Source organism: Tribolium castaneum, chromosome 1 (genome assembly GCF_031307605.1).
Source record: "Tribolium castaneum strain GA2 chromosome 1, icTriCast1.1, whole genome shotgun sequence".
NCBI classification, from domain to species: Eukaryota; Metazoa; Arthropoda; class Insecta; order Coleoptera; family Tenebrionidae; genus Tribolium; species Tribolium castaneum.
In genome coordinates, this window is record NC_087394.1 from 20,149,817 (window position 1) to 20,293,995 (window position 144,179).

The 144,179-nt window shown below is 31.9% G+C and overlaps 6 protein-coding genes and 3 long non-coding RNA genes across 10 annotated transcripts in view; 3 read left to right on the top strand and 6 right to left on the bottom strand.

The window, feature by feature from the left end:
• Positions 1-20,510: 20,510 nt before the first annotated feature.
• Positions 20,511-22,274, bottom strand: LOC135266886 (uncharacterized). Its single transcript, XR_010335098.1, has 2 exons — positions 21,856-22,274; positions 20,511-21,789 (listed from the first exon to the last, which is right to left on the bottom strand). It is a non-coding gene; the product is annotated as an uncharacterized LOC135266886 (long non-coding RNA).
• Positions 22,275-23,403: 1,129 nt separating this feature from the next.
• Positions 23,404-24,727, bottom strand: LOC135267935 (uncharacterized). The gene is made up of 4 exons (XR_010336341.1): positions 24,237-24,727; positions 23,986-24,175; positions 23,790-23,930; positions 23,404-23,525 (listed from the first exon to the last, which is right to left on the bottom strand). It is a non-coding gene; the product is annotated as an uncharacterized LOC135267935 (long non-coding RNA).
• Positions 23,491-65,332, top strand: pip (pipe). Its single transcript, XM_964566.4, has 7 exons — positions 23,491-23,689; positions 44,299-44,435; positions 50,618-50,673; positions 59,297-59,574; positions 59,629-59,785; positions 61,679-61,958; positions 64,919-65,332. The coding sequence occupies exons 1-7, from the start codon at positions 23,646-23,648 to the stop codon at positions 65,089-65,091; spliced, it is 1,125 nt and encodes a 374-aa protein (XP_969659.3). The 5' UTR covers positions 23,491-23,645; the 3' UTR covers positions 65,092-65,332.
• Positions 65,333-65,724: 392 nt separating this feature from the next.
• On the bottom strand, positions 65,725-70,528 carry Nhe1 (Na[+]/H[+] hydrogen exchanger 1). The gene is made up of 3 exons (XM_001807052.4): positions 70,380-70,528; positions 68,462-70,322; positions 65,725-65,930 (listed from the first exon to the last, which is right to left on the bottom strand). The coding sequence occupies exons 2-3, from the start codon at positions 70,253-70,255 to the stop codon at positions 65,793-65,795; spliced, it is 1,932 nt and encodes a 643-aa protein (XP_001807104.1). The 5' UTR covers positions 70,256-70,322; positions 70,380-70,528; the 3' UTR covers positions 65,725-65,792.
• Positions 70,529-70,983: 455 nt separating this feature from the next.
• Uba2 (Ubiquitin-like activating enzyme 2) lies at positions 70,984-74,833 on the top strand. Its single transcript, XM_964638.4, has 8 exons — positions 70,984-71,393; positions 71,445-71,599; positions 71,650-71,937; positions 73,310-73,518; positions 73,572-73,874; positions 73,929-74,293; positions 74,342-74,525; positions 74,581-74,833. Exons 1-8 carry the CDS (start codon positions 71,247-71,249, stop codon positions 74,769-74,771), a joined length of 1,842 nt encoding a protein of 613 aa, XP_969731.1. The 5' UTR covers positions 70,984-71,246; the 3' UTR covers positions 74,772-74,833.
• A 3,021-nt stretch (positions 74,834-77,854) lies between these two features.
• On the bottom strand, positions 77,855-79,929 carry Ythdc1 (YTH domain containing 1). The gene is made up of 2 exons (XM_964711.5): positions 79,836-79,929; positions 77,855-79,783 (listed from the first exon to the last, which is right to left on the bottom strand). Exon 2 carries the CDS (start codon positions 79,677-79,679, stop codon positions 78,369-78,371), a length of 1,311 nt encoding a protein of 436 aa, XP_969804.3. The 5' UTR covers positions 79,680-79,783; positions 79,836-79,929; the 3' UTR covers positions 77,855-78,368.
• Positions 79,930-85,306: 5,377 nt separating this feature from the next.
• Positions 85,307-99,558, bottom strand: Msr-110. The gene is made up of 5 exons (XM_964776.4): positions 99,333-99,558; positions 90,025-90,237; positions 86,820-87,220; positions 85,990-86,765; positions 85,307-85,750 (listed from the first exon to the last, which is right to left on the bottom strand). Exons 1-5 carry the CDS (start codon positions 99,423-99,425, stop codon positions 85,659-85,661), a joined length of 1,575 nt encoding a protein of 524 aa, XP_969869.1. The 5' UTR covers positions 99,426-99,558; the 3' UTR covers positions 85,307-85,658.
• On the top strand, positions 98,824-99,751 carry LOC135265739 (uncharacterized). 2 transcript variants are annotated; one of them, XR_010333568.1, is made up of 3 exons: positions 98,827-98,948; positions 99,002-99,026; positions 99,082-99,751. It is a non-coding gene; the product is annotated as an uncharacterized LOC135265739 (long non-coding RNA). The 2 variants fall into 2 exon arrangements; XR_010333567.1 differs by having other exon boundaries at positions 98,824-99,026.
• Positions 99,752-110,216: 10,465 nt separating this feature from the next.
• Positions 110,217-144,179, bottom strand: part of NetA (Netrin-A) — a 53,607-nt gene continuing 19,644 nt past the window's right edge. The window contains exons 2-7 of the mRNA XM_008200918.3: positions 139,943-140,131; positions 130,442-130,591; positions 126,937-127,020; positions 117,535-117,603; positions 116,857-117,049; positions 110,217-114,466 (exon numbers count right to left, since the gene is read on the bottom strand). Of these exons, the coding sequence (XP_008199140.1) occupies positions 114,310-114,466; positions 116,857-117,049; positions 117,535-117,603; positions 126,937-127,020; positions 130,442-130,591; positions 139,943-140,131 (842 nt within the window). The 3' untranslated portion in view covers positions 110,217-114,309. The remainder of the gene's footprint in view (positions 114,467-116,856; positions 117,050-117,534; positions 117,604-126,936; positions 127,021-130,441; positions 130,592-139,942; positions 140,132-144,179) is intronic.

Consider the following 144,179-nt stretch of genomic DNA (forward strand, 5'->3'; position numbering starts at 1 on the left):
ATATTAATAATAATAATAATAATAATAATAATAATAATAATAATAATAATAATAATAATAATAATAATAATAATAATAATAACAATATTAATAATAATAATAAAAATAATAATAATAGTAATAAAAGTAAGCTTAGTTTTCTAAGCAAAAATGAAGCTTATTTTGTGTGTTATATGAGTGTTAAAACATTTCTATGCAAGAAATCATCTGTGATCTGTGTTTTTAGGCAAGATATTGTCTAAAATTAATAACTCATTTTAAAACTGGTATAAAAACATTTACTATTCAAAAGTTAATAATAATAATAATAATAATAATAATAATAATAATAATAATAATAATAATAATAATAATAATAATAATAATAATAATAATAATAATTATTATTATTATTATTATTATTATAATAATATTAACAAAAGTAATAATAATAATAATACTTTTAATAAGGAAAAACGGAGCTTATTTTGTGTGTTACATGAGCGTTTTCTCATTTCTATGCAAAAAATCATGTGTGATCTGTGTTTTTAGGCAATCTAAGCCATTTTATAGTTTTTAATATTTAACAAAAATTTGCTTTAAAATAAAATGTTTGAAAAACTGAAATTAAACTAAATTAATTGTGTCTAACACTTTAGTAGAGGAAAAAAGAAAAGACATAAAAGTCACTAAAGTCTTAGAGTTGTCTTTAGTCGTCATATTAATAACAATAACATTTATAATAACAATACTAGTAGTACTAAATTTGCTTATATGCAAGCGCGTAATTAAGATAACGGTTTTTTTGTTTTTTGCTTATATCTCGAAAACAGTTACACCTATCAATTTTTACCTTTTCACCAAAATTAAAGGTGATAAAATTTCCTACAAAATAGTTATTTGCATTTTTCTGTAGAACTAACCATAAGCAAGATATAAGTTTAAAAATAATTAATAATTAAAAAAAAAGTGTTTTAACAGAAAATGTCTTGTGATTTAAAATACACTTAATTTATTGGGTCCAATACTTAATTAGAAGAAAAAGGAGGTGACAGTAAATGCTGCATTTTCGTCTTCGTCTCAAACATTGAAAACTGAATTACATTTTTGTTCAGTAACTGTCGTCGAAGACGAAAATGCAGCATTTACAAACGACTCTAAAAACTTCAGTGACTTTTATGTCACCTCCTTTTTTTTCTAATAAAGTATTGGACCCAATAAATTAAGTGTATTTTAAATCACAAGGCATTTTCTGTTAAAGCACTTTTGTTTTAAATATTAATTATTTTCAAACTTATATCTCGCTTATGGTTAGTCGTACATGAAAAATGCAAATAACTATTTTGTAGGAAATTTTATCAGCTTTAATTTTAGTAAAAAGATAAAAATTGATAGGAGTAACTGTTTTCGAGATATAACCTAGAAACCAAAAAACTGTTACCTTAATTAAGCGCTTGCATATAAGCAAATTTAGTACTATTAGTATTATTATTATTAATGTTATTGTTATTAATATGACGACTAAAAACGACTCTGAAGACTTTAGTAACCTTTATGTCTTCTCCTTTTTTCTCTACTAAAGTGTTATACACAATTAATTTGGTTTAATTTTAGTTTTTCAAACATTTTATTAAAGCAAATTTTTGTTAAAGATTATTTATATCCAACTCTATAACTCGCTTATGGTTGGTCCTACAAAAAAATGCAAATAACTATTTTGTAGGAAATTTTATCAGCTTTAATTTTGAAAAAAAGATAAAAATTGATAGGAGTAACTGTTTTCGAGATATAAGCAAGAAACCAAAAAACTGTTACCTTAATTAAGCGTTTGCATATAAGCAAATTTAGTACTTTTAGTATTATTATTATTAATGTTATTGTTATTAATATGACGACTAAAGACGACTCTGAAACATTTAGTGACTTTTATGTCTTCTCCTTTTTCCTCTACTAAAGTGTTAGACACAATTAATTTAGTTTAATTCCGGTTTTTCAAGCATTTTATTTTAAAGCAAATTTTTGTTAAATATTATTTATGTCCAACTCTATAACTCGTTTATGCTTAGTTTCCTCCAAAGTTATTTATTACAAGAAGAAAGAATATTCCGTTGTATGGATTACAATAATCAATGGTTATGAAAGTTTGATCAAATTTGGCCAATTGTTTATGGGTGTATGTGTTATAAAGTCGTCAAAATATATCAGAATCGTAACCACAATTCGTTTTGTATTAAATTTAAAATAGTTTTGTAGTCGTTGAGTGATACGAAAAGTTTTTCTTGATAACTCTTTGATATTAACCTGAATTAACTTAATTCAGTAATACTCAGCAAATTTAACCTATGTTTCAGACGATATTGTTCGAACTTATATGATCCAGGCAACTGACAGCGCGTTTCTAAACTACTTGTACCAGAGTCGGATTATAACATGCTCGCGGAATGTTTGATAAGTGCATCGCATTTAATTTTTTTACGCCCTAGTGCCGAAGTACCGTCTCCGGGAAAAGTCAGGTGATCAACACCTAGGACAAATTCCGAACAAAACCCGGACACACAAGCTTTTACAAATCAATCTGAATAAATGTAGAAGTAATTTCTCTCTAAAGTTTTCCGTCCACGAGCTTTGACAAAGACTTGTGCAGAACTTTGCCATGTCGCGATATCAGTTTATTACAGATAATCACGGATGATTATGTCTGCTCGATCGTCCGTAGTAGCCTGCAAGTACGTGTAAGTACTTGCCGTTGGGACGGGAATTACAACGTCCATTCTAAGTACAACGGGCGGAAACTACGACCTGCCACCGCGTCTTAGACCTTGTTAAAGTTGGGGAAGAGCGTCCCCGGGGACTACGACTCTTCCCATGAAGATGGCCAACTCACGAGCCTGTAATTTCTGATCTGGACGCAAAAGAGAAACATTCTTTTGCTTTATCGCCTAACACGTCACGACAGAGAAATCGTTCTACTCTAACCCTATCTTTAATTAGCAACAACATTCTACTTCGTAAGGTTTTGGCATATGAAATTTAAACTATTTGTATACAACAGTTTGAAAAGCATCGTGAGTTTTGATTTTAGTTTTTGGTTGTTGTTTAATATTTGTTGGATGCCGTTTCACTCAAATTTGTTGTAACAATGTGATGACTAACTTCTAATATTGTAACTTAAATGAGTGATATTCAAAAGGGAACTAGAATTAGTTGTTGCGAGGTTGTTTTAAGTTAAAATACCATTTTTCATAACTTTGAATAATTTATGTGTGAAGCACGAAATTTTGATAACGCGTTTATCGCCTAAATTTTGGAGAACAAATAATTTGTGGTCACTAGAATTTTATGAGATGAATGACAATGATCACTATTACGAAATGACTTTGAAGAAACTCAAAATAAGATTATAAAATTAATTGAATAAAACTAATTAACCCTTTAGAGGGCTTACCTAGAAATTTTAATCCTCCTAACGCAGGATGTTAGCTGCTTCCCAGGTGTTGTAGTTCGCAGCACTACCTAATCGAACGAACACTAAACTTGTCTCGTTTTTAACTTACTCACTAATCACTAACGCTATCACTTAATTTAAGAATTTAAATTAATTTAATTTAAAATTACGATTAAATGCACTTAGTACAATTTAGACGCACTAAAAGGCAAACGAAGATGTTTTAAATTTATAAAAATTTAAAGGGCAACACGACAATCGACTACCTCGAAAGACCGTCAGAAATCCAATCCCTCCCAAAGTCAAGGGCTCATCTTGCGTAAGCTACACTAACTCGCTTACCCCACTGCCCTTGTTAAGTAGTTTCCACATATGCGAAATTTTGCAAATTTGACTCTTATGATGTCTTGGCATTTGATCAAACCTTGTTTAACTTTCTAAATATTATTATTAATTAACAGCTGGGGTGTTTTCCGATTAACAATTTCATTATAATTAAACATTAAATTTGGTAATCGTCGATCTGAACTGAATACAATACAAGAACGCTATGGAATTTCCCCAAATATCCTGAAAGAGAAATTAAACTCCAAAATTGGTTGTTGTCAGGTCTGAAGTTGTTTTTGGGAACACAATGAAATGAATTTTGTGTAACAACAAATTTTGTTTGTTTAAATAACACAGAAAATATAGGGAAAAACCCCGTGAGGAAACTGTAATTTTGGTCGTACTACCCCTTGTTAGATGTCGCCCCCAGTACTACACCGGTACTATTTTAACATTTCCGCGTTTTTCTCCAATTTCCTTAGGGATTTTTCTGTCTACTTTCCTCTTAGGATTATGTTAGTAACGGGCAGCCATCGTGTCATGCAATTTTTTTGCTTACAATAATTTAATTAAATAGAATGATTTATACATCCGAATTTCGACGGCTGCGCCTTAAATATTAGGGTTAAATTTTACATCAAAATGTTCAGAAAAATTACGCGTGTTTTTCTAAACTACTGGGTTCGTGATCTGATTTTGATTTAACAAAGAAATCGTTAATTACGCTGCAATTTCTTATAAGGAATGCACATGTGTGCTTGTAATTTGATATTCTTTTAAAAGCTCTGTTCTGTAACGAATTTGTCAACACCCCCTATTCAAGCGGCACTTGACCAGCGTCGTTTTGGCTATGCTAATCTAGTTAACAGACATGAGATTCAATCGACCCACTGAAGTACACACTGCATAACGACTCAACTTTTTGGTACGAAACGTTATGGGAATTTTGAATAAGATGAAATTTTGATTCTTTCTCGAGTGGTTTACTGATCATCAACGTGTCTTAAATTGGCTCATAAATTCCTTTCTTTCTGAAACGTGACTAGTTAATTTCTAAACAAAATATTGGATTTAATTTTAGGTTTATCAATAAATTTTGGCTATTTTAAACAAAAATAAATTAATTATGCTTTTGTGAGAAAATCATTGGATTAGCTGGGCGACTGTGGTGCAGAGCCAGGCCGTCGCCAACCCCCATATCTTTGCATATCCACTTGTTAAAACACATGGCCTTTCGACCACCCAATTTGGCGATTTATAACGTTTTTAACAGTTCTTGGAAAGTTTCGTGGGAACGATAATTTTCTAAACATTTTAATGCTAACAAAGGAATAAATAAGTTAAATTAAAATTTGTTGAAAACTTTTGAATTGAAGTTGAATTATTATTGCCAAAGAACTAAACGTTTAAACTGACTCCGAATATTTTGCGCTGGTTAATAAAATAAAATTTTAAATACCGCGATCATCACAGTACCTAGGGTTTGTCTGCATTTGTGTCTTATATTTCCGTAATTTTTGTTGTTGTGTACTTTTTCGTTTTTAGATTCGAAGCTTTTTGCATTATTTTGACAGATCTGTCACTTTGACGGCATTCACAATTTGAATTAAGCGGCACATTACATTCCAATTTAATAGATGATCCAATTTAATAGATGACTTGATGAACAACCATTTGAACACATTGTAATTATCAACTCGCAATTTAAATTAGAAAATGTTGCAATACTTTGGTCTATACAGTATTAAATATACCTACTTGAGTGTCATAGAAGAAGCAACAGTAGATATGCTGTCCCGGTTCAAATTCACTTCGTCTGCGCATGCGCTATTTCAGGGATTACCTGACGCAAAATATGGAAATCCTCTGATGTTGATGCTATTTTCGGATTATGATGTCATGGCTTGTCTCTGTCTGCGCATGCGTCACTTTTGGGAATCCCACATTGAAAATTATGTAAATCCCCTGGTGTTGTTGCTATTTTTAGATCTTGAGGTCATGACTATTTTTAGACCCTGACGTCAGGGTGAGTATCTTCTGGGGAATCTCACATTAAAAATTATGTGAATCCCCTAATGTTGTTGCTATTTTTAGATCATGACGCCAGGATGAGTATCTCCTAGGAAATCCCACATTGAAAATTATAGAAATCCCCTGCTGTCATTGCTATTTTTTGAACATGACATCATGACTAAGTTTAGATTATGATATCATAGTTATTGTGGGATCGATAAGTCATTGCTATTTTTAGATTGTGATTCATTAAGGTAAGCCCTAACGCTTCTTGGGAATCCCCCAATGCTATCTTTGGATGATGATGTATGGTTTGAATTTGTATGCGCGTGCGTCATTTTGGGGAATCCCACATTAAAAATTATATGATTCCCCGATGTCAGTGCTATCTTTGTATCATGATGTCATAGTTATTTTTGGATCATGACGTCAGCATAGGAATTCCCTAGGAAATCCCACATTAGACATTTTGGTATTACCATGATGTCATAGTTGCTTTTAGATTATGATGTCACACTTATTTCCGGATCGATAAGTCAATGTTTATATTATATTATGTAGAATATTACAATTCTTTGCCTACATCATGATTAATATAAATTAAGCTTTTTTGGTTTCCTTAATTTAGTCCGCTTAATGAAGAAAATATAAGAGAAGGTATCAGGATCATGTAAGTTGCAACAGCATGGAGTATCCAACACCAGGCATGTGATAAAGGTACAAGCGGTTATGGCGTGGGCGGCGGTGACGAGTGTCTTTCATGTTTATAGTTTCAATTGAAACCCAATCACATTTCTTTCGATAAGAAACTATAACAGCTGGCTTTCAATCTTTAATTACAATTAAATAAAAAAGCAGATAAATCCCCCAAACTGGATCATGAGTATATCGTATACAAGCTGCTGCTTGAGAAGCAAGTGCAGATTACGGGAAAAATGTTGAAAAAATTCCTAAAGTTATATTTTAAAAAATCTGAAACTACAAACTTATTGTGTTAACTTCTTTAGTTTTCATTATTTTTTTATACTTTTATGTTTCATACCAGGTAATCGTTCCGTAACAATTCTGATTAAAAATCAGATTTTAGCAGTTTTTTTAATTTAAAAAAATAATTCATCCAAAAAATCACAATGTGTAGATGTGCCAACACTGGGAATTATTTTCTAGGAAACCGTTTCAAAAATAATTTATTTTTATTGTTGCTCAAATTCTATTGCGATCATGACTGTTAAACAACGTTGCCACATATCATTTATATAAAATTAATTATTTATCAATAACTTTAATACAAAGAATTTTTTTACTATTTTTACCTTTATAGGTATATAACCACTTCTCTACCACACACCATTGAGTTGGTGCGCCAGTTTTTGAGCACGCTGTATACTGATTGTATATTGTATATCGTGGTAATATATTCTCCACGGAACTTCATATCGGTCGAGATGTTGAAACAGTTGAAACTTGTGTTAAAAGTAACATTTAATCTCCTAAATTGATTAAAAAATAATAAGTGTTACCTCAAGTATACAAATTTATTATTATGATCGTAATACCGTTTTGGGCTTAGATTGTATCGATGATTTTGAAGTACAATTGTTCCTTTTTTTGACAAATTTATGCTAGTACACTATTCAAATATTTTCCAACCCCATTTAAAGATGTAATGACTACAGGTGAAACTTTGCGTGGAAACAGTAAGAACGAGCACATACTTTTTGATAAGGAGATGGGAACAGGTTTCTGTTTTAGATCTCATATGAGTCTACTTTTAATTAATTATACAGGACATTTACCAAAGAAAACTACGTTTTATAAATGCTTTTTTATTTGCTAGCTTATTTATTTCACAGTACCACAATTATACTGTATTAATACATCAGATAATTTTCGTTATCCCTACTTTCCTCTTTATGTTCGGAATTTTGTTAATTTTCAATCAGATAATCGTCATTATTCCAACTTTCATCCTGATCATTAACGTTTTGTTTATTTTCAGACAGATAATTTTCGTTATCCCAACTTTCTTCCTGATCTTCGGCGTTTTGTTTATTTTCAGTAAGATAATTTTCGTTATCCCAACTTTCTAAATGATCTTCAACGTTTTGTTTATTTTCGGACTCACCTTTTCTTTTTGCGTCCTCTTCTCTGTGACACTTAAAAATGTGTTTGGCCATCCTGTGCCATACTAGCCAATGTAGGTTATTATAGGGACATGTCACCAAATCCTCAACATAAACAATTACCTTTAAGTTATAAATGACACAATACCTTAAATTAGACTTAACAGTGCATAAACTGGCTGATGGTTTTCTTATTAGACTATTCATATTTTTAAAGGTCTAACTTAAGTCACTCGAAAAGAACTCGTATTTAACTTAAGATAAAATCTGCAAAAGTTTCCGTATGTTTATATAGGAAGTTTTGTGACAAAGAAGCTATACTAGAAAAAGATGAGAATTTACAATTTACCCTTGTTGCCTTTAATTTGCTCCACCTCTCAAAATTCATCCAATAAGAATTGAAACTTATTTAGTAAACACAAACTTGAAATGGAAGAGATGACAACCCGCCAATTTCATAGGTCAATTTTATTTTGTCATAGCTTATTTTTGTCTGCGCATGCGTCACTTTGGAGAATCTCGCATTGAAAATTATGTGATTCCCCTGATGTCAGTGCTATTTTTGTATAATGATGTCATGGTTATTTTTGAATCATGATGTCAGGATGGAAATCTCGTGGGAAATCACACATTGGAAATTATGGGATTACCTTGCTAGCATTGCAATTTTTGGATCATGAGCTCATGGCTGCTTTTAGATTATGACATCATAGATATTTTCGGATTTATGAATCATCAGTATTATTGTATCATATATGGTATTAAAATTTTGGGCTATGACATGATGTTCACATCTATTGGTTTCCTAAATTTGATTCCTTCAATGAAGAAAGTTTAAGAGATGGTATCAGGATCGCATAAGTTGCAACTGCATAGAGGTGTAATCAGACATGTAATGAAGGTGCAAGCGGCCGCAGCGTGGGCGTGGGTGGCGGCATATGTTTACTTCAATCGCATTTTTTTTGATAGCAACAGCTAGCTTTCAGTCTTAAGTTACATTTAAATAATAATTCCTGAATACAAATTGTGAGAACCACATAATAAAATTACGATTATGGAATTTCTAACGTAACTGCTGTTGTTGAATTATGAGATGACATGGTTATTTTAAGGTCAATGATAAAAATTGATATTTTGATTAAAAAAATAAAAAATGGTAACAAATTATTTATGATCAGTAAAGAAGCGATACCTAACACTACAAAAATCAAACAATCTTTTTTTATATTAAGTTTCCAGAGTTATTGTTAAATATTTGAATATTGTTAAATATTAAAATGTTAAAACTACAAAGTACAAAAACAAAAAGTAAAAATTATACATTATACATTAGAAGTATTGAAAGTTCTGATAATAATATTTATCTGAAAATTGGTGTGCAACCATAACACCTTATGTAATGTATAATGAACCACCTGATGTAAACATAGCTATTTTTAGATCATGACATCACCGCTTTTTTCGATGAATTGTTGACGTAATTGATATTGTTGAATTATGATGTCATGGTTATTTTAAGATCAATGAGTCACACCCATTGTTGGATCATGATATTATATCTATTTTAGAACCTTGGAGCAAAATTAAGCCTTTCACTCTTATCGGTTTCCTAAACTTGTTCTATCTAGCGAAGAAAGTTTAAGAGATGGTATCAGGATCGCATAAGTTGTAGTACCTGCATCCAGACTCATGTGTGTGTGTTTGAATGAACTCGAGTCACATTTCTTTGATAAGAAGGGGTAGTAACGGTTGGCTTTCATCTTCCTCACACAATTATGCAGTTGATATGCAAAATGGTCTCCATTTAGGTAAATTACATTGACCTAACCTATCCTAACTTACACATTCAGAAGTGAATAACTCAAATACTGTAAGATTTAACGAAGGTGTTACTCTTCAAGTTTGAATGACGTTGATGAAGATCGAAAAGTTTATTGAATATGAGATAGAATGTAGTTTCAGAAATGAATTCGCGATGCAGAAATGATTCTAAAACCATTTTTTGAATTGAAAATTAGCAACATAGAGAGAACAAAACAAAAGAAGAATGTGATACAAGTATAAATATTTCAACTTCAACCCATCGGAATAGTAGTCTACAATCGCACGACATTGTAGTTGTTATTAAATAATATGCATCCGTGGAGAGTAAAAAATATAAATGTTTGAAAAATGATCAAAACTTATCAATCGTAGTAGAGCTTTGAAGAAAAATAAAGAGCATCAAAGTGTGACTGTTAGTTCAGGAATTGTAAATTCTGTTATTAATAAATTACCATTTGAATTGCACATTCCTGGTTATCAATTCTGTGTTTCATTAACCAAACTTGAAAAACGACTAGAGCGAGAAGGTCGTGATATTAATAAATTAGACAAAGCGTGCACAAGTTCCGGTCATTTTTTAGATCGTTCAAAATTTCCAAAAAAAATACCGATAAAGCTTTCCAGACGTTTTCTTACTGATGTAGATCTATGTAAATATTGTAAAATGTTAAAAATTCAAAAGTTTAGAGATTTGTTGCCTCAAAAGGTACGAATCAATGAATGTGGTATATTAAATTTAGATAATGGTTGTGGTATTGGGACACATTGGACAGCTTACGTAAAACGTGGGCGAGAAGCTATATATATTTTGATAGTCATAGTAATCTTCAACCACCGCGAGAACTAGTTAAATAATTAGAAAGGAATGGACGATGTTAAATTCTATACTATTATGAGTTAATTCAAAAACATGGTACGGTTAATTGTGGTCTTCAATTCTAGTACAACAACCACAATGAGGAAGAGAATCTCATAATACATTTCCTTTTTATATTGCTTTGCTCGTGTAAGCTCCCTTGCAACGCCCACAACGACCTTTCAAAAAATGTGCGTATCATCGTACAAACAATCGGTTGTAAACGGAGTATTTAAAGACTTAAAATTATCAGAGGCACTCACTGATAGTATTTATTACCTTGTGGTCTGCAAGGTTGTTTAATACGTATTACCTCTATTAGCTTATACACCAGTGCAATAAAATATAGATGACATTTACTTTAACTGGAAACAGTTCAATTTTAACATCTGAATATAGTCCATCAATAGCCTTAGAAAATGACAGCAGTTATGTGATTGGGATAACTAAGCTAAAAACTTATAATTCATTTCTGAATATTGATCACACCAATAATAAATTCTTGTATGTAAGTGAAGATAATAAAGAGGTGTGTATAGAAATACCTGAAAGATCTTATGAAATTGATGATTTAACTTTGTATATATGATGATTGTAGTGACGCTGGCAACACTTTAAAAGTGGCGTCAACATGAATCTCTGTTTAATGCATAAATTCTCCATTGTTTTGAGACAGCATTTCACCAATTATATTGATGCAGCTTACTAATGCCATGGCCACTATTAAGCACTGCTTCACACAAACGACCATAACATTGGTGACTTAGTCCACAATTTGAGTTAAGCAGGACAGCTCCCAAAGATTCCATGGTGGCTAAAGTTACAGGCACGTTTCGCCTTCGGGCCGAGCGAATAAAGTCTTGGGCACTAGACCACGTAAACAAAATTGCTGCCTCTGGATTACTAAAAGTAACTAACTGATTTATAACTATAAATTATATTTATAACTAGCTGATTTCATAGATTATAATCAATCTATGAAGTTAAGCAGCTCTGACCCCGGTCATTCCTTGGCTGGGTGACCGGATAATGTAATGCTAAAACATCGCAACTAACTCGTCTTTCGGAGGAGACGTTAAGCCGTCGGTCCCGGTCACTACTAGTGGTCGTTAGGTCAGGTCAGAGGCTGTAGATGCGACCTGAAAACTCTAGCACTTGGGTGATGGCATTACCACCATACGCATATTTATATTTATTTTTACCAAAAGTAAGTTTAACAATGTACATATCAACCGCCGTTGGAAAAAAATTAGCAGTGTAAAAAATGTCTACAATTAAGGTAAATTTGAAGAAAAATACTTTTGATGGATTAGTTACTATTATTTGCAAAATTATTTGAAGAATTAAATATCCTAAAAGCAAACCAATTTGTTTAGAATTCAAAATGTGGTGGTAAACTCTTTTTTGGTAGAAAAAACAAAAAAAATTCTAGACAGTTTTTCTTACCCAAATACAGTCAAAAATAATTTCACTCTACAAAGTAGGAAAATATTTAGAAAATATACCTAAATCCAGAAAACCCAGAAAAACAACAATCTAGATGAATAGAAGAATTAAAAAAAATTTCACGAACATCTGTGGATGTTGAGATCAAAAATAATTAATAAAATTTCTGAAATAAAAGTTGGTGCATCAAAATTCAACTAGGATTTGTTCAAGAAAAGCTATATACCACAGTCTAGCCAGGAAGCTATTGGTTTCGGAAGGTAATCATCGTACCAGACTTGAATTTGCACAACGACATTTAAATTGGAAAGTTGAAGATTGGAAAAAATATCATTCAGGGCCGAAACTTGATATAAAATTTTTTATTCTGATTTCATGAGATGTGCAAGGCATCCAGTTAACACCAGATTTAATTCCAAGTACCTTAAACCAACAAAAAGAAGACGGGCAAGAATGTATATTTTTAGGGACTGTTTTCCGTAGAATTGAGTAGATACATTATGTATAGACGTTACTATGGTAATAGAGTACACAGAGATCTACTCCAAAACGTTATGTTGCCCTATGATGAGAAGGGTGGTTATGGTCTTTTAGTAATAGAGAATTACCACTTTCCGTCATTAAAGAGGCATTTCAAAACTTTTTTGAGCATTTATAACACCTGAAATTGATAAAAGAAAACAATGATTTTTGTCTACTTTCCGTTAATACTCAGGTCAGTACAAATATCGTCTACGTAGACCATAATTAACTATCGTTTATTAGACAAAACGATAGATACTAAAAAAATTATACTAAAAAAGATTGATTTAAATTTTAACAAATGGTATTTACCATATATTATGTACTACATCTTATTTCAGTTCATGTAGAATTTTGCAACAACGCATTTGCATTTTTTGAAATAAAATGAAGCGCTAATTGAGAGTTTCTGGTGGGTTTCTTAGCTCAAAATTTATCGCTGGAATTTAGTTTAACACAGAATTCTTTTTTTGTACAGAATGGAGATCTCTGTTATTATAAGAAATAAGAGATACGAGGTTGGTTAAATTAGGGCAGAGTTGTACATTTTACTGATTTAATTTAGAAATAATATATAATTATAAAGAAATTTTTAATTATTTCGTATTTTGAGTTCTCGCGTTCGTTTGATGAGCACCGCTACAGACGTTCTCAGAAGAGTTCAATCTTAGAGCGCCCTCCCTCCAGTATTCTTTGTCCGTCCACACACTTTTCTTATTGTATAATAATTATCTTATTTTTTATCACTTTGAGCATAAGGAAACACTTTAAAGAAGGCAAACAGTAGGCAATTCAATCAGCCGCTTTCAGCCGCAAAGCAAAGCTAAGCGGGTTTGATAAAACTCTGAGATCGGCCTATAGCGCAGGGAGACAAAAATTCTTCGAATCAAAATTTCATGAAGAAGGGATTTGCAGCTTATTTTAAAGTTTGTTTCTTTAAGATTACCAACTTTGATTATTATTTTTATAAATTAAGGTTATTAATTAAAAATAGGCAGAAAGATTAGAAATAATAAAAAATGAATTAGTATAGAAATTTCAGAATTGTTGCCTTTATTTAAAAAAAGTATTTATCCAGCTACCAAATTGTAAACCATCTAGAAGCATATGAACATTACTGGAGTAAATCCGATCCAAAATTGGGGTTTTCTAGTTATACCAAAAAATGTAAAAAATCAAATTATCCATAAACGCTTGCTCTCCCATTATTTATTGAAATCAAATGTCCTTTCATATGAAGTACAGAGTGCAGCATTTTGGATGTCCGAATAGGCGATCTCCAAAACTAAGAGGTTTAGAGAAAAACGAGTGACATACTCAGGTCCGTTTTTTGAAAAAATAATTTTGGTCAAAACCACATTTCGCTAGCGTTTTTTATTTTGGACTTATAAACAAAAGTTGACATTTTAGTAAAATATTAACAAATTCATATCTTATTATAAAAGATACACATTTGAAGCAAAGACATTATCCAGGCACTTTTTTACAGAGAATTTAATAATGTTATCAGCTATTTTTTTTAATCATTCGTTTAGCTGTAATAACATAAAGTTTTATTTTTTTAAATGAGAATTATAGATAGTTATGATATTTTCGAAAAGCTTATTTTTTTCTGAATTCAAAACAATATAAATATTGTGTGATATTTTTATATATTTGTGATAAAAAATATATTTAAAATATTTGAAAGTAGTTGGCCATGGAAAACTTATTTCACATAAAAGGTGTGAATACTCTAGAAATTTTGTGAACGGATATTAAAGTAAAAAATGTGAAATTATAAAAATAAGCTGTGTAAAGGTATTTTCAATTGAACAAATATAAGAGCGTCGCAGATTTTAATTACATAAAAAATATGCACAAAATTGCAATCGATGTGTCACTACCGCTTGATGACACTTTTTTATGATTTAGTGAAGTGCAATGGAAGTGACGTTGATAATGTTGTGTATTTTTATACCGCAGATGGAATTGATTTTGGTGTTTGGATTGACATTTTTTTGTAAACTAATACAATTAATAAGATTTTTCTTCTTCCAACGTTTCATATTTAAAATTGGAAAATAGAATGACAACATAAGCAAGCCATTTTAAATATAAAAACAAATAATTTTTTTAATTGCAAAAATTTGATCGAATAAAAATTTATTATGCTCTTCTTGAATTAATTAGGGTTTAAAAACTCATTAAATTATAACTACTTGTTGCGTAATACAATTTTCATAGTTTTAATTAAAAATCCAAAAAATTTTCATGGCCTACTATAAAGAAGAAGCGAAATGTTTTGATTTTTCTTAAATATTTAAAGGACTAGGCATACTTTTTATGGGAATTTAAGGACCACTCAAATTGAATAATTTTTATATCAATCGATGCGTAATAAAAAACTGAACAAATCATATCATTGCGCCAAACGTATAGCTTGATTAGGAACGCGGAAAATTTCAATCAAAGTGAAGATTTGTCCCACAAGAAAAGGATTGGGGCGGCTTTTCGGTGAGTACAAAGAGCTTGTAAATCTTCGAGATTTACAACACTGCGGTATTATTACAATTACTGGATTGGGGGTCAGGTATAGGGAACAGACACTTTTATGGAAATAGGGATATAAGCTGACAGAAGTTAATATCTCCAACAATAGAAATAATTTAAATCCAATCGCGATTTCTGGCGTTCCTAATCAAGCTACGTTTGGCGCAATGATATGATTTGATCACCTTTTTGAGATGCATCGATTGATATAAAAATTATCCACTTTGAGTGGTTCTTAAATTCCCATAAGAAGTGTGCCCAGTATCCGCTTAGTATCAACGAATTGGTACAATTTGTAGAAAAAACTGCCGGACGCGAGAACATAATTGAACTTGCCAAAAAATATACTGATGGTGTACAAGGGATAATTTCTATGTTGTATGATATCGTGCCTACAGTTAAGCACACAAGTATAAAAAACAAGTGCAAAAAAATCCAAAAAAGTTAAAAAAAGGTACTGAAAAATGTCTACCTGCGAGTAATTCAGATGTTCTCTGTCTGGACCTAAGCCTAAGCCAAGAATGTCGCTAGTTTCTTATTCTTACATTCAATTTCAATATCGCCAATAACAACTCACTCCAACATTATCTTGTCAGTTCAATTGTTTATATTAATATTGCATCGCTCTTATCGAAATATAATGAATTGTCCGCTTATATGTGTCTTGAAAAACCCAGTATTCTCCTATTAACCGAGTCATGGTTGACCTTTGACATCCCAGACTCAGTTGTGGCTCTAGATGGATATACAATTTTTAAGAAAGATCGTGTTGGTAAAAGGGGTGGTGGTGTGTGCATTTATGCGTTAGATCAAGCAACAACCAGTTTTCAGCTAACCGAAACACATGTTGATACTGGAAGTATTGACAATCGTTTTTTGAAAGCTCATGGTAACAACTTCTCGTTTATTTTAGGTTGTGTGTATCGACCTCCCGGTTCATTAGTTGAAGATACTGTCAAGTTTTTCAATACAATCTCTGATATTGCAATTGCCTACGACAAAGTATTCATATTTGACGACTTCAATATGCCTGATATTACGTGGCCATTATGTTCTACAACGCCCCGGGACAACTCCTCACAATGGAGTGTTATAATCGAAAGTAAAAGTTTTTGGAAATTGCAGATTCTGAAAGTAGGCACAAAATGATGTCTAGTAATATCGGTCTGAGTTTTTTCAAATAGGTACTTTTTTAGTAATAATAGAAAATTCGCGCTGTGACGTAAGCAATGTCTCGACTAATGATTCGTCAGTTTTTCGCTGCATACAATTAACGCTACGACCTACGTTTGGGCTGGTAAACGTCAAATACAAATGTCAAAATCGTGCGTTGTCGATTGTGACTGTGTTGTGTGCTAATATTTTGCAGGAGTTTGTGTTTTGGTAAAATGACTGCTCCTGCAGCACATCTGAAGTCGTTTGTAAAACAACAGAGGCAGAAATTAAGAAAAAACGTACGTCTTTCAAGCTATCTTTGTTGGCCCAGTTTTCTATCTCAAGTTCTGTGACTGGCTGATTCAAAAAGGAACATTGCTGACGGCAGGTCAGGAATTTTCACCTTTTCAATTATTTTTCTCCAAAACGGTTGAGCTTTGGTTAAAATAAAAAAATATGGGTCGCCTATTTTGTTGTTGGCTATCCGTATAAAAATTTTCATTTTTTACTACAACACTCCATTGCTCATTGATCTACTAATAAACAGTCACTTAGCACAAATTGTAACACAGCCTACTCGACAAAGGGGAAATCAGGTCCCTTCAGTTCTTGATCTTATTATAACATCTGATAAAAAATTGGTCTCTATCTTGACCCTATTGCCAAATCTGATCATTTGGTATATCAAAGATTGAACTAAAAGTTGGTTTCGTTTGTCGTAGAAGAACAACCATAACTAAGAAACTCAGTTTAGATTTTAACAAGGTTAACCAACGCCTATTGCAAGTTAACTGGTTGGACTGTCTTTCTGATGCATCCGTGGAAAACAACTGGGATCGATTCAAATGCGAATTGCAAGGAATAGTCTCTGACTCCTCGCGCAACATATTCATCAAAACTTCTGCTACCACACCTTGGATTGACAACAATATTTTAAAACTTGTTAAAGAAAAAAGATGTCTCTGGCGTAGGTATAAACGGACAGGGAAAGCCTCTGACTACAAACTCCATAGAGCTTACTCAAACAAACTGTCATCTATTATTAAGAACGCAAGGGCTAATTATGAAAAAAGGGTAGTAAACAAAAAAGACTCAAAGTGCCTCTCTAAATGCATTAGGACAAACCTATCAGGTCCGGTCAAAACACCCAGAGTGCGAAGCAAAGATGGATGCATCCTCAATGATGACCATGATGTTGCGAATGATCTCGCTGATTATTTTACTGAGGCTTACACAATAGAACCCCTAATGCCATTTCCACAAACGCACACTCCCCCCAATTGGGACTCAGTAGAAGTAGCTGATTTTCGGGAGAGTGCTGTTTTAGACAAATTGCGTAAACTCAGTGTAAACAAATCACCTGGACCTGATGGTGTCACAGCTGGTATCTTGAAGAACTGCGCAGCCAACATAGCTAGGCCCTTAAGCATTTTGATGAAACAATCTTTCGATACCAGTACTTTGCCGATTGAGTGGAAAGTGGCTATAGTTAGACCAGTTTATAAGAAAGGCGATAAGTTCGACGCATCTAACTATAGACCTATTAGTTTAACTTCACTGGTTGTTAAGATCATGGAAAGTCTAATTTATGATCAAATGATAAATTTCCTAGATCTTCACCATACCATTCCGCCGCAGCAGCACGGATTTGTGCCTTCTAAGTCAATTGTCTCTAACTTACTCTGTTGTACTTCTGACTGGACTGAACAAATTGATCGTGGCAATCCTGTTGACGTTGTCTACTCGGATTTTCCCAAAGCTTTTGATCGAATGCCCAGACGTCGACTGCTCTACAAATTAAACAATTATGATATCCGTGGTAAATTGCTTAGCTGGATCGATGAATTCCTTTCTAACCGTAGTTTTAAGGTGAGAGTGGGAAATTCTCTTAGTGACTCAAAACAGGTTTTAAGTGGCGTCCCACAGGGGTCAGTACTTGGACCACTATTATTTGTCTTATATACGGCTGATATTCCTTCTCTGCTCAAATCGAAATGTGCTATGTACGCTGACGACATAAAGCTTTACAACGTCAGTTCTAAGTCTTTTGAGTTGGATCTTGACATAACTAGAATTTATGAGTGGTCCCAAACGTGGCTACTACCTCTCAATATAAATAAATGTAATGTGCTCTATCTTGGTGACAATAACCCGAAGTATACATATAACATGTACGGAACAGGGCTTACCAAATCTGCGTCATGTCTTGACTTAGGAGTACTTATAACTTCGACTCTCTCATGGTCCGATCACATTGTCAGAATAACCAAAAAAAGCTAATCAAATGCTATATGTTATAAGTAAATCTTTTGCTGAGTTGGGGCCCGATGTTTTTGTCAAGCTCTATAGAACACATGTACGACCAATACTTGAATTTGCCAACAGTGTGTGGGTCCAACACTTAAAAAAGATATAAATCTTTTAGAAAACGTTCAGCGGCGTGCCACAAGGATACCTTTTGGTGTTGTGCGTCCCCCTTATTGTAACCGCTTGGCCATGATGAAATTACCAGCGTTGGCAGACAGAAGGACCCGTGGTGATATGATTACAGTTTTTCAGGCCCTTACAAATGTGAAATCTCCAATTAGACATCTATTTCTTTTAAATACTAATAGTAATACCAGGGGACATTGTTTTAAACTGACCAAGGGGAAATTTCCTACACCTCAGAGACAGTATTTCATTTGTAATCGAGTTTTTGACTTCTGAAATTCCTTGCCACCGCAAATTGTATCAAGTGGCTCCACGCTTGATTTCAAAGTGAAATATGACGCTCACCGTGGTTTCTAATAATCAGTCTCTATATTATTTTGAATCTCAACTGTATTATGCGCGGGCATAACAGACTGTGGTCTCTGCCCGAACGCATATTCATAATAATAATAATAATAATAATAATAATAATAATAATAATAATAATAATAATAATAATAATAATAATAATAATAATAATAATATCTGTAAGTTTGTTATTACTGCAAGAGTAAATCCATGCGACTAATTAAATGGCAACTGTGGCATGTTATTTGATCAATACCTATGATTTTTTCTGTAAATTAGCAAATTTAATTGAGGTCGGTTTCAATAATTAAAAAAAGTAATTATCGTCGCATCTTTTTTATAATAAACATTTTATTGTAAAAGCTGAACCTGGTTGGCTTTAAAATGTTAAAAACGGACCCTTTGCTCAGTTTTAGTTGCCTTCCGATTTGTCTCTGGCTGATAAGAAGATAATCACCTAGCGTTTCAATTCCGCCGGTTATGATTTTTTTCTCCCGTTGAAGGTTTAAATTAATTTCGTGTTTTGTAAACACATGATTTGAAGAAGTTTGTCTCTCCGGGTTTCGTCTCGCATAGTCAAACTGCAGCCTCATAGTTTAATTGAATGCTCTCAAAGACATTATTATGTCGCTTTTTTCGGAATTCGAATACATTTTTACACGGCAACAACCAATAATGTTTTTTTATTTTCTTACTTAATTCATACATAATTTCATAATCTGCATTTTTATAAAAAAACATTGATATAATAAATTAGATTTATAATGCTTTTTATGAATAATTCTTTTGTTATATGCAACTACCAAAACACTTCTATCAACATGTCCTCTAACTGCTTTTTCTATTTAGTAATTTTGTACGAAGGTAATATGATATGTTGATCGACAGCTGTCAGTGCAAGACCAAAAGCTTTGCAATTAAGGTTGTGAGACCATTCGGGCCTTTACACCTTATGCAACCAACATTTCAGCACAATTTTTTTTTTCTTTTTTTTTTCTTTTCCATTTAACGAGCCAAGCATTCAATATTTAAATTATTTTCTTCATCAAAAATCTCACAACGTTTTAAAATACAAGTTGAGAAGCTTCTTTGCGTCACATTTCGACCCTCGAAGAGACGATTTTACCCAACCACCGGATGTGAAACAAAAGAGCAGGTAGCGAGGGCCTGAAAAACACCACATTCCTCAAATTCCAAGGGGAGAAAGCTGATTCCAGATGGCGGACTTTTCTATTGTTTTACCCTTATTAAATCGTTAATTCTCTGTATTACCAACCAGGGAAAAACCTAATCTAAATCAAATTCACAAGAGGAAGCCCTAAGCTCGAAATCGCCGATCTTTGATACCGCTTGAGGTACATTTCGATTCATCCCCATTTTATATCAAACAAAATCGTCACGGATTGAATCAAACCTGCAAACTTCATTCAACATACAACTCCAAACCTCATTCAGCTTAAGACACGAGAAAATTATCAAGAATCAAGCAGAATAAACCCGAAGAAAGCTCTTTTATTCCACGTGGAAACGCTTTTATTAATTAATTGGCGATTGAGGAACAAATACTTCGATTCTATCACATCTCGACATCATCCAGAGACGTTTGCAAACTTCCTGTCAATCCTTCGAAGATATTAACGCATTGTTTATCAACTTTAAACAATATTTCTTGTTAGTCACGTAGGCCACAGAACCAGTGACGTCACGCAACCCCTATAAATAGTTGCCGCTTGGAAGAGGAAAATCAGACAGTGTTTGTACGTCTTTTCGGAGACAACGCTTGCACTCGTCTCACTGCTGTAGTTGAGCTTCTTTGTCTTCGACGGGTTGAGCCAACTAGCTTTGCGTTCCAAACTCATTTTTTCCACCGACGGGTTGGAAAGACTGTTTGGAGTAACTCCTGGTGCTGGATGTAAATCCTTGGCAGCTTCTTTGTCTCCGACGGGTTGAGCGCCAACTTCAAATAAAGGATTGATTCAGTTACCAACTTAATTCAGGTGCAGCTTCTTTGTCTTCGACGGGTTGAGCGCACCAGCCGCGAGTTTTGTTGAGCTTCTTTGTCTGCGACGGGTTGAGCCAACTAACTCGCGAAGCCGATCAATCTCTCCCGCCGACGGGTTGGAAAGATTGATTGAGAAATATTCTCCTGGAGTTGAACGAAAATCTCAGGCAGCTTCTTTGTCTCCGACGGGTTGAGCGCCTCTTCAAAAGATGAGATTGGTTCAACTTTCAGCTGGGGTTTTTCACCATGGCAGCTTCTTTGTCTGCGACGGGTTGAGCGCCAAACGGTGAAATGTACCTCGAGAGAAACCTCCAGGTCTCAAAGAGACAAACTCTTCGTCACACCACCGGGATCACCATCTTCAACGGTTGGAAGTCTCAGGGGAGGATCTTTATCTAACTCTTTTCTTTTTCAGAGCGTTAATTAATCCTTTCTTTTACAGAGCGTTAATTAATCCTTTCTTTTTACAGGGCGTTAATTAATCTTTTCTTTTACAGAGCGTTAATTATTCTTTTTTCCACAGGGCGAAAACTTAACCCTTTCATGTCATTTATTTTACCAGACTTTCGCTTACTGTAAAAATACTTAAGTTTAGTTAGGAGCACGTGATATGTACGTGTTGAATTTGACGAGAGCTCTTTTGCTTAATTAAAACAAACTGTTGATTACGAAGGCTTAATTTGGCTGCATGTTTGAGTAGTAACTATCTTTCTGTCTCCCTTTGGAACTTGCCATCACACTAGGGAAAAAGACCTCGGCAGTCCCAGTGAGTGCAATGGCCCAACTACAAAACATGCCAATTCAAAAGAGAGCCTAGCTTTTCCCCCGGGGCTTGGGGAGAGATGTATACCCAAGGTTAGGGAATGGAGAGCACGCGGTGGTCGGAACCTCTGGGAGTCCCTCTTGCAACCGTCTTTCTAGAATCACCAGGTTGGGTCCGAGTAATCAACTTTGCATTCAAATTTCCCGCTCAGTTCTCCGAGATTCAACACTCGATTAGCTGGTTGCCTAGGATTAGTGTTTAACTTGTTGTCTATACTCACTTCTGAATTGTATAACGTGTTGCATACTATCACCAATGACTGTAAATTTAGTGAATAAACATTTTGGGTCGAACTCTTTGCGTTTTCCTTTCCCAGACACACAGTGCTTGAAATAACGAATCTCCAAATCTACACGACAACGTAGCGGTCCTCCAAACAATCTCTAGACGATCACCTCAAAACTAAATATTTTGACAAGGCCAGACCCCCGAACGGTTACAGTTGCATATTTCTGAAAACAGAAAATTGAAATTTCACTTCACTCCCCTAACACCCTAATTCGAGTTATTACACACACAGAAAGACACTAGATGTCACATACCACGTGATGCTTTTTCACAGATTCGTAAACTTGAGCATTTTCTTGCCAAAAATTTGTTAAGTGTACTAACTATCTAGTATAGGTATACAGGCTGTATCAGAAATACGTGTCTTAATTTTAACAGATAAGAGAACTCAACAAATAAAACATCTTTTCTATTTCTATTTAAGTAGATCGGAACTTTACTTAATATTTGGAAAAAGATAACATACTGAAACGTGTGCCCGCTTATGGGTACAAAAATAAGAGAGCCGAACTATTTTCTTTGTGATAGAAACGGACAATTTAAACAATTTAAAACAATAATGAAAATTGTTGCTATGATTACAAACTAATTATTAAACACTGAGCGGCTCCTTCGCAAAAAAGAGAGAAGGAAAACAGTAAAAATTGTAAAGAAGAATTTTGCAAAATATTATATCGAAAAGTTGTTGTACTTGATGAGTCTTATTACGTGTTAAAATTAACACACGTATTTCTGATACACCCTGTATATCTAAAGTCGTACCTAAATCAACTTTAAACCAGTCCATTATGAAAAAAATACAAATTGACTTGAAATAGCTGAAATGGCATAAATCTAATTAAATCACCACATTTTGTCAAAAAAGAAATCGTTTCTGTTAAACTCGTTTGTAAAAAAGACTTACGAGAGCAAAAGAAGTTGTGGAGCAAAAAAATTATTGTTCGATTGTTTCAAAAATGTTCAGCCCACACACCGTCCACACCAAAAATTTTAGATTAATCCCTTTACCTGTTGAAACTTTTTTTGTTGACTAAAAGCCACATTAGGATTAGGTATTTGGGAAATAGTAATGTTTTACCACTGTTGTAAAATTTTAAACAAAAATTTGAAGAGTTCAGAAATAAACCTATTTATTAACATTCAACGGGTTTACTGTTCTTTAGGTAACTATTATTCACACGTATATTTAAAAAATCGCTAACGGGAAATGAGGTAGTAGGCCACCATCAGCAAGAGTGAAGAGTTGACCAACAAATAGCGAAGGCACTGACTGGCGAAGGCTTCGGATACAAGCGTCGAGAACGAAGAATGAGCGACTATGACCCAGCGACCTAGCATGCGGATGAACTGGATAGTTAACTTCAGTTGTTTGAGTGAGATGCAGTGTCTTGTTAAGGTTCGATGATGTTCTGTTTCAAAAACAAAACCGCTAGTAATTAAGAAACGAACATGCTTTGATTACATTAAAATATCAACTGTTTTATAAAAATTTTTTTTAATAACTGCTAATAATTCAGTGACATAAAAATATGGATTTTCTTTGGAGGTATCGGAGATTTTCAATACCAAAAAGGTAATTTCTTAATGTATTTTCACTTGAATTTATTATTGTTTTATCTTATGGAGCTAATACTTATACATTACACATTTTATATAATTATTACTATATGTACCTGTGTAGAACCAGGTATAACGGCTAAAGCTAATTTCATAACACTGAACACCAGAGCCGGATCTAGACCCAATTTCACCTAAGGCAGCAGGGTTAATTTGGCGTTCTGTTCCAGCAACTTCGAAGTAGTTATTCAGTTTACCTGTAAGTTTTCAAGTTTTTACAAAATTATAGTAAAACCCCAAGGGACATTTTACAAAAAGCTCAGTTGAAATTCAGTACGCTGTTATAAGTTAATTTCGTGAATGAATCAACATCCAAACTGGTTCAATTTTAACACGTGATCAATTAATCACGGAGTTAATGCGGATTAAATTAATGACCCTTCTATAACCCGACCTAAAGGCGGTCAAGATTTCGATGGTTTCTCGATCGGAAACGTAAAATCTATAAAAGAAAATTTTTCTTTACAAGTAAAGTTTATGCAAAATTTTTACGAAATGCCTACCGTCACCGTCGTTTTAGTGCCAGTTAAAAATTAAATATTCCTGGTTGGCCATAACAAATATATCCTAAACGAAAGTCTTTAGGATGCTTCACAATTATCCCAAATTATAATAGATTGAGCTTGAAATATAGAAAACTAAATTAAAAAATTTTTTTTTCAAGTTACTGCAATCGTCAGACAAGTTGACAGTTTCCAGACTCACTTTGATCTTGAAACTGTCACTTTACCTGACTAGTCAGATAAGCCTGATAAAAATCGTAAAAGTGACTAGTCAAGTAAATTGACACTTTCAAGATCAAAGTGAGTCTCTGGAAACTGTCAACTTGTCTGTCGATTACGATAAAAATCTGTTGCCTATTTTGAAATGAGCATCCAACAATCATTTAACAACAGCAAACAAATCTAAGGCAACAGATAAGTAAACGAGTAAAAGTTGTGTATTTTATTTAAAGAAATTCTAACTTAAGTTACCTAGGTAGACGTTATTTATACTCTAGGGCGTATTTCAGACAAAGATAATGATTATACAGGTTGTCCCAAAAATGTATGACCTAAATATAAGGATACCTTTTTAGCTTCTTAAGTGTTTCAAAAGGTTTTTTTTTTCAAATCTGTTCAGGGATAACTTTAAAAAAAATAAAACAAAAAACGGTTTTACACCCTTTTACACCAACGGTACTTTCTTGGTGACATTATTAGTACGTAGTAAGGTCTAACAGTCGTATGAATTAAGTTTGATTGATCTAAATTACTACAGGGGTCTACAATTTACTTCCAAACTTTTTAAACTTTAGATAGAGTCTTTTATTTTGCATTTTTTTTTATTATACTCCTAACGTAAATCTGAACACAATCCGAGTTATTTGATAAAAACTTGTTATTTCAAGTATTTTAATGACAAATTTAATGATTAAAAGACGAGGATGGTTCCAACTCTGTTTACTTTTATTTCACTCGATGCAGAATTAAATAACAAACATTTTTTGTTATAACAACTCTAACGTAAATCCTAACACATTTAACACATTTGAAGTTATTTGCAAAAAACTCATTCTGTCAATGACAAATTACTTTAATGTGTGATTAAAAATCGAACATGGTTAAGGTTTTTGGCAAATAATTCCGATTGTGTTAAGATTTGCAACAGGATTGTAATAACAAAAAATGTTGCTTTTTTAATTCCGCATCCAGCGATATTAGTATATCAACGTATATCCACGAATACTTTACGTTATTTTTTTTGATCACTTTGAAATCATAAATACTGACATTAATATTTCAAAAATTGGAAACAATGTAATGTGAGATCAGTATACCTATCGTTGTCATGGAATTAATGGTGATTATAATAAAAAATCATTAAAAAGTTGCCACTTATCTTTAAATTTTCTTGATGTTGCCATGGGCACTGGTGCAGCGTGTTTGAAACAAGCACAATAGATTACCAATACAAAAAACAGTTGGAGTCATCTTCGACTTATATTCATTAAATTTGTCAGTAAAGTATTTGACAAAACAAGTCTTGTTTTAGGATTTACGTTAGGGTTGTAACAAAAAAAGTGTCTCATTAATTATGCATCGAATGATATAAAAATGAACAGGAGTTGCCATTTGAAATAAGCAAAATAATCAAACATAATTAATAAGTCAGTTAAACCTTCTTCAAGGTGTACGCACTAATAATGTCATCATGAAAGCAGCGATTCTGTCTTTTATTAATTTTTAAAACTAAAAGTGTAAAAGACTTTTATGGTTTTAATTTTATGCCAGTAATCCCTAGACCGATTTAATACATAATTATTTATGTTAGCCGTGAACTCAGACTTTTTATAAGAATGAATATTATTTGGCGTGGCGCAGGCCGAGCCAAATAATCATTCGAATAGTTTGCGGCCATAAAGCATACAAAATTTTGTGTGCAATTGTGAAATATTTGAAAATTGTGAAATAATTGTGAAAATGAAAGTTTCCATCGAAAAAAATCGAAAAAATTTACGAAGCTACGTGTCGACTACTCGTGTGGCGAAAAAAAGGTTAGACACATTTCTGAAAATGTGCAAATTCTCTAATATTTGTAATCATATATTAATAAATAACGTTCGAATTATCTAATAAAAGCTAATTTCATTCAAGATCATGACCCGTAAAAAAGTCTTTGTCGGACGGCAAAAATAGTAGTTTATTTTATTTTATTTTACAAGTAAAAAAAAGTTGTTCATTATCTGCGTGTGTGGTGTGAATAAAAAAATCAAAGGGAATAAGAAAATAAAAATAAAATGGTTACATCCTACTGTGGTTAGTTTACTTTAAGAGTGCAACAACATTGTGTTCAAAAAGCATGACGCACTATAAATTTTAAAAGCTTGTTCACGACCTTCGACATTTCCGTGTATAGTGAACACAGCCTTCTGGTTGAAACTAACTCTACATCATATGTATTCACGCAATTTTATTGAATTTTAGTTAGCATCACGCCCTAGGTAGGTCCTCTAACCGAATTAGTGAAGATTGACTAAAATAATAAATCATTGAATAATGCTGTTTCCTCGGGTATAAATGTTTATTGCTCAGTTCGCCCCACTTTTCAAAACAGATGTTGGAATACGCCGGTACTGAATAAAACCCTAATTTGCATTTTACTGCAGACTGATTATCTTATCCTAAGCTGCATTGTTGTATTTGATAGATTACTTTAGTCAATCTTCTCTATTTCAGTTGGAAGATTACTAGATAGCCATTAGCATAGGCCCCGTAACCTCGGTGGCTTGCACTTCCATGGCACATTTTCATTGCGAGCAATGACCCCGTAGCCATTGTCCCAATAACCTTACTACAGTTTTTTGAATGTTCTTTATAATTTTTTACTTGTGTTTAAATAAGTTTTGACAACTGGTTGATATTTGTCAATATGAAACGTTAGATAATTTTTAACGGATTTAAAGCAATTTCAAGCCTTGTTGAGTCTAATTTGAAGTATAAAATGTTGTATTCAACTTGTTTTCGTGTAAATCAGTTCATTTATTTCACCTCGTGTATGATAAACCAATCGTTATCACTCTGGCTCCTTTTGAAATGACAGCCCCCCCCTTCGCAAACAGCCTCTATAATTCACATAATACCCACAAAACAATTAAAGTGGCTCCTGGGAACTCTCAAAATGACCAAAATAACATGTACTTTTATACATAACTCAAAACTTACTTTACAAAAAATTCTCATTTTTTTATTTAGTTCTTAAAGCGTTGTTGTTTTCTATGCTGACTTGATAAAATTGAGACTTGGGTCTCAGTCCCAGTTCTGAGACAGTCTGACACTTTTGAATTACCTTGTATAATAATAATGTAACTGGTTTAGGCCGAAAAAATTGTTTGAAAAAATCTATTTAATTTTGTTTCCGACACTCAACTGTTACAAATATAATTTCAGTAATAACGTGATAAGATATAAAACAATCAAACATATTGCGATAAAATAAACCCTATTTTGCTAAAAATACTTGAATATAATCAAACATATAAACGTTTAATCATAATTTTAACTGGTTTTTAATTTTTCCTACAAAGCTATTCAAAATTTGTCAATTTTACTCAATTTAGTAGGCCCGACAGTTGAGAATTTCATACATCTGTCAAAAACCTGTGCGTTATTATGTTGTACAGTTCTAACGTAATTGTTTGCTTTTATCAAGTATGTTGTTACTCTGTTTATCTGCAAGGAGAGCTCAAAAGCAAGACAACTGGTAGGTGTGAACAAACTTTGCAGCTTGCTTGAACAGATAGCCATTTATTTAAACCTTAAAAAACCACACAGGACACTGTTTTCGGCGGTCCGCCGACATTACAGGTCTTAAGAGCCACGGTGGATGAAAATCTACTGCTGTCGCAAAGAATACACTGATAAACAATCACTTACCAATACAATGCAAATTGCAGCTAAAATTTTAAATGCGGTTCATCAAAATCTTTTTTCAATAAATGTCTTTTTCAGTGTCGTAGGAAAAATAGTGTACAAAACTCGTTGGAAAGTGTCTCGTTTCCTCGTGAGCTTTCAAAAGATTTTCACTCGCACGATATTACTCACTTTCCACACTCATTATGTAATATACTACAATGTGTTTTTTAATGTTAACTTTGAAATTAGTTTACATGTAAAAAAATTTGTGCCGCTCTGCTCAGTTGAATTCTTTATCAATAAATGTCAAAACTGTCAGTTGTGAAATTCACAAAAAGTTAATTAATTTCTTTTAAAAATTTCGTTAAAATGCAACTAAATTGTTACACTGTGTAAGAAAACATTTTTATTGTCGAAGCTTATTTTCGAATTTGGGCTAGATTATTACACAATAATGTAATTGGTCCATATATTCTATCTGACCGACCTACTTCAGCCTTTTATGTTCAATTTTTAAATGAAAAATTTCTACTGCCATTGCTCGATGAAGTTCTCTAAGCAAATAGATTAAATTGTTAGTTTCAACATGATGGGGCACCGGCACCCATTGCATGGCCCCCTAGGTCACCCGATCTAAATCCATTGGATTTCTATTTTAGGGTTATCTAAAAGAAAAAGTTTACAGTGAACTTGTCCAGAATCCTCAAGAAATAGTAGCTCGTCTTCACGCTGCTGTAGCGTTGTAGACGAAAATATAGGGTTCGTCAAGTTTTACACTCAGGCACTTTACACCTCTTAGAAGGGAGAAAAAAAATATGAAATAAATCTTTTTCATTGCATTGATATCCAGTCTCGCTAGGGGAAAAAACTTTTTTTCTATTAATTTATTTGTCCAACTAAAAATAAAAAACCATTTGACCAAAAAATTACATTGGCTGTTTTTTACATCAATGGATCGAGAATGCGAAATAAAATTATTCTGCAAAAATTTGATTTGAAAAAAATCGTTAGAATTTGATTAAAATTGATTAAAAATTTGATTAAAGATTATGAGGGACAAGATTGAGTAGTAATAAATCTCCGCGAAAAAAGGATCCACTACCTACCCCAATAACAGTAATGACTGCAGAAATTTTATAACTAGCGGCACGGTCCCATCGAGTGGTTTTAAAGCCAGGACCGGAATAAGCACACTAACGTGTTAAAATTGTTTTTATTAAAAAATTACATCAGATGTTCAAATTGATGACTATTTTGGTCTAAGCACAAACGAATTCTTCGTTAACAATTTGCATAAACCCTTGCCGCAAGATTTGAAGATTAACATTCCATTTGCATTAAACAGATAAAATAAATGGGAACCCGGACCTGCAAAATTCTTACCAGCTGCCTCAATTTTTAGACCCAACAATGAACCCGTGCCAATTTTACGACAAATGCAATAAATTTTTGAAAACCACCACACTTTTGGAGACCTTTTGTAGAAGCGATTTGCAATTCAACCAAAATTCATGAGGAAAAAGCTGCCCCAATATCAAAACGCAAATTAAAAATCAACGACATATTTTTTCAAAAATTTAATTAGGCACTTTGAAGCACTACCTCAAAATACACCTACAGACAAAAAATCGTTGATATAAGAGTATAGTTAACTAAGCGAAAGTGAAAAAACACACCTTACAAGTAAACATTTTAAAAATTGGTCAAAACGTTCTTATATACAATAAAATCACATACGTTTTTTTTAGAATTCTAGATACATTATAAAGAGATATAAAGTGCCTGAGTGTAAAACTTGACTCACTTAGAACAATGTTCGTCTTTCCATGGTAAATCGTGTAAATGTTTGCCTTATATTATTCGTTTTTAATAAAGTTTAGTTTAAATCTTAATTTTTTTTATCAATAAACTCGATAACGAAGGCCAATCGGAAAATTTTGTTCTCTTAACTTTTGAGTTGTTTTAATCCCCTGAAACAAATCCTAAAAGCACAGGCCTCAAGTTTGAGACACCCGAATTATACATAATATAAAGAGTGTATGAGAAATACGTATGTTAATTTTAACAGGTAACAGAGCTCAACAAATAAAACATGTTTTTTCTATTTGTAATTTTTCAATAAAACTTTTGCAAATTTACTTCAAAAAAGATAACATACTGAAACGTGAATCCGCCTATTGGTACAAAAATAAAAAAGTCGAACTATTTTAGTTGTTATAGAAACAGAGAATTTGAACAATTTAAAATAACAGTGAAAATTGTTGCTATGGATACAAACTAATTATTAAACACTGAGCGGCTCGTTTGGACAAAAGAAAGGAGAAAAACAGTGAAAATAATGATGTTATACAGAAAAGTTGTTGTATTTGATGAGTTTTATTACATGGTCAAATTAACACACGTATTTCATTTCTGATACACCCTTTACCTACATACCGTGTATGTTGGTGTAAGATGCGGTATTTATCAATCGAAAATCCCTTTAGACCTAATACTTCAACACCAATAAGCGACATTTAATTATAAAGCTGCGACCACGCTGCGCCGATCTATAAGCTAGATTGGCAAGTTTAATCAACGGCATGATCGGCTTTGTTCAGATGTAACTTTTGACCGAGCGGCATGTCCACACCATTTTGCCACCATTTTGATGCTTTTTTGATAGTCATCTTAAAGCACGCAATGTCATCAAGGGCGATGTCATAATAGTCATTATTTGACGGAATATTTTATGAACATTTTCAGGTTGGCAGGAAGTAAATTCTAGACCATATTTTTGCCAATTTCACAAACTTCAGAGGAGTTCATGCAGGATTACCTTCAATATCATCCATGCTCATGTTTTTTAACAAAATTTGGGTAAAACAAAAAAATTTAAACCAATTTTTCTCTTTCAAAATTCAGACATTACCAACCGTCACAAAAATCCTTAAATCGACTAAAATAACAATGTTTGTTTAAAAACAGCGAAAAGGGGACAAACTACAAAAAAAATTATAAACAACTCGTTTCATAATACCTTAAAGCGCTCATTCTTTAAAAATTGAATTTGTGCTTCAAGACTGGTCTTTTGTTTTTTAATATACTACTTTGTAGTCATAGCTTTTAGATAGCTATTTCCCACAGGCTCCAGCTTGTAGGAAACGGACTTTCCCACACTGAGGTGTTTTTGACTTTGCAACAATAGCTAGAGACATTCAATAGGTTGATATCGTTACCGTTAAGATGGAAACGATGCTTTTTTATTACAAGTGACAATTCATGTCAATTTGATCATTGTTTCACCTGTCACCAACCCACCAATAAAAAGTACTAAATTATCAAAAAAAATACAAAGTGGGCGCGATTAGGGTACTTCTAAAACCTACAAAAACGCAACCAAGTATACACTAAATTTTAAACACTTGAAACAATATGCAATTTAATCCAAACTAGTAATCCAAGTATGTTGTTGAAAACTTTAAGATGACAAATGGATGACAGTTAATCAAATTAGGCCAATTAAACGATTTATTTATTGCAAAAATCAGTGTAATGGATGTTCAAATTGCCGACCTCCTGCACGTACACATGTATCGAGTCTGTTAAAAAAAGATTGACGGACGCGTCGTAAAGTTGCTGGCGTAATAGCTCTACATTCATGAATCCGATTTTTAAGATCTTCAATATTTTGAATTGGTGTTTCGTATACTTTCTCTTTTATTGCACCCCACAAAAGTGCAGCGGTGTTAAATCTGGACTTTTGGGAAGCCAAATATTGTTAGATCCTCATCCTTTCCAGCGAATTTCAAAATTTTTATTCAAATAATCTCTAACAATTCTTTGGTAGTGTGGCGGCGCACTATCTTGTTACAATCACAAACTTTGCCGAATACTAAAGTCCAAGTTTCCTAGCAATAAAGATAAATCCATTTCGAAAAAGCGACGATACAGTTTCCCATCAATGAAATGGGGTCAAATTATGTGCTCACTAATGATACCGCACCAAACGTTAACTGAAAAAACAGTCTGGATGTTTCACGAATTATTACTAAATCTAGCCGCATCAATAAATAAAATTTTGTCGAAAAAATTTTCATCCAAATTTAATTTTTCTGAGATTTTTCTGGATAGTCTCACTGGTTTGGGTTCTTGTATCAAACTAATGTGGTAAAAATCAAAATCCGTCCTACTGATCTTCGGCTTGTTTGAAAGAGTCTTGCTAAAGCCCTTTGACTGATAGGTGAATTTTCGTCTACTTCCTGAAGAACTGTTACTTCGTTGTCTGGACCAGTAACTGTTCTCGTTTGAATTTTCTTGTGAGGAGGCCATTTTGACGTAATTTTGTTTGTTCTCTATTCGGATATCTTTGTAAATAAAGATCTGCAGGAGCTGTTGCATTCTTGCGACATTCGCCATAGAAGAGGATAATGTCCGTTTTTTCATCATTTGATTAGTAATGCGTCATATTTAAAATCGAAATGAAACTTATTATAAACAACGATGACTGACAACTATGAACATTTTTGACGTTATTGATGTTTTAAAGAAAAAGCATTCTTTGGCTTAAATTTTAATTTCAAATAATACTAAAACATAGACTTAAGTTTAAGTTGCAGATAAACAGATTTCAGAAATACCCCACTCGGGGCCCACCCTGTATTTTTATTTTTATTTTTTTTTAAATATTCGTTACAAAAAATATTGTACCCAACTTGTTGGTAAAGCAATTTCCAAACTCGTTGGGTAAATAACTATTCTTCTATATTAAGTGAATGAACAGTGCGCTTTTTATTAATTTATTATTAAATTTTAAGGTTAAGTTTGGACAACTGCAAGTACCTATAACTTAATTTTTTCAAATGAGATGTTCAAGTTTTATTTTATTAGATGGAGGAGAATTTTTTCTGCATCGATCTGTATTAGCATTCCCTATACATATTTGTGATAGTTTTCAAGTTATGTTAGTTTTTTTGACGTTGTAAAAAATTTATTACTAACCACAGCTGTTTTGCATAGTTTGCCATAAAAACATTTCTGATTAAACAAATGACAAACTCTGTTCAAAATTGTGTTATCCGCCCTACAAAAAAAACATAAATTTATTGAATGTTAGTTTAAAAAACTTTTTAGGCGATGATCACAAAAAAGATAATTGTATTTTCGTTTTTTTAATCATTTATTAAATTTTGCTATTTTTGTACACGTCATTTTCTTGGACCCATCTGTCAAAAACTATTTCATCAACAAAGATTGTTGTGATTTAACGGAGAGCAAACTCAACGTCGCAACATTTGCCTCTCGCAAAACTTCTTGGGGGGGTATCAAAGATAATTATGTTTTTAAGGAAAATATTCGAAAAATTAATTATGATCAAATTCTTTAATTCTGTTGTGATCATCGCCTAAAAAACATTGTGTGTACCTCGCCCAATGGTGATTTTTTCTCTCATTTTCATGGCAACCTATGAGAAAAAACCTATGGCTAATGAATTTCTCAGTCCCATCAAAAAGTTATTGTAACTTGGAAACTATTAGACATAAGAATGAATAAAAGTCGAAGATGACTCCAACCCTGTTTATTTTTATACTACTCGATACGAAATTAAAAAAGTAACATTTTTTGTAATTACCATCCTTTTGCAAATGTTAACACATTTAGGGCCCGTTTACAGAAAGCAAAATTAAGATTTAAATTTAAATTTAAATTAAGTTGCATTTAAAATGCATTGACAAATGTCAAGTTAATCGCGATTAAAATTTAATTGCAATTAAAATGTTCTGTAAACCATCTCTTAAAGTAATTTAGAATAAAAAAATCACCAAATGGCTTTTATATTCTATCGAGTAAGATAAAAAATAACTAAATCTTAAATTACAATCTTACTCCAATTACAATTCACATTGTCACTTAAATTTACGACGCCACAAGCTGCAATTCATAATGTACCAAAGTAACAACTTGTAGCATTAAGGTGTACTACTCGTACCTCTTGTATTTGTGGAATAAGCAATATCATTATTAATACCTATAAGAGAAATAATATTCTTCACTTTTTATACTACAATAAATAATGCAGCATCCTTGGAAAAAGAATACAATTTAAATTTATAGTAATTATTTCTAATACAAATTAACGTTTCGACTCCTAGACCGTAAACACGCTACCGTCAAATTCAAAATGACATTTCGCCGATCGTACAGTGGTGGACAAATTAATCACGTACTCTACAAAAAAACAAGTAACACCCTTTCTCTAACTTATGAATGTGTAATTATGTCTTTTTTGAAGTTTGAAAGTATTTCACATTCTCACCTAAATTTACGACGCCACAAGTAGCAACTCATAAATAAAAATAATTTCTAAAGTTAAAATGTGCGTTTAAATCAAAATCTGATTGGTATTTTTTTTTTGCTAATTTCGTAAAGAATTATCTGGAATGTATACGCGTAGTTTAGTATAAAATTCAGAATTTGACTTTTTGGTCGAAAATCACTTTTTTAATTATTATCTTTATCTGTAAGTAAAAAATTACCAAAAAATTAGGGGAGATACCTACCAAATGTCCAGTCAGGCGTGTAAAATGCAAAAAATATTTAACTAGAAATCGCAATTTTTTTAGGTGCGCAATAAGGTTGCCTCACCTTATACAAAGCACAGGCCTATTTGAGCATTCTAAAAATAATAATAATAATATAATAAAAATAATGAATAATAAAGTAAGTTAGACTTTGTATCAAAATCTGGTTTACAACCCGTCAGCAAAAAGAAACTTACTAATGATTTTTTTATTTTTTTATTCGTTGCAAAAATACTGTACCTAACATATTTGGAAATCAATTTGTAATTCGAGCATCCCTTCGTTTATGCAGCAAACAAATTACTCATGTGGTAAATTTATTTTTCAGACACGTGAGGTAAAGAGCTATTCAAGTGTGTAAAGATGTTTTAAATAAATTACAATGCACTCATACATTTTTTTATGATACACCCTACATTTTATGGTGTGCCTATTTTTCAGTTTTTATCTTACAGAAAAAAATTAATAAAGATTTTCAAAATTGTAATATTAACATTAGGTAACAGAATTACGGAAGTGGAATGTATCCATTGCACAGCTCTCAGCGACGATCTTCTTAGTACTACCATGGCCTAATTCTCAGAAAAGAGTTTAAGATTTAAAATAATTTGATTTCCAGACAGTATTTGCATACCATCAATTTCTCTATGATTCCGAAACTCTGCTTTCTTTAAAGATCTACTTCTTCGGTATTGCAAGTAATTATTGTTGAGATGAATGTGAAAGGTGATATGTTAGTGAAATTATCAAGACATTCACCGTGACCGCTATAATACTCTCGAAGGTCTTGGACAAAATGCCGTTACCTCAGTCTGCTTACGGTGAGTTCTAAGATCAAATTTCAAAGGAGATATTTCTGCAGAAACAGTTATTTATACAACTATGTCTTTGGTGAATTTTCGAAACAAGCGAGAAACAACTTCACAAAACGGTATTTCCTTACAAGTTAACATAATTTATAGATTTCTGTCTGCCGACCCAAAAATATGCGAATTATTATACAGTGTTGTCCCAACTTTCACATAAATAGACATAAGTCAAAAATTATGACAGATACATCTAGAAACCGGGGACGTGATATCGACAATTTAGTCACGATTACAAAAATGCAACAAAAATTTGGGGTTTTTATTAAAAAAAAACAAACTTTGTTGGATATTTTATTTTGGAACACCCTATATACAGATTAAAAGATTTTCATAATGTGACTTATTGTAAGACCTATTGTTTAAAAAACACACATTGATAGCTTGCATAGAAGAAAAGTTATGGAGCATGCACGCACCCCTGGGTCACTCACTGGGTGACGTCAACATATCGCGTATGTTCGTGGATGTTGTAGTATGTACAAATCGAAAATCCCCTTGATGTACATCCATTTTTGAACAGTGTATATTTAAAACTAAATCAGAATTGGCTTGTGAGGTAATGATTTAATTTAGGAACAACGTCCAAATGTAAAAACGTTTCTGATTATTATTTTTCTGAAAAATTCAGTTTCAAATTTTGTGTTGACGCGCTTGTCTGACCAGCTCCCTTCAGAGTTCTCAGTGAAGTTCAACCTTATAGCCTTTGTCTCAAACGTATTTTTCGGAAACTACTACACTAAGAGACTTTAAACAAAAATATTTCTAAAGAAGAAAGATGCTCCTGTAATAGGTTTTTAATTTTTGCCCTAATGTTAATTACAAATGGCACGAAAGTATAGATTATAATATAATACATGTAGCAACGTTTTATTTGTACCTCATAAAGTTTTACAACAGATAATGGTGTTTAAGATAAGCAACCCTCATAATAAGATGTTTTGACAAGGGCGACCTTAAAGGGTCTTTGCGGTTTGGGGTTCAACGATATTTGGAGGATACAACTCCAGTAACCCATAATCGGTGGTAATCTTTTACGATGGCCTGACAATAGGACGTTGTAAAGTTTGTTTGCCTGTTCGACCGCTATCAGAACCTTTCGAGGTTCCGTCCGGAGCAAGCTCGACCTTCAGAATTTTACGACACTGGTTCAACTGTCAAGTTGGAATCGGCAGCAATCTTAAAAGTCACCCTATTACGAGCGCATAATTTACAACACCCTAAGCGCTAGTACCCCAGCCTCATTCAGAATTTCAGAATTTTACGACTACTTGCCGCATTTTCAACTCTCAAACGTAATTTTTTAAGTTTGTAACCAATCGAGTATTAGCAATATTAGCAATATTATCTTGTAGTTCTATTATTTATATTAAGTACTCATTGCAATTTTAATTTAGTTTAAAACTAAACTAACAACACTCTAAAACTAATTAAAAAATATAGACAGAAGAAAAATAAAACTCCGAAACTCGAAATGTCATAGAGAAATCTACGGAAGGCAAATGATTTTCACTCACTTGTACTTGCGTTTATATACTAGTGGCCTGAAAAGGGTTGTTGAGTGTCCATATAACAGACCAAACCAATATTAGTTTCCCAAAAATAGGAGTTTAGGAAGTTTACCAAAATCAATTCTTTACTGAAAACTTGATAAAATGCTCTAAAAACGTAAAAGTAACAAAATTTCCATTTTTTCTCACTCATCATAAAACATGGTAAATTTAACTAAATAAATCAAAGTGACATCGTATTTGAAAAAAAATACAAAATACACCAATTCTCAGCTTAAAATAATATAATTTTCCACGTAATTAGGTCGCAGTATCATGGAAGCGATGTACTTTTCTAATTGTGCGGCCTAAGTTTTGAACTCAAGGGCTGCCAGTGACTCATGTGCGTCCAAGTACACAAATTCCAGACAATTAATCGTTTTTCCCAGAAAAGAGGTGACAAAGACGTTATTACAGCAAACTGGCTGGATTATATACCTGGTTTGTTACTCCGATCCCCAAATATTTAAATATTTATTTATCACCGGAGTAATTAATGACCGACCAATATTATTTCAAATGCATTCTCATCAATAAACTTTCGTCCTTCGTACCAGAAATAAAAGCAAAACATTTATTGAAGTACCTTGTATTTTTAATGAAATCACAATTCTCATTTATTCAAAAGAATGATTATCCCAAAGAAATTTTAAAATATCTGAAATCTTCTCTTATAAGTCTAGCCATGTATTAGACATCTGTTTACATCGTCAGGGGTGATCATAAATTATGTTTGAAGTCCGGGTCTAATTGTTTGTGGTTACTTTTTATGGGAGAGTTGTAAATTATCTCTTGCTCACTCGATTTTCGATTGCAAATAAGGCTACCTCTGTGGAGGTGTTATTTACAAACATTTTTTCATCGGACTTGAAATTATCGGGTGAAACAACAAGAATAAATTTATTGGCCATTTAAAAAATTCGAAAAAACCTCTTAAAATGCGTTTTCTAAAAATCCTTAACTTTAGTCAAACTTTCTCTACCTTTATTAGAGTTTGTAGGTAACCTATCGCATATCTAAAATGGCCGATAAACAGGAAAAAAATCTCTTTTACATGATACCAAGTTTATGAAAATATGCTTGATAGTTTTTGAGGTATAGCGGTAGTCATTTACATTGGAATTCCCATAAGAGATTTCACTCCGGACGGCTCTTAATGCAATTTTTGTACAAACATATAAAATTTGACAAATTTAACTTTAACACATAAAATGTTTAATAAAGAGGTAACTAATTTAATGTTTTTTATTCTTCGGCACTGTCAAAATTTTGGATTTTTCTCCTGTGTAAGACTGTTTTGACAACTGTTTGGCATTTCTCAATACGAAACGTCAGATTATTTTTAACAGATTTTAAGCAATTTTAAGTCTTGTTGAATCTAATTCGAAGAATAAAATGTTGTATTCAACATGTTTTCGTGTAAATCGGTTCATTTATTTCACCTCGTGGATGGTAAACCTCTCGTTATCACTCAAGGTTTAAAAAACCACTCGTGAAATAAAACGTCCGATTTACACTCAAATTCGTCTAATAAATAACTATTATTAGGTACACCTAAGTATACAATGTTTATACATTTGCAGATTTTTTCATTATCTTAAATGGTCAGTCACTTAAAATAATGTCACTGTCGTCACTGCTGTCATCCCCTAAGTTAATAATTAACTCCGGCACTAATATTTGGCGATAAACATCTTCTTTTATTACGTGCCGTATACAATTACCCCAACTGTCATTAGATATTTTACAAATCACTTCCTAATGGCATTTCGTAATTCTTTGTTTTTAACACTTCAATTAGTTCCTTTTTAGTGTACGTCAAAATATAAATCGTTTTCAACTAGGATTTTTTTTATTTTTTCTTTATTTGAATTTGTATTTGGAATTTTATCTAATAATGCAGATGATAGGAAGCATTATCTAGCAGAATGACGCTGTGTATTCAAATATTTCTGCAGTTATATTTTGATAATAGTCCACGTTAGAATCCTTGACGTTTTTGGCTGACAGAAACAGAGCACCTTCGACCCAGCCATTTAAAACATAATTTTTACATGCCTTTTTAAAATGTTACGCCTTTTAAGAATTATATTAAAAAAATTATCGTCAGTGAAAAATGCTGTCAGAAAAAACTCGTTCGTAGAAGACGTCTCTTTTGCGAGAAAAATGAGAAACAAACTGTTAAACGTGGGTACAGATGCAAAAGCGCAGATCTCTATGAAACAAATGAGCACTACCATTAAATTTTGGTCAATCCTACTCGCAGAAACGTAAGTTTCATGCAAGGGACACTCCACAATTACTTCTCACCCATACAAAGTTAAAAAACAATATTTTTGACTTACTTTTGGTACTGTATGCTTTAATTCTTTCAAAAAAGACTAAAAGACTGAACAACAACTGAAAAATTCACACTTGAACATTCAATATTGGAAATGTTTCGTACACTGCTGATTGGCTTCTCTTCAAAAACTTGAATTACAGCCCCAACTATTGCTTCGTTTCCAGTGACGTGTTTTGTCCTCACTCGATTTAGTTCAAGTACGCTTCCTGTGTCTTCAAATTATTGACGATTCTTTGAACTTTAAATTTCATAAATAAAATTTAACAAAAAGTCCAACGACACTTTCCATAGCGCGAATAATGATTCCTTTTTCAAGAACTCAGAAATTTCAGCCACTGTTGTTGGTTTTTAAAGTAATTTCACCAAATTAAAACAATTTTACTTTTCTGACAGCGCATACACTTTTGACAGTTATTTTCAGTGGTACACAAAATGCTGCATAGAAATGCTTCATCAATTGTTTCAAAAGGTGACTGCCCAAATTACTATCAAAATTTGGATTAAGTTTTTAACAACAAAATTTAATTTTTTTCTTGGATCAGCCGAGCGATTTGGTTAATTTTTTGTGTGGCCATTTATTTTTCGGGGTTTAATGATCCAACGGTAATTTGGCTTAATTTTAAATAAAAGAAATGTGTTTTAAAATTGCATTTTTTAACTTGAGATCATGTTTTTGTCCCTAATTGAAAGAACACCTCCTAAAATATGTGCATTCTAAATTTCATAACAATCCGTTGACAAATAACTGAGATATTAAGCTCGAAAGTCTTAGCTGAGACACCCTCTATATTGTGTGTCGTATCACGTCTCGTCCATGTACATACACAATGGCCATATTTTCCTCGCAAATTTTTTTATTTGATTTAAATACCTTACGCGTCATTCAGAAATTCGTCTAGACTCCATTAGTACTTGCCGTTTTATAATTATTTTCAGTTTAGAACCTATTTTTATCAAAAACGTACGCAAAGTGTTTACGGTGCAATCAATGTTCAAATCGTTCTTTACTTTTTGATGCAGTTCTGTTAATGTTAAAACAGAATTTTTTCGTATTCATCATAAATTATGCGCCGAATGAAGTCCCCATGAAAATAAAACAAAGTTTAAAAACCCGACACACCAAACCTTTGAAAAGATTTGAAAAATTTCGTTTTTGCCACAGCCCCAGCTTCTCGTTCATTTTCTTTCACATATTTGTATACATTCAAGGCTATTTGCTTGGCCTCAGGGGGTAGATAAACGAGCTTTTTTTAGTTCCATCGGAAGGTTCATCGCCCAAATTTTCATCCATTTCCTGCGGGATACCAATCAGTATACCAACTACTGCTTCGTCTCCAACAAAGTCAGCGTCATTTCCCTCTTCTTGTTGATAAGAATTTTCTTTGTTATCAAAAGGTCTCCGCATTTTCAACCAATTCTATAATATGTGATCATTGTATACCTATACACACTTAATTTTATTTTATAACTTACTTTCACTTGATCTAAACAAAATATGTAGCCTAAAAAAGCCTGTTTTTTTTAATTCAACAGGAACGCACGAAAAACACAACGAAATAACAAACACAGACCGAGTCAGCGATGGAAATAAAATGATAATTTTCAGACTTATCTTAACACCAAAGGTAATAACACAATAATAGTAATAAAGGTACCTGATAGATTATATCAGGTATATTTATTTTAGTACACCGATATAAATGTGACCTTTAGGGTCAGTTTACAGAAAGCAAAGACTCTAGCCAAACCTTCATTTTCCATCTCACTCTACGCAAACAGGAATGGACTGAAATTTTTACAGGGTGTATACAGGCTGGTAAACCAAAGCTATATATATTTTTATAAAACAGCCAATATGTTTTTGCATAATTGGATTCTACAGGAGAAATAATGCAACTTTATATAAACTATAATGGATCTATTTGTTTTCGTTTCGGAATTATTCACTTTTCATTAAAAAAAAAGCAATATTTGAAAAATCACTGCGAAGTCGCTTATGAATATTTTTCGATAAATTGCAACAGAAAAACTTATAATACCTTGTAGTTTTAGCAAATAGTCGACTTTTAGTTAAAGCAATCAGGTAATACATATTGGTGTGCCACAACGCACGAGTTGAGTAAGTCATTTTTTTTTAAATAGAACACCATGCATTTTTTTTCATGTATCTATAGCATTTTGCTAAACATTCCGTCTTCAGTATTTTTTATTATCCCCAAGGTGGGTTCTCTAACCTTACGTTATAAACGTACATCTGAATTTTTGTTAATGTATCTACGAGTATTTTGACCACTTGTGACTATAATTTCTCCAAGGTCAACCTTAACCACCCAATAAAGGCAACCACATCTGAATGACATGAAATGGGTAAAAAATATCAACCAGATTGTCAATTCTTGGAGAAATTTCTAATTTTAACATTATATCGACATTTAGTAAAAACAACACAAAAAACACAGACATTAAATTTGTGACACTTTTGGAACATGATATTTTATGATTATTCCACTAAAAAAACAAGACTGTGTTCCTATACAGGAAAAATGTATAGACCATTTTGTAAAAAAATTATCAGCTTTAATTTTGGTATAAAGATAAAAATTGATAGGAGTGTCGTTTCCGAGATATAAACAAAGAACCAAAAAAAAACAACTTTAACCCCCTCCCCCTCCTCGAACTCGCCCTCCACCCTCGGGGACTTTTGATATATGTCTACCCAAATGTAAAGGAAGCGTTTAAAAAAATTCCAACTCTCTAGGAATTTTTTCCACCACTCACCTTATTTTTCTAATTTAACTGGACTATAGAATAAAGTAGCCATTTAGTGATTTTTTATTCTGTTGGTGATTTTTTTATTCTATCGGTGAAAAAATTTAACAAAATTTCTCGATGTACGTGCTCCGCACTCGTTTCAGAAACCCGTCACTCACGGATAATGAACAACTTTTCTTTACTTGTATAATAAACTACTATTTATAAAAAGTAATAAAAAAATGGTTTCCTAAGTTGAATCATTCCTTCATAGGTTAATTTGTGCTTCATTTAAAATATTTGTAACCGAATGTAAAAACCCGATTGATTCATTTTTCTATAAAAAAAAGTTCAACTCGCATAAAAAAATATCTCTCTCAGGGTCTTAGCTATAATAGGTAACAGGCTGTTCCGTCTAAACCCCACATTAAAAGTATTGGGAGTTCTAATAATTACAGTCATTTGATAATTTGTAAGGAACCATAATCCTGAACAACGAAAGTAAATACTTATTTTCAACCTGGCGGTACTTCCGATAGTTATTTTAAAAAGGTTCAGCTTTCCCTATACATAAATTTAGACATTTTAGAAATACTTTAGGTTTTTTGAAATTTTTTGGATTTGCATCTTTGACTTCAAAAATCGATCTCTGCTGTTTTTGAAAAAGGCCGTGGTAACTTTGTGTTAGCCATCCGCACATTCGTGCGGACGACCATAACTTTGTGTTAGCCGTCCACACATTTAACTAGACTTATCATTCTGGCTATTCGTCGTATGTTCGGTTCAATCACTCAAGCTCTGTAAGTCCAGAAAATGTCTACCATATCATAGGCTTACAAATTTATATTTTGCAATGTACATATACCTACATTGTTTCAGACTTTGTCGGAACCAAAACAGAACAGTTTCGTTTTTTTGCAAATGGTCTAAGGTTTTACTTTTTTAACCCATTTCAATAAAGCGACAAATATTTTATAAAAAATTAACAGTACTGCCAAGAATGCCAAAAATTAAAAAAAAGTATATATTTTTGTTAAAAATTTAATTTAGTAAGAAATAAAATTATTTTTTATTGGTAACCTATTTTGCTTATTTAATTAGCAAGCAGCAGCGTGAATGAATCCAACTTTAAAAAACGCGTGTTTTTTAAACTGCCCATGGCAACAACAATAACCCACAAAACGTAGTTTTAGTAAGTTTTAGTAAGTATAAATGCCAACGTTTTAATGATTTTTTATTATAATGACAATCAATTCCATGACAAGGAAAGGTATACTGATTGTTTCCAATTTTTGTAGTATTAATATAAGTATTTATGATTTCAAAGTGTACCAATAAAAAAATAACGTAAAGTATTTGTAGATAACTGGTCTAAAAAACGCGTGTTTTTTAAAGTGCCCATGGCAACAACAATAACCCACAAAATGTAGTTTTAGTAAGTTTTAGTAAGTATAAATGCCAACGTTTTAATGATTTTTTATTATAATGACAATTAATTCCATGACAAGGAAAGGTATACTGATTGTTTCCAATTTTTGTAGTATTAATATAAGTATTTATGATTTCAAAGTGTACCAATAAAAAAATAAAGTAAAGTATTTGTAGATAACTGGTCTTTATAACACTTAGAGCCGGTTTGCAGTACATTTTAATTGCAATTAAATTTTAATCGCGATTTCAATGCATTTTAAATGGCAACTTAATTCGAATTAGTTTAACTTTGAATTAAATCTTAATTTCGCTTTCTGTAAACGAACCCTTATTCTATTTCAAGCACTCCAGCTAAGCCGTAGTGCTCGAAACGTCGGGCGTATTTTAAAGACCTCAATATCCACTTATACTTTAATATAGAATCAGTCTATAAATGAAATCCTACACTCTTTTAAAAACAGTCCTTACTATTTTATCTTACATGGGAATTATTGATTATAAAAAAACCATTGTAACCCTCATAATTCCTTTGGGATATAAATAACTATTAATTCATTATTACTTATTATTTGATTAGACCTGGGTAACAATTTATACAAGATATGCCTATGTTCATAAAATTTTCACAAATCTTGACCACGTTTTGAAATTATGGTTTATTTGTTTCAGAACAAGTGAGCTGGTTGCTTTTATTGCAATATCAGCAACATTGTTTCTTTTTATGCACACAAGAGATTTACATTCTAAATTAAAAGAAATGGAAGTGAAACTTCAGCCGGAAGATATTGCAACTGGTGATGAACTAGGTAAGTGAACGGATGCAGGTAATAATTAATAATTATGTTCAGTATTATGTAAATTGTATGACTATAAAAATTTCACAGCATTTTTGACCACACTTTTTTATATGTATAGGAATCTGTACATTACACGTCAAAGAAATAAGCTCTTTTAAAATATCATAAGTAGGATATAGAGGGTGTATCAGAAATACGTGTGTTAATTTTACCACGTAATAAAATTCATCAAATACAACAACTTTTCTCTGTAACATTTTGCAAAATTCTTAATTGTTATTTTTTCTGTTTTCCTCCTTTCTTTTGTACAAAGTATCCTTTTTGTTATCTATTCTGAATTTTAAGTAAAAGATTTATTGAAAAATTACAAATAAAAAAAATGTTTTATTTGTTGAGCTCTATTACCTGTTAAAATTAACACACGAATTTCTAATAGACCCTGTATATGACGGTGACATCACAAAATTCAACTTTTTTCGCATGATAAATGGCGCTGTAGTTTAAAAGAAGGCGGCCAATCACTCTAAATGGCGCTGTAGAATTATCGGTGGCTGCCTCTCTAAGACTAGTAGCACTATGTCCATTATGCTATCAATATTTCCACATAATCCCCGCCAGAGTACGGTTGACCCCGATAGCAATACTAAAGTGCTATTAAAATTTTCACAATGACGTTTGCTGACATTTCTCAAAAATATCATAGTCGACCAGTTTATTGTAAAGGTAATAAAGCTAGTAAAACATGCAACCTAGCAACAATTATGAGGAATAACCTGGATGGTTTAAAAGGCTCTGATTGGTCGAATTAAAACGTTCTTTTCTTGAACACCCTTCAAGAAAATTTTGTCATTACGATTATTTATTCGTTTTCTTATGACGATTTCTTTCTTTTTTTCTGGAGCGCGGGTTCTGGGACAGCCTGTATTGGATAGACTGGGCATAGCATAGATTATAGATATTTATAGGGGCATAGTGAGATTTGTTGTGAAGCCAGCATGTGCAAGTGGGGCAAGGGAAGTGACGCATGGTATGCGAATTTGACTCGTAGGAACTCTTCTGATTAGTTCATTCAAAGTATTTCGTTAATATTCGTCAAACTTCAGCTTGACTTTAATTGTGATTAAAGGGAAAAATTGTGAATTTTGGGCGTAAATCTACTTGAAAATAGGTAAGATTTGGTTGTTGCGAAATACCGGGTGCTCAAAAACCGGCGCACCAGTTCAATGGTGTGTAGTAGAGTATTACACATAAAGATAAAAATAGTAAAAAATTCCTTTGTATTAAACTCATTGATAAATATTGAATTTTAAATAAACGATATGTGGTCATATTGTCTAACTATCGTAATTTCAATAGAATTAAAAAATGGATCAACAATAAAAATAAATCTTTTTTTAAACGGTTTCCTAGAAAACCATTAACAGTGTTGGCACATCTACAAATTGTGATTTTTTAATAAATTTTAATTTTTTTAATTTAAAAAAACTGCTAAAGTCTGATAGTAATTTAAAAATAATTTTTCATCGTTTTGTTAGGGAAGGATTACTTAGTGTGAAACAAAAACACTAAAAAATAATGTGAACTAAAGAAGTTAACAAAATAAGTTTTTAAAATATGACTTTAGGAATTTCTTTAAGATTTTTCCCGTAATTTACGCATGCTTCTTAACAACGGACCACTGAGTTGGTGCGCCAGGTTTTGAGCAGCCTGTATACAGTAAAAAGAATCCACAAGAGGTTTTTCATCGGTAAATAAGAAACTACACGTGTTAACCTGAATATGGAAACATACCAGTAGCGTCGTAACGGATTCTGATCTTCCACTTTGATACTGAATATTTTCGAATATTATAATTTTGACGGCACGTCACTTTTAACTAAGACCCACTAAGACTACCCTTTTTAAACGCCAATACATAAATTATTTATGAAAATTGTAATATTTTTTCATTTTCTGCCTCTTGTCTACGAGCCGCCACTGGACAAGGAGTTAGCCTCTTGCCCCTCACTCCTCTTGCCTTTACGAGTGCAAGGTTAGAAATTCTCGGCCTAGTACAAAATTAACATTGTTATCAATAAAACTTTTATGCGGAAGCGGGAGCAAGTCATCATGTGTCACAATAACATCCCTCAAGTCTTAATCTGAAACATAGTTTTTTTTGAGCATTTTTTAAAGTAAAGGTGCATGTCTGTTTTTTGAACAATGGATAAAATGGAGAATTTCACCATAATTCTTTCATTTGAAAGGCTTATTGTCAACAGAAATTTATCCAAAATTGGTGAGAGTTTACTGGAATGTCTTCGATATATGTACATCGGAAAGGTAGTTCAAAATTGCAAACGCGTTAAATCAAATTTCCCTTAATACCATCCCTAACGCGATGCTTCTGATAAAACAAATCATGAATAGCTGCAAAACGCTTTAAAAAGAGAGGAACTACTATCTGACAGTGAATTAAATAACGCAAAAACAGTTTAAATAAAAGTGAAACGACAAGTGAAGCAAAAACTCTAAATAAACAATACTCTTTCTACTTACAATTATAAAAACTGTTCACAAAGTCCATCTGCTCTTCCGTAACACAGAATCATATCGGTCATTTCAGGATTTGTTTAATTTTTCATAATAATGATCCAGTGACACACAAAAGAAAGCCGAACTAACAACAAACTAATCTGCACGTAGTACAGCGCACCGGCTATAACACAAGTTTTTGCACCTATTTTGCGTTGGACGCGATAAGTTTTTTATTTCTGTTCTTTTAAATGTAGTTACTAGTGGCGTACTCATCTTTTGGGCTTAAAATTTACATCGGTTTTTTGTCTTCATATGGACGCATCGCTCAAAATGGAATTTTTGTGATTGTACAAAATAGTCTGACGACTTTCCAGTTTACAGAGTATGATGGAATTCAGACTCACCCTGTATACTCAAAGAGCTTGATTAGTCGCCTATATCCTATATCCCATGTCAGTTCGTAGTAGAATTTTGCAACAGCACATTTGAATTTTGAATTGAGGGTTTTTTGTAGGTTTTCTTAGCTCAAAACGTGTCGCTGGGATTTAGTTTAACACAGAATTGTTTTCTTTTACAGAAACTCTCAATTTGTGCTTTATTTTTCACTCCGAAAAATTCAAATACACTGTTGCAATTCTACTATGAACTGAAATGGGATATATAGCGCTATCTAGCGTGCGAAAAAAGTTAAATTTTGTGATGTCACCGGCATATACAATCTCACTATAATACCGTCTGTTTCGTCTAAACTCCACATTAGAAGTATTGAAAGTTCTAATAAAGATAATTATTTGAAAGTTGGAACTCAGCCATAATCCGTTGAGTTCTGCTCAGTGATAGTAACACAAGGTAACAGGGCAAACAATTAAAAATTTGACAAGAACAGTCACTTAGCTATCTAAACGTTATGAGTACAAAAAGTATTTTCAAGAAGGCGGCACTCCGGTTATACCTGAAGTGGCTATCAACTTTCTTATTTTGGGACGAGTCGAATTGGTTCCCGGGGATGGTCGAATTTGTTCCCGTCAGTCAGGTAGGTCAGGTAAACAGATTCAAGTATTATGATAACAGGAATGACATTTGTAAGTGTATAAATAAATTCACAAGTTCCAAACCGTTCAAAAACAAATCGTATTTTAACGTTTAAAATAAATAATAATAAATAACGTTTTAAATAAATATTTCTTCGAATATTCAATCACTTCCAAAACGATGCAGAAGGCGCATAGAACGTAATGGATACTATGTCGAAAAATGTTAAAATTGTATTTGTAATTTGTCTCCATTTTGATGCTTTGGTAGTATTAATAGACATATCAACGAACGCAATGTCATCATGTGAGGTGTCTTAATAGTCATTATTTGACGAAACATTTTACGAAATTTAGAGGAAAGCATTGGGCTTTAAAAATAACATTCTCCTTTTTTTTAATAACCAGTTAGCCATGAATAAATAAAATTTGTTGTTAGATTTTGGGACAAGAAAATAATTATTTGAACATTTCTACCAGCTTTAAATCTAAAATATTAACATTATGTGGCTTAATCCTCTTTATCTACCTGCTCATGTGGGAGCCAATTCGACCATCACCCGGGAACCAATTCGACCATCACTTTTTAGAGAATTATACTTATAGAGATTATCGGGAACCAATTCGACCACGACCCTTATTTTAAATGTAAAACCATGTTTTTCACTGCGTTTTTGGATTAACTGAGTTATTTTAAGACCGATTTTATCAGCTTTCCCTATCCCTAAGCTTAACCGTTTTCGAGATATTTAAGATTTTAAAAAAAAATTGGATTTACACCTGTCATTTAAAAAATTGGTAACTCTCTTAGTTTTAGAGATTTTGAAATCATATTTGGAGAATTAAGAGAGAGACCTATATCTATTCTCCAGTGAGTTCAAAATTGGAAAAGAAGTTAATAAACTCAAAAATTTTAAGGTTAAATTTGGACAATTTCAAGTACACATAACTTAATTTTTTCAAATAGGATGTCTCAATTTTTATTTAGCTAGGTGGAGAAGAATTTTTCTGCATTGATCTGTATTAGCATTCCCTATACTTACTTATGATAATTTTCACGATATGATGGTTTTTTGATATTGTAGAAAATTTTTTACTAATTACAACTATTTTTGCATAGAATCGCCATAAAAACGTTTTTGATTAAACAAACGACAAACTCTGTTCAAAATTATGATATCCGTCTTGTGAAAACAAAATAAATTCATTAAATGTTGGTTTAAAAAACCTTAATTTAACACATTTTTTCTCTCTCGATTTCATGGCAACTTATTAAAAAAGTCCTATGGTATAATGAATTTCTTAATCCTAACAAAAAGTTATTGAAAACTACTAAACATAAGTATAGGGAATGCTTATACAGATCTATGCAGAATTAAATTCTCTACGATTTAATGAAATAAAACTTTTCATTAAAAAAAATTGAGTTATGGGTGCTTAAAGTTCTGAAAACTTAACTTTAAACATTTTGGGTTTGTTATTATTTTTTAGAAATACGAAAAGCTAAAGGAAAGATCTAGGCGTTCTCTTTCAAATGAGCTAAACGATATTTCCAAAAGCGCATTAAAAAGTATACCTTTCTATTTAAAATAAAGAAGTTAATAGCTACTTCCGGTATAACTGGAAGTGTCACTACCTTGAAAATCTTCATTGAACAGGACCTAAGAGATGATAATTGTATACAAATTTTCAGATGACTCATTATTAGAACTACCCATACTTCTAATGTGGGGATTAGACGGAACGCCCTGTATATCCTACTATGATTTCTATTAAAAAATACAGCTGTATGTTATTCCATCTAAAACGCAAATGGTGAAAAATCATAAGTAACTACATTATCTAATTTTATACAAAAAGTGGGTTTCTTGTAGTGTTGTTATTTAAGAGTCAAAAGATGATACTGGAATACAAAATTATTTTATTCACAGCCAGTTTTTTAGGTTAATTTTTAGGTCATAATATTGCTACTAGGAGACGTATAATGATATTAATAAAACCTATAGGATGCCTATAGGTCTTATGAAAACACCAGAAGACCTGTAACGAAATTAAACTGCGTTTCTTACATTTACCTTTATATTAAAAGAGAAAATATGGTTGGCTTTTTCTTTATTTGACGTTGGGAACAAATTTACTGTAAACAAAGCTACAACTAATGTAGTATTTCTATTTCAAAAACTAATTTGGCAAACGTCACTTTTAGTGATTTAGTCTACATTAGCGCGTATTCTGTAATGAAACAGTTGAAATTTAAAGGCAGTTAATTGTTGTTGCTTTAGGAATACCCAATAAAATTCTTAGATTTGCGATTTTTACGAGTGTTAAATTATAACAGTCCGTTAAAAAAGTTACAGAATACGCGCTATTGTCTGGCTGTGGATAAACCGTTGTATTGTATACGGGTCTTACCTACATGTGTTTTATCCGCCTAATTAAACACTCGAACTTCGTAACCTTTGCGCGGATAAAACACATTGTAAGATCGTTATACAATAAATAACTATTATCTAATAACTATTATCTAAAAATGAGTTACCCGTTTTTTGCAAAGCCTTTTACATTACCTCTCCATGCAAGTAATAACACATTAAGAGAGAGAGAAAAAATAACCTTCACCTCTTTTTTTTTGTTTAATTACAGAAACTGGTGCTGAAGAAATACGAGCTACGATCAAGATTTTGCAGACCTCCAAAGAGGTATGGATAATTGTGTTTTGTTTTAATTGATACAGTATTTTGAAAAACACACTTCTGATCCGCTATTGTCAGGATGGAGACAGAAAAATTTTGAAGTTTATACAGAATGTCACAGCAAGTTAAGAAAAGTGCATTATTAACCTTTAAGTGTAGAAAATTAATCTTTTTTCTCGAAAGCCGTATATGGATGTTTCCGAAATTAACTTTTTTTTAAAGGTTCACCTTATATTTTTTACATTTTTGGATACAGTTTTTAACACTGATTTATTTAAGCCAAATTGGTACTGGTCGATTGTGTTTAGTTTTTCAAATAATTTAATTTTTTTAACAAAAACACGATTTTTCAAAAAAGTTGGTATTACATAGAAACTAAGAATCGTAGAAAAGTAGGACTTTCACCATTTTAAAGAAGACAGTTTACATTTTAAAAGCCGGTTTACAGAACATTTTAATTGCAATTGAATTTTAATCGCAATTAACATGACATTTGTCAATTCATTTTAAATGGCAACTTAATTCGAATTAGTTTAATTTTGAATTAAATCTTAATGACGCTTCCATAAACCGACTCTTAAAGTATAATTTTTTAGCCAACTGCAGTCAAAAAGATAAAAAAATGAAAAATAACTTAAAGATTTTAGACTCCTATATTTTATTTTCGCATCTTATAGAGTTTTAAAATAATTGTCTCCCTAAAGACAGTTAAATGTCTATTCTCTCATGCAAAAGGTATTATCCTTAAAACATGGAAAAAATTATTAACCATTGTTTCAGTGGTCGAAAAGTAAAATTATTTTCTTTTAAAGTCAAATATCTTTTTAATTATTAACTTCATACATTTGAAACATTATGTTTTTAAGTTAACAATATTAATTTAATAGACTGAAAAACAAAAACAAAAACTAAGATGTTCCATTTAACTTTTTCAAGTTATTCGACTTTTAACAAACTTCTTAATTTGTTTATGTTCCTAATTGCTATGTGCTAAACAAGTGGTACAGATTTAAGTTTAAACTTTCCCCGTTAAAGTAGTGAAAGTCCTACTTCTCAATGATTCTCACTTGTTGTGTAATAAACTAAAACAAGATAGTTTTCGTCAAAAAAATCTAATTATTTCAAAAACTAAGCAGAATTTACCAAAACGTACAAGTTTAGATCAAAATCAACCGTCGGACTCGATGTGGGATTTTTAGTTCTAGACTTGCGCAGTTGATAAAAGCGGTTTTTCTCTGTTAACTCGTGTCTTTGAAGCTACGTCCGCAAAAGAAGCTGTTAAAGGCTACGTCCAAAAATGCCATAAAATTTAAAGTATCCTATTAAAAAAAGTATTTGAAAGTAATTTTAGTTGGTGACCAGAAAAACCGACACGAAAAATGCGCACAGGGAAAAAACTCACGAAAAAATCCACAAACAAAAACCCACAAGAAAAAACCCAAAGAGAAAAAAAGCTCACACAGAAAAATGCCCACAAAAAACCCACGTAGAAAAAAGGCCACACGGAAAAAGTCCATACAGAATAATGCCCACAAAGAAAAAAGCTCACATGAAAAGAAACCAACACCGAAAAAAGCCCACACGGATAAAAACTCACGTAGAAAAAAGCTCACAGATAAAATACACACATATCAAAAAGAGAAAGAATAAGCTATTACGTTTTCCCTTTAGTTCCAATTCATTAGTAAACTGATTTTTGTCCTATTCATACTTTCATAACTTATTGAAAAAATCATTTTTAGCATCTTTTTCAAATTCACGATATACACGTTAGTAGGGAGTTGTTAACGCATACCGATACTTTTTTGTTTACTCAAAAAATATACTATAAATATTTTTTGCACGCTTAAGCTCTATTTGATTGTTTACCACGCCTGTTTCCAAAACAGTACGTGTTTACAAGTTGCTATGTCCAAGGCATCGGTAAGTAATTTTTGAACTCATAGCGTTTAGATAGCTATAGTTCATTTTTTTATATAATCAACTGTCAGTGTCAAAATTGTGATACAGACCAGACTATGTCACCCTAAAAGTTCATGTCCAACTATTCTTGAAACTGGTTGTATTCTGTATTTGACATTTTGACCACTAGATTTGACATTTTTGAAAATTGGACGTTAGTGTTAATCGTTAATGGGTTAGTCTAAAGGTGGACTAAAATAACTAAATGTGTTGTTGTACGTGTTTTAAATTGGAGACAACTTGAAAAATTCAAAAAAAAATACTATTCATGATAATGCCAACCCGACGGCTGTATGACAGTTGATTTTAAAAAAATCGACTGTAGAAACGGTCTGTCCCGTACTGCGATTTTTTTTACTTTGCAACAATGATTAGGACATTTAATAGGTTGGTATCGCTATTGTTGAGATGGAAACGGTTATTTTTTTACGATAAGTGACAGTTCTTGTTAAATTTTTGATTGTTTATCCTGTTATCAACCCATTAGCAAGAAAACACCAAGTTATAACAAATATTATTATAATTTTTTTGAGAGATTTGTTATGAAAAATATTGTACACCTAACTTGTTTGGAAAGCAATTCCCACATTCACACTTAATGCATCAAAGTGCTCATGTGGGAAATTGCACTTTCCAAATTCGTTAGCTAAATAACTATTGACGACGCTTTGGACGTAGCAACCGGTAAACATAACCTGCTGTTTTGGCAATTATTTTGACATTATTTAATAAATCTTTAAAAAAATGAAAGGATCGTGCAAAAAACGGGATGAGCACTACAAACTTTAAGGATTACCGATGTCAAACAATAATAACAATTGTCTTCGATCGGTAAAATTTCCTTACCGTTCTTGATTCTATTGCATTAGGTACTTTTATCTAAATGTCACGTTGTTCACTTCTGATAACTCTGAGTGTTAGGGAATGGTATAGCAATATTTCGTATGTGAATTTGTCATGATCTGACGAGTTAAAAACCCTTATATCATTTTTCGAAAAAGTGTAAACTTTCTTCAGAAATTGTTATTAACCCATTTGTTGAGGACCACTGTGTGGCTTATGGAAAGAAGTTATTTTTTTCATTAAACAATGGTGGCGCATAGGCGATTTAAAAAATTTTCAAATCCCGTTCGAATCCCGGTCGACGCAAAGAAATATTTTTTTTCGTAAAACTTAATAACAAAAATTGAAGATTAACGTAATGGACCAAGAAGTTAATTTACCTCTGCTATTTTGATAAGAATATTAAAATTTACGCTAATTTTTACAATTATAGCTCAGCGGTTCTCAAAATTTGGGACTTTAATTTCAGAACGAATTTTTGGGAAAACTATGCATTTTACATAAATTTTGCTTAATCGGTGTGTCTTTCCATTCTCCATCTCACTTTGAATTTTTGCCAAACCATTCCCTAATACACTGTATTACCTGTTTCCAAAATATGTAAACGCCAACGTCGCATTTTACCAAATTTTTTTTTAAATAAGGTTGATAAAAATGTAAAATTGAAAGTATAAATTACATTAGCTATTAATTTTGTGAAGTGTATAAATAATTTATAAGAACTAATTTTGAGAGAAAATGCGATGTTAGCGTTTACATAATTTTGAAACAGCTAAGAGTTTGCGGTTATTACTTTTTCAACATTCCAAGACCTGCGGAATCGTCTTATTAGCACACTTTTTTATTAGCTACACTCTTCTTCACGATTCTAAGCAATAGTTTATTTTCGCTTTCTTACAGAAATTGCATCAATTATCAAAATTCTGTTAAAATGATCATTATTAGAGCATAATCTGTGTTTGCTATTACCGAGTAAAGCAATTCTAATATCGCAGCAATTTTCTCGAAAACTTACATATTCTTAAATAAAAGAAAAACTCAAATGAGTCGATTGTAATATATATTTGTGGGGTGATGCAATTGTAAACGTTTTATCGTTTAACGTTATATTTTTTGAGCGAAATTTTGTAAAATTTAGGACCAAAACATTCTTGGGAAAAACTGCATTTTCGATATGACAAATGCAGAGAGATGCAGAGACAAATGCAGTCTAGCTTTAAGCAATATGTCGAAAAGCTGTAATCAATTTTCCAAAATTTTAAATTTGTAAATAAGATTTAAAAAAATTACAACAAATCAAATTGAGGTGTCTTTGTCTTAAAAAAAATTGCCCGGTTACGCTTTTGATTATCTTAAAGGCATTGCCAACTTATTTTACCTGTTTTATGTTTTAACGGAAAATGAAAATAACGACGAAAATATCGTTTGTTCTATAACATTACGTTCTTTTCAAAATTTTCTGCGATGAAAAGTAAGCGAGATAATCACTTCGAAAGGAAGAAATCGTGACGTAACAACCGCCTCTCATTATGAAATCCTCTTATCACTGAACCGTTAGTACCCCTCTTAGTCACCAAAAACTTGACAGATTTTACATTTTTTACACATCTCCTACAAAATCAAAATATAACTACTTTTTTGACTAATTTCTGTTTTGAACTTCGCGAAACATCTGAGAAATTTTGATAAACTCTAACAGTGCCACTAAAAGTCAAAAACCATTTGATCTTAGTATTGGACCAAATGCTTGAGAGGCGGTTACGACGTCATAATTTCAAATTTAAATCCACTATTGTAATAAACGTTTTCACTACCATCATTTAAGACAAAGTTCCTTTTTAAGTTGCCAATGTCTTTAATTTACTCTTTTCTTGAAAGGGAGTGTGGAGAAACTGATTCTAAAATATTAAAATATTTTTATTGTTATACGAATAATTATAAATTTATATAAATCTATCCACGATTACAGAGAATGTTTTTTTTTAGTGAATTAATTTTCCCGTGAGCTTTTTTCTTGTGGGCTTCTTTCATGTGAGTTTTTTTGTGGAGGATTTTTTCATTGTAAGTTTATTTCTATGTGAACTTATTTCTGGGCGGGTTTTTTTCGTGTGACTATGGGCTTTTTTCTTGTGCGCATTTTTCGTGTGGGCTATTTCATAGGCTCAAAAAACTTTAAAAATGGTTCAGTACATAAGAATGAGCACCCAACCTCTTTCTGAAATTTGAAAAAAAAAATGGTTTCGTGTAAACTAAATTAATTAAAACCTCGCGGTACCGGTCATTACGTAGTTCACAGATTCAAGCCTCGAAAGTGTTTTAACTAAATTAGTATACACTGCTGTGTTAAGTAAATCCTAAAAAGACATATTATTTTTTAAGAGAGCTGATTTAAAAAATAGGTCAACAAAATACGGTAAAAATTGTAGGCAAATTACTTAAACATGTTCTTGTACACAATTGCCGGAAGTCTACCTAAAGCAACTAATAGCAATTCAAGTTTGCTAGCCTAAACAACAAAACATATCTACCTTTTTATTTTGCATCCATCCAGTATTTGGTATTGGGGCATTGTCCCACATTTAAAATAAAAAAATAAAAATAAAAAATCTAGCTGCTTCTACTCCACTTAACCATAGCAGAAACAGTTACAATAAACTTAATTTCTAAAATAAACATACATTCCATTGAAATTAAAATTAAAAAAAATAAAATGAAGGTAAGTTAACACGTTTTAGTCAATTCAAACTAGGATACAAATAACAATAAACAAAAAACAAAATTATGTATTATGTGTTATATTGATGGTAATAAATATATACCTTAATAAGCTTCTTAAAATTACTTACTAATTTTGATCTAAGTGCTAAAGGTACAGAATTATATAATTTGACATCAGTAAAGATTAAAGATCTTGTAAACTAACTAGTTGGGAAACGAGGCATAAACAGAACATCAGTATGACGTAAGTTAATGTTATAAAAATTGTACCTATATAATAGCTTATCACAAAGGCAGGGAGAAGTGGTTAAAATAACAACGTTAACATTAACAATTAACTAATATTTGGATAACAAATCGAGATTCAACCATTGCAACTCATTTAGCTTAGAGGATATGTAATCAATTGATCATGTTTACGCAGTTTGGATATAAATCTACAACAAGTATTATTCTTGCTTTTTATAATTGCTATATAGACAGGAAAAATAATCATTTAGACAATACTGAATTACGGAAAGAACTTAAGTTTCAGAGAGTTTTTTTCCGTAGTTTGTGATTTACTATGTGGTAATTTAGGCAAAGAATCCTCCAACGACAATAACATCTCTTTATTATTAAGTGAACATGATTTTTGAAGCGTAAATCAAAATCATTGTCAAATTTTTATATTTGGTTTGTTTAATAGACACATCACCCATTTATATTTATGATTCCTTTAACTTTTTAGGAGGATTTTGACTGTCAAGGAATTTATAGTATAATTATAATTGAAAACATTTTCTTAGTAGTATTTTAGTAGTATTGTTAGTAATTTAGTAGGTCGTATTTAGAGCTGAAACATAATGTAGCAGTGGTGGCTCCTTAGGGGAGGCAGAGGAGGAATTACCTCCCCAAACAAAAATGTAGATACAGTTTTTTAAATTGCATTACTAAATTCAAATTATTAATTTTTTTATTATGGGTCGTTATATTTTATTTATTTTAATACAAATTTTATAATTTTGCCCGCATAAGTCTTAACGCGCTAACTACACAGGTGTTCAAAAACTTTATATAAATGCCGATTATGAAACCAAATAAATAAAAAAAATAATACGCTAATTCAAAGATTTCAACAAAGTTTTTTACTTATACCTACTTAATAACCACTATAACTAATTATTTGGCAAAATAACTGTAGCAAGAGCAATAGATGTTGCGAGAAACGAACAAATAGAATAAATAGAATAAATCGAGATATAATTAAAAGATTAATTGATAGTAGGTATAATGTTTTTGGCTTTCCAAAATCTGACTCTTAGAAGACATGACGAAAGCGAATCTTCATTAAATAAAGGAAATTTTAAAGAGCTAATTTCTTTTTTAAGTACATATTATCAACATTTGAACAGAAAATTGTAGATACGAATATGTACCTAATACTTTTTTTGTCAACACAAAACATATCTTTGGTTATTTTTTATATTCAAAAATTTCTTATCATTAGATATGAATCTAATGTATAGCTCATTTCTTTTATATAATCAACTGTCAGTGTCAAAATTCTGATAAAGACTAGACTATATCTCCCTAAAAGTTCATGTCTAACTACTTGGAACTGGTTGTATTCTGTATTTGACATTTTGACCACTAGGTTTGACATTTTTGAAAATTGGACGTTATTGGTAATCGTTAATTCGTTAGTCTAAAGGTGGTCTAAAATAACTAAATGTGTTGTTGTACGTGTTTTAAATTGGAGACAACTTGAAAAATTTGGAAATCGAATTCGCTAAGTAAAAAATTACTTGACCTGACCTGACCTGACCTGACCTGACGACTCTTAGACAGTTCATTATAAAAAAATAATCGACTGTAGGTGACCTGACCTGACCTGACCTGACGACTCTTAGACAGTTCATTATAAAAAAATAATCGACTGTAGGTGTATTCCGTTTGCCTCCCCGGTTTACAGACCCGCGGACCGCCATTGTAATATAGAACATTTATCTGGATTGAGTTTGACATTGTGTTTGTGTAGACCTTAGCAGCAGCAACGGTGTGAATGTTAAATTTGAATTCGATCTGGGTATCGTCAGCAAAGGAATGAATAGTACAATATTTGATGCTATTTGAAATATCAAATGTATATAATAAGTATAACAGAGGCCCCAGGACCAAGCTTTGGGGAACCTCAGACGAGACTAGTCTTGAATGTAACAAATGGAATCATCTGAAACAACAGATTCGGTCAAAAAAGATCATCTTTACGGCCTTGATACACAAATAACTATTTTGGAATCGACTGGTACAAGTCACCTCGATCCGACTTTAAATGGCCAAGATATCGAGAGTTTCTCAATCGAAAAACTAAAACCTATATTGAAAATTTTTTGAAAAAAAATTTTTGTACAACAAACAAAAAAGTTTACTAATAAATAATCAAATCCAAGGAAATCCAAATATAAATATAAAAAAAAAATTTGACAAAAAAGTTTATTGACAAATAATCAAATCCAAGGAAGACAAGTTTGGCACAAAGCAGCGAGTTGTCAAATGCTTTAGAAAAATCAAGTAAAACTAAAGCAGCACACATGTTGGATAACTAAAATGGACCTTGAAAACGCGCCTTTACGTGTAGTTTGTTTCTATACTTCTAGATACGAGGTTCTGTCCTCACCATGTATTCGATAATGATCCTTTCAAAGGACAGAAGTGCCTCCGAAGCTCATATAGCAAATTTTTTATGTTTTAATAAAATTTCAAAATGTAGGGGATTTGCGGCAGTTGCTTTATTAATACAAACATCATATGAGCAATTTATGAAAAATTGCGAATTTGTGCAAAGTATTTAATAAATCGGTTTAAACTTTAAAATAACCTTATTGTCACTGAACTTGATAACATGTTGTATCAATTTTTTAAAAAGCCAAGCTATTAGGTGATTGTTGATGCTTCCTCAGATTGTTTAATGGAACTTAATTATCAGCTAAAGTAAATGCACGTTGACTTCAGGTTTACCCATAGCTGTTCAAAAAGAAAAAGCGTCAAAAATGACGATAAGTTTTCACGGACATATTATTTTATAAAAACCGAGAAAAAAATTATAATAAATTATATATTGCAGGTTACCAGGTGGGAACCATATCAAGTAAATAACACCCTGAAAGCACAGCAGAACATTGTTTTCTTCAATCGAGTTCCAAAAGTTGGTTCCCAAACTTTAATGGAATTAATACGACGATTAAGTATAAGAAATAATTTTGGCTTTCATCAAGATAGGGTGCAAAGAGTGGAAACAATTAGACTCTCTCCAGAAGATCAAGCAGTATTATCATCCCTGGTGTCTAGTTATGAACCTCCAGGAGTTTATATCAAACATGTTTGCTTTACCAACATATCAAGGTAAATAAATAGCAGTTAGGTACATTTTTAAATAAAAAAGCTATTATTTTTCAGATTTGGATTTCCTGAACCAATTTATATAAATCTCGTACGCGACCCAGTGGAACGCGTGATTTCTTGGTATTATTATGTAAGAGCTCCATGGTACTACGTTGAAAGAAAAATTGCCTTTCCTGACATTCCTCTTCCAGATCCTAAATGGCTAAAAAAGGTAATGTATACGCAAACGTAATCTAGTAATCTAATCAGAATCACAATGAACATTTGTGAAACCAAAGTAGAAAAAATAAATTATATGTGGCAACCTTGTCTAACAATCGTGATCGCAATAGAATTAGATTATTTAATTGAAAATTTGTGTTCTATCTAAAGAAATAGTTTGGTTTTAATCAAGTTAAAGTTAGTGGACAAAAGTGCTTCAAATGTGCAGTAGCATATGACAACATTGTAATATTTCTATGGAAACAAATTTGAAGGTATTTTTTGGCAAAGTGTCAAACAAATGTGTTAAACTTTTTAATTATTTTAAATCATTTATTGTAAAACAATAATGTTTTCGGCAAGTGATTACTGCGACATGTACTTGGTTTATGGTGCAAGTGAAGGAAAAGCTTTAGATGCGCTGAGACAATATGGCATCCGATATCCCCAGCGACGACAATCAAGCATTAATGTTTTTCGACGACTTGATCAGAGACTTCGAGAAAATCGCACTCCGGTTTCGGAATATTAAGGAATACATCCTGGAGGGCCTCGCGTAAGAAGAACTGTTGAGACAGAGGAAGCAATTATTGATGCGGTTGCTTAAATCCAAGCATCAGTTGTCAAGTTGGTAGACTGTTAAACATTCCGTTTAAAACAGTTAATAGGGTGACGCGAGATGAAAAGCTACATCCATATCATTATACAAAAGTCCAGTCTTTATTCTCAGCAGATTACGAACGGAGAATGGCTTTTGTTGAATGGATACTTCATAAAGATGTGGACTTTTTAAGAAAAATTTTATGGACGGATGAATCTTTATTTACCAACATCGGAATCTTTAATAGACACAAACACCATTATTACGCAATAAATAATCCATTTTTGAATTTTGAAACGGGACGTCAGCACAAATTTTCGTTGAAAAGGAAACCAATTAATAGGTCCTCATATTTTGTCAGATCGACTAGGACGTGATAAGTTTTTAATTTTTTTGCAATATGATTTAGAAAATCATTTATTGGATGATGTGCCTCTGGCAGTCAGAAGAGAGATGTGGCTACAAATGGACGGTGCTGGTCCTCATTACGCTGTACCAGTTCGAAGGTGGCTTAACAAAAATTACGAAAATAGGTGGTTAGGCCGCGACAGTGCTTCTCCTTGGCCGGCTAGGTCTCCAGACTTAAATCCTGTTGATTTTTTAATGGGGCCATATCAAAGACATTGTATTTACTCCACCAGTGCCGGAAAATCTAGCCACTTTGCTAGAAAGAGTTTTTGTAGCTTTTAACTCAGTTACTCCGGACATGTTAGAACGTACCACAAATTCTGTTCAAAAACATGCCGAAGCCTGCTTATTAGCAAATGGCAGAACATTTCAACATTTATTATAAAATACATTGTTTGTTTTTAATTTTACTGTTTATTAAATTGCTTTGATCCTAATTTAGTTTTCCCTAGTTGTTGTAAAAATATCTGTCTATTCTGGTTCCCAAGGAAAAATTTGTATCTGATGCTAATTTCGACTACCGCTATTGAGGTAACATAGCACAATGTTGCCGCTTTGGTAATTACTTTTTAAAGAATTACTGGCTACACGATGTCTGCACAAAAAAAATTCTTCAAACTTGTGATCTCTGAACTACTCTCCCGCTATGCTTAAAAGATTATCCGACCTTTTTGACACACCCGATAGACCGATTACGCACCTCTGGATCAGCCTATATATAATCCTAATAGTTATACAGTATCCTAACTGTGTTTAAGCTAAAATTCAAAAATTATGTAGTTATCGGTTCTGTTGTATTCACATTTGAAGTGAGTTAACTATTCAATTTCTTACATTTTACGTAGTACCTATTGTAAGATTAAAACCGCTGTACTATAGTTATTTGTTTTCCAGGATTTTGAACATTGCGTTTTGAGCGGTGATCGAGAATGCAAATATCTGACGGGAGAAACTCGTGAAGGAATAGGAGACCACAGACGTCAATCTATGTTTTTCTGTGGCCATCATTCTGAATGTTTGCCATTTAATACACCAGGTGCCTTAGAGCGAGCAAAAAGAGTTGTTGAACAACACTACGCAGTGGTCGGAGTCCTAGAAGATTTAAATACAACTTTAACAGTACTAGAAAAATACATACCCAGATTTTTCACAGGAGCATATGAGATATATTGGAGTAAGTACAAGTTTAAACCTCGGCTCTTCTATCGCCACAAAAGCAACGTGGCAACTAGGTTTTTGACTTCATGTTATAAAAGCAGAATCTGTTAGATACAACTGTTTAGACACAATAAGCTAGGCTATTTCACATGAAAAAAAATGGCGAAATGTGGAAGAAGTGGCGCTAGAAAAGTTCCGAGGTGTAAAAGCAGAGTCTGCTATAAGTATATTTTCACTGTGTCTCAAAAACTAATAATCACAGTTCATCGTTTGCTACTAATTACCTTAAAATATTTTCTTTGTCCATGCGAATTCTTTCAGTTTTTTTTTTTCAATTTATATAACTATAATTAATTATTTAATTACCGGGTATTACGTCGCCACAAAAAATAATATTTCTTACGAGTAGGTCATTCTAAAACAAGCGAAATTCCCCATTGGTTATGTTTAGTTTTATTACTATTGCTAGGTAACAACACAATTTGTACGGTTCAAGTACTACAGGGTGTCTCAGCTAACACTTTCGACCCTGATATCTCAGATATTTGTCAACGGATTTTTATGAAATTTAAAATGCAGATATTTTAGAAGATAAAGATTAAAATCCAATTAATGCAACAACTCAAGTCTCAAAAACGTAATTTTTACATGCCTTTTTAAAATGTTAAGCATTTTAAGACTTTTGTTAGAAAATTTATGCTTAGTGAAAAATGCTGTCAGAAAATACTTATTCGTGAAAAAACATCTGTTTCGCGAGAAAAATGAGAAACAAACTGTTAAACGTGGGTACAGATGCAAAAGCGTAGATCTCTATGAGACAAATGAGCACTACCATTGAATTTTGGTCAATCCTACTCGCAGAAACGTAACTGTCACGCAAGGGACATTTCACAATTATCTCTCACCCATACAAAGTTAAAAAACAATATTTTTGACTTATTTTTGGTACTGGATGCATTAATTCTTTCAAAAAGGACTAAAAGACTGAACAACAACTGAAAAATTTTAGACACTTGAATATTCAGAACTTTGGAAATGTTTCATACACTGCTGATTGGATTCTCTTCAAAAACTTAAATTACAGCCCCAACTATTGTTTCGTTTCCAGTCACGTGTTTTGTCCTCACTCGATTTAGTTCAGGTACGCTTCCTGTGTCTTCAAATTATTGACGATTCTTTGAACTTTAAGTTTCATAAATAACATTTCACAAGAAGTCCAACGACACTTTCCATAGGCGAATATTGATTCCTTTTTCAACAACACAGAAATTTCAGCCCCTGTTGTTGGTTTTTAAAGTAATTTCACCAAATTAAAACAATTTTACTTTTCAGACAGCGCGTACACTTTTTTTTCAGTACAGTTTTTTCCAGTGGCACGCAAATTACCGCACAGCATTGCTTCATCAATTGTTTCAAAGGGTGACTGCCCAAATTACTACCAAATTCGGATTAAGTTTTTAACAACAAAATTTAATTTTTTTCTTGGATCAGCCGAACGATTTGGTTAATTTCTTGTGTGGTCATTTATTTTTCGGGGTTTAATGATCTAGTGGTAATTTGGCTAAATTTTAAATAAAAGAAATGTGTTTTAAAATACTATTTTTTAACTTGAGGTATTTTTTTGCCCCTAATTGAAAGACCACCTCCTAAAATATGTGCATTCTAAATTTCATAACAATCCGTTGACAAATGAGATATTAAGCTCGAAAGTCTTAGCTGAGACACCTGTATAAATGCTGTACAATCGTGGAGGAAGAAGTTTCCCCCTCCACGTGTGCAACACAATTACGGACAAAACTGTATTTTCGGGAAAACAAGTTTTTTTATTTTGCTCAATATATCATTTAAGCATCGTTTGTTTTAGAATGTCACTAGAAATCATACAATTGTAATAAATGGGTATTTAAAATTATTTGTAATTTTATTAGTATTTGATATTATTTTTAATCCTGATTTCCGAGAGACTGTGTAGTTTTTGAGATAAGGGTGATTCAAAAGTGTCGAACCAACATTCGGATAAAAGACGTGAATTCAAATTTTCTTCCAAGCAACTTAATTTTCCATCTTTTTTTTTCCTTAACAACCGCCTTAGTTGTTGCTCGTTTGTGTTCAACGTTGTCGGATTTACTTTATTAGTGAATTTGTTTGTTCCGTAATTACATTAAATGTTTTGTACAGCGTAAGTCATAAAATAGTGCTTCTTTTAATAGGTGTATCTGTTTGTTGTTGCAAGGTCTATCATTTCCGCTACTTACATTAAAAAAAAACATGATGAACATGGCGTCCCAAAAACTTAACTCAAAAATCTAACCCTTAAAGAGCTACCTACATCTTATGAAAGAAGGCTTAAACAAATTTTTGTGACAGGAATTTGTAATTTAATTGGATATCGGTTATCACCACCCAAAAGGTGGTCCGACACTTTTGAATCAACCTAAATACTTTTAGCAGACTCATCTAATATATGTAAGTTATACAGGATGATTAAAACATATCGATATTATACTGAAATCTATCAGATTTGATTCAGATGTTCCGATCTCTCACGCGCCGGTAATTTACAATACACTTACAACAGAGGGGCTGGGGTTTCTTCATAGCTTAAATCCTAAAAAGTTAATTACCTCTGTTACACCATAAAATTCAACGAAAGATAAACGGACTTTAATGTAAAACCGTTTTAACACCAGTAGAGAAACTATGGTTTGAATTTTTAAATAATACAAATAATGTCCATTCGGAATTAAAATCATTTGTCAAATTGTTTCAAAGTTGGAAACTCCATTTAAAATTAGTCGTCCAGGCAATATCGCAGGGTTCCAACATAATGTCAAAATTTTTGATATTGACAATTGATTTAAAAAAAGAATGAGATATACTCTTACTCGTTTATGACTCGTTTGGATCATCCTGTAAATATTTAATTCGAAAATGTTCCAATTAATTTAATTAATCTTATCATTTTGCAATTTTCAGATGAAATCAGTAGATTCAATCCCATCAACAAGAATGCTTTTAAACCACCTGTTAGTGAAACCGTTAAGAATATTGTAAGACAAAATTTTACAAAAGAAATAGAATTTTATCAATTCTGTAAACAAAGACTGCACAAACAATATTCAGCCTTACAACTGGATAACAAAACATAGAAAATTCTGTAAGATAGCACATTCACGCATGTTATTTATATTCATCCATACCTATACATATCTATGGGGAGTTCAACTGAAAAGTTCATCAAGTTACCTTTGAAATGTTATTGGAAGAAGATGGAACGAAAAAGGGATGTGATAATTATTGTAAAAGTTTTCGGCAGTGTGACAAGTTGACGTTGTTCGTTGTACTTAGTATTTACATTATTGTCTAATAAATTTTCATTAAACACGTTAAGAGTTTTTTAAGTTAAGATTTCTGAGTTATCTTGGTGATTTTGGATTGAACAAAGCAACTCTTGTCACTTGATAGCAAACATGGATTTACGATCAACGTTGCCCTTTCAACTATACAATCAGGGATTTAAAGGTTCGTATTTGATTAAATTATGCACTTGAAATAGGTGCCGATTGACACTGACAGTTCTCTCAAATAATTATCAAAAAAGTAGAATGCCAACATTATTCAACTAAATTACCCTGGTTTTTAGTGTAATTGGTGTAATTATTATAGCACTCCGTTCGACATTACGATACGCAAATAGCCTATCGTAATGACCCGAAGAAGAAAAAAGTTTCTTAGAGAATTATCATAATATCACAGCACAATATGTATAACATTACTAAAAGTATACTTCACATATTTTATTTAGTTATAAGTTATAATACAGCACAGTTTTCATATCTTTTTATAGTACTCAATGAATAATGCTTGAAATACTTGACCGAGGAGTAATCGTTACATTTTCTTCATCAGACTGGTCAGGAGATATCCTTATTGCCTGGTACCACTGATTTGTTAAATCCGTCATTTGGCTTTTGCAATCTTTCAGTTCCTGCAATAATGAAAGAAATGATTGTAATTTTACACTTTCTATAAAAAATTACAATATCTTGGATAATAAAATATTTCAGCTAATTTTATTTCATTTTTAAACTTGCTTTTGTCAGAAATACGTGTGTTAATTTTACTTCATAATAAAACTTATTAAATATAACAACTTTTCTATATAGTGTTTTGTAGAATTCTTATTTATAATTTTCAGTTTTCCACCTTTCTTTTGTGAAAACGAGCCGGTCAGTGTTTAATAATTAGTTTTTATTCATAGCAACAATTTCCATTGTTGTTTTAAATTGTCTGTTTCTGTCACATCGCAAATAGTTCGGCCCTTTTATTTTCGTACCCATAAGGGTGAACACGTTTCAGAATGTTATCTTTTTCCAAATTTTAAGTAAATATGTGAATTTTTTATTAAAAAATTACAAATAGAAAAGATGTTTTATTTGTTAAGCTCTGCTACCTGTTAAAATTAAATCACGTATTTCTGATACAGCCTGTATTTCAAACGAAAGCTGGTAACATAAACTGAAGAAATTGTGAGAAATGCTCAAATGTAAACATTTTTAATTAAAGGAGAACGTTAAGCGACATGAGGAAGAATAATTCTCTATAACTTTTATTTTGCCTCCGGTGCCCTAAAAATTGAGGGATTGCCACCGGCGTCGGTTACTTACACAGAACCAACTGTCAACTGCATAACCTCGCCTCGCAATGTTGAGGCGTTCCTTTCAAGATGTGCTAGCATTAATTGTTCTTAAGAGTTTTAGCCTAAAACACCTTTATAAAATGTGGATGATAACAAAGACGCAATAACTTCTTTTTTTTGAAATTATGGAAACCGACCCTGTTCAGATCAAAAAAATCAAAAGATCATTGGCGTAATTAATACAATACAATTGTCATCTAATTTGTCAAAGAGGCTCACTATTACAATGATAACAAAGCTATGAGAATGCAGCTGCGGCATTCAAAGTGTACTTAGAGTATGAAAAAATAATAATAATAGGAACATTATCGAAAATCTGGTATCCACAATAATGAGGAAGCGCTCATCTCAAAACGGCAGTTAGACAGGACCGGACTTTTTAGAAAAACTAAAAATTATCTCCGTTATTAAATACATTTTATTAAGACGATTTAGGCTATAACTCTTAAGAATAATGCGTAGTATCTCATGTTAAAAGGAACGCCTCAACTTCGTAAACACTCTGTACTATAATAGTAGATTATAACATAAGAATCATGAGATCGAAAATAAATTGAATTAGAACAGGCCGTGCCTGCGGAATTTTAGCCACATGTAAAAACTTGACAGATCAGGATTTTTTAAGAACTGATTCCTTGCTTAATCAAAATTATTCCGAAATGGTGTTTACCACCAAACAAAAAACCTACATTGTAGAAATGCTATTTCAACAAGTGAAAAAATGGGGAGTGGAAATATTCAATTGGTGAATGATGCCTAGCTGAATTTCGGGAAAAATTTCACTAAGACCCAGTTTCTGGAAACATATTAAACGGAAAGATTAACCACAGTTAAAACATAGCAACGCCAATCAGATACGCACTACCATAGCATCTAAGGCCTGACTTCTGGAACGATTAAACGTTAGATAAATTGTATGTCTCAGCTAGTTGCTACGGTAGTTCGTATCTGATTGGCGTTCATATGTTTTAACCGAGATTTAAATTTATCTCTCTGTTAAATATGTTTCCAGAAACTGGGCCTAAGAGATAAAATTTAACTGAAGTTTAGTCGTACTAGAAATCGGGCCTTAGACACTTCACATGATGCTGGACTAAACGTTTGTAATGTTAAAATACTATGCATTACACGAATATCCGAGATTTGATCGTTCATAAAATTCATAAAGAAAACAAATCATGGTCGAGAAACTGAAACGACCTTAGGTCCAATTTACGAATTGTTATCAAAATATTTTGACCTAATACGTCTGAAACGTCCTTTCTAAAAAAAAAAACAAAATATTTGTTGATTGATAAACGCCTCAATTTTATAGAGTACAATATGTAGGTACACGAAGGATAACTGTAAGAAATGATATAGGCCTGATATAGGCGCTGTTGCCGGTAGCGGAAGCACTGCCTTTTTATTTTGTTTGAAAATAATTAAGGCATTGGCAACTTAAAAAAAACTGTCCTCCTAAATGATAGTAGTGACATCGCTTATGACAACAGTAACGCAAAGTTCAAGAGAAAATTTAGAACAGAAATTAGTCGAAAAAGTAGTTAATTTTTGATTTTGTGGAAAATGTGTGAAAAATGTTCAAATATCGCTCAAGTTTTTTGTGATTGATACCGTTCAGTGGTAAGAGGGTTCTATGATGAGAGGCAGTTGTAACGCCATGATTTCTTCTTACAAAGAGATTATCTTGTTTATTTTTTAAAGAACCTGCTCGTATAGAACGAACGATATTTTCAATTTCCATTAAAACATAAATCATGTTAAATAAGTTGATAATGCCTCCAATGATTAAGATCTATCAATGAAAAATATATATTTACCTGTTGTGTAAATCTCCTAGTAAAAAATGGGATGAAATACTTCAAGTCATATTTAACAAAACCCTTTATTCGATCTGAGACGAACGACACTTCCATTTCTCCTTCAGTAGTTTCAGACAAGTGCTCTGAGTCTAGAGCTTGGCCCCATTCTCTAGTTTTACTTAAAGTAACTTCTCTATCTTTTCGGCGTCTTTTAAGACGCCTGGACGGATTTTTCGTTGCTTGTATGAACTTTAACAAAGGCATAGTAGAGCCCCCCAAAAATAGCGTTGTAAACAAAACAATAATCAATGTTGTGGTAATAATAACATGCCGCGTTTCATCGCTAAAGTTTAAATGAAGCGATAATGCGTAAGAAATGGCACCACGAAGACCACTAAACCACATTATAAACATCATTTTTTTGGTAATTTGATGTTCACGAAATCGATTAACTAGAATCGCCAGTGGAAAAATATTACAAGCGCGGCCAATGAGACACAAAATTATGCCCCAAGTAATCAGAGCGGGCTCCACTCGATGTTTAAAACTAAACAGAGCCAACCCTAAATATGCAAACACACAAGTTTCGGCGATGAAAGCTAAGGTTCTGAGGGTCTGTTGCATCGTAATTTGCGTTACTGTGGATAGATTAAAGTGGGTGTAATGTGACATTACAATGCCACAGAACAGTATGGCCATAATACCACTGAGATGAATTCCTTCTGCTAATACATAAGGTGCATAAGTAAACACTAACATCATAGCAAATTCCAACGAAGGGTTCTTTCTAAGATCGACATGTTTTAGAAATAGGGCACTCACAAGAGCAAAAATTACCCCAATACCAGCGGAAGCGAAGAACATTAGACAGAACCGCTGTATACCCATCACAATTGCTTCCCCTGTTGACATTACCGGATTATTTGACTCTAATGCTGCTGTTGTTAAAACAATAGCAATCGCATCGTTTAAAATACTTTCCCCAAACACTAACATATTAAGTACAGGATCAACATTAAGTGCGTGGAATATAGCGACAGTTGCCACAGGATCAACAGCTGAAATTAAGGAACCAAAAGCGAATGACTCGACAAAACTCAGCTTATAAACGACTTCCGCTAAACCCAAGAAATATATCCCAAAACCAATTATAAAAGCCGAAATTGTCGTTCCGAATATTGCAAAGACCAAAATCGAACCTATATTTTGAAAGAAATTCCCCTTATGTAAATTGTAACCTGATTCAAAAATAATTGGTGGCAGTAAAACTAAGAAAAATGCCGTAGGTGAAAAGGCTTCCTCTTTCCGCCAATTACTAATATTTCGGTTAGATAAAGTATTCATTGCTAGACCAATTAATGCCCCAAGGAAAACTATAACTATGCTCTCAGGAACATACTGAAAACCTGTCTGAAGCATAAAATGAATAAGTAAAATGCCCAGTGCTAAAACACACAGAAGAAAAAATATAGCCATTGAACTGTTATGTTCATCTTCAGCTGCTCCTTTGTCAGGAAGTATCGGATCAGATAATGTTGCATTAGAAGTTGTGTTTTTGAGAGAGTGACTTGAAGTCGTGACATTTTTAACAGGGGTGGAAGGGGGGTTACTTTGCGCAGTGTTATGTCCAGCAGTTGTTGGTTTGCTTGATGATGAAGTTGCAAGCGGTGAATGGGTAGTTGATGTGAGAATTCCATGTGTGTTGTTGGATTTTACCACTGTTGAATTATCGATGAGGGTCACATTTGGTGAGTCTTGCAAAGAGACACATTGGCTCAGCAATAAAACATACACAATTTTAAGAACTTGCATGTCTTTACGACCAGGAATTTGGGTTGCTAAGCTGTCTCCTCACATGATATCAGATGTAAATAACTTACTGAAATAATATAGTTGTTAATGTTCAATTCTCACAATATGAAATTAATTTCCTTACAGTGCCAACACTTTTTGTAATCGTTTGTCACAGATTCACTTTAATTTTTTCTAGTGACTCATTCGTAATTGTAATTTTCACTGACATTTCGACAAGGTTAGAGAACGTCCTTCAAACATTTTTGTTCGCAAGCGCGAAAAATGTAGTCGCTCAAAAGAAGGTGAAAACCCAAATAACAATTATTAAAAATTAAATTATTTTTCTACTCAATTATTGTTTAGAGAAACACATCAGGGTAATAATGTATTTATTTTTAGTTAAACATTAAACTTAATACAAGTATTTCGTTTAAATTGTTGCGATGGCTTATGGTAACACCCTAGAAATGTGTTGTGTACTGGAATGCAAAAACAGTGGAAGATTATGGTTATGCACATTTAAGTATTCCCGAAATGAAACTAAGGTTAATCTTTATGAAATCATAACAAAAATTATTTTTTTTATTTTTATTTATTTTTATTTTATAATTTTTGTTGCTTTTTGGTGTTTCTATAATTTCACATTTTGCGCACGGATGGGAAAACGCATGCAGGACTCATTTTAAGAAAGTTTCACAGCTCCCCTGTCTTTTTATTCACATTTTATGGTAGAATTAGCATTAAAGTTGTAAGAACACTAGAATTTGGTGAATTTATGATGGTGGCGGCGGAATTAAAACATTTCGCGTCTACAAGCATTATGGAGCAAGTCATGCGCATGCGTAAAGTGTACCCGAAAGGTTTCGGCATTCGGCGTTGTTTTGTAAAGTCTTGTTGGTTATCTGTCGTCCGTTATTATAACATTAGATTAAATCGACAAATTGGCAGCATTAAAGTGTTTCAAGTGAAAAAGTATTAGTACAACTTTGTCTCTCAAGATCCTTACATAATGAGCACTCAATCTGCAAATCCTCGTGAACCAACTTCTCATGTAAATTCAATTTCTAAATCAAAAATACTGGTTGTTGGAGCAGGAGGGATCGGATGTGAAATACTGAAAAATTTGTGTGTTTCGGGCTTTCAAGATATTGAAGTGGTAAGGTTATGAGCATATTTAGGTGACTTCTGTTGCAGTGTTAATTTTCAGATTGATTTAGACACAATTGATGTCAGCAATTTAAATCGTCAGTTTCTGTTTCGCAAAGAACATGTCGGGAAGTCCAAAGCAGTAGTTGCTAGAGAAAGCATAATATCTTTTAATTCCAACGTGAATATTAAAGCATATCACGACAGTATCTTTAAGTAATACGTTAATTTTACCTAAATTATTTATTTTAACATTCTGTTTTTAGCCAAGAATATGGGGTTAATTTTTTTAAAAGATTTGATCTGGTTTTGAATGCGTTAGATAACAGAGCTGCACGCAATCACGTTAATCGTATGTGCTTAGCTGCTGACATCCCTTTAATTGAATCAGGAACTGCGGGATATTCAGGACAAGTGGAACTCATCAAAAAGGGAATGACACAATGCTATGAATGCCAACCAAAACCCCAGCAAAAGAGTTATCCCGGTTGTACTATTCGGAACACTCCATCTGAACCAGTCCACTGCATTGTTTGGGCTAAACATCTGTTTAAGTAAGTTGCATGGGTGGTGTTAGAAGGTTGCATCTTTTTAAATATCTGTCATTATGTTGAGCGCATGAGTTAGCTGTTTCAAAACTAGAAATTCCAACGTCTCATGTTACCGAATTATTTTTTAAATAAGGTTGATAAAAATGTGAAATAGTCATTAATGAGCTAATGTATTTTTTGACCGAATTTTAAGGAATATGTTGGTATTGATAATGACAAAGCAACAAGAGAAATGTTAACAGATGAACGGATTAATGAATTAGTAACTGGAAATATTAAAAAAATGTTTAAAACATTTAAAAATGTGTGTTTTAATAGTTGTGCGAACATTTTATGATATAATTAGAGCTTAAAAGAAGACAAAATAAATCAAATAAAAATTACATGTAAAAAAGCCGATCTTGCCGATTTAGCTTGCCAATCGGGCTTGCCGATCGGCATAGTGTAGACGCAGCTTAAGAACGTCCACGATAGGCGGAACCAGTGCGTACTTCGTCGAGTGGGGATATTGAGCAGTGGCGTAACAAAAAACTATTCTGGGTCAAAAGGGGTTTTAGTTTTAAAATTTGTATTACTTATTTTTTCCTGCATTCAATGATAACAATGTGAGATAATAAAACGTCACATATCTTGTTCTTACACGTTGAAAGCGAAGATGTGCAATACATAACAAAAACACAATGAGTAACGAGTAAAAACGCGTTTAGTACAAAAAAGATTTTTAATGTTATCTTTACCATAAGTGTTAATGCTGAATTGTTAAAAATTACGATGAATTCTTTATACACGGAAATATACGCCACGCCACTGTTCCATGATCACACCCCTAAATTTATGAATGGACTTGTCCTCGCCGAGTTTTTGTCTCCTACCATCGTGGACGATCTGTCATTTTCCGTACTTCATTGTTACTATTCTTCAAATTTTAAAACCTCAGATGAGTTAAAACGTAATTCAGTGATGTGAATTAAAATAAAAAATTAAATTTTGGGGTGTTCTTACATTTGTTTGGTGTGAATCTGTCTTCAGCGCAAAAGCTAACGAGCAGCAGAATTCCCAACTCAGTGGTTTTTACTATATCAGTATTATCTGTTCGTGGGATGAATTGTCGACAGAATCACTTCTTCTTGACGAATGATTTTGAATGAATTAATTAATTTTATTTTATATATTTATTTATAATAATTCGAATTACAGACAACTATCTAATTATTCGTTAAATTCATTCGATTGTGCCCATCACTAATTTGCAGCTCAACATTGTCAATATATACTGCATTAAAAACACTAACCGCTAATACTAAAATTAACACTATTATGCACACACATTATGTTTAGATAAATCACTTAAATTTTTGGTGTTTCTTTTTTGTAGCCAACTATTTGGTGAAGAAGATCCTGACCAAGATGTCTCACCCGATACCGAAGATCCAGAGGTAAAAAAAGACGGTGCTTTTTCTGTAACTGAGTCTGGAGATGTGAAAAGAAAATCAACACGTCAGTGGGCACAGGAAGTGGATTATAATCCTGAACAGCTTTTTAACAAGTTTTTCAAAGACGATATTAATTATTTACTATCTATGGGTAAAACCCACAAATATACAACCATTTTTCTTTGACGTTATTATCCTTCACAGAAAATCTCTGGAAAACACGTAAGCCGCCGGTTCCTATTTCTTGGGAGAAGGCACTTACCTGTGAGTCCCGGATTTCTAACGATGAAGAAAGTTCAAAATCCCTTGACATGCAAGTTTTGTCAATAAGCAAGTACACTCAAATTTTTGCGAGTACAGTGAACATTTTGAAGAAGGAACTCGCTGGTAAAAAGTTTCTTATGTGGGATAAGGACGATACGCCCGCCATGGATTTTGTAACAGCTTGTGCCAACATACGTGCATTTATATTTTCCATTTCCCAGAAGTCAAAATTTGAAATTAAATGTGAGAAATATTATTTTGTAAAAGTGTTGTACTATTTTATTATTTGATATTCAGCAATTGCAGGAAACATCATTCCAGCAATTGCCACTGCAAATGCTTTAATTGCTGGTGCTGCTGTCTTGTACGCTCTCAGAGTATTGCAAAATGATTATGAAAAATGTCCTACAATATATTTGCGGCAAAAATCAATTTATTCAAAAGTTTTGTTAGCAACAGATAAGAGCTTGCAAAAACCTAATCCTAATTGTTACGTATGCTCTGCAAAACCAGTCGTCAACGTATTTGTTAATGTGAATAAGATGTTAGTCAAAGAATTTGAAACTGAAGTTTTGAAAAACACACTTAATATGGTGGCTCCAGACGCTATTTTAGATGGTAAAGGGGTTGTAGTTATTTCATCTGAAGAAGGAGAAACGGAGGTTTGCTACTTTATTGTTCCTATTTACTCTCTAAATTAAGGGTTCTAGATCAACAACAAAAAAACACTTTGCGAAGTTGGAATCGTGGATGGAAGTATTTTGAAAGTGGATGACTTTCTGCAAAATTATGAATTGATTATAAACGTTAACCAGTATGAAGCTAAAGAAAAAGATGATCCACCATTTAAATTTATTGCAAATCCTGCCGAGCTTAAAGCAAAGCAGATCGACGGTTTGTGTCTTTAAATGATTAAGGAGAATTTTTTTATTTCAAGTTAACTTTACAGGTGTCAAGAATGGAGTCACCGCTGCTAAAAACGATTTACCAAATCAAGAAATGCACACAGATAATGATGATGTCGTTATATGCACAACAGATAATGATGATTTTGGAGCTTCATCAAGTAAAAAGCGTAAATTGAATCCTGTTGAAGATGATGATGATGATCTTATAATACTAGATGAACAACTTGAGTAGTTTCAAGAAATTATGTTGTCGATGTTTTTTTTATATCCGGAAATAAACTTATTTGGAGAATATATTAAAAATTTAAGTTATTTACTTTACAGATGTCTCAAAATTCCGAGTTCAGAGTATTCTAGAAAAAATATTAGTGTTTATTGTTATTTATGGTGTGAATGATTGTAGAAAATAATGCAAGACAATTTCTAGAAAAAGTAGCTTTATTTTGGAGTAAAAAATCAAATGTTGTGTAATGTATTTTTAAATGAAACTGCAAATTATTTTTTTTTTTTAAATACTTCAAAATAAAGCTAATTTTTTGAGAAATTGTTTTACGTTATTATTCTCCACAATCATCTACATTCTACACTATACATGACAATAAACACTAAAACTTTTAGCCTGCATTTGAAAAAAATGTAATCCAAAGAGTCATCTTCAGACCTGTATCACTTTATGTTTCAGGTATTTATCAAATTTCTATCTCCATTTGTTCTTATAATTCAAGGCTAACATGAAAACTAAAAAAAGGCAAATTCGAACTAATACAATTTTGAAAAATGTAAAATTTTGTTAGCCTGGAAAATGTTGTCTTTATTTATTATTAGCTCTTTTCTGTTTGAACATTCACAAAAAAAATAAGTAAAAGTTAATAATAATTGTTAAAATGACACTTTTAACTGAAAAATAACATATTTTACTAATTTTTTTACTTTTTTTACTATTTTCCATTGACTTTTGACTTTCTGTCGCCATGGCTAAAAAAAAATAAGAATTCCTATGCTCTCAGTTTCACTTAAATGTACCATTGTTAAACTTATTATCGCACACAAGTTTAGTTTTTCGCTAATATACAAGTGACAGAACACATTTAAAAAAAAGGTTTAAACACGAAATACGTGATTTCTATGCTACAAAAGATATTCAAAATGATTTCCTCGCCATGACCAACCAACATGAGAATTTCTATACGCTCAGTTTCACTTAAATGTACTTTTGTCAAACTAATAATTATCGCACACACGTTTAATTTTTGACTAATTTACAAGTGACAGATCTCCAATAAATGTATTTAAAAAAAAATTATTAAAAATTTTACATTAGCTGTTTCAAAACTGAAAACGCCAACGTCGCATTTTCTCTCAAAATTAACTGTTATAAATTATTCATGCACCTAAAAAATAATAGGTAATGTAATTTATACTTTCAATGAAAGATCTAATTATTAAGTATTTTACAATTATATCAATCTTATTAGAAAAAAATATTTGGTAAAATGCAACGTTGGCATTTTTATTGTTTTGGAACAGCTTATAGTTATTAATAGTACGAGTGCGAAAACACAAGCTTAAAGTTCGAGGCCTGTCGTTATGCAACGAACGTATGCGAGTTGCATACTTAGACACCCGAGAACTTTAAGCGTTTTCGTAGTGTTTTTCAAATTTTTTTTTTGTTGGAACAGTTTAAAACATTGCTATAGGAAGCGTGTTTTAAAATAGTGTTTATAATCTAGGATTCAGATATTAAAAACGCTACAAATTTAATGCACAATAAAATAATAAATGTAGAGTAAAAATAATAAATGCACAATAAAAGTAATAAATGCATAGTAAAAACATCTCAAAACTAGAGTCTAGAATCCCACATTTCGAGTTTAATTGTTCGAGGGGTATGTTTCCTTTTTTAGTTCGCTGCGGTGGTTTACTTGTCATGTAAATTTTTTACTGTGCAAAATATATTGTACCGATCATTTCTAGTTTTTTACTGTGCAAAAATTAATTAAATACTGATCACCATTATCTTTTACTAATCAAAATTGGATTTATTACTGATTATTAAAAAGGAGGCCTCAAATGTTACCAACAAAAAAATAAAAGTAAAGGCATGTTACATAACTGAATTCAGAAAAAAATGGGTTTTTTAAATTATCAAATTTGACCCTTGGTATTATTAAAAAAAAACAACTTTGGGCTGGTTTATAGAAAGCTATTTTATTGAATTTTTGGACGTAGCTTTTAGTACTGATGGTTTTAATCGAGACTTGTATTGGTCGATTTTGCTTAATTATTGAAATAATTTGATTTTTTTCAGAAAAACACGTTTTATTTAAAAATTTATTACACAAAAAAGGAAAGGACTTTCACTAATTTAAAGGGAAAAGTTCAAACTTAAATTAATTGTTTATTCTATGAAACAGAAAAATTAAGAAGTTTGCTAAAAGTTGAATAACTTAAAAAACTTAAATGGAACATTTTATATTTTGTTCTTGCTTCTCAAAGATTTATTTATTGTCTATCCAAAAACAAAGTTTTAAATGCCTAAAGTTAATAACTAATTTGTTGAAGTTTATAAGGGAATTTAAAAATCCGCCATAAATTAAAATATTAGTTATTTCACTGTAATAAATGACGAATTATCATCTAAAGTAACATTAAAGTTATTATTACCTGAAACAATAGTTAATAAACTTTTTTAATGTTAAATAATTATAATTATTTAATAATATTTTAATTTAAAAATAAAACAATGGGTGTTTTGAAGCTATTCAACTTGCAACAAACCTCTTCTTTTTTTTATCTTCTTGATTGCAGTAAGCTAAAAAAAAGTTATGCATCCTTCAACTTTCTTCTTTAGAGTGAGTGGTGACAGTTCCATTTTTCTGGAATTCTTAATTTTTATGTAATGATTTTTTGAAAATCGTGTTTTCGTCAAAAAAATCAAATTATTTCAAAAACAAAGCAAAATCGACCATTAACAATTTTGCTTAAAAACACCAGTGTTAAAAGCTACATTCAAAAATGTAAAAAGTTAAGGTTGTTGCATTTAAAAAAAAACAAAAGTTTGTGTTGTAGCAAATTTCGGAAACACCTGTATACTTGAAAATATTTTTGATTGAGTCAGGGAGTTAATATGTACGGCTTTCATTAATTTTCTAACATTTTAAGGTCAATAACGGACTTTTTCACATTGCTTGAACAGCCTGTAAGTCCTATATTGTTATACTTCAGGAGTTGACATGGACTTAGAAAAAGAGGAATCACTTTAAGCCACTAGTGGTTAGTTAGGAGCAGAGGTGAAGATATTTAAAAATGCAAAAATTTGACGAAAACATGTATTTCTCCTGTTTATAACAAGTCCAATTGAACTTCATCTTGACAGTAATTATTCAATAATACCTATAACCAGCTTGCGGGGGGCATTAATTTCGTAAAAATTATAACAAAAATAAGCCAATCAAAAAAACATATACTCGTACACCTGGGTTGTCTTCAAGTAATTCAAAACTCAAAATTTGTTTGATATAATAATAAAAATAAATAACGCAATGCTTGACAATGAACATTTTCAACTACTGAAAGAAAATGTGCTCCATACAGAATAAACATTAATTACTAAACAAATAAACCTGTAACTTAAAGTAGCTTACAATAACATAATCCAAAGACCTGGATCATTGTAACATCACAATGCAATAATAGCATGAGCTATTGATCTATTTCAATTAAAGAGTACGCAAACATACATATATTTATATTCTGAAACAATACAAAATCTATAATTTGAATTAAACTTAGTATGAAAAAGTTGAATTTTTAGCTTATAAATACGAATTCACCGCCTATCTCTGTACCGTTGACGATTTTCCCTATCCCTGTCCCTCGACCGGTCACTTGTTCTCCACAGAAATTCATCAACTGAGCGATCATACGACCTCTTATCCGAATATGAACTAATTCTTGACGACGAGTAATCGGGCAAAGGTAGTCCGTCATAGTACCGTGGTGGAGGCAAACTTTCGTAGGCAGAACTCGCATAGAGTCCTGGTGGTGGAGCGTAGGGCAACGGAGGTAGTTGATGTTGCATCGTACGCATGTAGTCCGCAACGTAAGCTTCAGCAGCTGCTGCAGTGTAAGGTCTTGGAGACTCCCTGTCGTAGAAAAGCGAGAACCGATCCCTGGCCCTCGGCGGAGACGTGGACCGTCTGTATGAGCTGGAAGTGAGCCCACGGTTTGACAAAAAATATTTTCGTCGCAGATAGGTGGAGCCCCGACTCCTGTAGTTGAAGGAGGTTTGAGCGGCGATTGGCATACGAGTTTTGGGATGCCGATGTCCCCGCAGATTATTCTTTTTTGCTGCTTCTTTCGCCAGACGTAGGATGGGCGTGACTTCAATGCCTTCATCCTCGGGAAACAGACGGCACAATTCCTCGGCGACTCTTGGCTCGATTTCTTGGCCATCGCGTCCGATTTTGACAGGTTTTCCGTCATTCCACGGATTGTACAAATGCATGGTGTTGGAAAACGGAAGTTCCTTGCGGCAAATCCAGTCCACTTTGAACACTCCGCCTAAAGCTTTAGCTGACAGTCCTGGAGGCAAAACCCACGAGATGGCTGGCACATCGTGTCGGGACTCACTATGCAGTCTTGCAAAACCAGCAAACTTTCCACTCTCTTTCACGGAGAAAATCAGTAAAACATTTCTGGATTCCCGGTAAGCTTTGTTTAGATTTGCTTCGTTTTGCGGGAGAGTGGACCACACGCCTTTCGCCTTTGACAGCGTTATATTTTCAGCATTATTTGATTTGATCACAAAGAAACGGGCGTCACGAAACAAATAATTTAATTTGGTCATGTAGTCGTATGATTTACCCCTGACATCCTTTGACCGCGCACGTTTTATAACAGGTGAGCTGCTTTTGTCTCTTGAACGACTTCTTTTGTGTCGAGATACACGTCCTTTTGTTGATGATTTCGTACTAACTGAACTTATGCTAGGTGCACTAGAACTGTCGGAACTACTGGAAGACACGTCGCTCTCGTAGTTAACTTCATCCAGTTTCATATCATCCCCCATGTCCAGGCTCAGGTTCAAGTTTTCTGCGTCAACACTGCCATTCTTACTTGGGTTTTTTGAGTCCATCATAATACGTCTTATAAGAAATTTACTCTGGATTTATATTTACAAAAATTTGTTCTCCACATGGAAATCGTAAAACTGTATTTATCCTAAAGTGTCCGACCATACCACTGAAATAATAGGCGAATTATTTTTAATAAATAAATCAAAACATTGAACCACCATTGAGAATTGACGGAATATTATTGTTAGTTATTTTCATTAGGTTAAGTTGGTGACTGTCATCCACTTAGCATTCGTGGCCATCTATTGGAGAAAATTAAACGTAAAATATTTTATGCAACCAAAGAAACAGAAGTTTAGATGTTGAAGCCCCAAATCATTTGCTCCGGTAAAGGCAAATAAATTAAAATTAGAAGTAATTTATTTCCTTCCTGCTTTTTACTTATTTACAGTAACAAATTAAACATGGTGTCTTAACGACTTCAAAAAAGTCCTTATTACCTTTAAATGTTAGAAAATTATTTTTTTTTGTACAAAAGCCGTAGATACTCATCTTCTGACTCACCTAAAAATATTTTCAAGTATACAAGGTGTTTACAAAATTAGCGACGATACAAACTTGTGTTTTTTTAAATGGGACATCCTATACTTTTTGCAACTTTGGATATACCTATTAATATTGATGTTTTAATTTGATTCTTTTGACGAAAACATACTTGTTACAAAATTTTATTGCGTAAAAATTAAGAATTCTAAAAAGTAGGGTTTTCAGTGTTTTTACCATTTTGAAGACAAAAGTTTAAACTTACAGGATATATTTTTTAGCCTACTGCAATCAAGAAGTAACCTCATGAAGAGGTTTACTGTAAGTTGAATATCTTAAAAAACCTAATTGGAAACATCCAATTTTCTATTTTTGCAACAAAAAGGCCTTTGAATCGTCATTCTAAAACCATTAAGAGTTAAGTGTTTCTTCTTAACATAGTTAACCATTAAAAAAACTATCAACTTTACCTTTAAGCTTGTGTTTTCGCACACATATTATTAACAACTATAATGTTACTCTTAGGTCATTAGTCGTCATATTACAGTGAAATAACTAAAATTTTAATATTTATGGCGAATTTTTAAATCTCCGTATAAACTTTGACAAGTGGTTCTTCGTTCTTGGTGATTAATTGATTATGGTATGGTTTAATATGGTAAAATAATGCTCATGAGTAATGTGCATTGTTGCTGAAATTAAAAATTAAAAATTAAATATCTTTTTAGTTATGTTAATATATATCTTCGGTTCACTTTCATAAAAACCATTGTGGTGGAATTGACTAACCTATTACCATGACAACTCATATAAAAGGTAATGAAAAGAGTACCAAATTTCCACCACAATGGTTTTTACGAAAATGAACCGAATTAAGTTTGCGCATCACGAACGTTAAAACTTCGTTACATTATAAGCTTTTTACTCAATTGCGTATTGGCTAGATTAACACGTTGCTAAGAGAAAAAGGTTATAGCATACGGTATAAACATAAAAAACGTTTTGGGTTCATTAACTTCATTTTCAATTTTGAACACACTGAAGAACAGATAGGCCTTCTTTTTTAATTCTCCAAATATAATTTCGGAATCCCTAAAACTAAGAGAGTTACCGATTTTTTAAGTGGCAGGTGCAAATTCAAAAAATCTTAAAGACAGGGTAGGGCCCGAGTGGGGTATTTCTGAAATCTTTTTATCCGCAACTTTTAAAACATTTTTCGTCACTGTCTATGTTTTGGTATTATTTGAAATTAAAATTTAAGCCAAAGAATGCTTTATCTTAAAAACGTCAACAACGTCAAAAATGTTCATAGTTGTCAGTCATCGTTGTTTATAATTAATTTCATTTCGATTTTAAATATGACGCATTACTAATCAAATGACGAAAAAACGGACATGATCCTCACCTATGGCGAATGTTGCAAAAATGCAACAGCTGCTGCAGAATTTTATTTACAAAGATATATAAGCCAAAGGGCTTTAGCAAGACACTTTTAAATAAGCCGAAGATCAGTAGGATGGATTCTGTGTGCTAATAAACTTCACCCTTACCACACTAATTTGGTACAAGAACCCATACCAGTGAGAATATCCAGAAAAATCTCAGAAAAATTAAATTTGGATGAAAATTTTTTCTACAAAATTTTATTTATTGATGAGGCTAGATTTAGTAATAATTCGTGAAACCTATTTCCAGATTGTTTTTTTAGTTAACGTATGGTGCGGTATCATTACTTAGCACATAATTCGACCCCATTTCATTGATGTGAAAAAAATACATCGTCATTTCTTCGAAATGGAATTACTTTTATTGCTAGAAAAGTTGGACCTTAGTACTCGGCAAAGTTTGTGATTGTAACAAGATGGTGCGCCGCCACACTATCACAGAATTGTTAGAGGTTATTTAAAGCAAAATTTTGAAAATCGCTGGATAGGATGAGGATCTAACAATATTTGGCTTCCCAAAAGTCCAGATTTAACACCGCTGCACTTTTGTGGGGTGCAGTAAAAGAGAAAGTATACGAAACACTAATTTAAAATGTTGAAGATCTTAAAAATCGGACTCATGAATGCAGAGAGCTATATGTCAGCAATTTTACGACGCGTATGTCAATCTTTTTTTAACGGACGCGATACATGTGCACGTGCAGGCGGTCGGCAACTTGAACATCTATTAAACTGATTTTTGCAATAAATAATTTGCAATACAATTTCAATGCATTTTTCGACTCGATACATGTGTACGTGCAGGCGGTCGGCAATTTGAACATCTATTACACTGATTTTTGCAATAAATAATTTGCAATACAATTTCAATGCATTTTTCGACGTAGCTTTTAATACTGATTATTATTTTAATCTACACAATTTTAATTATATTGGTCGATTCTGCTTAGTTTTTGAAATAATTTGATTTTTTTGACGAAAAAACGTTTTTTTAATTTGTTTCCAAAAACGAAGAATCGTGAAAAAATTGGAATTTCACCAGCGTACAAGGAAAAGTTCAAACTTAAATCTGCTCCCATTGTTTAGCGCCCTGCAATTAAGAACACAGAAAAATAAATTAAGAAGTGTGTTACAAGTTGAATAACTTGAAAAAGTTAAATAGAACATCCTATTTTTTGTATTTTTGTTCTGGGTTCTTAAAGATTATAAAACTGTCTATCTAAAAACATAAAGTTTCAAATGCCTAAAATTAACATGTTAACAACTAAAAAAATGTATTTCTCTTAAAAGTTAATTTCAGCAAGAACGCACACTATTCATGAGCATACTATAACCATAGCAACTCCACCACAGACCATTTGTTGGAGTTAATATGGGGATTTAAAAATTCGCCAAAAAAATTAAATTTTAGTTATTTCACTGTTATATACTTATAAATGATCAATAACCTAAGGGTTACACTAAAGTAACACCTAATAGAAATAATAGTTACTTTATTTTTTTAAGTTCAAAGTTTAAAGTTTTAAAGAAGAAAGTTCAGAGTTTAAGGATATTTTTTTTCTATTTCGGTTTCGTACTGAGGTCATTACGATACGCGATTTGCGTATCGTAATATTCAACGGAGTGCCATAATAATTACACTAAAAACCAGTAGCGTAATTTAGTTGGATAATGTTGACAACCTACTTTTTTGACAATTATCAGAGAGAACTGTCAGTGTCAAGTGGCACCTGTGCCAAGTGCCTAATTTAATCAAATTAATCAAATACGAACCTTTAGAGGCTTTTGTACCAGCCTTGATATGTGGCCCTTACGAACACCTTTCGAGTAATGTACAAACATAACATCAAAAGCTAGTGCAATTTAATTTGAGATCTCATTATACTTAGGCCAATTTTCAAATCCTTCGTATTTACCACAAAAGCCCGTGGTACATTGTAAATCATCTTGGACACTGTCAGAATACATTTGTACAAATAAACTTATGACAATCTAAATTATTAATTTTATTTCACGGCCTGCGCACAAATGCTGTCAACTGCCACAAAATTCCCTAAATTTCGAAATTAATTTTTCTGGTACAAAAAGTGCAATGTAGGAAAAATACTCTATGATATCTCGTTTATAAGGCATTTTGTTGCACTTACTCTATTATTAAATCCGTGCGTGTGACAAAATGCGTCTTATAAAACTCGTATCATAGTGTACTATTACCTATTAAATATTTTATCGACTTTATTAAATAATGAAGATAATAATTTTAATTTTACAATATTTTAGAAGTATTTTTTTTAATATCTATTTTATATTTTCATAGTCGCCTTGCGTTAAGTTCGGGACAAATTTCATGTGATATTTTATTTGCGTTGGTAGAAGGACTATGGTACTAAAAATGCAGTTTTCTTTATTTTGGTTCTTTTTTACCTTTATTTTTAATTTTTTAAAAAATTGAAAACTTTAAAAATGTATTTCCAGTCGCTCATCCTAAAACATCTATTTTTTCTTGTGTTTAATAACGGAGTGCATAAAATCTAATATTTTTTAAAATGAACAGCTTAACAGATTAATTTAGTAACATTTAAAGATCAATAATGGACAATCTCTCATCGCTGGGGCACCCTGTATATATTCATACTGCAAACTACCTATAAATTGTTCTAATGTTATTAATTAGAAAGTAATTGAATTCCGTTGTAATTAGATTAATCTGTAATTACATTATTAATTTAATTACAATATAATCTGATTATGCCCAACTCTGCCATAAAGCCATTCTCGTTATTGTTAATACATATTTAAACATCCTACGAGGGAAGGTCCAAAATGCGTTGGATGGAGGGTAATTAAGAGAAAGGTGTAGGTACTTCTGTAAATAACGTAACTGATTAGTGATTCGAGAGCTTTCACTATACCACTAATAAACAAGATAAAAATAAATTAAATAAATCTAATCATTGCATAAATAAAAAAAATATTTCGTTGATTTTTATTTACTTGTTACTGTTTATTACAAAAATCTTAATACCTCCTGATAAGTAAATTAAGTATATTTGATGAACTATAAAAATGCTAATAAATAATTGGGATAGGTACAACAAATAGTACAAATAAATTATACTTCAAAAATTACGCCACTGGATTTTATTCCTAAAGTTTTAGATCATTTAATCAAATATAAATAATCGATGGTATATCAACACGGCTCATTAAATTTATGATAACTGATAGTTAGAGTATAAAAGCCAGATCTGTTATTGGAGTTAGAGATAGAGCGCATTGTACGCAAATTCTAACCCTACCTCATTGCATCAATAAGTTGGAACTATTAGATGTATCGGTGTTTGGACTTTTTATAGCCTATTATTATACGTGGATACTAGTCAAACAATAAATATTGTTTTGGGATTTAAAAAACTTGACATTTTTTCGAGTATTATTTCTTTGAATCTTTTTCTCACAAAGACTCACAAAGAGCTTGAGTGTTAAAGTGCTGCAGAAATTATTACAAATGGTCCTTCTGGTCAGGGTTAATATACCAAAAAAAGGATTTGTTATTTTGGAAAGGATCCATAAATATCCACCCAAGGCTCAGCTTCGATAGCAAACATGTGCCGGTCGTCAGTGGTACACCTAAAGAAGAATAGGAATGCCATGTTAATAAAGAACTTTGGCTCTTGAAGCACAGAGCACAAAAACGAAACGAAGGTCTAAAAAGTGTATTTTCAACTGCAGAACACGGTACAATTTAAATGAAGGCAATGTTCCAATCATTGGGACACTGTTTATTTCTAAAATTGTCATACAATAATGGTGTAACTATTTATTGCAAATGTGTTTACACAAAAAGTCCAAAAATAAAGACTATACCATAATTATAAAGCATTTTACAATTAATTCACAAAAAAACTACTGCCGTTACTATCTATTGGAAACTACATTAGTATTCAAGCTCTATTTACACTATTTCCATATAAGCCATTTTACATTAGTAAAATAAAAAACTATTGTAGTTATGAAGTACGGAGCAACAAAGTGGATTTTAGCTTTTACTTCTTAACAAGCACAATCACAGGAACAGCGTTTGACTCTCTTTTCAACCTTGGGAAGTAGAGCGTCCACCGAACGCACAGATCTTGGCTGAACATCTAAAAATAACATTAACATTATTACTTTTTTATTTACTACTCATTAAAAACAAGCTTGTCATTATTGGCTAATAACCTTGTACAATAACAATTATCTATTTATTAATAAGTGTGCGAAACTATTATTTTCTTTTAACGAGAGAATTTGCCGTGTCGCAAGAAACGGTTTTTGTACAAAATTAGTTTCTAATTGATTATTTCAAAAGCCACAATTTAAGTTTAAGAATATAAATACTTACAGTGAGGTCTAGGCTCTTCCGAAGCAGTGGTTTGAGAATCGAGTCCAGGAGGCATCATACGCATAGGAACTGCTGTTGGATTTCTCTCATACATCTGTCTGTCATTCCTTTCTTGTGCGTTTTGTCTTTGCTGTTCATAAACCTTCAGCTCCTGCAAAGCTTCAGCAACAACAGGCGGGACATTAAGCATTTCCATTGGAGCGGCTTGTTGTACTTCTGACATCACCAACTGTGGTTGTGCCCGCATATCGGGTCCAGCTCTTTGGTTCTGTGATGGAGGAACTGTGTGCATTTGCTGTGGAGCAGCATTCATTTGTTGAAAATTGGTTTTTGCTCCTTTCTGAGGATCGGCTTGGCCTTCATTCAGTTCTTGCAATCCATCATCAAATTCTTGTGAAACAGTTACAATAACATCGCGATTTGGGAACCTGTTCAACTGTGCAAGGACTTCATCAGGTATGGGAGCTTTTTGCGCCACTGATTCAGAGTTGAATTGCGGCATTTCCTGATTTTGGCCTTCTCGCACTCTTTGCATTTCCATAATTTTCTGAGCGATAACTTCCTGTGCGATTTGATGCAGAATTTGGTTAGGCGGCAATTGGTTTTGTTCTCTGATTTGTTGAACTCGTGGGGACATGGGGGTTTCCATTGGGTAGGGTGGCCTTTGTGCGAACTGTTGAGCCATGTGTGTGGGGAAGTGAGTTTGGGGAATTGGGATCATAACCGGTTGTATCAACATGGTTTCTTCCACTTGGTCATCTTCTTGGGGTGATTGTCTAAAAAGTGTTACTGATTTATTCACCGAAAAACTTCCACTTAAATATAATTACTTTTGTTCGTTACCGCTATCACAGAAGATCGCTATTCTCTCACCGCTGATGCGTTCGTATCTTGGATCAGTTGTTAAGTTCAGTCCAAAGGGTAAATTGAGAGCTTTGGGTTTATGATCAACAATTTCTTCGGCACGTTTTTTCTCAACTACACAATTGATCTTGGGTTTTCTACTTTTTTCAAGTAATGCTCCCAAGTCATCAAAGTCTAAATGTAAAGGTAACTTTAGCAAAACTGTTTTTTCATCCGATTCTCCATTGTCACTACTGGAGGAATCGCTTTCAGAGTCTTCAGAACTTTCAGAACTTGTGGAGTCAACACTTTTATTCTTGTTCTCGTTTTCTTGGCTTCGGGATTCTTTAGTTTCTAAATCATTTGAGCTTTGTTTTTGTGGATCTTCCTAAAAAAATAAAAGATACTAATAATTTTTAAGAAACTAATTTCACTTTTTCATCCACATTCAGAAAGACGGAAACCTTTAGCCATTTTTTAACCTAAATGTTCATTATTATTTTTTTTAGTTGTGTCAAACACGTTTTTTTTTCTTTTAAAGTTTTGTATTAGTTCTCTAAGTAAAAATCTATTACCTCTCTCAAAGAGAAATATCCTAAGAAAATTTGTAACTTTATTGGTGGTACATTTTTTAACATGTCCTTGATAAATAGTTTATTTTTGAAACGTTAGATTGTGTGTAATAAACGCCACTTTCTATTTGATCTAGTTTACAATATTAGGTGTTTACCTAATCTAGAATTAACTAGAATTAATTTTTGTTTGTCTATTTTTTGAGTAAAAAAATCATAATTAATTTAAAAATACATCTAACAGAAGACTCTTCAATGGTTGGCGCTTTTCTTTAAGCGATAGAGTCGCTCATGAGTTGTTCGCTTGGTCGAACTGACCTACATTCAAAGAGTAAAGACCTCTCGCTTTCACCGTTGTGTCATGAACTCATAAAGATGTTAATAAATATCAAATTATCGAAGTTGCCTATATTACAGGTATACCTTCAATTAATGTTGAATCTAAACAGTCTTTTGGGTCAATGCGAATAATTATATTTTAATAATTAAAAATATTACTGGTTTCTAAAAATTCGTGTGCTAAATACAATATGACAATAAATAAATAAACGCTACACCAATTACACAACGTAACCATAAAGTCAATGACTGTTGTTTTTACACAAATACAGGATGTATCAGAAATACGCGTGTTAATTTTACCACGTAATAAAACAAATCAAATAAAACATTTTTTCTATATAAGGTTTTGCAAAATTCTTAATTAGAATTTTCACTGTTTTATTCTTTTCTTTTGTGCAAATGAGCCGGTCAGTGTTTAATAATTAGTTTGTATTCATAGCAACAATTTTTTCTGATACACCCTGTATAACGGCATTAACGATTGAGTCGGTCAAACTTTTGGTGATTCAAATTTACTAAGAACAGCTATTGTCTCTAGAAAATATTACTAACAAATCTTGAAATAAAACTGCCACAAGTAAATGCTTTTGTAGAGCAGCATTATAAGCATTTATTCCTCGACACTGTCAAAATTTCCGGTTTTTCTCCTGTGTAATAATAATAAGGCAGTTTCGGCAACAGTTTGGCATTTCTCAATACGAAATGTCAGATTATTTTTAACAGATTTAAAGCAATTTTAATCCATATTGAATCTAATTCTATAAATAAAATGTTGTATTCAACTCGTTCGTGTAAATCGGTTCATTTATTTCTCCTCGTGGATGATAAACCACTTGTTAAAAAAAAACGTCTGATTTACACTCAAACTCGTTAAATGAATAACCCTAGAATAACTAAATAACTGTTTTAAAAACAAGGCAATGGCGAAAATTTTCAGAAAACCATAAAATCGTTAAAACTCTAAAAAGTGATTGTCGTTCACTATTTTGTTTACAGGCCCTTTTATTAAGTAAGGCTTTGTTTTCAGCAAAATTCAGGAAAATTTAACAACTAATTCGTTAAAAGCGAGGTAATGCTAAAATATTTTGAAAAAAACAAGAAAATTCATTAAAGCCCTATTTTTTTACAGTTGAAGACCCTTTTGGTAACCCTTGTTTTCTGTAAAAATCAGGAAAAGTTTATTAAGACCCTAAGAAGGTTTACTATTTTTTTATAAACGAAGGTCCTTTTGATAAGCTAAAAACCAGACAATGCCAAAATATTTTGAAAAGATAAGAAAATTTATTAGTGATTATTGGATCACTATTTTTTTTATTGTGAAAGGCCCTTTTGATAAGCTTTGTTTACTGCAAAGCTTAGGCTAATGTTATGGATGATTAGCTTAAAAATGAGCCAATATGTACCAAAATAATTTAATAAAACAAGTTTTCACCCATATAGCCCTAAAAAGTAATTGTAGGATCCCTGGTTTTTATAGTCAAAATCTGTTACATACATTTGTTGGAGCTCGAATAAGCGATCGTGATTGTATCCACAGGCAAACAGAACAGGTAAAAAGATGAGCCCATTGAAAACGCCGTATAGTCGAAAGTACTGTGAAAGTTTCATGAATGTAGGTGTACTACAACATATCGTCTTATTGCAAAAAATGACTAAGTTAAAAATTATGCCTTTTCTCAAATTTAGTCTAAACGTTAAAAGTTTTTATGAAATCAGTGCCACTTTTGGTGAGAAAGGACATAAGAACATAAGACTATAAGACATAACACTTGTATGTGCTACAGATATACAGATTTAACCAAAAGTAATACACAAATTCATATCTTCCTTATAGGTTATTAATCAAAAAATTCTTGAATAAATCTGTCCTATTTTTGTAAATGTTACACTTATGTAAATGAAACCATACTTATGAAGACATTAGTTTTTAGACATGACGTTATTTTTTTATGATCATCAAAACTTTAAAAAGTTTAAAAAGTACTTAAATATATTTTTTTACAATTACATCAAAAGAGCTGTTTTAGTTCCCACATTATTATGTATTTTCAATAATTTTCAAGTCACTAACATGAAAACAGTTAACATGAAACTTAAACACAAAAAAATAACAACTAACTAGGAGATTACGAAATTAATCAAAATAAAAAACAACCCTCATGTTAATAACGAAATACGATAAATCTATATGTTGGACCGGGTTGGACCAATAATGAGGCATGAGATTTAGGTGTTGTTATAATACGAATTATTTATTATTATAGTCAATGATAATTACCCGCACAAGTGCTTCTGGTGATAAAGGAGGTTGAAACCTGTCGGCTGCTTCATTGAGTAGTTCCAACTCTTGTTCCAACTGTCGGCATGAAGCAGTCGCCGTAATGTAAGCAGAAGCTAGTAAGAAACTACCTAACACAACAGACACCAGGACAACTGTTACTGCAATGATTTTTGCCACTTGAACTGCTGAACTATTAGAACGGTGGTACGCCTGAAATAAAAATTTGTATTATTACTATTATTGTTAGTAATATCAACTCATGGGAAAAGGGCTGGCTCCAAGTCAAGCTCAGTTTGAAATATAAACATTAAACCGAGGGGTAAACCGCAAAGAAAATCGGTATCCAAAATTGTGGAAATCAGAGAAAATCTTGAGAATTTCATTGGTATTTATTAAAAAAAAATAAAAATTATTAACTCAGAGGAAATCATAAGGAAATCATAAGAAGAACATTTGCTACATCTTTTTGACTAGGTTCTCGGTTCCTATTTTCTTTCAATTTGCGAAGATGCAATGGTTTGTATTGGTAAAAACTATTACTTCAAAATTATAAATAAGTACTCATAATTTTTTTCAGATTTAAGAAAAAAATCAGAAAGAAACGCAATTAACAAATACCTACATTTTGACAAGATTTCAAGATAGTAGTTCATTGTTGCACATGGTCACCTTAGAAAAGATTTTTGACATTGTCAGAGTGGTCACAGTTATTTTTATAACAAAATGGTAAAAAACAATACTCTTTTTAACTAAGAAACATACCGTTTGTTGCGATCGAGGAGTTTGAAAAATATACAAGGTGCTCAAAAACTGTCGCATCAACTCAGTGGTACGTTGTTCAGAAGCATGTATAGATTACGGGGAAAATCTTGAAAAAATTCTAAAGTCGTAAAATTTTTTCACTTTTTTTACTTTTATATGTAAGTAATTCTCTACCACACGCTATTGAGTTGGTGCGCCGATTTTTGAGCACTCCGTATACATAACTAATTCCAGAAAAAAAAACATGGAAAATCCAATAATACCAAAAAATTCGCCGAAATTCCAGAAATTCCAATAATTCAAATTAATAATACCAACTTAAATCCTGTAATCCCAACTTATCCAAAATAATTCCTGTAATTCCAAGTTAATTCCGATAGCCCAAAAAAACACATCGTAATTTTAAATTCTAAAAAACTAATTTCAGATTAAAGTGAATCCAAGTGAACTCGGATAATTCCAAACAACTACAGAAAAATGCCAGTAATTTAATTCTAGTAATTTCATAAATTCCAAAGATACTTAATATTTTTTATTATTCCCAATTCTTCCCAGCAATTCCAATTTGATTTCAAAAATTTCTACTTATAACTAATTCCAGAATAAACAGCTTCTTGCTCAAGACAAAATCATATAACATATCAGGTAACAGTACTTAGACACTCAACGAACAATATTGGACGAAGTGACACAGCGCATTTGAAATCTATAGGCAACTTGATAAACAATTATTTTTGAACAAAATATACAAATAACGTTTTGTGTGAAATGAAATTTGTGAAATTAGTATTTCACACACTATTAACGGGTTTTATGCATTCAACAACGAAAAAGGATAATTTCACGTATAATACAAGAATTTTCGTGCACTTCTTGCTAAAACGAGATTGATCGAAGTACTATTTTTAATGCTTTTTTGGATATCAGTTATAAGCACTAGACAATAATTTGAGGAACAGTACTAATCAAGTCATTGATTGTTAATGTTGTAATTGTTAAAGTTGACTATTGTACTCGAGATCTCTGCGCTTTTTTGTTATTCAACGTACTACCTTAATACGTTGAACAAACTCTTACCAACTTTCTACTTTCAAATAATGTTTGCTGAAATGTTGCGGATAGAAAGCATCAGGAAATATTGAAGTGAAATTACTTTCCAGGCAGTTTGAATCAACCATTTGTTTTACGAATGCTGTAAAACAATAAAAATAAATTCGTTTAGCCTGCATTTGGTCCTACATACAGAGTTAGGCAAAAGTATGGGTCCAAGCGTTTTATTATTAATTTATGTATCTTATAAAAAATAAATTAATACATCATCAAGTATCTACTTTACAATTGGGATCATGTTTGAAGAATACATTTTTTTAAGATTCCCTTTACCTTGTGTGTTATTGAAAAAATATTTTTTGTTAATTATTAATAAATTAATAAAGTTGGTTTCTCAGCTCTATAATACGAAGATTTTTTTGAAACATGGCCGAAGTGATTTTATCCATGGATGTTCAAGTATTTGATTCGTTATTAAAATTTGACAACACACCGTCTTTAAGTAATCGTACACTGTAATCGAATTTATTTTGGGTCATATGGTTATGGTATAGGTAGGTATTCTTCTTCGACCTTTACGAGTTTTGTAAGAAGCATTTTTTCGCACGCATGGGTTTAGGGTATGGGCTTGCATCACTGGTTGAACAATACACTATTATGACCTCGATCAAAAATTCATAAATATTAGAAGTTTTTACAAAAGTTTTAAATATGCTTTTTCACTTATTCACCTTGTTATGCATCAGTAGAAATTCTTCTGGAAAATATAAATATACAAAAACTGAATTTAATTAGCACAAACAATAATAGATTGTATTATTTTTAGTGGGAAATTTAATTAAGAAACTTTTTTGTTATGGGAACGAATCCATTATTTCCATTCTTGGGTTATAATAGGTAGTCTTAAACAACGTAATTGAAAGGCTGTCAGCAACGGTGCCCAAAAATACAGGGATGGCTGCCGGCGTCGGATGTCCGCGCTGCAGTGGCGCTTTAGATCCGTCAAATGAATAACCTAATAATTATTATTTTCTCAATTAATAGTCCGCAAAATAAATTAGAGTCCGCAAAATGTTGCTATGATGACTTTAAGTACTTGTCTTTTAAAATTACATTTTGCGGAGTCAAAACAGTTCCCAAAGTAACCATTTTAGAGAGCGTGTACTAAAAAACATTTTGAGCCAAGAAAATACAGCTTTGTTCTAGAAAAATGTAAAATTAACAGCAAACTATAAAAAAATTCTCTGCTGGCAGCTACTCCGGATACCGTTGTCGACAGCGGATGCACTGCCTAATTAACAACATTTTTCAAAAATTAAAATCAATCGTTACAATGTAATAATAATACTATTACCTGTATTACCACCATCATACTATACCACCATGGCCTGTTTTATTCTTATCTATGAAAAAAATAATCATTTCGGATTTCTACATTTTACTTAGTAAAAGATAAAAATGTTTGCAAACCAAATTCGCTCTCTCAAAACGTTACAACTGAGCAATTGAGACCAAAAAATAATCAACAGACCATTGAGATAAAAAAAATAATAAAATAATAGTAACAGTAAGTATTTCTGGAATATAGGGTAGCATGAATAAAATGTAGCAAAAGCTTTTACTATAGTTTTATCTCTTTCTCTCTTTTAAAATATAAAATACGCCTATCTTTTACTATTACAAGTAAAAACATTTACTTCACTTTATTCATACGACCCATAGTATCTATTACCTTTATTTCTAACTAAGGAATAAACAACATTATTAATACCTATAAAAGAAAAAATATATATACTGAAGATTGGGATTTTATTTTACTGAATATCTCATAACACACATAACACTATTAACCTATTATCCTATGTTCAGTTTTAAAAAGTCCATGTCAATGGATACCAAAGAACTCTATAGAAACGCCAATGTTTAGCAAAATAACATCTTTACGGTATATTTAATGTTTTACACAAAAAATGTTAAAGTTCGAAAATTTTGTGACAGTTGTTTTTATAGTTTTGAAGCAGATATTAGCTTTTCAAAGGTTAGATTTTTTTAAATTCATTTTTAGCAGACAAATAGCAGACCTTGCAAATTTAATCACATACACATGAAAAAAATACCAATTTATGTCTTATGGTAGTTATGGTTTACAAGCCATCTAATAGCAAACTAGCCAATTAGACAATAAATTAAATCTGGCAACATTGGAAACAAAACAGCAAAAATTAAGGCGGTTGTTAAGGTAAAAAAAGAATTAAAAATTAATAAGTTGCTTGGAAAAATAGTTAATTTTATGCTTAGTGAAGGTCTTTTATTATCATTCACAAATTGGTAAAAGAATTTTAAATCACCCTATAGTAGTATGTTTAAAAAACAAGGAATTTTTATTAATCGCAAAAAAATTCCATCTAATAATTATTTGGCTGTTTTTGCATTAATGATTGTTTAGAAAACGATGAAATTTATACTTCTTAGGAAATATATTTTAATGTAGGTAGTAGTTTTAAATTTTTAATTGAATATCAGAAAATCCAATATTCATCATGGCCAATTGCAAAAAAATATGTTATAATTATGTTTTTCAAAAGATCTATAGTGTACATATGACACAAACAGATATACTAAAACCGAAGAAAAAATAAGCTATAAATGTCATTTACAAACATAGTTACTTATTGTTGGATGTCCTTGGTGTGGTCACTTGTGGTTAAAACAAGTTGTGTGTTTTTAAATAAAAGTTTGATGTGTCGAGTTTAAATAGAGCTTGTATTCATTAAAAATGGAAAATGTATGCTTTAAAAATTAGACACCCCAAACATAAGGCACAAAACAGAAAAAAATCTTAGATTTGAAATAATTTACGTCAACAATGCAAAAAAAAATGTGAAAAGATTTGAAAGAGATGATAGTGCAGCAATTACGACTTGATATTCAAACACTTTTCAACAATCAATATATTGAAATTATGCAGTTGGAAAATATCGTAATCAAAGTGTGAATCTTTAAAAAACACCTTGGCATTGATCACTTCCCAAAGTTTCATTTTACACTATAAAGAAATGCAAGAAAATCAATATCAATATTAATACTCTTATGTAAATTTAAATGAATTCAAATTTACGAGTAATCCAAACGTGATCAACTGCACCACTAGTAAGATGCCTAAGTAGCTATTTTTTTTTCAAGAGCCAATTTTTTAAAACATGCAGAGTTCATAATTTTTATGAATAAACCAAAAACACTGTTAGAGTTATGTAGCTTTGTTTGCGCACAGTTGCTTCAGGACGTTCCCCAGTAAAATATTTTCAGTTTGCAGGTCAGCTTGAAAAAATATAATACACTGATACTTTTTGCTAATGAGAGTCGCCAATACAATGTTTCTTTTATATTTTTACCCTGTAACTGTATGTAAAAACGTTACCTTGTTAGCAGTTTCCGCGTCACTTTCCTTTCACTATGTGAAAACCATTGACTAAGGTTTTATCAATTTACATCCAGTTATGCTACTGTATAGGCGTTATACTCGTAAGTAAAAAGTAAACACTTTGTTACTAATTGATGCGATTATCTTTTCTAAGATTCTAAGGACTTCTTTGGAGGTCATTTATGACAATAAAATTTTAGTCCACGATTTATTTGATATTTTAAATTCGAATTAAAACTATTACTTATTACAATCCACTTTGTGTAAATTTCTAAATTCTAATATCTACTTAAGAATGTCGTTTTGTCATTGTTTACTGAACACTGAACTGAATACTAAACGATTGTTATTTTATAATATTTTATATATTTTCTGTGTATACGTTCTTTTATTTTGCTCTTTACAATGATCAAATTACACTAAAGTGCTAATCATATTTTACTTCTCAATTAGAATTTTTTACTGTGCAAGATATTATATTATATCCTGATCATTCATCTGTTTATACTGAGGAGAATCAAACTGACTACTGAACGTTGAAGCCGTTATGAAACACCTTGTATAAAAACCTTTGCCGCCTTTTGAAACAAATAATAACAATTGAGGATTATTATTCACAAGTTACGTGCGACTATTCATAAAATAAAGATTTGAGCAATGTCAATGCAAATATGTACAATACGAGGATCGTATATCAATTATTTGTTCCTTATAGAGAAAGAAACACCTGAACAGGATGAAACTTTTCTATTTTATTTTTATACATAGTTTCTTGGAAGTTAATGCCCTTTTCGTAATCCTCATAAGTACATAGAAAATTTTTTTTGTTCAATCTGGGATCAAATCCGGCGGACAGGAGGGCGCTCCTAATAAGTATTCCAACTAGCGTTGTAACTTATAACTCATAAAATATTGTTACTGTATCGAAATTCAACTAAAGAAACGCGTCATTTGAACAAGTGATATATCAAACACTTAGTCTGTACCGGATCAAATATAAAAATGATCCGGATTAAACGGTACGGAATCCGGTGAATCAAATTTGAACTAATCGGGAAGAAATACTACAGGCTGTCTTGAAATTGACGACCGTGCTTTGGGAATTTGATTCAAGAGGCTAATACAAATCGAAAGTTAAGAGTAAAAAATTTTTGATTTGTCTTTGGTTATCGAGTTATTGATAAAAATGTAAATAATTACCTTTATGCTGTGTTTCCAATTATTTGTGTAACATAATTCATTAGTTGATTTTAGCGATGTTAAAATTCTTTGAGTCGCTTTCTCTAGTGACACATTTTATTAATTTCCTTCAGTTTTGTATGTTTAAAATGATACAATACTACTGCATTAGTGCATTCGAAATTTCATCGATATGTTAAAAGCTCAATTATAAGTCAAATGTGTGTATGATGGCAGTGCCACTGCTAAGGCTCGGGCATATGCGGAAAAATTTCCAAATCGCATTGTAGCATATTTTGTGACAACAAATAGGAGAAATGTTTAAGTCCATTTGTACAATTTTCTACTCTTAACTTTCGATTTGTTTTAATCTCCTGAAACAAATCCTAAAAGTACGGGCGTCAATTTTGAGACACCCTGTATAAGATCCAAATCCAGTTGATCTTCAGCAATGAATTCAACGAATATGGTGATCTACCGAAAGCGCATCCAGACTTTGGACCATATATAATATTATCTGTTTCAAAACTATAAAAACGCCAACCTCGCCTTTTCTCTGAAAATTTGCTCTTATAAATTATTCGTTCACTTCAAAAAAATAATAGCTAATATAATTTGTAGTTTTAATGGAGATCTAATCATTAATAACAATTTCACAATTTTATCTATTTCATTTAAAAAAAATATTCAGTAAAATGCGACGTTGGCGATTTTATACTTTTGAAACAGCTAATACAAATCTTATATTTTTATTTCTTGTTTAGAAGAAAATTTTCGACCAAAAAGTTAAATACAAAGCTTGTTTGTTAACTATTTTATCTGTCACTACACACATTACAAACATCCAGACCATAGAGATTATTTATAAGTATACTTATACTTATACTTTATACTTATACTTTTGTTTATTTTTGTACAAAACACAGCCCTTTTATAAGTCTTTCGACTCTAGAAAAATGGACTGTGGATAAACATTCCTTGAGACTTTACTGAATTTGTTCTTAAAAAAAATGACTACAAACTTTACTTTTTCTCAGCCCCCTTCCTGTTTCCTGTGTAACATCTTTCTTAATTTTTGCATAAAACAAAACCCTTGGATACAGAAAGTGAAGAGGGGACAAATCTTCTTGGGAGCATTCCTGAATATTTATTTTAAATCATGTTGATTAGGCAATTTTATTTCAATCCCCAAATTGGGGCCTTAACAGCATCCATTTGAATTTCAATGATGAGTGAATTTGGGGAAGAAATTAAACGCTACGTAAATTAATTAAAATGCTAAGTACACTGACTTATAAGCACTTGTATCCATTACTACCTCCACCATTTAGACGAGGGGTTAAACCGCACTCCAAATTTTGTACACCAGAGTTCCCTAAGATTTCCTTTAATTTAATCATGATTTCCTATAATGTTTCCTAATTTCCTAAAGATTGCGTCTAATTTTTTAAAAGTGATTTCCTCAAGATTTCCTCTGCAGTTTACCTCGCATTACTATTTTGTCTAGCATTTACAATATTTTACTTAGTAAGTGACTATTCCATATTTTTTAGTGTTGATAATTTTAAATTTCATTGATTTTGTGATAAATTTCTTTCTTCCATTCACCAAAAGAGAGACACATTTGCTAGTTTGTATACCGGTAAGAATAGATAGGTAAATAACAAAAGACCTAACAGAGGTTAATAATGATAAAATTGATAAATTATCCTCGTGATGTTGTCTGACCTTATTAAAATAAAAAAGTTTATTAAGATATAACAGGTACAGTGGCGAGCAAAAAATTTTGGACATCTTTGACATCTCGCTGACATAAACATGTGTAATTCCCTATCCTTTTTGACAACGAAATGACAACGAAGTGTTCAAAATTTTTTCCTCGCCATTGTACTTCTATTCATATTATTCTCAAAATTTTAGAGAAAAAATGCTCAAGTCACAAGTTTTAAACGTTTGAAATATCATCGATGACATAATTATTAAACATTTAAATAAGTGGACAATCAGGTTTCGTAATAACAAGGAACCAGGATACTGCAGTCAGTTATGTAGGTACGTATATAACATATAATTTTTTGCGGTAAAAATATCGCTTTTTGTCAAGGTTCTTTAAGGTTCATAAAGAAAACGATTTTGTTCTCACTTAAAACATAACGAAAATTAAAAGGAGGAAAACAATATATTGAAAAACACAACAATAGAGATTAATTGCAATAAGGAACATCATTTAAATAAAATACATACACCTACTGAATTCTAAAACAGAAGTGAAAGGCGCTTGCGGACACAGCAAAAGTCAAAGAGTTAAACCATATGTTCAGATGAACAAACGCCACCACAGAACATACAACTTTTTACTTTTTCAATAATCATGTAGGTACATACATTTTTCTACAAATGAGTGTTAATTCCCAGTCATAACAACATTAACAAATTATTCCCAACGTCACAACGATTGCGCATTTACATTAACTACTTATAATTACTGAAACCGGTGTCCTTGTTTGAAGTAATAAATATTATGCGAGGTAGTTATTTTATTACAAATGTCTCTACTTTTAGAAATCGGAATCAAGAGTTTTCACAGGTTTGCATTACATTTTTTTGTTTTTTTTTCTTATTAAAATAAAGCATTTATTTAGTCTTGTGTCACTGTAGAAATCTTCGTGCAACAATGTAAAACTATGTGATGTGCAATGACCATGACGCTTGTAATAAATACCCATTTGTTGAAAAAAGAAATTGCATTATTCACATAAAACAATTGCTAGTGTACAGAATCCGTAACTGTATTTTTTTTAGTACCGTAAACACTAAGAAAGAGTTCACTTATTTACTTCATTACACTGTCTTAAATGGTATAGTTTAAATTATTTGAGAAAATAATACTTACCGGAGGTGGTTCTGAAGAATATATTTCAGATGGTGGATACTCAGGTTTAATAGTGATAGTTGCCATCGAATCAGGTTGCGGTTCCTTCTCCATTGTTTTAGGTAATCACAGTACAAAACTAATCCCTTTGTTAAAATATTAAATATTTAAAATAAGAATGCTCACTCCACTAGCAACTGAAATCGACTGACAGGGATAATGGTAGTGGATCTTTCCTGTCCATCTCCCAGTCTGTTTGATTCCCCACCTTTGAAACGCAATGGAACTGGAAAGTAAATGGTGGAATAAATCTAGAACATGAGTTAATCTGACGTGGTTAGCATGGATATGGGATATGGGTTCAAAATCAGCTGACTTTAAATATTACAATGGCACACATGCTCAAAATATTTGTTTATAAATAAACAGAATAAAAATTATTAATGATCGAATCAAATAATACATCCCATCACGCATAGAATCCATGGTCCCATAAAATGTTCTGTTGTTTCAATCGTGTAGCCTCAATTAATAGTATTCCATGGAAAACAGCAAATACCATTCATCAAACGTACCTTCCGCTACAGAGATAGTTAGATATCTAGTTGTGTTACGGATCAAGATTTTTTCAAAATAGCATTTTTCACTAGCATTTACTTGGATACCTTCAACTAATTGGTTGTGCAGTTTTATTGCTACCGCAAAAGGTGTTGTGATAAATGATTTTAACATCTCGTCGCATGTGTTTTTTTAATATTCTTAACAGGAAATTCAAGATAATGCTGCGGTAACCGCCGGTAACCTTGAAAGAGTATTAGCTTTAAATATTTATTTCGTATCAAAGCTCAGTTACATAAAGAAATAAGAAATTTAGTAATAATCAAGACAATCATTTATAAAACTTTTAAATAAGATATGCAGTAAGCTTTTAAGAGTTTTGGAAGACTCCTTAAATCGATATTTTTGATAACATCTGTCAACTGAAATCCCGGGAGTAAGAATGAAAATCAGTCCTTTTAAAAATTATATTCATGAAAACTGGGGATTTCGGGTTTCGGTTAAAAATGAAGGAACACGTGTTTTAAATTTTTTGGAAATTCCACCCTTTAGTGAAATTAAACACGGGATGGAATTTGTTTGAAAATCCGTTTGTTTTGTATATCCATGCAAATTGCTACTTGGGCTTTTGATTAAATATAAATTCCACCCCCAAGAGGGTTAAATATAAAAACCCGTCATTTTGAAGTTATACAGAGTGTTTCAAATAATTTTACGAGACCTGCGCCTGTAAAAAGCCACCAAGAATACATAATTCAAAACGAACTCGGTTACAAATTTTGAAAAATTGAATGGCCTTCTCTACTTTATTCATCCCTTCAAAAACGTTTTAGGGTAGTTAGGTATTAAGATAGATAGATTAGGATCATATTTATTCCATTTCTTGATAGAACATATGATATACTATTTCTGAAAAATAGCATTTCATGACTATTAATGAGACAGTGATTGATTAGTTTGACAACTACTGTCATCGGTTTCCAAAAATTAAATAATTAAATGTGAATTTTTTGTATCTGGTGTTCTGTGACTTTTGTATATTTGGGTGCATACATTAGGCGCAGTACTTGTAAAGTTGTGTTAAAAGAGCAGAAATGCTTGTTTCTGTATGTTTGGGAGTTTCATCTCCAAGAGGGTTAAATACAAGGTGATTCAGATAAGATAATGAGCCTAAAGATCGGCGATGCAACCCAAAAAACAAATTTCATTTACGCCTTTGATCCATTTAAAATTAGGATTTACAAGTTGAGTCCAAGTTATCATCCTCTCGAATGTCCACGTATGTCACTCTGCCATCAGCGTAGAGAAAGCAAAGACATGATTCCACAGCACAATTTTAAATGAAAATTAATTATTAACATAAAAAAATTGTTTTGCACAACAGTTGATATTGTAGTTTGTCGCCGGAAAGCCAATATTGAAGACAAATCCTGGTCGATGATGACGTCACTTTCAACGTTCAAGTCACTGCCGGGATTGGACTGGATACCGGTGTACACAGCCAACTTGTAATTCGACATTAAGGCGGACCTCGAAAACTGTCAAATCAAAAAAATATGTGTTTTTACTCTTTTTTAACTTTTATACATATCTCACAATCGACAACAATTTTCAACCGGAAACCATTTCATGTCTTCAACTGGCAAATAAATTTTGAAAGCGGTTATTTAAAAAAAATCTCACTCTCAAAAAAATTTTACTAAAAGATGTTTTTTCCTTGCTATTGCCCGAGTTCAATTTTTGCATGCATATTACAATGATGTTGTGCATGAATGGTGTATTTTGCGTTTGGCACCCAAGTTTCAGATCAGCAGACTAAGAAAACGGATTTAATACTAAATAACAAATGTGTAGTTTTGTGTGGAATTGATTTCTAATCATTTTGCTTTTTGTTTGGTACTGCTCCGTAGTCTATTTTTTGAAATATGTATAAAATTATGAACACATCATTTTGAGAGTTCTCGGGGACCACCTTAAATAAATTAAATTTATTCCCTAGGAAATAACAACAATCGATGCCGTTGCTAAGGAAAATAAATTTAAATATATTAAAAAAAGAAAAATCTCACTTCACTTTTGTGATTAACTGAACGTCTTTTATCACAAAACGAGAGTTTGTCCGACACTTTTGAATCACCCTGTATGTCTATGGTCTATAGCCCATCTGCCTACCGGACGAAATTTATTTTTTATCAAATATACGTAAAAATGTCGTAGGCTAATAGTAAAATTAGGCGTATTATTCATATTGAAAACGACTGGGCAAATTGTAAATGAATGAATAAATGTCGTTTTTTTATAATGTGATTGAAAATTTTAGGCGTTTTTTAAAACGCCTAACCAGATTTCGTCTTATTGTAAAATACATGTAGTTCTTTTACAATACGACTGAAACGAACCTGATTTATTTAAGCGTATTATAATGCGCAAGTCAGTACTACTTAAATTTATGCTTTAAACATTAAATTTATATTATAAATTATCGTTTTAAAATGCTGGAAGACACAGAAAGCAATGTCTTCATTGTATTATCAAGAACTATAAAAAATTTTCAGTGTTCATTTTAATTTTAACATTATTGACAAAACAGCAGAGGTAAGTTAACTTCTTGGACTACTACATTATTCTTCTATTTCAATTTTTGTTATGTTATTAAATTTTACGAAAACAAAAACGAAAATATTTTTTGCAGGACCGAGATTCGAATCTCCCACACAAATGACATAATTTTGAAAAATTCAGAAAACGCCCATGCACCACCATTTCCATTTTGTTTAATAAAAAAATTAAGTACTAATACACTACCATAAGTCACACAGTGGCTCTCAATAGGTGGGTTAATAAGAAGAAGAAAGTACGCACTTTTTGAAAAAATGATATAAGGATTTTTTACTCATCTGATCATGTCAAATTCATATACGAAATATTGCTAAACCATTCCCTAACACCCTGTATTTGAAAAAAAAGTTTTATCCGGTAAGCAGATGGGTCCAGGATGACCCTAAATTCGGATCCTTTGCTATTACGCAAACTTCGTTTTCCAAAGACCTAGCAGTGTATCGTCTATTCGGGAAACGATGGACAAACAAATTCATAGCAGCAATAGCAATGCAGGGTATAATACGATAATAACGACCAGTACTGATGCCAAAGCTTGTCAAGCACTTACAGAGCAACTTAAGATAACTTGGATTGCAAATGCAAATCGTAATTAAAAATAAATTCAAGACCTAAATTCTACTTTGAAGGAGATTAAACGTAAAAATCCTTCAGTGTTTAAGTTATAATCATGAAAATTGAAATTTCAATATTCGGTTGAAAAAGAAGAGGCGTGTATTTCGGGACGAGTCGAATTGGTTCCCAAATTCTGTAATCCTCTCTAATTATAGTCGAATTGGTTCCCATCGGTCAGGTAGGACAGGTAAACAGATTAAAGTATTATGATAACAGAAATGGCGTTTGTAAGTGTATGAACAAATTTACAAATTCCAAAACGAGTATTCAAGTACTTCCAAAATGATGAAGAAGGCGCATAGAACTTAATGGGTACTATGTCGAAAAATGTTAAAATTATGTTTGAAATTTGTCTCTATTTTGATGCTTTAATAGTATTAATAGACATATTAACGAACGCAACGTCATCATGTGGGATGTCTTAGTAGTCATTACTAGACGAAACATTTTACGAAATTTACAGGAGAGGATTGGGCTTAAAAAATTACAATCTCCTTTTTTTAAGTAACCAGTTAGCCATGAATAAATGAAATTTGTTGTTGGATTTTGTGCCAAGAAAATAATTATTTGAACATTTCTACAAGCTTTAAATCTAAAATATTAACATATATTTGGCTTAATCCTTTTTACCTACCTGCTCATGCGGGAGCCAATTCGACCATCACCCGGGAACCAATTCGACCATTACCTTTTACAGAATTATACTTATAGAGATTATTGGGAACCAATTCGACCACGACCTGTATTTCAGGATATTTAGGAATTCCACTCCCAAAAAAGGTAAATACAAAAATTAAAGCCATTCGCAAAAATGTATAATTCTACACTTTGGGGAAAACCGTAAATTTTTGTTGTTTTTTAAACAGCGGGTTCAATAAATATGGTAAATTTGTGTTGCATTTTAATGATTTTAGAAACAAAACTTTGGTTCAACTGTAGGAATGATTGCTCTTTCAGACTATCTTGGTCGTATTAAAATCCGTTAATTAACTTCCTTTCCAGAGTGGCGGATCAATACATTGAATATTACTTAAGAGACTTCGGTAACTAATTAATTAGCAATTATAGCGGAGCCTCTTATGTGTGGGATGGATAAAAGGTGAAAGGATGTGTGATATCACCGAATGATTTAACTGAATAATTTAACAACATTATAACCCTTTAACAACATGTGACTAAAATTTTGTAAAATGTAAAAATTCCATAATGAGGGATTTACCCATGTAGTATACAGGATGAATCAGAAATACGTGTGTTAATTTTAACGGGTAACAGAGCTCAACAAATAAAACATTTTTTCTATTTGTAATTTTTCAATACAAGTTTGCAATTTTAGTTAAAATTTGTTGAACAAAACATATTGAAACGTCTACCCGTTTATGGGTTCAAAAATAAGAATGCAGAACTACTTTCGTTGTGACAGAAACGAGCAATTTAAACAATTTAAAACAACAATGAAAATTGTTGCTATGTATACAAACTAATTATTAAATACTGACCGGCTCGTTTGCACAAAAGAAAGGAGGAAAAGAGTGAAAATAATATTTAAGAATTTGGCAAAATGTTATATACAAAAGTTGTACTTGATGAGTTTTATTACGTGGTAAAAACACGTAATTCCGATACAGTCTGTATAACCTTAAATCCCACGATTGTAGGTACTTTGAACACTTGAAAACGACAGTAGCCACTGTCGAAACGTTGTCACTTCAATAAATTATCGCTTAAAATAAATGTCCTTTATTCCACAAACCAACCTTAGATACTAAATGAGCCAATTGGTGGGAATTTTTCCATTTCCAATGCAACTGGGCGCCAACCCTAATGCCTTACAGACCAAACTACCTCTTATTTCTGATATCGAGAATACTTTGGAAAAGACAATGACAGAATTAGATTTCTTGTAAAAAAGTGCCTGAAGAATGTCCTACGATTGGTTCTTTTGGTTTTCGCTTAAAAAAATAAAAACCAAAATTACAAATTTTTTATTTTTCTCAATAATTCAAAAACTTAAAATTACACATCAATTATTTTTGCAGATAATTGTTTATCATAATATTGCATGACATTGTCCTAATTTAACCTAGCTCGTATCTTTTATAATAACTGAGCTCGAAAAACGGACATCTGTATAGAGATTCTTAAATTGACCGACAAAATTTGATCACAGCTTTCCAAAGACAAGTTGAGACGATCTATACCATGTTTACGTTTTTATTTCGTAGGTGTAGAAACCACTTAATCCGCGCCACTTCGGCGCTCAAGAGTTTAAATTGATTATATTGAAAAAAGTGCTCGTTTTCATCATGAATATCAATAACACAGTGATCATTGTTGCAATGATCAAGTTAGTAAACTGTCAACAAATGATTATTATACAGGGTGATTTTTTAAAAACGAGCTACCTTAAATATCTCCGAAAATCAACAAAAAATTAGAAAAATCTAAGAGAGGTCAATGTTTATTTCCAGGGGGACACCTTTTAGTGTACTTTTAAAAGTTGCAACACCTACCCCCTTTGTAATACAAACAACAAAATTTTACATGACATGATCCCCCTTTATGATACCTTAAATTTTGACCAGAAATTCGGCTGTGTAATACTCCTTGAGTTTTAATAATGTTTTATAAAGTTACATGGTACTCATGTACTTATAATCCACTGTTAAAAAATGGCTCTTTATCAAAAAGTCGACTATGGAATTTAAATTCAATGTGCCGCTTCGTTCTAATGACTACTGTAGTTTCTGACAAACGTCATCGCAGTAAAATTTTTGATTAGTAGTATCCTCATTTTTATGCATTTTTCGGCAATGTTGTTCTGATTGTGAGGTTTGTCTTGATTTTTGTTTTACATTTTCGTCGTTACTTGAGCAGTCTGAGCTGTCATTTTTCCGTTTGAAGCGTTTTTGACGAATCCATCACTTCTGACAGAATTCACAATTTCGTAGGTGACTTTTACAATAATTTGTTCTGTTATTCTGCTAAATCTTGTTCTGTGTAATATAAATACAAATTTTCAAAACTCAAAATAACTTACACCTGGACAAAATATCTATTATTTGAGGTACCATAAAGGGGGTGATGCCATTTAAAATTTTGAAGGGTTTATTTATATTACACAGGGTTGGTGCTACAACCTTTAAAAGTACATTAAAAGGTATCCCCCTTTAAATAAGTGTTGACCTGTCTTGGGTTTTTTAAATTTTTTGCTTATTTTCGGAGATATTCAGGGTGGCTCGTTTTTAAAAAATCACCCTGTACAATCTGTCTATAAATGAATGTAGGATCGTAGTAGGTATTAAAAGTTTGCTGCTTCTTTAAAGAAAAAACGAACAATATTAGTATGAAAAATTTGGTTTTACTGGTTGCGTGGGTAGATAAAAATTTATACTTTTTAGAAATGTCATAGAAATAAAATAATTAAGTGCGGCCAATTCAAATTCCAGAACCACCTGAGACCCTACACTCTTTTATAAACAGTCCGTACTTTCCACTAATTGTACTAATTATTATGAACACATGAGAGGCACACTTCTTATGGGAATTTAAGCACCACTCAGATTTTTATATCAATCGATGCGTCTTAAAAAGCTGAACAAATCGTATCATTGCGTCAAACGTGTAGCTTGATTAGGAACGCCAGAAATCGCGATTGAATTTAAATTATTCCTATTGTTGGAAATATTAACTTCTGTCAGCTTAAATCCCTATTTCCATAAAAGTGTCTGTTCCCTATACCTGACCCCCAATCCAGTAATTGTAGTAATACCGCAGTGTTGTAAATCTCCAAGATATACTGGGTGGGCAACCTTATCGCGCACCTAAGAAAATCACGATTTCTTATTTACAAAAAAATGCATTTTACACGCCTGACTGTACGTTCGAAAGGTATCTCCCCTAATTTTTTGGTAATTTTACACGTACAGGTAAAGATAATAATTAAAAAAAAGTAATTTTTGACCAAAAAGTCAAATTCTGAATTTTATACTAAACTACGCTTATTTACTTCAGAGAACTGTTTATGAAATTAGCGAAAAAAAAATACCAATCAGATTATGAATTAAACACACTTTTACGTTTTAACTTTGAAAATTATTTTTATTTATGAGTTGCTACTTGTGGCGTCGTAAATTTGGTGACAATGTAAACTGTAATTGGGGTAAGATTGTAAAAGATTTACAACTGTTGGAAGGTTTGGTGCCGATGTCAATCATTTCTAGCAGTTCATCCAGGACCGTAATCATTATTTTAAATTCAATAACATTTCTTAAACAAATTTTATTTTTCATAACACATGTTCAAAATGATGTCCTTCACGCTCGATGCAAGCCCGTAAGCGCCGCTGAAAACTTGCTTGCACGTTTGCGGCCAGGTTTCGCCGATTTATTTCCGCAAAGGCATGGCGAATTCGAACCCGCATGTTTTTGATGGTGGTTGGTTCTTCCTGCTAGACCATTTCTTTTACCGTACCCCACAAAAAAAAATCTGGTGCCATCAAATCTGGAGACCTAGGGGGCCATTGGACTGGACGACATCTGCTAATCCATCTCTCACCAAATTGCTGTTGCAATTCCGCTCTTGCAACTTGGCTGTAGTGCGGAGGGGCTCCATCTTGTTGACACCACATATCTATTATGAATTTTTAAAGTCAATTGTTTTTTTTATGTTAATAACTTACTTTGCTTTAAATTAAGGGGGACATTCTCCAGTACACCCTCTAAGTCTTGACGTAAAAAATTGGCGTATAGATTGCCCCAGTTAAATGGCCCTTAAAAAACACTGGACCCACCACAATCACTCCCGCCCAAACATTTAGGGACCAGTAATTTTGATTCGCTCTCTGGCGCATCCAATGTGCTTATTTACTTGACCGTTTTTTTTTTAATGCACTCCTCCGTGAATAAGACTTTGTTAAAAAAATTATTGTTGAGCCTTATTTGTTCTTCGACCCACTGACAAAAAACTACTCGGTTTTCAAAATCTTAAAGTTCTTGGTGTAATTCGAGGTGAAAAAAATGAAATTTATGTTTTTTAAAATTCGGCTGACACTACGATTACTAATTTCCGTTGCATTGCTTAGTTCTCTAACACTCAAATGAGGATTGTTTTCTACCATATTTAACACAATTGCCATGAGTCATTGGAGGATTTTCGCAAATTGGTTTCTTTTGGTCAAGAGTTCCAGTGGCGGCTACATGTTCATATAGCGAAGTGAATATTTTCCTGTGAGGATGTGGACCCTCAGGAAACCTTTCTGCATACTCGTGCAATTTCTGACGGATTACGACCCACTTCACCAAATATTAAAATAATTTCAAGCCTTTCGGCAATGGAATATCGGTAAGGCATATCCTGGTTAATTAAATTTGAAAAAAATCGTTTTTTACATACCGAATTTAAATTCAAGGAACTTAATAAAATGGAATTGTCTTATAAACTAAACACACGCACGCACACTAAAATTAAAATAAAACTAGCGCAGCAACACACAAAAACACACAAATTACCAGCAACGCACTACTCGAAGAAAATTTTCACAATAAATGTGATAACTGTACCATCTTCTAATAAATCACGCGTCTGGTTTGCGTTTAAATAAAAAAAACATTTATAATTCTGAAACCAGGGTTTGATGGGCTAGCAGGTAGGGATTCACATAGTCAAAAAACTTTCAAATTAAATTATGGGTTAGAGCCCAAAAACTCAAAAAACTGCTACAATACACATGCTGGTGTGTAAAATTTCAGGATTTTCATTTTCATCAAGTCGCGATTTTCTTAGGTGCGCGATAAGGCTACCCACCCAGTACAAGCTCTTTGTACTCACCCAAAAGCCGCCTCAATGATTTTCTTATAGGACAAATCTTCACTCTGATTGCAATTTCCGGCGTTTCTAATTAAGTTACACGTTTGACGCAATGATATGATTTGTTCAGCTTTTTAGGACGCATCGATTGATATAAAAATTACTCAATTTGAGTGGTCCTTAAATTCCCATAAGAAGTGTGCCTAGTCCTCTAAAAAAATTTAGATTTTATTTCGAAAACGGTAATACAAAGATTTTTATTACTACTTTCACCAACATGTATTCATTTGATACTACCATGGGTAGAATTTTGACGATCGATTTAAAAATTACGCTGTATATTTTTGCATAATTGAAATACATGAAAAATTAATTGAACTTTGTATGAACTATTATAGGTCTATCTCTTTCCGACTCGGAATTATTCAAATTTTCAACAAGTTAACCGATTAATCGATTACACACCCCTTGATCGCCCTGTATACAGTAAACTTTCGATATCCGTTTTCTGCTTCCGGATAACTTTGTGTTATGCAGAACACAGAAGGTTTTTAATTTCGCCTGTATTCGGAACCATTAATTTTCAACCTCCATTGTCTCCCAAGAAAATTAATCTTAAAAATCTAGTTTACTGGATGTCTGGTTCCTCAAAAAAAACTAAATAGTCGACTATCCAAAAATTTTGGGCGAAAATAACTAATTTACGTACACGGTTTGAAAACAATTCAAATTTTGAATAGATCTTTAGGATCTTGTAAACATTGTAAAAGGATGTGAAGAACAATCTAAATTGTCGTCATTTTAAAGTTTTATTTGTTTTTTCATAATTTCTTGTGTTTCTTGCTTTTGAATTTTGAATTTTCCCCTCGAGTTATCCGGAATTCCGATGAATCGGAATGGACTTACTTCACGTTATTCCTGTTAATCGAGAGTCTGGTAGAAAGATGGATTAAAGAATTCTTTTCAATGATTGCTATTATTGTAGTTATACTTACCGTTTCCTTAGACATTCCAACAGAGTTTTTAATTTTATTGCTTCCTTTTAAGGGTATCATCTTGTTCGATACTCTTGTAATGAACTGTATTAAATAAATTTAGAATTCATTCACTAAAAGAACAAGTTTTCCAGTTCTTGGCTTTTAAAATAGGTAGAACAGTAGTCATGGTTGCAACTGTTTCAACAAATGGCCTGTGATCTAATGTTGTTTTTGGTTTTTCTAGTACTTATTCACAAGGCGAAAATTGCGCCTCTGATGATGAGTTCGTTACCGTTATTGCTTCTAACACAATAACAATTGAAGAGAATTAATCCATCTATCACATTTATTATCAACGTTCTAAATACATTAAGTTTCACATCTGACCACTAAGGGCCGGTTGCATCGGCCTAACTTAAAAGATTAGCTTACTTTTATATACTAACAATTAACTGTATTCAAATTTTACATATGGTTATTAAGCAACGGCGGTGAACTCGGGTATTAAGAATTTCTAGAACATATCTGCAATTTTCCTTTATACAGAGTGGAATGAAAACATTTGCACAACGAAGTATGAAGCAAATAAAACTACATCAAACGATAGAGTAAAGCCTTTATTATTACTTGGGTGCAAAACATATTTTTTAAATAGTTATAATACTTACAATAAAGATACCAAAATTATTGTATTAACAAAATTTTGCATAAAAACAATGACAAGAAAAATATGTATAGTGCCATCTGAAAAAAGTTAAATACTCTTGGAATAATACTAATACAACTGCTATGTTCAAAACACTTTTAGGCGACTGTCGGAAAAAAATGTTAAAAGGTTCCAAATGGTAACTCCTTAGGTCAGTATAATATAAAAGCTTCCTAAGAACTACAACTCGAGATTATTTAAAAATCTTACCTAGTTTCTTTCTACGCGTTACTACACATTAACAACATGAAGAGAACTCTGTCTGTCGCATGCAAAATTAATTTCAAAAAATATAGTTTCACCACCACGCCCTCGCCCTTTTAATTTGGGTTTACTGATAGCACCCTGTATGTGTAAAAACTGGAACTAGAAAATTGAAGCATTTATAAATTTTTATAACCTAACAAAATCCTTAAATTTCACCATAATCACTTGTATGGTATATGAGAAAAAAATCTAGAGTGCCCTCTATATGAAAGTGTGTATCTGCTTCAGAACGAACCGCGGCAAAATGTTTCCACTCTGTATATTACGAATATCAAGTTACTTTTTTTAAATATTACCTAATTCGTTTCTTGATTCACAAATGGATATAAATTGACGGTTGTATAGTGGCTGGTCAGCTCGATTTGCGTGTGCGTCATCAATTTCATTTTTTCATTACCAACACAAAGCTGTAAAAAATTGTCAAAAACAATGCAAATTTAAACAACTAAGGGGTATCTAAGGGTGGTATCCTTGAACATTAATTTACATGTGCACTTCGACAACACCGTCAAGTGTTACGAATTTGTCAATCTGACATTGACAGTAAATTATAGACGTCGTTGCATGGTTGTCGAAAGTGTCATCGGTGTTAAACGCAAGTATTTTCCGTTCGTTTATTGTGTTTTGTGATTTGCGTTTCGTTAGGTTTTTGATTCTGCGTTTATTAGTTCTTGTTTTGTGAATCTGTATTTTTTGTATTTTTTTAATTTAAACACTTCGTAACCTCAAAAAATATTTGATAGTTTGTCACTGCTATGGCCCTGCTATGTAAACGTAGTGACAGAAATGTCAGATGACGCACACGCAAATGGAGCTGAGCGCTACCATAACAAACGAATCAACAGGACCGAAAAATCAATCCAGCAGAACTATCGTTATTATACTGCATGTTTGATTCAGACCTCCTATATTATGATTATGTTTTACAATATTTTTATTAAAAGGCTTTACTAGTTAATACCCGAAACCCATCATGAATAGTATACATACATAATATAAACAGGATCTAAGTACATAAATAATAAAAAATAGTATGTACAGGTAATAAAATCATACAATTTATTTAAATTAAATTAAATTATGTAATTACATATAATTAAGTGTAGGTACATACAAAATTTCGCATTTGCTTAAATTATTTTGGTAAGTAATAGAAGCCTCTTAAGGGTGCGTACCGAAGTAACTCTAAGTTAATTTAGTGAACTGTGAGAAGATCTATAGAAAACAGGGTAAAATATATCTTTTGTTATGCGACAATAACTAACTTATGCTCAAAGATAGTTATTTTTAACCTACTGGCAACAAAAAAATTTAAAGTTTGATCAATTTGTTGTGAGGAAGACGTTTAGATGCGTAAATATAATTATTCGTCATAAATACAAAATTTTGATTTTTTGAGTTTCATCTTGAAACACATAAAACGGATCCAGCAAAAATATGAAACCAAGCGTTATTTGTCAAAATTATATTCTTTACAAAAAAGGTTTCAAATCACATAAAAAAATCGCAACTCCGTAAGAGATTGAATTAATACAGGGTGATTTTAAAAAATCAGAACAATTTCAAAATTTAAAAAATATATTGAATGGTTTGTAATAAGCTGATACTTTTAACATTTTTCTGTGTGTTTTTATATTTAACTTTCTTAAATTGAAATCTATATTTTTGTTTTCATAATTTTTATAATATTAGTTTTTTCGGCATAAACTGTGCAAAATGCTTTACTTTTATTAAAAGTATTGTTTAAAAAAATATCGAAATTGAAAAAAAATTGATAAGTCAATCAAAATCTAGTTGTATATTACTATCAAATAAGACAATTAAGTCGAATTATGTCGAAAAGCAGTAAATGTTAAGTAATTACGAATTACCATCATTCAATTTAAAGATTATTTTTTACATCAATATTTTTCATTAACATCAAACAACATTTTTTTTTCTTTTATTTAATTTTTTCAACTTTCTTTTAAACAATAATTTGAATTAAAAGTAGAATTAGTAAAAACATATTACACATGTTTCTAGGAAAGAAACCTAATGCCTTCCAAATTATGAAAATAAAAATATCGGTCTCAATTTAAAATAAGAATGTTGAATATGCCGCAAATATAGCATGACATTTAGAAAAATTTTAACAGTTTATGCTACTATACTACTCTATTCGAACAGTGTAAATCGGACGCTTAGTTTCACGAGTGGATGTTTAAACGTCGAGTTATCGAGTGATGACGAAAGGTTTATCTTATCATCCACAAGGTGAAATAAATTAACCGATTTACATGAAAACGAGTTGAATAGAATATTTTATTTTTCGAATTATACTCAACAAGGCTTGACGATTCATATTGAGGAATGCCAATCCGTTGTCAAAACTTCCATACACAGGAGACAAGTCGTAAATTCTGAGTGTCAAAGAATAAAAGCCATTTATTCCGTTGTAAGCAATAAATATGCTATTTTATCCACTGTTCACTTTATGATAGAATGAAATTTTATCGTCTAGAGAAGTATGCAGCACAACCATTGTTGATATTCTGTGTTTTTATTGTTAAATTTTTTGTTTATTGTTGTAAAAAAAACTTTTTAATTTTTGCAATTGTGACATAAATAACAATTCTAAAGCACATGCCGTTTTTAGAAAATCAGCCTGTATATGAAATAGTAGGTGGTACATACACAATTTTTTTATTTATTTTTGGAATATTTTAGATGACGTCCTTATGTTGCTGTATTTGTTAATAAAATTTGAAGTGTAATTTTTTTCATAAAAGAATATTAAAACTAAATAGAAACTGCAAGGAAGTGGTTAAATTTAGGAACAACCATTTATAAAGAAACCATTGTTTTGTTACTTTTCTTAAAAATTCAATTTTAAATAAAAAATGATAAATGATCACCGTAACAAGATCAAGAACGTGTTCCAGTGTTTATAAGTATACACATATTTTGGAATTGTTTTCATTAATAACGTTTCTTTGAAAAAAAACAAGGTAATGAGATCGTGTAGATTTAAAATCAATAAAATAGTAATAGTTTAACTATTTTGTTTAACTATTGTGGGAAGTCACTTAGGCCCAGTTTCTGGAAACATTTTTAACGAAGAGATAAATTTAAACCTCAGTTACAACATAGCTATCCTATCAGATGCGCATTATTCTTAGCAACTAACTGAGAGATAAAATTTAACTGAAGTGTAATCGTACCAGAAATCGGACCTTAGAAGAGTAGGTATACGTTAATTAGGATATGAGGAAAATATTTTGATTTCTTTATTCTCTAAAGGAAAAACTGATAATGATAAAATGAGGTAGTGTACTTTTAAACGCGCCCTTAAAATGCTTTAAGTCTCTTAAACAGATACGTTAAAATTAAATCACAGTGACACTGCTAGCATCTTTTACAAAATGTATGGAACAATTTAGTAACTTTCATTAACGTACGAGTTAATTTACTTGCATTTGCGAGCTCTTCGACGAAATCTTCGCATCCTTTGATCCCACTCATCTCTCCATTCAATGACAATTGATCTTTCTGTGACACCTAAACTACCCGTAAGAACTCCTCCGGGAGAATCGTCTTTCTCTCTTCCTAAAAACAGGTAGGACCTACAAAGAAAAACAATTATTTTTTACATTTATTTTATAAAAAAAGAATAGATACAGGGTGATTCTTTTAGGGCCTACATTAGAAACTTCTAATAAAACTAGAGCTTTAAAATTTTTTATACGATCCAAATCGACCATCCAAATTCAATTAAATTATTTTCAAAATAGCGGAGCTTCCGGAACTACGAGAAATTAGCGCCAACTTTGAAATTTTAAATAGTAACCAAACATTTTTATTGCATTTTTTAATTCACCTTCTCAAACTGAGTAAAATTTACCCAAGTTGTTGGTACCTACCTGCCATAGTTTTTGACATATGTCAATTTTTTCGTTAAAATTTTTATTTGCAAGGGTTTATTCAAAGTATTACAGCCCTTGAACCGTTTGCGGTAAGTGAACGTTTTTTTGCATTCGATAACCGAAATTTCAAAAAGCATTCTAGAATTTTCAAAGTTGTCAACTACTAAAATTCAAGACTAGCATGATTTTTTCAAAATGGTTATCAAAATTCGGCTATAACTCAGTTTTTTCAAATGGATCGACCATAATTTCTTAAGGGCAATCGAAAAAACAATAATATTTATAGTGATTTTTATCAACACGTTCTATACCCTCTCTTAAAGTTTTTGAAAAAAATCACAAAAAACGGTTTTACTTCGTAATTTTTATAGTTAAACAAGTAAACCTTGCAAAATGGTCATCAATGGAGTGTTATACTCAAAAACAAAAGTTTTTGGAAATTGCAGATTCTGAAAGTAGACACAAAATGATGTCTAGTATATCGGTCTGAGTTTTTTTGAATCGGTACTTTTTTTGTAATAATAGAAAATTTGCGCTGTGACGTAAGCAATGTCTCGACTGATGATTCGTCAGTCTATCGCTGCATACAATTAACGTGAACGTGAAATACAAATGTCAAAACTGTGAGTTGTCGATTGTGACTGTGTTTTGTGCTAATATTTTGCAGGAGTTTGTGTTTTGGTAAAATGACTGCTCCTGCAGCACATCTAAAGTCGTATGTAAAACAGCAGAGGCAGGAATTAAGAAAAAACGTACGTCTTTCAAGCTATCTTTGTTGGCAAGTCTTCTATCTCAAGTTCTGTGACTGGCTGATTCAAAAAGGAACATTGCTGACGTCAGGCCAGGAATTTTCACCTTTTCAATTATTTTTCTCAAAAACGGTAGAGCTTTGGTTAAAATAAAAAAATATTGGTCGCCTATTTTGTTGTTGGCTATCCATATAAAAATTTTCATTTTTTAGTATAACACTCCATTGTCAAACTTCAACATTTTATTTAGTTTTTAGCTGGTTCATTATCGAATAAACAGCAAAACAATAATATTTAATTTCGTTTTATGCTAACTTAGTGAATTCTGTAAAGTAACTCAGTCAGTTTGCCATCGAATTTTGAACTTCTTGAGTGAAAATGGTAAACAAATCTAACAATTCTTTTAATCAATGGCACAATTTTATTGTATTTTTCGAAAGTTTACTCGATTGAAAATGAAAATAATGAGCTAGAATATGTTAATAAAAGTCAGCATAAAAATTCATGTTCTTTTGATTGCCATTGAAAAAACAGCGTCATTTTTTAATCATCATTTTCAATATATCATAGCAGCCTTGCAACTTGACAGTTGACAATCCTAAATATTTGGGAAGACCCTTCGAACCTTTGGTTATCAAATTCAATAAGAATTATTAACTTATTATGAAGAGTTCAAGGGCTGTGATATTTTAAATGAACAAATGAGCAAATGAAAATTTAGTTCCTACTAACAATTAAGGTATATTTTACTCAGTTCCAAAAGGCAAATTCAAGAATGCAATAAAAATAGGGGTTTACTATTTAAAATTTCTCATAGTTCCGGAAGTTCAGCCATCTTTAAAATTATTTAGTTGAATTCAGAATGGTCGCATTGGATCGTATACAAAATTTTAAAGTTCTACTTATATAAGAAGTTAAAAAGTTTGTAATGTAGGCCCTAAAAAAATCAGCCTGTATTTATTTGTCACAAATACAAATCGACGAATGTCAAAAAGTGCTTCGACCGAATCCTTTGGAATAAGTGGGGGCTTTTGGTTAAAAAATGAGTTAAATAGTTGGAAAATGACGTAATACTTCTAACATAAAATTAAGAATGTACAACAAAACTATTTGTATTATGTAAATAAGGTCCCCGAGTTAAGAAAACTGCAAATTTAAAAAAGGAAATACTTAAAATTATTAAATACTGTTTGTTGTTGACCAGTGTCATAATTATAATTTAATAATAATAATTAAAAGAACAGTACAATTGTTTGAACAGCAGTACGAGCAAATGACATCCAAATAATAATTGAAAACGTCTGTGTTTCAAGTTTATGAAGTAATTATTTTTATACTTACTTGCTAGGTTTGAGTTTAGGACATTTACAAGCCAGATCTGCTGTTGGCACGACCATAGGCATAGTGCCTTTACGTATTTGAGAATCCCTTGATTTTTTGTAGATGAATTCTATATTCACCATAAATCGCGTCCATCCTTTTGTATGTTGGTCTTCATTACCTTCCATTCGCGACAAGACTCTCGCCATGATAGCTGAAGCAAATATTAAATTTAATACTTACATGCATGAAACAAACGTTTGGTGATGATTAATACTTGCTAATAAATTAAAAGCATTTGTTAAGTCTCTTTTTTCAATTTAATTTGACTACTGTTCAAGAATATTTGTTCATCAAGTCTTCTATGGATTTCAAATGCAATGTGCTGCTTCGTCTAAATTACTAGTGTAGTTTCTAAGTGCTATTATTTCTGTCAAAACTTTTGATTAAAAATTAAGCCTTTTTTAAGTTTTGTTCGACAAAGTTGTTTTAAATCTAGAGTGTTCCCGTTTTTCTGATTAATTACAGCATTCACAATGTAGATAAAGCGGCACACTCCATTCAATTTTCATAAGTGACTTGATAAACAATAATTTTAACAATCATTTTTCAAAAGAACCTTGAACAAATTCCATAATATTGGTCTTAGTAATGGCGTCATTTTTTCACTGGAGCATTCAGTATGTACATAATACTTACCATAGTCTCTTTTACAATATTTATTCAAGTTTAATCTCTTCGTGCTGGATTTGCATTTTCCACATTGAACTGTAACAAAGAAAAAAAATTCAGATTAACTTTTATCCCCCATGGGTATTATACAGAATGTTCCCGATATAACCCACCATAAACATTCTAGGTCAGTGGTTCCCAACCTTTTTCACCTTTCACCCTTCTAACATCCGACAAAAATTGGCGAACCCCTTGCACAGTTTTGAGACAATAAAATTTGACAGAACATTTATTTTCTTTGTTGCACATTTTGAAATGAGTGAATGTTAATGAATACGAATTTAAAAAAACGAATCATTTTATACCTATTTTTTATTTTAAAATTAGGAACAGATTACAGTAAATGCTTTTGCAAGAGGTGTTCTTTAAACGGACATGTTAAATAGTTTTAACGTTGGCTCCATAGCCAATTCATTCGGAGAAATTTTAGTAAAAGAAGTTGGGTCTAGTATTTGATTTATTTTGAAAAAATGTCATTAATGTTGGCAAAAAATCCTATATAAAAGTAAAGATACGAAAACAAAGAAATAGGGTCAAATTTCGTATCAGATAACAGTTTTTGATGGAAATGTGAAAACAAAAAACAAAAGTGCTTACTTAACACTGCATTTTCCTATTTTTAACAAAAAAGTAACGAAAATGCAAAATAATCATGTGAGACAGAAAACATTTTATTTTTAAACTAAGTCTAAAGAAGAACTTAGAACTTGCTCTAACTTGAAACCTATTTAATTTCAAATAAATTACTGAAAGCTGATATCCAATTTTCATAATATACAGGGCTGCTCAAAAACTGGCGCACCAACTCAGTGGTACGTTATTGAGAAGCAAGTGCAGATTACGGAAAAAATGTTGAAAAAATTCCTAGTCATATTTAAAAAAATCTGGAGCTACAAACTTATTGTGTTCTTTAGTTTTCATTATTGTTTTATGTTTTTATGTTTCATACCAGGTAATCGTTCCGTAATAAAACGATGAATAATTATTTTTAAATTTACTCTCAGACTTTAACAGTTTTTTTAATTTAAGAAAATTAAAATTCATCCAAAAAATCACAATATGTAGATGTGCCAATACTGGGAATTATTTCCTAGGATACTGTTTCAAAAATAATTTATTTTTATTGTTGCTCAAATTCTATTGCGATCATGACTGTTAGACAACCTTGCCACATATCATTTATCTAAAATCCCTTATTTATCAATGACTTTAATACAAAGAATTTTTTTACTATTTTTATCTTTATATGTAACCAGTTCTCTACCACACACCATTACGTTGGTGCACCAGTTTTTGAGCACGCTGTATAATTATTTTTTCTTTCAAAAAATAAGTCTTTTTGCAGTAAAAGCGTCTTTTTTCATTAAATTTTTTCAACGAAAAGCTGATTTTTGTCCATAATATTATAATAGTATATTATGTCTGTCCTTATTAATAATAGTTGAGTTCTGTTTTCATAGGCACAAATTGGTAATAACTGTTTTCAGGTGTCCGATAAAAATGCGTTCAACAAATAGAAATCTATCTAGAATCCGTTAAAGTCTAAATTTTGATGAATCTTGAATATAATGAAAATGAAAGCAACTAATTAAAAAAAAAATTTTGGGGCAAAAACACTAAACAAAAACAATTTATCCCACAGAGACAATGAGCTGCTGCCAATTTTGTCTGTTAAATTTATTTAAATTTATTATTTTGTATTTTTTTACGTTATCCATTTTATAAAATTTCGCCATTATTAATACTAATACAAATACTATGCTTCTTTGGATGAACCCCCTTTATACACATTGCAAACCCCCGGGGGTTCGCGAACCACCGGTTGAGAAACACTTTTCTAGGTCTTTATTAGCTGTCTCAAAACTACGTAAACCCCAACATCGCATTGTCTCTCAAAATTAGTTGTTATAAATTATTTATAATTAAAAAAATTATTATCTAATGTAATTTACACTTTCAATGAGAGATCTAATCATTAATAATTATTTTACATTTTTATCAACCTTACTTGAAAAAATAATTTGGTAAAATGCGAAGTTAGTGTTTACATATTTTTGAAACAGCTAACAGAAAGATCCAACAAGTTCAAACAACCTTCTTTGTTTTTTGTTAGGTCAAAAATAATAGGGATAAATAGAGGTTAATAAATAATAATAAAGCGATCAGTAAAAATAAGAAATAATCAGTATTTAATTATTTTTTCCACAGTAAAAATAATAAATAATCAGTATTTAATTCATTTTTGCACAGTAAAAAAATGAGAAATAAACAACGCACAGTATTTTATTAAAATTTGCCCAGTAAAAAAATCGTATATACACAGTATCTAGTTTCAGTTTGCACAGTTTAAATAATAAACACTCAGTAGTTAGCTGACAGGCTGGGGCTTCGCCCCAGCGAAGTAAAACGAAACATACCCCTCGAGCGATTAAAATCGAAAACGTAAAACTCGAAATGTGGAATTCTACACTCTCTAAGTTTTGAGATGCTATTATTTACTGTGCATTTATTATTTTTACTGTGCAATTATTATTTATTTTTACTGTACATTTATTATTTTTACTAATCAAAAATACTTGTCGTTTCAATAAAATACTGTGCATTTAATTTGTCCTATCCACACACATTCGACGCTCTGATCACAGTTAAACTCGTAGAGCCTAATTTCAAGTTGACTTACGACCGGTGCAAATCGGTATTTGTTATAGCAACGGAGCAAATCTAGCAATGTCATTCGTTGCTGCTATGCAACTACGACCCGCGCAACTTTGCGACCAAACTTGAAATTAGACCCGTAGTCAGGAGTTAATTATTAGCGCTTGTAAAAATGATAATATCCAAGCAATCATACTTGTATCATTTGTGATCGATATTTGTGACAAACCAGACAAACTATTATTTTTTAAACAAGGTGATGGTGAGCATTTTACACTTCTTCAATATACATTCAGGGGCTTGGAAACGCCCCAGAGGAAAATGCCGTACGTTGCCATAAAAGAAAAACAAAGAATTCTGAGATTTTTATACCCGTCAATACCGGAAAGTGTACTAAGTTGGGAGGATAGTAATAAAATTTCTTTAGACTTGTTGATTATTTTGACTCCAGCTTCAAATACACGTAACCTCTATCGAATTTATACTAAGCTACCAACCACAAGTCGCCTACTCTAATTATATCTCCGTGTGTGTACATGCGTATACATGTACGAGTGCATTCAATTCAAAATATTGAAAGATTTGGTTAAAATATAAAGCTTAAATTTTCTTTTAAAACCTCTTCCGCTACATTTCTGATAACTTCTCGTATAGAGGCGAAATTTCTTATTGAAGTAATTAAAGTATTCCGGATGAATGGATTGATTATATATGGGCAATTGGTTTCGAGAGTGATCAAAAAGGAAGGTGGAGACGACCCCAATATGACGAACATAATCCGGTGCAAATTTAATACTCTGTCACGTGACACTCACAACATTTCAATGGTGTGTTGATGTACAAACAAAATAACCTGACTGATAATAAGTAACCATACCTATTCTTATACTGAGTGACTATGAGATAGTATCATAGGTCTTGCTAGTTTGTTATAAGGAGTCGTTTCATGTAACGGCTGTTCCAACGATTGACCGTCGGAAGAGAATGATAATTGTATACAGGGTGGCTTTACTAAAAGTATATTTTTACTAAATCTCCAAAACTAACAATCGCACAGAATTTAGTTATGCGATGTTTAAATGGTTTAAGATAAATCCGTAAAAAAATACGGTAGCCCCAAATAGTTATTTATGTAACAAGTCCGCAAAATAGAGTTTTAGCTGACGAATCGAATTAATGACGAAGCGACGAAGGAAACGAGTGCTTAATGAGAAGAGTTCGCTAAAAGTAATTTGCGAAAGTGTTGCTTACAAACTTTTTTGGTACAGCTCTCTAAAACAACAAAATTGTAAAATTCTTTATATTTTCAATCCACCCTCATTATAAGTGCAGTCGATCGATAGTCATAGCAACGACTGATTTATTGAAACAATAATAATTATCTTCTCAAATAATAAATAAATTAGAGTCCGCAAAGTGTTGCTATGACGAATTTAAGTACTTGTCCTTTAAAATGACATTTTAGGGAGTCAAAGCAGTTCCCAAAGTAACCATTTTTGGAGAGCGTGACCAACAAAATAATTAACTAAGTACAAATTTAAAATTCAAATAAATGCAATTTTGATGCTAGCAAAATTTCTATAAGAATTTTTTGTTCGAAAACTTCATTTATTAACCATCATTGTGTTAGAACACTAGAAATTATAAGAATTAATATTTTACAAGATATTTTCCTATTTTTAAATTTATTGATATTAATACAGACTGATTCAGAAATACTGAGTCTGTTGGCAACAGATTTGAAAGTATTTTTGTTTATAATTTTCAACACTGCTACCGGATTCGGTTTTCTTTGACATTCATTTGACGTACAACCCCACAAGATTGTTGAATTGCTGGTAACTGAAAGAGTACTCCGTAGGTATTCTTTAAAATTTAAATCCAGTATTTTTGGATCACTCTGTATTTTTAATTAATTAATTTTAATTATAAGGAAGGGTAAAAAAATTCAAAAGTTTATCACAAAAAACAGAGCAAGAGTATGTTTCTTCACTATCAAGTTATACAATTTCAGAATAAAGCACTTTTTGAAAAATCATGGCATTAAACAATGAGTTCTTCCGCAACATAATTTTGGCCGTGCCGCGTATGAGTTGTGTTTTTTTCTTTGGCAACAGTAAATTGCTGGTATAACATTTTACACAAGCTTTTGATGGTAGGAAAAGTTTGTGCATTTTATATACAGCACAATTTTACACAAATTCGAAAAAAGAATAGCGTGGAATGATTGCGATCTACCGCTAAATGAACTGCTACATAGTGTCTGTCCACTTTTTTCTTTATGCTTAACCTTATACAGAGTGACTCAAATATGTCGGACAATCTCTTGTATGGTGATAAAAGACGTTCAGTTAAGCACAAAAATGAATTGTTTTTTTTTCGAGCAACTTGTTTTTATATATTTTCTAATTTGTTTTCCTAAGATGTCGAATTTAATTTATTGTCGAATTTACAATTTTGTAAGTATTTTGCACGTCATTAGACATTAATTGTTGTTTTTTTTCCAACAGGAATTTGCAAGAGCAGTCATTTCCGCAAACTAAAGACAAAAAACTATTACATAAAGTATCAAAAAATTAACTTAAAAATTTAACTTTAAAGAGCTCTATCTCGTGAAAAAAGGCTTAAACAATTTTTTGTCATATGAACTTTTAATTTGGTTTGATGTCCTTTATCAGCACCCGAGAGATTGTCCGTTCTTTTGAATCACCCTGTATACCATTATTCATATCAATAGCAACCAATTCCAAAACATAGAAAATAAGTAACAATAAAAAACAAAAATATAACTTGTTACTAGTATACAACTAGTATCTAGTATACTAGTATACTAGTATCAGAACTCACTCCCCACCGGAGAGGTGCTAGTGGTAACAGCAATAGAGATGGCCAAAATGCAAAAAAATGTAGGTCTTTTATTCTTAGTTTGCGAGATAGAGAGGTCTCAAAATGACCAATCCAAGAAGCTCTCTCCCAGGTGTACTGCATACAGTAGATGCGTTACTAAGGAATAAAAAATAATTCAAGTGCCCACTTTTATTGTCCGTTCTACCTATTTTTGTTTTCCTAGCAACGTGTTTTGTTCCCCTAATCCTCCAGAGCAAGGCCTTTTGTGATTGGGTATTTTCAAACGTTCTTATCTCCCAAACGCAAAGAGTTAGAATTTTTTTATAAAGGAACTTTAGCTTCAGAATTGCCTAATCTATACGCACATTTCCGGTGGTGAGTGAATTCTGATACAGGCTGTATAACATATATAACAGTGCCTTTCTTTTGGGGAAAGGTGTGATATGACCTACCTATTTCCCTTTTTTGCTGTGACATCCAAAGACACAATACTTGGTATTATTTAAACTGGTATTTGTATTGGAATACAAAAAAAACATATATTAAAGTCACGAAAATTAGACTCTCATACGCATGTATTTATGGTAGGTATGTACGTATACGTCTTTCACTAGTAACTCAAACCTCTAACACAGGGTGCTTCAGAACATGTTTTTCGCCTATTAGTTTTTGAGATATAGTGAAAGATAGGTACTTTTAGCAGATTCATAACTTTAACATGGTTATTTAATTGTCAATGTAGCCAAATTAAGATCTCAAATTTGTTACCAACCTAACGACAAAAAACACAGTTTTTAAGAACAAAAACAAACTTCTCACACATTCGTAGTTATTTGCTACTGATCGTTTATTTACCTTGATTCTAATAAAGTAAGCAAAATCGTTCATCAATCTTCAATAACACAGATAATAAGCATCATTAACTGATGATGTGACTAAAGATACCTCCATGTTCTGGTGTGAAAAATTTAGCTTCAAACGCGTAACAGTTTTATTTATTATTCCAATACGATCAGAGGATAAGCAATGCAACTAACGAACTACGAGCGAAGATTTTTATACCGTGCCATCATTTTGAATTTATAATTATTAGAGTAGGTTTTAAATTTTTTTGACACGTATGAAATCGCTGATTATCATAATTAATCAAGCTGAATAATAAAATAATAAAATTTCGAACGATAAGACTAGTTTACACATATCTGTTCTCTCAATTTTTTTGCTGTTGTTGAATATTGACTAATAAATCTTTAAAAAAATGTAAGGATCGTGCAAAAACGTCATAAGCATCACGAACGTTAAGGATTACAGAGCTCAGACAATAATTGTCTGAATGTAAATTAAGCACAAACAACTTTTTCTACGTCAGTGATTAAATTATTCTAATAAAACCTCGGAAGTTTAAGCGATGAACATGGTGAATGTTTCCATCAAGATTTGAAGTTTTAGAAAGAGAGGTATTAAGGTTTTTGGGATAAATAGTTATCTACAGGGTGTGTCAATAGTGGGTTATTTGTGATATGTCTTAAGATGCAACCAAAAACACTAACTGCACTTACCACTTGGAGACTGTTTAATTTTTAAAAACATTAATTGAATCAACATTGTTTTTTTTATCTTTTAAATAATAATAGTCCATAATTTAGCAAAACTGTTAAGACAAACTTGACAATACCCAGAACAATGTAATCGTGCATTAATTTTATTTTTTTTATGATTTTTTATGGTACAAAAAGACCTTCTACTCTGAATAGTACACAGGCTGTCCCGCAATGTAGTGCACATACAGGCTGTATCAGATACACGTTTCAACATGTTATCTTTTCTAAATTTTAAATAAATGTGGTTTTATTGAAAAATAAGCTTTTTGAAAATGTAATAGCCAACTATGATTCCTATTTAAAAAAATACAACTTTATGTTATTACACTTAAACGAACGGTTAAAAAAATCGCTGATAACATTACTAAATTCTCCGTAAAAAAGTGTCTTTATAATGTCTTTGTTTCAAATGTGTATCTTTTATAATAAGGAAGATATGAATTCTTGAAGATTTCGCTAAAATGTCAACTTTTGATTATAAGCCGAAAACAAAAGACGATAGCGGGATGTGGTTTTGACCAAAATTATTTTCTCAAAAAATGGAGCCAAGAATGTGTTACTTGTTTTTCTCTAAACCTCTTAGTTTCGGAGATCCCCTATTCGGACATCCAAAATACAGCACCCTGTACATTATGGTATTTTCTTAAATATTGGTACACTGAATTACATCTGATCTTTTCTTAAATACATCTGAAGAAGTCAAAAATAAATTACAATTTACACTTTCTGAAATTTTAGAGTTTATATTCTCATCTGAGGATGACCACTTTGTGGTTGAAACGCGTAATGTTTCAAATAAAGGTTTGGTGTGTCGGGTTTTTTAAACTTTGTTTTATTTACTTTTTGAAATACAATTTACAATTTACAAAAAATGTTTTCTCAAATCTAAGTTACTGATCTGAAAGTATATTAAGATTTTCTTAAATACTCTTAACTAATCTGAATTACAAGTAATTATACTTAAGTCAAATTCAATCTTAAATCTGAAATACCGCTGAAAAAAGTGTAGTTACTAGAATAGCAACCCTTAAGAGTTTTTAATTTTTTTATACTTCGCCCATCAAGAAGTGATCATAAATTCATTCAATTAAAATTCCGTGCAAACTTAAGTGCAAACTTAATTTAAATGCCACGTATTTGCCACAAAAGCCCGTATTTGTTAAGGGGTACATTGCAAAACGTCTTGGTCACTTTCAGAATATATTTGTACGAGTAAACTAAGGACGGTCCAAATTATTAATTTCATTTCACTGTCTGCACGCAACTGCTGTCAACTGCCACAAAATTCCCTAAATTTCGAAATTATTTTTTTTTTGTACAAAACGTGCGAAGTAGAAAAAATACTGCATGATATCTCGTTTATAAGGCACTTTGTCGCAATTACTCTATTATATACTCTCTTTCATATTATATACTCTCTAAATTCGTACGTGCGACAAAATACGTCTTATAAAACTCGTATCATAATATACTATTATATCACTTTTTGTAATTTGCCGCCATTTTGATGCTTTTATAGGCATCTTAAAGCACGCAACCTCATCAAGTGATCATGTCATTATTTGACGGAACATTTTACGAACATTTTTAGGTTAACAAGAAGCCAACTGGTACTGTATTTTTGCTAATTTCACAAATTTCAGGACGCGTTCATGCAAGATAGCCTTCATTCTCATCCATATTTTGTTTTTTAACATAATTTGGTTAAAATAAAATTTTCATTTAAAATTTAAAAACAGCAAAAAGGATGAAATACAAAAAATAGTATAAAAAAACTCGTTCCATCCATAAGACCTTGAAACACTCATTCTTTTAAAAAAAAGTCGTGGTTAACGCCACTCGTTTTTGAAGCTGAATTCGTGCTTCAAGACTGGTCTTATAAAACTTGTTTTTTAATATACTATTATGTATAATATTAATATGTAGACTTTAGAGAAAAAACTATTGATGGACTTATCTCATTATAGCACTGAATAAATGTTCACAAATTTTCGGTGTTATATGAAAATTATTTAATAACACTGAAATCTAATCTATTGCAAAACCAATTATTGCATTTGTAGCAATACTTTGTAATAATTTATAGCATACGTTTCTATATTTTTCTCAAAATAATTAAAAGTGGACTGACTTGTTTCGTTATAGCACTGAGCACCCCATTTTTAAGTACAGATGGGGAAATAATAAATGTAACCGCCAACGTGTCGTCGATTTGATCGAGTTTGACTGAACCAGGCCAAATCGACGCGTAATCAGTATCACTAACCTCCAGCTGCAGGTTGATCTGGATCTTCGTCTCCATAATCATTGTCTTCTTCTTCGGTAGCCATTATTTGCACTACAGGAATTTCTGAAAAAAACAAAAAGAAAAATAGTCAAAAAGATTATTGATAAACAGAGTTAATAATATATTAGTAAAAGGTTTAGTGCCCCGAAAAACAAATTTCCAGTGAGTGGGTGGATGACTGGCAAAAATTATATCATACTCGTAACTGCATGTTTCGTGTTACAAATTAGTCGCGTCATACTGAAGATGCTTCTAACACTTGTTTTTTAATATTATACTATTATCTACTGTAAAATGGAAGTTTAAGTAAAAAACTCTGAATTGACCTTATTGGAAATTTTCCTTTTGAATCTTCTATTAAAAGATTTAGCCTGTATTTGGAAGATCAAAAAACAAGTTTGTCAAAAAGTAATTTCTGTGTTAAATTTACCAAAATATAAATAATATGAAGTTAATTTTTTCCAAAATATTCCTCGACCATTATAACGTGTTGTCATAGCAAGGGTTAATTTATTGGATATCTGTAGTTGAGTCGAGTTGAATCTCAAAATATGGGCTTCGCTAATGTCAGATTTCATGAAAACTTTAATCTGAACAAAGGGCGATAATTTAGTACACAGCATCAGTAGAGCCCATTTCAGACGAGAAAAGCATCACGATCTAGAGGATTCACGAGAAAAAATAGTTTTAAATAAAAGTGTTTTGTACTAACGTCTTTTTTTAACATCTAATTTTTAATTTTGTGAAAGATGTGTGAAAAATGTTCAAATATCTGTCAAGTTTTTGGTGATTGAGAAGGTTCAGTGATGCGAGGATTCCATGATGAGAGGCGGTTATTACGTTACGATTTCATTCTTTCGAAGCGATTATCTTGCTTAGTTCTCATCGTAGGAAATTTTGAAAAAACCTACTGGTACAAAACGCACGATATTTTTAATTTCCATTATAATATGAAACAGGTAAAATAGTTGCCAATGCCTTTAAATACGAACTAGGCCCACGACATATGGTGGAGGCGCCGGGTAAGTAAGCATGTTACAAAGAGTTCACTTCAAAGGTTAGTTGTAAAAGCAGTGGCTGACTTTAAAGCAGTGAAAACGCTAATTGCTGTAGTAAAAGCCGATTTTTTGCACGACTGAGCTCTATTTGATTGTTTACTACGCCTGTTTCTAAGACAGTACATGGTGTTTACTAGTTGCTACTAGGCGTCAGTAAGTAAATTAGGCGTCGGTAAGTAACTTTGTCGACGCCTTGGACGTAGCAACCAGTAACTATAACCTGCTATTTGGACAATATTTAATAAATCTTTCAAAAAATTTAGGGATCGTGCAAAAAACGCTATAAGCATCACGAACGTTAAGGATTGCCGATTTCAGCCAATAATGGAGTGTTATACTAAAAAATGAAAATTTTTATACGGATAGCCAACAACAAAATAGGCGACCCATATTTTTTTATTTTAATCAAAGCTCAACCATTTTGGAGAAAAATAATTGAAAAGGTAAAAATTCCTGGCCTGACGTCAGCAATGTTCCTTTTTGAATCAGCCAGTCACAGAACTTGAGATAGAAAACTGGGCCAACAAAGATAGCTTGAAAGACGTACGTTTATTCTTAATTTCTAACTCTGTTGTTTTACATACGACTTCAAATGTGCTGCAGGAGCAGTTATTTTAGCAAACCACAAACTCCTGCAAAATATTAGCACACAACACAGTCACAATCAACAACGCACGGTTTTGATTAATTGTATGCAGCGAAAGACTGACGAATCATTAGTCGAGACATTGCTTACGTCACAGCGCGAATTTTCTATTATTACTAAAAAAGCACCGATTTAAAAAACTCAGACCGACATTACTAGACATCGTTTTGTGTCTACTGTCACTGTTTTCCAAAAACTTTTACTTTCGAGTATAACACTCCATTGGAGTCGTCGTTACGTTCCTTCTCCAAATAATTGTCTTCGATCGGTAAACTCTCCTTACCGTTCTTGATACTTAATATACTATTCTGTTTGTGCTCTCTAACTCAAGTTATTTCGATTTAGAGTTGAAACTGGAAGCCATAATCGTCTCTGAGTTTTTGATTTTATAAGTGACACTGACAGAGTTTATCAAAACTTGACAAAATTTCAACTTGACAAAATTTCTCAGATTTTTTCGCAAAGTGCAAGACAAAATTTAGGAAAAAAAAGTCGAAAAAGTAGCTAATTTTTGATTTTGTAGAAAATGAGTGAATAATGTTGAAATACCTGTCAGGTTTTCGGTGACTGGGAACGTTCAGTGACAAGAGAATTGTGATAAAAGACGGTTGTGACGTCACGATTTCTTTCTTTCGAAGCAATTATCTCGCTTATTTTTTATCAAAATTTTGAAAAAATGATTGGTAAAAAACAATAGTATATTCAATATCAAGAATGGTAAGCAGATTCTACCGATCGACGTCAATGAGAAAGTTTCATTTTTTTGAAATTAATACCATTAAGAATCTTCATAATTGTAAAACTAATGATACTATAAATTTCTTTATATTCGCAAAAATAAAAAAGTTATGAGACATCAAAGTTCAAAATTTGACAGATGCCCGCGCTTTAATGATTTCTTTACTGATCACGCTTTTGTCAAGTTTTGATAACTCTGTCAGGCTCACTTAAAAGTCAAGAACCATTTGATCTTAATATTGGAACAAATGCTCACTAGGCGGTTATGACGTCATAATTTCAACTTTAAATCGAAATAACTTGGTTAGAAATCAGATAAAAAGAAACGGTTTTCACTACTGTAATAAGAGTTTCCAGTACTATCATTGAACAATGTTGTTTTTTAATACAAACAGGGTGTCCCAGCGATTTGAAAACGTACATTATTTTTTTACGAAAGCCAAAGATACTACACTCGTGACCCACCTAAAAATATTTTCAAACATACAGGCTGTTTCTGAAATTAGCAACTTTGTTTTTTTAAATAGAATGCCCTATATATTTTTTGCATTTTTGGATGTAATTTTTAACACTTATGTTATTAAGCTAAATTGTAATTGTAACTGGTCGATTTTGCTTATTTTTTGAAATAATTTGATTTTTTGACGAAAATGTATTACCATTGTACGCAATTAAGTGGTTCCCATTATAGGGGGTTCGGATAATCCAAATAATATAGACATGTATTCCAATCTAGAAACCGTATCAGAAAATCTCACCAAAAGCAGAAACCAAGGGCTTTATAAGATGTTTATGGTAGTCACGGACTCGCGGACCATAAGTTTGCAAGTTAGCTAACTTCAGCTTGAGGCTTTCTGTCAGTCGAACAAAAACAACAAAATATCACATAGTGCCTTTCGGCATAATTCCTTCATAATAAATAGAAAATAAACGTCACTATTAAGAAGCATGAGTCACAATTTGAATTCTAAAACAGCCTGTGTGTAGGAAAGCACCTATCTTTTTATAATTTTCACAACAGTGTCGTGCAACAGCAACTTACTTATGCACGGTGCAATATGGGATCGGCTTTGTTGGTAACCTTTTGCACATCTATTGCAGGTAGTCCCAACCACACCATCTTTACATGGACATTGTCCTGTGGCTTGATTGCAGGTTCTACCGGAAGATCCAATAGGGTGGCAGTCACAAGCTATAACAAAATCATATTAAATGTAAATACCCTTCCACATATTTAATGCTATGACAACAAAACGTTAAAATAAAATATTATACGAGTTTAATAAGACGTTCTATTGTGGCATGAATAGATACCACAATGGAGTGCCACAATTAAATCTTATAAAACGAGTGTAATATACTATTTTTTCTACTTTCTTTATTTGTTGTTTGTTTTTTTTTTGTTTAACTTATCAAAATCTTTTCAAACTATTTCCTCTTAATTTTGTCAATTATTCGGGCTTTATCAATAAATGACTTGACGCTGTTGACAGATTACACACTAAATTACAGTGATGACTGATGATACCCAGCCCAGCACTGCCAATACAACTCCTAAAAATTTACTAAAAGGAGTTGCACAAATGTTCTTTTTGTGAAACTACCTTCAGTTTCACAAAGAACAATTTGTGAAACCAAAGTAGAAAGAAGTATGTAATTCACCAAGAATTTTGGACGATGTTTGTGAAAAAATGGCAAACTTGAAATACTATGTAGGGATAAAAAATAAAATTTAAACCAGTGATCTAGCGGGTGGGATAGGTTATTTTGTTCAAAAAGGTCGATAAATGCCTGAAATCACACTTTTGAAAAAAATTACCAAGATTGCCTTGACTTTGCACGAATTTGGACGCTGCTTTTGACAGTTGTGAACTGCCCAAGATCGGTGTTAATGCCTCATAGCTGAGCCAAAAAAACCAAACGGACATTTCTACGAAATCTGTGCACAAGGGGTGATTGGTTTTTCCAATTTTCGTACAAGAATAATTGCAAATTTCTGAAATTTGGAGGGGTTGCTATACTAATATGTTGCGCAGCGACACCACGAAATGGCACAAACGAAGTGAGTGTCATGAGCCCTTAGGTACTTTTTCAATTTAAATGCCTCCCATGGACCCCGCGAATCCGATAGGATTTGCGCACATCCACTAGTAAAAAACTACTATTCAGCGTATCACGGCTTTAATATGACATAACTGCTTCTATGCTAATAAAATTATGCAAGCAGGTAATCAACTAATATGAAATTGTTCTCCTCCTAGTTTATTATTAAGAATTTTTTTTGTTGCAATATACTGTACCTATGTATCCAAATATGCAGGTAACACTACATCTTTAAAGCAGAGCGCAGTTATCGGTGAGAGACTTGGTTAAGCATCTAAACGACAGCTTAGTGAAACAGCACATTATTCCCAGTCGTGTCCAACTAATAGGTGTAAGAAAAAACACAAATATGATTTGAATTACAAACCCCATATCCATCTCACTCAGACTGCTTTCCTAACCCTCCAAAACCGGTATAAAATTTATCAAACTGACAGCCAAATGAAGAGCGTGCCTCAGCACTTATTCCCAAGATCAGTAGTGTTAATATTCAGGTATGAACTTGAAAAAGCATAAAAACTTTCAAAAATAAGCTATTCTAATATAGGTAGAAGTTAAAGTAATAACAATTTAATGATTACTAATAAGAGCAAAGGTATGAAATTTTGTTCACAACAAACATTAATGAACCTAGCTTTTGAACTTTGAAGTTCACTGGAATATTTTTTCTGCTGTGTTATTGGAACTATTAAGAATATCGGAACGACGATAGTGAAAAACGTCGCATCATAGTTTCTGTATTTAGAAACAAAGCATATTTAAATAACACATAACAGGCAAATAATAATAAATAATAGGCTTTACCTACTCTCGAGGATACTCTGTATATCTTATAAACTACAATGTGTTTAAGTTAAGATATTTTGACTTCTTATGAGCTCTACTATCATCTCTAAAAATATAGAAAGTGTTTACGATCTTGGAGATAAAAATTTACTTAGTATTAGAAGTATGTAGAAATAGGATGGTAAATGTTAAAAACCCCACTCAATTCTTACTTTTATGAATGGTATTTAACTCCGAAATACTTGTACGGTGAGCAGAAGGTAATGTATTTGTTGTAGTAGAAACGGCAGTTCACAAACAAATAATGTAAATGAATGATTTTCTGTTATAACGTGAATTTTTATTTTATAAACAGCCAGTCTATTATTAGGTCATAAATCATAATATTGCTACTAGGGTACGTCTAATGATATCCATAAACCTAAAGGTCTTATGAAAACCATAACACCCGCAACGAAATTAAACTGCATTTCTTATATTTAGCTTTACATTAAATGAGAAAATATGGTTGTTTTTTTTTTATTCGACGTCGAGCACAGATTTACTGTAAACGAAGCTAGAACTAATGCAGTATTTCTACAGGGTGCTCAAAAACTGGCGCACCAACTCAGTGGTACGTTATTGAGAAGCAAGTGCAGATTACGGGAAAAATGTTGGAAAAATTCCTAAAGTCATATTTTAAAAAATCTGGAGCTACAAACTTATTGAGTTAACTTCTTTAGTTTTCATTATTTTTTTATGTTTTTATGTTTCATACTAGGTAATCGTTCCGTAACAAAACGATGAATAATTATTTTTAAATTTACTATCAGATTTTAGCAGTTTTTTTAATTTAAAGAAATTAAAATTCATCCAAAAAATCACAATGTATAGATGTGCCAACACTGGGAATTATTTCCTAGGAAACCAATTCAAAAATAGTTTATTTTATTATTGCTCAAATTCTATTGCGATCATGACTGTTAGACAACGTTGCTAAAAAATTTATCAATAACTTTAATACAAAGAATTTTTTACTATTTTCACCTTTATATTCTCTACCACACACCACTGAGTTGGTGCGCCAGTTTTTGAACACCCTGTATTTTAGAAATTAATTTTACAAACGTCAAATGAAAATTTTGAAAAATTATTTCAAAGTATTGATTTGGTTTCGGTTTAGTCTATAGTCTATAGTCTATAGTTATCTATAGTCACAGCCTGGCTGTGGATAAAACGTTATATTGCATACGGGTCTTACATGTGTTTTAGCCGCTTAATTAAACGCTCAAACTTCATTTTCGCGTTTAAACCTTTGCGCGGATGACTGTGTCAAAACTACGAAGTGACGTTTTTCACTCTCATAGTTACGATATTCTTATTTGTTACAACAATTAAATTTTATTTTAACAGAGAAATTGTTCCAGTAACCCTCAAGCTTTGTATCAATACTTAAGAGTTAAATAATTTCCCTACAACTAACAATTCCCTGAGTTTTTTCGCAGTTACCTTGTTTCTACACTCTTTTAGTTTCAACTCCTAGAACGTAAACACCCTGTATACTAGTTAAAAGTCGACTATTTGCTAAACCTATAAGACATTCTAAGTTTTTGTGTTGCAAATCTGTTGGAAAATATTCATAGGCGACGTCGATGTAATTTTTCGGAAGTTGGTCTTTTTTATATCGAAAAGTTGAATAATTCCAAAACGGAAAGAGAGAAACATGTAACAGTTCATATAAAGTTCCATTATTTTTTACGTAGAATCTAATTATGCAAAAATTCAAAAATACAAAAATGCTGGGCGTTTCAGTGAGTTGAAAAAAGTCCATTATTGATCTTTAAATGCTAGAATTTTTTTTCTCAAAAATACTAACCCCCTGCCTCACCTAAAATTATGTCCAAAAATACAGTGCTTCGGAAATGAGCTACCATACAAACTTATGTTTTTTTGAATGGGACAGACACCCTACATTTTTTTGGATGTAGCTTTTAAAACTAATAATTTTGACTCAAACTTTTATTGGTCGATTTTGCGTGGTTTTTAAATTATTTCTAAGAAAAAAAACAACACGCTCTTTTTAAAAATGTATTGAAAAAAAATTAATTTTTTTACGTTCCTAAATGCAAACCGCCAAGCAATTGGTACAAAATTTAAGTTCGACTTTTCCCCTTTAATGAGGTGAATGTCACACTTTTCTAGAAGTGTAAATTTTTAAATTTAAATACTAAGCAAAATTGACCAATAAAAGTTTAAGTTTTGAAATGACAATTGTGCCCTTGAAAAATTTTGACGGAAGAAATTGTTTTTGGTTGTTTAGGACAGTAATTAAGTGTTTGTGCCATGTCACCTCCAAACAAGACCAATCAATATTGCAGCCTGGTGATGATTTAATTAAAATCGAAACGTCGCTAAAAATATAAAGTTTAATTACATTCTTGCCCTAAACAACCAAAAACAATTTCTTCCGTAACAGTTTAAGCCAAAATCATTAGCTTTAAAAGCTACATCCAAAAATTTACAAAAATATGGGGTGTCCCATTAAAAAAACATAAGTTTGTATTGTAGCTCACTTCTGAAACACCGAAGTACCCTGTATGTTAAAAATACTTTTAAATGAGTTAGGAAAATAATAAAGTTTCTAATATTTTCAGATCAGTAATAGCAGAGAGATTCAGTTAAGACAATGAGCCTGACGATCTGGTGATGCAACACAAAAAACACATTTCATTTACGTCTTGATCTAATTTTAATACGATTTGCATTTGCAATCCAAGTTATCTTATGTTGCTCTTAAAGTGCTTGACAAGCTTTGGCATCAGTACTAGTCATTATTCGGAAATGAAACTAAATAGACGCCCTTTGGTGACGACTCTTGAACTATGTCGAAAACAGTAACAAAATTTTCGTAATTCCACATTTAATTGATATTTAATGAATTGTTTAACAATTTCGCATGCATAGTGTTAATTACTTACATTAGAAAGAATCACTTTAAAAGTACGTGGTGGTAAATACTAGCTATTACTTTGGTTCTGTGGTTTTTCGTGGTATAAAGTGTTTATTGTTAAAACTTGAAAGTGGATAAAAAGTGAAAAAGATTTAAATTTTGATAACAAAGTGATATTAAACAATTAAAGACTATCAGTGATGGATCACAGCGAACACATGTTGAGCTCAAGAAACCAATAAATTAGTGTGTGAATTTTAGGTTAAAACTTTTCCACTGAAAAAACCATGAAATACTTCCGTAAATCTATAAAACTACAATTAAGATTAACAACAGCTGCTGATACATTGAAGCAGAAATTGTTCCAAAAGCTAGGCTTTTCAATGTCCTTGTAATAATTTTTCAATAAAGAAAGTGAATCAAACAGTCATTCCTTATTCGTGGTTTCCTTGTGTTTCCTCTTATTTATTAACATTCGTTTTTTGCAACAAAGGTACAATAGTCATTCCGCATAGGCAATGCAATAATTGTGAAACCTCAAAATTCATACAACGCTCAAAATATCCGAATAAACATTTTCCCGCCATTTATGCTTACTGTTTTCGACCTAGCTCGGTGGCGCCCCTAACGGTAGTTTTACTTTCGAATTGTCTCACTGTACCTTGCATTGCTCTTGCTGCCATGAATTTGTATGCCCAATGGTTTCCGAATAGACAACATCCTAATAGCATCATTTTTAAACGTTTTAAGAGAGAACTAAGAAGAAATTGGCCTCTTCGTCAAAGAAGAAAACGCACTGCTAGGTCTTTGGAAAATGAAGTTCACGTAATAGCTTACATGACTCAGAAACAACAGGCGTCCGTCAGACTTCAGTTTGTCGTATTCTGAGGGGAAATAAATTTCATCAGATTAGATTTTTGCCTCTTACCAAAACTTTATATAGAAAATTTTACCCAGTGATGAAGCCAAATTTAGTGTGGCATCTCGCATCTTTATGAATCGCATAACCGGGGCATTTTTCTTTCAAGAAAAACAAGCAGGACAGCATTTTGAACACTTTTCGCTAAAAGTCAATTTTTTGTCTCCCTGTTTTATTGTTTGTTTTATGTTTCATTCTTTCATACATTTTGTAATAGAGTTTACACACCGAAAAGACTTCTACATTCTCTATCATTCCGGGAGAATTGAATAACACTAATGATCGTTCTCTGCGTTAATGACATAAGATAATAACTTGGATTGGTAATGTAATAGTATATTAAAAAACAAGTTTCAAGAGCTTACGAAACGAGAACGAGAAACAATTTTTTGTAATTTGCCCCATTTTGCCGTTTTTAAACAAAAACTGTTATTTTTGTCGATGTAGGGATTTTTGTGACGATTGGTAATGTCACAATTTTGAAAGTGAATAATTGATTTAAAATTGTTGTTTTACACAAATTCTGTCAAAAAACACGGGTATGGATAATAATGAAGGTAATTTTGCATGAACGCCCCCTGAAATTTGTGAAACCCGCAAAAATGCGGTGACGAATTAGTTTCCTAGTTTCCTGCCAACCTAAAACTTTTCGTAAAACGTTCCGTCAAATCATGACTATTATGACATCGCAATGATGAGGTTGCGTTCATTATTATGTAGTCCGGGAGCAAGCTCCCAAATTCAACATGGCCGTTCGGACTCGACTGCATACGACTACTGAACACTGATTCTTATGTAAAATTTCCTGCTGAATTCGAATCTGTAGGTCGCTTTTTGATTTGGAATTGCCTTCATTATGAAAAAGACGTTTTTCTTAAAATTTTTATAAAACTAAAGTTGCGCAAATTTTGTGTTTACATCGTCAGATTTTCTTAATGAATAAAGCTAGAAAATTCTTTTTTTGCACTAGGTTCCCCTGTATATATAGATTCTAACGTATATAAACAAGCTTTAGATTTTACAAAAGAAAAGTAAGAAAATTACAAATTTCTTGTAACGTGTTATATTTGTGTAGTGAAATTTTCAAGAAACGCTATTTTTTTATTTTTAAAATATAGACCTCTACATAAGCGACATAAAATGATGCCAATAGTTCAAATAAGTTTTTGGTGTAAAAATCATTTTAATATCTGTAATATTCACCAAGTTATTGCAATGTAAAGTTCCTGCAATATGCACAGGAGGTGCAAATCGCTGCATGTCTCCCTTTGTAGTGACTACAAGACCACTGGACTAAGCTCGCTAGGTAAAATGTCGCGCTGTGTCGTTCGACTTTTCTTAGTCTTTAGTCTATTTTTTTGAATTACAAACATTTCAAAAGTCAAATAGTGGTAAATAATAATATAATTAATAATTTTCACGTCAAAACAGTTTATTTAGTAACTAAATCCCTTGTTGGTTAAAATCATGCATTTTATTCCTAATTCATCACTTTCGTAACTTTTTTCGTCGTTCTTTTTAAATATGTGACTTTATAACTCAAGAATGAGCTAAATTACTCAAAAATGCCTGAAATCACGTAAGTGCATTTTAAATTCTTCGTTCGATCACTTTTGTAAATACGTGAATTACGATACAAACATCATTATTAAAGAATTTTCAGTTTACCATCATAAGATGACTAATATATTAATCAGAAAAAGAAAGCAATTGCAGGTCATCGTTTTATAGACACAACATTTTTCAATTGGTTAGCTGCTGGACTTAAAATATCAAAAAAGAAAGGACTAAAATCTGTAATTTTAACTAATTTCAAGAGATTTAGTTAGTAAATAAATTGTTCTTTGACGTGAAAATTATTAATTACATTATTATTATTTGATCTTTGAAACGTTTGTAATTGAAAAAAATATAAAATAAAAACTAAGAAAAGTCGAACGAAACAGCGCGACAATTGACTTAGCGAGATTGGTCCAGTGGTCCTGTAGTCACTACAAAGGGAGATATGCCGCGATCTCCACCACGCGCGCATTTTGCAGTAACTTTGAATTGAAATAACTTGGTGAGTATTACAGATATCGAAATGATTCTTGCACCAAAAACTTATATGAACTATTGGCATCATTTCATCTCGCATATGTAAGAATTTTTCTTAAAGTAAAAAAATATCTCGCATCTCGAAAATTCCTCTACACAAATATGACACATTACAAGAAAATTGTAATTTTCTTAGTTTTTTTTTTTGTAAAATCTAATGCTTGTTTATATGCGTTAGAGTCTTCATATATTGAGAAATTTAGTGCAAAAAGAATAAATTTCCTAGGTTTATTCAGAAGGAAATTAAACACAAAATTTGCGCAATTTTAGTTTTTCAAGAATTTTTAGAAAAACGTCTTTTTTATAATGAAGGCAATTACAGATCAAATAGCGACCTCTAGATTCGAATTCAGCAGGAAATTCTTCATAGGAATCAGTTTTCAGCAATCGTGTGCAATCGAGTCCGACGAACTTCTTAAATAAGCGACTTTTGAGATGCCTGCTCACGGACTAAAGCCTATTAAGGCATCAAAATGGAGGCTAATAACAAAAATAACGATATACACTAAGGTTTTTATTTTAGAAAACATCACATAACAAACATAACACTATTATAACTCATATGTTCAGTTTTAAAAAGCTCATTTCAGTGCATTGCAAACAATTCCATATAAATGCCAATGTTCAGCAAGATAAAATCTTCACTGTATAACTAAATAATATGTTATTTTTTCTAATCAGTTTTATGTTTTAATGAATCTGTAAAAACTCCTGTATTAAAAATGTATTGCTGTTTATTTTTTATGAAGAATGCCACGACGTAGGAACCCGTAAAAGTAAAAAACAGAAAAACTTTTAACTTTTAATAATAATTAAATTTATAGCATACCGCGTCCAAAATAACAAAACCAATAACCCCATCTCACATAGCGAAAAACGTAAAACGTTAAAGTAAAATTTTTGCTGTGCTAACAACATCCCTTGTAGGAAGTATGAGAGCTGAAAACGTGCACCAAGGGAACCATATTATTATCTCTGCTCTGACACAGCTGTAGGCAATCCCTGAACAAATTCGAGTCGGTGACCATTCAGCACCCTGAGGCCTCACGGGGCTCGTCTACTAACCCCGACGTTTGGTTACGCCTTATTGGCTCTCAGTTTAATTCGAGCTCGGATAGGAATACGATCGTTAAAAGAAACTCTCTTCCAAAGTTGTTAAAGTAAACCCACACTACACTACGATATTACTCTCAAAGTTTTAAATTGTCTTTTGGGATTTTGTCTTGATCGAATGCGCTGTAAGCCCCTGAAGTTATATAGGTAGCGAAGAATCAGCGTTACGTGAATTTTACACAAGGTATTACGAATTCTTATCGTATAGGTGCACACATTTTAGCTTCAGACAAAATGAGCTATGATACATAAAAATGTACCCACTCAATTCACATAGGCTAACACCCGACTTTTCTGGGAATTGGTATAAGTATGTGTGTAGCAATATCCAGAAATATGGTAAAAAACAACTAGCAACAAAAATCAGTTTTATACTTCTTAAACCAACAAAGTTTTTTTATGGTTGCAATATTCCGTTAGAAACTTGCCAACTTAAAAAAAATGATAAAAACTGTAATAAGTAGAAAAAAAGTAGAGTCTTGTAAATTTCTGTTGCTATTTTGTCTCATTCAACTATGGATATAGAATGAAAATGATTAATCAGTTGGCGGAAACAAAATGAGATATATAAGTTAAATGTAATAAAGCTTACTTACGTTTACATGCTTTACGATGAGTAATTTGTTTTGTAGGATCTCTATAAAAACCTTCTCTGCAATAATGACAATGTCTTCCTGCTGTATAGTGTCGACATTTTAAACAAACGCCACCGGAAACTCTTCCGGACAGTTTATAAAGTTCCATGTTGAATCGACAACGACGAGCATGTTGGTTGCATTCACAAGCTGAAATAAAGAAATAAGACAAAAGTATTAGACTCCCTAATAGAAAATATTCATTTAAGCGACCCGTACATGCTGTTAACATGCTGTAAAAATAGCGTGTAGTCTTAATGTCTGTGGATCAAGTCGCCTGTTACAAACGTCTTATAAATATACGCATTAAGGTTATTAATTATTTTATAAACGTATTAGCTGTTTCAAAACTATTAAAACGCCAAATTATTTTTTTATATATGATTGATACAATTGTAAAATAGTTATTAATTATTAGATCTCTCATTGAAACTGTAAATTACATTAGCTATTATTTTTTTAAAGTGCATAAATAATTTATAACAGCTAATTTGGAGAGAAAATGCGAAGTTGGCGTTTTTGTAGTTTTGAAACAGCTAATACTAACATCTCCGTCAAATTTTCTTAAACCTTTTCCATTTACATTGTTGTCTGAAATCGAATGATTCTTTTATCTATTTTGTCGTTGTTATTTTCATACTTATAGTGTGTTTTACCAAATTCGGTTTTGATAAAGCTTTTTTGCATTCATTTGACGAATCTGTCATTCACTAAGTAATTAAACGAAGCAGTTAATACGATCGTCGTTCAAGTAGACGTCGTTAAAACGATTTTTTCACTATAGGGATTAATTTGTAATGCCATATTTGGGTTGTTTGTGTTTACACCACACGATTATAGTAAATTCGCATTTCAAATAACAACTTCTACGCCATCTGGTGACTGATTTTGAGCCCCCCCTTTGCAAAATTTAACTTGCCCATCTTTACCACTTTTATTAAGTTAAAAAACCATCAAAGATCTTCAAAATATCAAAATGACATCAGTAAATGGTTTATACCCCATTTAATTAAAGTGATCTTTTCGCACAGTTTTTAAAAACGCTTAATAGGTACAATTATTTAAAAACCCCGACATTTTTAATGTTATAACTCAAAGTGTAAAAGATTAACTTCATGCCACATTAAAACTCAATAAAAAGATTTTTTTTAATTGAAATTCGAAAATTACATAGTTGCGATTATGTACAAATATTTTCGAACAATGTCTGTCTGTCATTGAAGATGCATTTGCAAGACACTTTCTACAAGCTAAGTTAACCTAGTTGGAATATCAGTTTATTCTCGTATAGCTCGGATATCCTCTAAAATTTTACTAAAATTAGCATTGTTGCGCATAGCATTATGATATTTAAAAACATGTATAATAAAAAAGAGGTACTTAAGTGTAATAAAACCTGAATGTGCGAAGCAGTCTTAATGTAAACATTAAAGAACAATACATCAAATAAACTTAGATTGAATAAGAGCACATGAATCTGGCAGGACTGCAGGCAAAGTACACATCTCATTAGGGTTCTGCATTTCGTGGATGTTGCCCCGAAGCCTACAAGGGAAACAAGGTATTCTGTTTCTGACAGGACATTAAATTCAAATCATTTATGTGTGTAAATATAGCTTTACTCTTGCATCGCGGATTTCATAAATTCCATTCTTTCTTTAAATATAATGAAACACTATTTATAAAACTTGCTAATGTAGGGGTAAGTCTGCTATACAAGCTGTTCGCAAAGTTGAGTCGTTCGTTTTAATAACAAGGTATATCCCATTTCAGTTCATAGTAAAATTTTGCAACAACGCATTCGCATCTCTTGAAATCAAATGGAGCACAAATTGAGAGTTTCTGGTGGGTTTTCTTAGCTCAAAAAGTGTCGCTGGGAATCAAATTAACACAGAATTTTCTTCTTTTACAGAAACTCTTAATTTGTGCTTTATTTTCCACTCCGAAAAATTCAAATTCGCTGTTGCAATTCTGCTATGAACTAAAATGAGCTATACTATACATTATTCCTAAAAGTTTTACTTTTATTGTTGGTTTTTAATAGTCTCATACAATTGCACCAAATCTGTAAACTCTTATTACACTATTAGTCCTTCCGATTATTTAAATGACAACTGTGAAATTTTTTTTATTAACGCCATTAGGCCTTCGAATTTTTTATTTATTTGTTTTAGGTTGAATCTTTGCAACACAAGCTAAATATCACCTGTTAAAAGGATTGCCTCAACTTCGCGAACATTCTGTATCTCAAAAACTAATGATTGCACTGAATGCAGCCTTGGTTATAATAAATACTTAGTATCTTTCTCTATGTATGTGAATTTTTTCAGAATATCTGTAAACTTTCTTACAACTAAAATTAATTAAGGATATTAGTATCAATAAAATTAAAAACATAAAAATAGTAAAATTAATTTTTTCTAGTGTAATTGTCAAACAATGATGCTGAAATGATGTCTCCGAGCAAACATTCTTAGAAAAATTTTTGCTACGACCAAAATTACGTTCTTTTGAATTTATCATTTTTACTTAATTATTTTTTGGGGTTAGCGATATTTTTTACGGATTTTATCACAAAACAACATAGAAGCATCGCTCGTTCCCAGGTGACACAAAAAATTATACTTTTTTGCAGCTATATTTAATAATAATTGATTACTTAATTTTAATTATAAAGAATACTAGGAAAATTCTGAAAAAATTCATTCAGGTATAAAAAAGTAGAAAGTGTTTAGTAATAAACAAAAATTCGGAAAACAAGGTCTTAGATATATACAGAATGGCCGGTTCCAAACATAGGTTTAAAATGTCATTGCTTATTTATGTTAATCCTTGCTCTCCAGTACAACATTCGGTAATTATACCTGTATAAAGATAAGAAAAAAAACCTATTTTTCTAACGCATCTTATAGATACTGTTCCTATGAACTATTAGAACTATCGTTTTAAGTTATCAATAAAATCCATCATTCCGTATAACATAAAATACTTGTCAATGATAACGTACTTTATAATAAATTTTTTAATTGGTACTCTATTTTGTTTATTTAAAGCACGCAGCAGCGCGTATGATAATAAGCCAAGAAATGTGAAGATAAATGGCAATCTTTAATGATTTTTTTTTATTATAATAAAAATCAATTCCATGACAACGGAAGTTACACTGATCTCACAATTCATTATTTCTAATTTTTGTAATATTAATATCAGTATTTATTATTTCAAAGTGTATAAATAAAAAAATAGTATTCGTGGATAAATAACTGGTCCTTAAAACACTTGCTATATTTTGAGCGCGTGTTTTAAAGACCTTAATATTCACTAATACTTTAATATACTATTTTTGGTACACTCTCCCTAAAATGGTTACTTTGGCAACTGCTTTGAATCCGAACAATGTCATTTTAAAGGACAAGTACTTAAAGTCGTCATAGCAACACTTTGCAAACTCTAATTTATTTATTATTTGACAAAATAATTATTGTTTCAATAAATCAGTTGTTGCTATGACTATCGATCGACTATACTTATGATTAGGGTGGATTGGAAATGTAAAGAATTTTACATTTTTGTTGTTTTAGAGAGCTAGTACCAAAAAAGTTAGCAGACTTGTTACGTAAATAACTATTAAATACACCTCGACACTTAAACAAATTTTATTCAATATAAATTACAATTATGAAAATAGATATTGTCACTTCCGGGATGTGGATTCCGATTATTGTTATAAAACATTAATCAGCAAGACATTTTTCTTCTAACTGATAAGCATAAAATCGATACTGCAATAAGGGCCGCTTTTACGATGCACAGATAAACAAGCGATAACTTTATTCTCAGGATAAATTAAAAAATCAATTCCAGAATCGTCCGATAAACCCCCGATCGGATAAGCTACGGAATAAATTATCTGATGGCTTGAAGACGGGATAAACTACAGAATAAATTATTCTGTGTCTGCTCTGATTGGTTATTTGCTTTTCGCGAACTCTAATGTCATTTTATGTAAGGCCTATGTAGGTTAAAAATTGTTTTCTATAGCAGATGTTAAACTATTTATTTATCGACTCTTTTGAGTGGGTAAAATAGAACATTACCCGCAAGGGTAAAGAAAGTGATAGAGAAGGGCAGAAAGTGATTTTTTCATCCAAGAGGGTAGTTTGTGAACCGAAGCGGATCTGAGGTTCGCAAACCCACC

What these genes read in the sequence shown, in the direction of transcription:
- Msr-110 (XM_964776.4), bottom strand. Translation starts at nt 99,425, where the DNA reads ATGGAGAAGGAACCGCAACCTGATTCGATGGCAACTATCACTATTAAA. An exon ending in ATTCTTCAGAACCACCTCCG is followed by an intron (nt 90,238 to 99,332) that starts GTAAGTATTATT and finishes TTTTTATTTCAG; the next exon opens with GCGTACCACCGTTCTAATAG. An exon ending in GATAGCGGTAACGAACAAAA is followed by an intron (nt 86,766 to 86,819) that starts GTAATTATATTT and finishes AACACTTTTTAG; the next exon opens with ACAATCACCCCAAGAAGATG.
- pip (XM_964566.4), top strand. Translation starts at nt 23,646, where the DNA reads ATGGATTTTCTTTGGAGGTATCGGAGATTTTCAATACCAAAAAG. An exon ending in AGATTTTCAATACCAAAAAG is followed by an intron (nt 23,690 to 44,298) that starts GTAATTTCTTAA and finishes TATTTGTTTCAG; the next exon opens with AACAAGTGAGCTGGTTGCTT. An exon ending in TGCTTTACCAACATATCAAG is followed by an intron (nt 59,575 to 59,628) that starts GTAAATAAATAG and finishes ATTATTTTTCAG; the next exon opens with ATTTGGATTTCCTGAACCAA.
- Uba2 (XM_964638.4), top strand. Translation starts at nt 71,247, where the DNA reads ATGAGCACTCAATCTGCAAATCCTCGTGAACCAACTTCTCATGTAAAT. An exon ending in CTGAAGAAGGAGAAACGGAG is followed by an intron (nt 74,294 to 74,341) that starts GTTTGCTACTTT and finishes TAAGGGTTCTAG; the next exon opens with ATCAACAACAAAAAAACACT. An exon ending in TAAAGCAAAGCAGATCGACG is followed by an intron (nt 74,526 to 74,580) that starts GTTTGTGTCTTT and finishes TTAACTTTACAG; the next exon opens with GTGTCAAGAATGGAGTCACC.
- Ythdc1 (XM_964711.5), bottom strand. Translation starts at nt 79,679, where the DNA reads ATGATGGACTCAAAAAACCCAAGTAAGAATGGCAGTGTTGACGCAGAA.
- Nhe1 (XM_001807052.4), bottom strand. Translation starts at nt 70,255, where the DNA reads ATGCAAGTTCTTAAAATTGTGTATGTTTTATTGCTGAGCCAATGTGTC. An exon ending in CTAGGAGATTTACACAACAG is followed by an intron (nt 65,931 to 68,461) that starts GTAAATATATAT and finishes TCATTATTGCAG; the next exon opens with GAACTGAAAGATTGCAAAAG.